The 144179-nt window shown below is 47.8% G+C and overlaps 1 long non-coding RNA gene across 1 annotated transcript; it reads left to right on the top strand.

Moving 5' to 3' along the window:
* The first annotated feature begins 56834 nt into the window (after nucleotides 1-56834).
* Nucleotides 56835-133239, top strand: LOC139278244 (uncharacterized). The gene is made up of 5 exons (XR_011596223.1): nucleotides 56835-56902; nucleotides 74218-74322; nucleotides 111915-111956; nucleotides 118785-118823; nucleotides 133199-133239. It is a non-coding gene; the product is annotated as an uncharacterized lncRNA (long non-coding RNA).
* The last annotated feature ends 10940 nt before the right edge of the window (nucleotides 133240-144179 follow it).

Below are 144179 nucleotides of genomic sequence, written 5' to 3'. Positions count from 1 at the left end.
AAGGTGGGCAAGGTGGCAGGCTGGTGCATTACAGAAACGTGGTTGCAGGGTGGCCAAGACTGGGAATTAAACATATAGGGGTATCTGACGATTTGGAAAGATAGACAAGAAGGGAAAGGAGGGGGGGTAGCTCTGTTGAGAAAGGATGATATCAGGGCAGTTGTGAGAGACGATATTGGCTCTAATGAACAAAATGTTGAATTATTGTGGGTGGAGATTAGAGATAGTAAGAGGAAAAAGTCACTGGTGGGTGTAGTTTATAGGCCCCCAAATAATAACTTCACGGTGGGGAGGGCAATAATCAAGGGAATAATGGAGGCATGTGGAAAAGGAACGGCAGTAATCATGGGGGATTTTAACCTACATATCGATTGGTCAAATCAAATCGCACGGGATAGCCGGGAGGAGGAATTCATAGAATGTATACGGGATTGTTTCTTGAAACAGTATGTTACAGAACCTACAAGGGAGCAAGCTATCTTAGATCTGGTCCTGTGTAATGAGACAGGAATAATAAACGATCTCCTAGGAAAAGATCCTCTCGGAATGAGTGATCACAGTATGGTTGAATTTGTAATACAGATTGAGGATGAGGAAGTAGTGTCTCAAACGAGCGTACTATGCTTAAACAAAGGGGACTACAGTGGGGTGAGGGCAGAGTTGGTTAAAGTAGACTGGAAACACAGCCTAAATGGTGGCACAATTGAGGAACAGTGGAGGACTTTTAAGGAGCTCTTTCATAGTGCTCAACAAAAATATATTCCAGTGAAAAAGAAGGGCGGTAAGAGAAGCGATAACCAGCCGAGGATAACCAAGGAAATAAAGGAGAGTATCAAATTAAAAACCAATGCATATAAGGTGGCCAAGGTTAGTGGGAAAATAGAAGATTGGGAACATTTTAAACGACAGCAAAGAATGACTAAGAAAGCAAAAAAGAAAGGAAAGATAGATTACGAAGGTAAACTTGCGCAAAACATAAAAAAGGATAGTAAAAGCTTTTACAGATATATAAAACGGAAAAGAGTGACTAAAGTAAATGTTGGTCCGTAAGAAGATGAGAAGGGGGATTTAATAATGGGAAATGTGGAAATGGCTGAGACCTTAAACAATTATTTTGCTTTGGTCTTCACAGTGGAAGACACAAAAACCATGCCAAAAATTGCTGGTCACAGGAATGTGGGAAGGGAGGACCTTGAGACAATCACTATCATGAGGGGGGTAGTGCTGGACAGGCTAATGGGACTCAAGGTAGACAAGTCCCCTGATCCTGATGAAATGCATCCCAGGGTATTAAAAGAGATGGCGGAAGTTATAGTAGATGCATTCGTTATAATCTACCAAAAGTCTCTGGACTCTGGGGAGGTACCAGCGGATTGGAAAGCAGCTAATGTAACGCCTCTGTTTAAAAAAGGGGGCAGACAAAAGGCAGGTAACTATAGGCCGGTTAGTTTAACATCTGTAGTGGGGAAAATGCTTGAAACTATCATTAAGGAAGAAATAGCGGGACATCTAGATAGGAATAGTGCAATCAAGCAGACGCAGCATGAATTCATGAAAGGGAAATCATGTTTAACTAATTTACTGGAATTCTTTGAGGATATAACGAGCATGGTGGATAAAGGTGTACCGATGGATGTGGTGTATTTAGATTTTCAAAAGACATTCGATAAGGTGCCACACAAAAGGTTACTGCAGAAGATAAAGGTACGCGGAGTCAGAGGAAATGTATTAGCATGGATAGAGAATTGGCTGGCGAACAGAAAGCAGAGAGTCAGGATAAATGGGTCCTTTTCGGGTTGGAAATCGGTGGTTAGTGGTGTGCCACAGGGATCGGTGCTGGGACCACAACTGTTTACAATATACATAGATGACCTGGAAGAGGGGACAGAGTGTAGTGTAACAAAATTTGCAGATGACACAAAGATTAGTGGGAAAGCGGGTTGTGTAGAAGACACAGAGAGGCTGCAAAGAGATTTAGATAGGTTAAGCGAATGGGCTAAGGTTTGGCAGATGGAATACAATGTCAGAAAGTGTGAGGTCATCCACCTTGGGAAAAAAAACAGTAAAAGGGAATATTATTTGAATGGGGAGAAATTATAACATGCTGCGGTGCAGAGGGACCTGGGGGTCCTTGTGCATGAATCCCAAAAAGTTAGTTTGCAGGTGCAGCAGGTAATCAGGAAGGCGAATGGAATGTTGGCCTTCATTGCGAGAGCGATGGAGTACAAAAGCAGGGAGGTCCTTCTGCAACTGTATAGGGTATTGGTGAGGCCGCACCTGGAGTACTGCGTGCAGTTTTGGTCACCTTACTTAAGGAAGGATATACTAGCTTTGGAGAGGGTACAGAGACGATTCACGAGGCTGTTTCCGGAGATGAGGGGATGATCTTAGAGAAACATTTAAAATAATGAAAGGGATAGACAAGATAGAGGCAGAGAGGTTGTTTCCACTGGTCGGGGAGACTAGAACTAGGGGGCACAACCTCAAAATACGGGGAGCCAATTTAAAACCGAGTTGAGAAGGAATTTCTTCTCCCAGAGGGTTGTGAATCTGTGGAATTCTCTGCCCAAGGAAGCAGTTGAGGCTAGCTCATTGAATGTATTCAAGTCACAGATAGATAGATTTTTAACCAATAAGGGAATTAAGGGTTACGGGGAGCGGGCGGGTAAGTGGAGCTGAGTCCACGGCCAGATCAGCCATGATCTTGTTGAATGGCGGAGCAGGCTCGAGGGGCTAGATGGCCTACTCCTGTTCCTAATTCTTATGTTCTTATGTTCTTATGTTCTTATGTTAAGACCTTTCAGACTTTGTAAACAGTTGAAGCAACAACAACAACTTGCATTTATATAGCACTTTTAAAATGTCCCAATGTGCTTCAAGGAGCATTATCAAACAAAATTTGACTCCGAGCCATTGAAGGAGATATTGCGACAGGTGACCACCTGCTTCGTTGAAATGATAGGTTTCAAGGAGAGTCTTAAAGGAGGAGAGAGAAGTAGACAGGTGGAGTGGTAAAGGGAGGGAATTCCAGAGCCTAGGGCCAAGGCAGCTAAAGACAAAGCTGCCAATAGTGGAGCAATTAAGATCTGTAATGCGCAAGAAGCCAAAATTGGAGGAAAGCAGAGATCTAGGAGGGGTGTATAACTGGAAACTGTTACAGAGATAGGAATGAGCGATGCCATGGAGGGATTTGAAAACAAGGATGAGAATTTTTTAATTGAGGCATTGTCAGACTGGGATTCAATGTTGGTCAGTGAACACAGGGGTGATGGATGAATGGGGACTTGGTGCTCATTAGGATACAGGCAGCGGAGCTTTGGATGCGTTCAAGTTTATGAAGAGTGGAAGTTGGAAGGCCAGCCAGGAGAGCACAGTCTAGAGATAATAAAGGAATGGATGAGGGCTTGTTCATTTAAAAAAAAAAGTGTCTTCCATTCTCCCTTCTTCCCAGTCATTTCTTTATTCTTTACTTTGCTCTCCCTTGGTCCTTTTCTCACTGCTGTTGTTCTTTTATATGTAATCTTGCCTACTTTACTGCAGTTCTTTGTGCACCTCTTGTAAGAGATTCCTTTCCCGTCCCCCCTTACAGGCAGTTCTTGGACTTCAGGATTTATACAACAAAATACACACAGCACAGGGTTTGGCTCAACCTTAGATTTGTTCATTTATTGAACTCACAAAAGTCCCCCAGTACAAATCCCTCTGTGATTTGACTGAAATAACACAAAACCCACAATATAAATAACACAAAACCCACATTACAAAACCCCTACACAAGGATACCTGAAACTGACATGAAATATCACACTTTAAACTCTTCTGCGATTCGACTGCTACTTACAAAATTACTCAGACAAACTCCTCTACGATTTGGCTGAAACTTACAATCACCCACACAGCTGGTTGTTCTGGTGTTGATTGTAGGTCTGGACCAGGTGACCAACCTCTATCCTTCTTCCCGAATGCAGTGCACCACGCTCCGAAGTTTTCCTCTTTTGAAAAGGATTCATATCACAATATCTCAAAACCATTTCTTGTTGAATCGTCCAATGGTTAACACCTTTAATTATCAGCTTATTCCACGCCCTGGTCTAGGCGAAACTGAGCAGACATGATCAGTTCTCGTGCTATTTTGAACAATGCAAATCTTTCATGGAAAAAGATGGGACTAACTATTTGTACTGCACTTTTTTTGACAGACAAGCCCGGTCCCCCACTGCCTGAACTGCACTTTTTTGACCAATAGGCGACAAGCCCCACACTCCTCCGGCCCGAATTATTCCATGCGCGTGATGTCGAGCAGCAGGACCTGAGGCTCCAACTCTCTTCTCCCGGCCAACTTGGGCCGGATAATGGTGGATGGGGTGGGGGGAGGGGGGGGTGGCGGCCGATGGCGGCGAGCCTGGACCCGATAGTGGCGGGGGGGTGGGGGGGGCGATGGCGGCGGGAAAAGGGGGGACGGGGGGGCTGATGGCGGTGGCCTGGACCCAATAGTGGCGGTCCTGGGCCCGATAGCGGGGGGGGGGGGTGCGATGGCGGCGGGCAGAGTGGGGGCGGGGGGCTGATGCCGGTGGCCTGGACCCAATAGTGGCAGTCCTGGGCCCATTAGCGGCGGGGGGGGGGGGGGTGGGGGGCGCGGTGATAGTGGCGGGGGGCATGGCCGATGGCAGCGGGCCTAGTGTCGAAATCTCGACTCACAATATCTGACTCAGACACCTTTAGCCCGGCAGATGTTCCTTTAATTTTACTTGCTAGCAAGGGAAAAGTCTCACTCAGTCAATGGCTAAGCGAACACCTTCGCAATGGTACAATTTCACAAGATATTTATACAGTAAAAACCCAAGTTATGGCCTCTTCCTGTGTATTGGCTCTGTCTTGCAGTCAGTGAATACAGATAAAGAGTTAATTACTACATCCTTGTCCTGACATGGTTTCCAAATATTTCCTTTTGTCAGGGTTATTAGTTGGCCAGTCAGCCATTACTCGATGAGAGTGTGGTAATGAGCTATTACCGGCATTGCATTGTGTCAGGATTGTCCAATTTCCTGGTCAGTTATCTTTTTGCATGAAATGGATGAGGTCTGTACAAGAGATAATGGCTGGTAGTTTGAGTATCTCGAAAAGGGTGGGCGGAGTGGAACTGGTGTTGTATGGACAATAGGAGAGCACCATGGGTGGTACTTGTATAAGCAGGACTTGTCTCCTAACTGTCTGGTGGCCATTGATTAGTTATCAGCCGTTTCAAGCCAGGTTTAGCTGTTTATGCAAACAGATTGTCTGCTGCAGAAATTTCTGGAAGGACCAGGACTCCATTTTGTTTTATATCAAAAGGGCACAAAAATACAGTGATACTGCTTAGATAAAAATACATTTCCACATTCCTCCATTTTGTCCTTCACAAGGACAACTTAATCCATTCTGATCTTGCACAGTCCCTCTATTTCCATTTCCACACAAGAGCCTTCAGTAGTTGTCACTACCATAACTCTAGCCGTGGTCTCGGTAGGTAACACGGTTTTTCCCAACCTGGCACAGCAGCACTTAACCAAGACAAATAAAAGGTATAGGGCGAAGACTATCAGCAGGAATATGATCAAACCCTGTACCACAGATCTCCCTGGGGATCCCAACCATCCCGATGCCCAATCCCACAAGGTGGTACCGTCCTGGCCAACTGTCTGTTTGTACTCTATTACCTTGTTCCTAATGTATTCAGCTAGACTGCCGATCTCTTCTGACTTATCTGGGATATATGTACAGCATTCTCCACCTATTAATGCGCATGTCCCTCCTTCTTTGGCTAGGAGATAATCTAAGGCCATACGATTTTGGAGAGCCACTGTTCGAATGGCTACCATTTCATCATTCACCCCTTCGAAGGCTTGGGAAGTTGCGTTGGCTACTGATTCGACTAAATTAGCCAGTTCCCGTAACTGCCATTCGTTTGATGATATTCCATAGGGTGGCATCATTACCTTGAATATTCCATTTAGCCATGTCAAATCCTGTTTAAATCTATGACTTCCATAGGCATCCCTTAGAGTCTTTGTTGATCTGATAAAGGGTACCACATATCCTAAGTAACAGGACCCTGTCCAGTTGGTTGGTAACCATGGGTAGGCTTTATGGCCACAAATAAAGTAGGTGCAATTATAGGACCTCAGCTCCTGGTCCTTTTGTGCCATCCATACTCGAGTGGTCTCACCTTCCCACCCTTCACCTGAGACTTTGTTATGGACCATCGTCCAGCTAACGGTTGCTATCTTTCTCCCATCAGTGGGATTTGTTGTGGCTTGCCATTTAGTCATTTGGGAACACTTGCTGCATCCCATTTCTCGCTCTTTAGTCTCATTACTCACTAGGCATATTATACCTTCAGGATTTCCTATTCCAGGCGTAATACTTAGGAAGGGTGGCTGACGGTTATTATTATAATTTGGCTGGTACCATCCCTGGAAGTTTGTAAGTTTATATGCTGCTGACCTCCATTCTGTTAGATCCTTCGTTTCTGACACCTTGGTTAGGCTTGTCCTATTTTGCACTATCAACCATTCTACCATTTCTGATTCATTAAAGGGGATGAATCTTAGGGGAATACCCCCTTTGGAGTGGACAGGTACATGGGAACATATCCAACAACTCGACAAGTTTCTTTCTTGAGCATACTTATGACTCAGCGCCATAAATACGTTTACCTGCAGTTCCCTTCGTTTGTGTGTCTGTACCCCTGGTGTAATCAATAATGCAAAGCAAAACCCTGTCAAGCCCAGCACCATCAGTCCCCATAGTCCGTACAGTTCCTTAGTCAGTCTTCCTTTTTCAGTTCCTCTGGTTCCTTCTTTCCTTCCTCTTGGTCGGGTGCCCTTTTGCAATGGGACGCATGAATCCATGTTGGTCTTTCCTTTACCTTGATTGCAGTATTAGTCGCCAGCAAGGCCTGTATGATCCTTCAAATCTTGGCTGTAGACTGCTTTTTCTTTTAAAGATTTTGATGTAAATGAATTCCCCGGGTTCCAGTTTATGACACTTTCCTTCCGCTGGCTTGACTTGAGCTTCTTTTACCTGTGAATGAAAGCTGGAAATACATTTGGTTAGTGCAATACAATAATTCAACATATTTTCCTCCATTTTGTGGATGTCCATTTGTTTTGCAATAAATCGTGCTGTAAAAGGTAGTCGTTGGGGACGTCCCATAACTATCTTATGCAGTGACAGGCCTGTTGTTCTGTTGGTTGCAGATCGCATTACCATCAAGGCTAAGGGCTGCAGTTCTATCCATTTCAGTCCAGTGTCATTACATAATTTTGCCAGCTTATTTTTAAGCATTCCATTATATCTTTCAACAAGTCCAGCTGATTGTGGATGATAACTGCAATGAAAACGTTGGTTAATCTGTAAAGCTTTACACTTTTCTCTTATAACAGTTCCCGTGAAATATGACCCGTTATCACTAGAAAGCTTAGCAGGGATTCCGAAGCGCGGTACAATTTTCTTTAACAAACATTTAGCAACAGTAGTGGCATCAGCCTTTTTACATGGAAAGGCTTCAATCCATCTAGAGAACACATCTACAATAACTAATACATACTTGAATCCCATACACATAGGTAATTCAATAAAATCCATTTGTAAATGTACAAAAGGCCCCATTGGATTTGGGTGGAAGGCAGATTCTACTTTTTCCGTCTTACCTGAATTTATTGTCTGACAGGTAACAAAATTCTCACAGATCTGTTTTGCAATTGCCGAAATACCTGGTGCATACCAAGTTGCCAAAATATAACCTGCCACCCCCCCTTTGCTCGCATGTGTGAATGTATGAACACATCGGGCAATCCATGGAAGTAAGGATTTGGCCGCCACCACGCGTGGTGAACTCATATTCCTTCTGGATTTTTATAACATTGATCCCTTCATCCAGGTCAACACCTCCTCTGTACTGGCCTGTGTCTGAAAGGCCAGCACATCATTAATAGTGGGTGGCGGGTCTGAGCAATTATTTTTCCTTAGTGGGAACAATGACACCTGCGTCCCCCCTTTTGACAGAGCTGCTGACTTAGCTGCATTATCAGCTCTGGCGTTTCCAAGTGCCACCTCATTCGACTGGCCTGTATGTGCTTGGCATTTGATAATGGCAAGTTTCAAGGGGCATTGAATAGCTCGCAGGAGATTTTCCACTTGTTCTGCATTTTTGATAGTGGTTCCTGAAGAAGTCAGGTATCCGCGAATTTTCCAAATTTGTCCATGGTCATGTGATACCCCCAAAACATACCTGGAGTCGGTGTAGATATTAACTGTTTGTCCTTCAGCCAGAATACAGGCTCGAGTTAACGCAAACAATTCGGTTGTTGGGCTGAAAAGGAGTCTGGAAGAGAGGCTGTTTCGACAACATTAAACTGGGTCACAATTGCATAAGCCACTCTAGCTTGGCCCCTATCATTTCGTAAGGCTGATCCGTTAACATCGTACACTAGATCAGGGTTACACATTGCTACATCTGTTAAATTGATACGTGGTTTAGTCACTAATTCGGTTACCATTTCACATGAATGGGGTTCGCCGTCTTCTTCCGTGGGGAGTAGAGTGGCTGGATTTAAGGTTGTACATCTTTTAATGATAAGGTTCGGATTTGATAACAGTTCGACTTCATATTTAGTGGTTCTTGCAGAAGTTAGGTGTTGGGTGGTACATTTACTAAGTAAAATCTCGACAGAGTGTGGGATGTATAGAATGGTTTGATGATTTAGGGTTATTGTCTGAGCCTGTTGTATAGCGTAATAAGCTGTTGCCAATGAAGGAAGACATCCTGGTAGTCCGCGTGCCACTGGGTCTAGTTGGGCACTGAAATACGCTACCGGTCGCTGCCTGTCCCCATGTAACTGAGTCAAAACAGATTGTGCAAAATCCGACTTGTGATGAACAAATAAGTTGAATGTCTTACTGTAATCTGGTAATCCCAAGTCTGGTGCTGAAGTGAGGGACTGCTTAAGATTCTGGAAAGCATTCTGGGATACTTCATTCCAATCCTTCTTTAAGCATTGTGAGAATATAGTAGATTCATTCACAGCTCGTATGTCTTGGACAAACCTCCATTTGTCACTATTGGGTTACTGAACCGGAAGAATCGGTGTGTTACACGGACTTCTCATTTATGCTTATAGTGATTCACAGATCACAGAATGCAAAGTAGTTGTCTTATAATTTTATTAAAAGGCTTCCAAACCCAAGATTTTTCCAATACACCCAAAATGTTGATCAAGGAGAATCACCTGAAATATCTCAAAATCCCAATTCAAATATTATACTGCCAATCTTTATTTAAAAAAAATCTTCTTACTGAGCTAGAAACTTTTGCGTCAAGGTTTTACACAAAGGACAACCCCAGTACTCCCCCAGCCTGCAGCCTCGAGAGACCCACAAAGGCTTTTTTTTAAAAAGGCATTACAACTTCCCTTCCCCGTTCTTTATCTCACTCCTAGACGAAATTTATGTCTTTCAACCCAATGTAATCAATGATTGCGTGTCTTCTTTCGACAAGTAAGTAAGCGTGTCAAATAAATTCTCTTTTTTTTCAACCACCGGGACAATGTCTCAACAAACCTATCCTTTGTGCATTTCCTAGCTCTGTAACTTCTAATCTGAATAAATCCACACCTGCGTTTCTAACTTAAAATGTCGTAAACTTCCCACATACAGGACAACACTACGAAGGGTTAAAAAACCTTCACTCTGTTTGAAAAAGTGTGTGGAGCTAAAACAAACAGGCAGTTCCACCACCTTTCCAAACAGGCTTTCAGACACATGAAAAATTCCGCAGTCAAAAAAAAACACACAAGCACTCTCATTCAAAGACAGACATTCACAAAAGTCTCTCTTCATTCAACAAAGCTTATTGTTTGGCCGGCTCTATTTTTGGATCCATAAATCACTATCGGGTTCTTTTTTTTTGCATATTGATTTACTTCCTCTGTTAATTTTACGTGGGCTCGAAGAATTGGAACCCAGTCCTTTTCTATTACTTTCTTTTTTTCCCCCTCTTCTACCTGGGTCTCTGTTTATAAGACACTCCTCTAGACATGTTGTTCTCTCTAAATTAAATGAACCATCAGGTGGAAATGGCCTGTTTTCACCCTTAGTCCACTTTACCCATTTTTTTGTTTAGGTTGTCAATTGAAGACTGACTACAATTCTGGAGCATAAAATAGGCTGGTGTGCCCTTTTGTGGTGTTTTACTTGCTCCGGCACCCATTCTGGATGATTAAGATTTTCCAGTTTCTGATCTCACAATCCTTTCGGCCAACGAGTTCTCTACGCCCACTTCTCCTGGCCGTCACGTGGCCTGAAAAAGCTCTTAATTCGGGCTCAGTCTGGGTGTGTGAGAGATGTTAGCACGAACCAACCGTAGTTGATCAATCAGTTACTGTTTATTTTCTCAATCAATCCTTGTTTTTCCGAATCACAATTTTTTCCTAGTGACTTTTCCCGTTTCTCTAATTGCAACGTCGCACAAAGGTATTGAACATAATAGTATAACAAGGACAACTAGGACAAACAACATTCACGCGAATATACAAATCATAACCTTAAACTCTATCTAAACAAAAAATCAATTCTCAGCCTGCGTTGTATGCCACTACAGACCGAGTCCTTAACTTATCCTAATAAAACTTATAAAATTTATGGTCCCATTACCTTTAACTCTTATCACATAAGAACCTTCGATCGATTAGCGCTTTTCCCTAATCTTATCACATAAGAACCGTTTTCCTAATGAAAATCTCCCCGGGCTGTTTCAAAATATTTCCAGGTCCAGATCCCTTCTGCTTGCAAGCTGAGAAAGAAATGATCGCAAAAATAACTTTAGTCTCGTAGATCGCAGTACCTCCAACAGATGGACAACAGATTACATATGCGATTCAACAGTGAAGAAACCTCTTGTGAGCAAAAGGCTCACCTTATTCTGGCCAGTGAAGCCCTTCACTGAAGAGGCACTATGCCCGCATCCGTTTTACTCACAGGTGAGAGAGTAAGCGATCTCAGTGGAACCTCCAAGAAGTAACTGTCAAAATCGCGACTCACAATATACGACTCAGACACCTTCAGTCCGGCAGATGTTCCTTTAATTTTACTTGCTAGCAAGGGAAAAGTCTCACTCAGTCAACGGCTAAGTGAACACCTTCACAATGGTACAATTTCACGAGATATTTATACAGTAAAAACCCAAGTTATGGCCTCTTCCTGTGTATTGGCTCTGTCTTGCAGTCAATGAATACAGATAAAGAGTTAATTACTACATCCTTGTCCTGACATGGTTTCCAAATATTTCCTTTTGTCAGGGTTATTAGTTGGCCAGTCAGCCATTACTCGATGAGAGTGTGGTAATGAGCTATTACCGGCATTTCATTGTGTCAGGATTGTCCAATTTCCTGGTCAGTTATCTTTTTGCATGAAATGGATGAGGTCTGTACAAGAGATAATGGCTGGTTGTTTGAGTATCTCGAAAAGGGTGAGCGGAGTGGAACTGGTGTTGTATGGACAATAGGAGAGCTCCATGGGTGGTACTTGTCTAAGCAGGACTTGTCTCCTAACTGTCTGGTGGCCATTGATCAGCTGTTTCAAGCCAGGTTTAGCTGCTTATGCAAACAGACTGTCTGTTGCAGAAATTTCTGGAAGGACCAGGACTCCATTTTGTTTTATATCAAAAGGGCACAAAAATACAGTGATACAGCTTAGATAAAAATACATTTCCACACTAGACCCGATAGTGGCGGGGGATGGGGGGGGCGTGCCTGAGCCCGATAGCAGGGGGGAGAGAGAGAGGCTGAGGGGAGAGAGAGAAGCTGGGGGGGGCGGGTGGGGAGAGAGGCTGGGGGAGGGAGAGCGCGAGAGGCTGGGGGGAGAGAGAGAGAGACTGGGGGAGAGCAAGAGAGAGAGGCTAGGGGAGAGAGAGAGAGAGAGAGAGAGAGGGGGGCTGGGGAAGAGAGAGAGGCTAGGGGAGAGAGAAGCAGACCAATTGGAAACAAAGTGTGGAGCATGGTGGCCATTTTGGCAGTACAAATAAACGCATCTGTAAAAGATACCTGGCTCCAAAGGTAATGACTGTGTGAATGTTCCTCTTCCTTCTTAGCAGGAGCCATTCTTGATGATAATGGCCATCATCTGGTGCTATTGTCTTCTGATGGCATTCTCAATACCTTAGTTGTATTAAATCAATGGCAGTTGTCCTGTATCATTGCATATGATAATGTCTTAATTGCTTCAGGCAATAGCAATTCTCATCCTCCATTGTCTTATGATAATGTTCTTCCAGTCTCTTAATGAGCCATAGTTGCATTGCAATGTTTGAAATAACCCCTTATTGCATAGCCCACCTCTGTATGTTGTGCTGAGGTTTGGCTTTTAATATTTCACATGGGTTTGGGGTTTTTATATTCCTTAAATTTTACTTTTGGGGGAAACAGATCCTACTCTCTTCTATTTTTCAGCCTCTTTTATCTCCTTTGCATTAACACGCTCCCTGTTCTTAACCTCGGGTGGTAACATTAAAAAAAATGTGCAGCCCTCCAGGCATGAATTGGAAGAAGTGCTTGCAGTGGAGGACAAAAACCCCCTCATTTTACCCAGAAGGAAAAGGACTGTGGGAGCTGTCTGTGCTGCGATGTGAATTGAAACCGAGACCTTGGCAGAGCAGTGATTGGATGGGGGAGGACACTGGAGGGCCAATGGTGGGACTGAGTCAGCCCGCAGCATGGGGCTTTCAAGCCAATGGGAGAGCACTTGCTTGAAAATTGTGGGACTGACTCATCGCCATTATCGGGCTATTGTCTTCCCCATGTTTACACTATGGAAACAAACAAAGGGCCTACACAATGGCTACAGGAGGCCAACCCAATCAACCCCTACTCAAACCTTGAGTAGGTTAGAGAAAACTGAATTGGAGGGAAATTATGCAGACCTTCAGAAAACTAGGGAACCCAAAACAACCCAAGGGTCTACACAATGGCTACAGGAGGCCAACGCAATCAACACCCACTCAAACCTTGAGTAGGTTAACATCAGTGGAAAAAAAATCCCGCAAAAATCTAAAACTGCTGCATTTTTCAAAATCACAAAGCCCACCAATGGGAAGGATCGATTTCAGCAGGAGAGGCAGACTGGATAATCTGGCTATAAAAAGGGGTTTCTGACGCATTGTGTGTGGTTCCCTGCTCTCGTGATCCAACAACCAGCAAGCCTCTCGACACTGAAGGAAAACCAGTGTCCGAAGACACCGAAGATAGAAGAAACAAACCACCAGACTGCAGAAGGCACAGTAGTGAGTATAACCTCTGGTCCCCGGAACTCCCAACTCAGTTAGGCCAGGAAAGGTGGGAGGTTGGGCATTGTACTGCTAAACTTGTGTAAAGATTTTCGTTGTGTCCATTTAGGGGGATTGTTTTGTTGGTGTATTGCTGTTTGTTGAGATACACCTTGTCAAATAAATTGGAAGCCTAAGTTCATCTTGGAATCACCTTGTCTCAGTTCTATTGTATTACATCTTCTAATCGTGAGTCTTATGTCAGAACAGTGTAAGGGAAGCTAGGAGCACCTCGAAAATGCTCAACTGTGTGTCACAGGCTAGGGAAGAAGGGGTTAGGAGTATTTGACACTCACAGGTGCCTCACAGGCTAGGCATAAACTGTGGGGACACACGAGTCTCAAAACCCCCCTTCATAAGCTGTGGACACAGTCTCTCCAGGGGTGCTCTTGCAGCACTCAGGATACCTCACAGGCCAGGCATAAGCTGTGAGGGCAGAAGCCCAGAGAGATTGAAAACACTCAACTGTGTGTCACAGGCTAGGGAAGAAGGGGTTAGGAGTGCAGGGATGTGAGGCTCCCGCCGAGGGTCAGTTAAGGGCTGGATCAGGTGACCAGGCACTGTCTGCTGCACCGGATTTGGTGGGACAGCCGGAGGTAGAGGGACCAGCGCAGAAAGATCCTGAACCAGGGCGGATGTGCCCGGTCAGGCAGCGCAGGTACGGTCCTCCACAGGGAGGTGACCAAGGTCAGGGAGCGCTGGAGAGCGACTTTATTATTCCCCATGGAGTTCAATCACTCAGGGCCATGGTGGCCCATTTGGCCAAACTCACTCGCAGCGGGGACCCCTCTATCCACTTCATGGAGGTGATGCAGGCAGGAAAAATTAATGGGTGTGACGAGGAAGAGACAGCCAAGCTGCTGCTCTTCTCTCTGGACAGCAAATTGTACCAGGCCCTACCGGCAGAATGCCGGAGGGGGCAGCGCACATTTACTGAGGTCCAGAGGGCTGTCCTTGAGGCTATGGGCTTCGATGACGGCAGTCCTTTCTAACGGGTCGAAAGGACAAGGCAGCTTGCAGGGGAAACCCCGCAGGCATTTGCGGACAGGCTGTGGGAGGTGTACCACGCAGCCTGTGGGGAGCTCCTCGACCGGGCGAATCTTTCCGCGGTACAGACTGGCCACTGGCTGAGGATGCTGGTGGCAAACTGCTTGCCCCTGCTCAAGGTCAGGGCAGAACTGTGGTTCGATTCCCGGGACCCCAACCTCACCGAGGAAGCAGGGATCAGGCAACTGGCACTGGTCCAACGGAATGGAGGAGGGGAGGAGGAGAAAACCTCCAAAGGTCGGGTAAATGAAGTAAAACCCAACTCGATTCCCAAAAGGGAATGACACCAGGAGGGTGGCCGCTCGTCTGATAAGGAGGGAGCGTGCTACGGGTGCGGGAAAGCTGGGCATTTTAAAAGGGATTGCAGGAGCCCAGTAAAGAGATATGGGGGGAGAAGTCCTTCAGAGGCCGCCCAGAGTGGGGGAAGTGGAGGAAGCTCCTCACCATCCCTTGACGAGATAGTAGCTGCAGTGAGGACAGCACTGGAGGGGACTGGGAAGGTAGCCATGGCAACAGGCAGGGAAGCACCAGCAACCCTGCCAGTACAGAGGCTGTGACTAGCCCAGACCCAGCCTGCATACCTGTGCCCACTAGAATACGACCCCTGGGGACGACCCTGGGTCAAGATGGAGGTTGAGGGTGTATTGGGTACTTACCTTTTGGACACTGGTACTTTCAGCACGATAGTCCATTTGGAGGACCCCGCAACCTCACCTCTATCAAACGGGGTGCCGTATCAACTAGTTGGGTTCACAGGAAATGAGAAGGCTGGGTTTTTCTCAGTTCCGCTCGCAGTTCGTTTAAGAGCACTCCAAACACAATGGAAGTGCGTCCTGATGAACTGGGAGCAGGTGGGAAAAGGGATCTTGTGGGCTGATTTCATCATCGCTCGCCAGATCCTAGTAGACTTGAGGAATCACTGTCTATGGGGCACAGTGGGTACGGGAACAGAGGGAGAAGTCATAGTTATTGATAAGAAACAGGGAAAAGGGACTCTGTGTACAATAAAGCCAAAAGGGGGTTACGACCTGGAGGTTCTGGTCAGTAACACCCCGGCCGAATACCGGGCCTATGTGCAAGCAAATCTTGCAGCATTTGCCACCCATAAACACGATTGTGGGAGAGTCACAGGAGTGGAGGTTAGAATAGATGGGGATCCCATGTTCCGCCCACAAAAGCAGTGTGGCTTTCCCCGAGAGGCAGAAGCAGACTTGGAGACAGCTTTAAGCTCGCTTGACGAGCAGGGTGTTTTGAGACCCATAGCCACCCATGTCAACTCCCCGCTTTGGCCGGTTAGGAAACCGGACAATTCTTGGAGGGCTACGGTGGATTATAGGGTGCTCAATAAAAACATCCCAGCTTGTGCCCCCACAGTAGCGGCGGTTGCGGATCTGATAGGGGAAATCCCTGCATCCGCAACCACGTTCACATTGTTGGACATATCCAAAGGGTTCTGGTCTATCCCTGTATGGAGGGAAGACCAGTACAAGTTTGCCTTCATCTTCCGGGAACAGCAGTATACATGGAGCTGCCTCCCACAGGGCTTCCATAATAGTCCCAGCATCTTTCACCAATGCATGGTGAACTGCTTAAAAGGCTTCAGCCAGCCACACCAGCTGGTCTAGTATGTGGATGACCTGTTGTTGTTCACAGACAGCAGTGAGGAACATGGTCCACTGCTGGCCGAACTGCTGGTCTTACTGAAGGAAGGGGGTTTTAAAGTTAACCCCAAGAAAGCCCAGATAGGTCTAGGAGAAGTAAAATTCCTGGGCCTGACGATAAGGGCAGGAGAAAGGGCCATTGATGAGGCTAGAAGAAAGACAGTGCAGGAACTCCCTGTCCCTAGGGATGTCTCGGGGGTAAGGTCTTTCCTGGGAATCACTGGCTACTGTAGGGACTTCATTGAGAACTATGCAGCCTTTGCTCCCCCCCCCTCTGCTCAGACTCCTACATAAGGGGGTCGAGTGGGAATGAGACAAGGGCTGTGAGGCAGCATTTGTCCGTCTTAAGAGAGACCTGCAGGTAGCACCAGCCCTAGGGGCAATTGATGGGGAGGAGGAATTCTTCCTGGAGGTGGCAGCCAGTGGCGACAGCTTAAGTGAAGTGTTGCTCCAGGAGCGAAACGGTCAACTGAGACCAGTGGTGTACTCCTCCAGGGTTCCTCACGGAGGTAGAAAAGGGATACTCCAATTGTGAGAGGCACTTGCTTGCCAGTAAAGAGAGCTCAGATCTTTACCAGAATATCCCCCATTACACTCCTCACCCATCATATCCCGACGCAGATGCTGTTGGACAGGAGGATTAAGGACGGGACAGTGAGCAGTGCTAGAATCACTCGCTGGACCCTCCTCCTCTCCCAAATGACTTTAAAGGTCAAGGGCTTCAAATTAATCTATCCAGGGCAGCCGCATAGATGCTCTGTGGAGGGGGTATGGGACATCAACCTTGGATTTCGGGCAGGGATACACCCCACAGGCCGCGAGATCTACGTTGATGGCTCCAGTTCAGTGTCCGCGGGTACAAGACTCACGGGCTGCGGAGTTTGGGATCCCAAGGCAGGAATTGCCTTGGCTCTTAAACTCCCATGCACACTGAGTGCCCAGCAGGCGGAACTCTCGGCGGTGATGTATGTGGTCACACACCCCGAGGAATTCCCTACCCCATACACGATTTGCTCGGACAGCATGTTCACTTGCAATTCGTGTACAGAATATCTGGTGATTTGGTCACGCCGGGGGTACACCTCTGCGGATGGGAAGCCCCTTTTGATCAAACCCCTGCTAGAAAAGATCGTGGCTGCAGTGGGAGAAACCGGGGATGTATATATCCATAAGGTAAAGATCCACTCCAAAACTGAGCCACGGGGGGGAAGGTAACCAGCAGGCAGACCTGCTGGCAAGGGAAGGTGCTCGTACAGGTCGCCCATGCGACCCATACGAGGCAGGCAGGATAGCAGCAGCAAGAAGCAAGCCAGGGACACAAGGGAGCGTAGGGGCGGCTGCAGCCCCGGACCTTAAAGTAGTCCAGATGCAGGATCCGGTCCTGAAGGCTGCCTTGGCTGCTATCAAAAAGGGGGAAAAGGCGGAGGGCCCATACAGTGCTGCAGATATTGCTGTGCGGGAAGGCATGTTGTTTAAAGGGGACAAATGGGTAGTGCCGCCACAACACCGGGAGGGAATTCCTTCAGCTGGCCCATGAGAGTCCAGGTGCGGGATACCCCGGGCCGGAATCTACCTGGCAACGGATAGAAAAGGCAGGGTGGTGGCCAGGCCTCCGGGAAGACGTCTGCGACTTCTGTACAGGCTGTCTGGTTTGCGCTGCAAACAACCCGGACCCCCAGAAAAGGAAGGTGACTATGGGACACGTCAGACGGGTGGAGGGACCATGGCAGTCGATCCAGATCGACTACATCGGACTCCTACCGGCCGCCCAGGGAGGTTATAAATACTGCCTCGTTCTGGTGGATGTGTTTTCCAAGTGGATGGAAGCCTTCCCTTGCCGAACAGCTACCGCGGTGGAGACTGCAAAATTCCTGGTGAGGGAGGTGTTCTCTCGGTGGGGTCCACCTCAAATCATGGAGTCCGACCGGGGAAGCCACTTCACCGGCCAGGTGATGCAGGCCACCCTAAAGGTGCTGGAGATAAGAGCCAAATGGCATGTCGCCTACAACCCTCAGTCCTCAGGCCCTGTAGAACACCTGAACCGGACCCTAAAGGAAAGGCTGCGCAAGGAGACGGGAGACTCACCGAACAAATGGGTGGAGGTCTTACCGTTGGTCCTCATGGGAATCCGGGCCAGTCAGTCAAAGAGCACAGGGTACTCACCCCATAAGCTGATGACTGGCCGGATCATGAGAACCCCATTGCATGTGTTGGCGCCGGTTCTCACCGAAGGGCAGCTTCGAGAGGTGAACCGGGACCGCTTCGTCAGGAATCTGTTTGAACAGCTTCAACAGATTCACTGGCAGGCTGCCAACAACAAGGGTAAACAGCACCGCACCAATCGGCTGCTGCTGGAACCCCGCAGTCACCATGATTGGAAGGTGGGCGACCAGGTGATGGTGAGAAGCTTCGCTCGGGTCGGGGTATTTGAACCACTGTATATGGGACCATACAGCATAGTCGACAAGGCTAGCCCTATGGTCTATGCGGTTCAATTGCCTCGCCGGGTGAAGTGGTATCACATTAATCAGTGTAAATTGTTTGACCCCAAAAGAAGTAAAAAAACAGAGGGGAGAGCAAGGGAAGGGAATCAGGCACTGGGGGAAGAACAGGCCCCGGTGGATTTGGAGGCTCCGGAGGAGGCAGCGGACCCCGAAGCTCTACAGCCGGGTATGGTTCACTACTCCAGTAAGGCTATCCCACCACTGGGTAGAGGTTCCCAGACCACTAACAGAAGTAGGGAGAAAGGCTCTACCATTAGCAAGGTCCGAGGGGAAGCTGAACCTCCCATGGTGGATCAGCTGGGGCTAGCCCAAGAGGTGGAGGAGATAGCATTGCAGCCCATAACGTGGGACTCTGCACCGGCAGTGAGTAGGAGTGATAGAGTGCCACAGCCCAGGGCGCCGTGGTCCCCTGTTTACTTAGCTCCCCGCCCCAGACCGAGAAGGCGAAAGACAACAGGGAGGGTGCTCTGTTGCACTAGCAAGGGTCTCCCACCGATTATCCGGGGCTCGGGAGGGCCTTGGAGGGCAGCACAAGACTCATTAAGGGGTTCTATATGAGCCCCTCAGCGGAGGGCATCCTGGTCCCCAGGGTACGGTCAGCCGAGTGGTCGACGACGCCTGTACAGTGACAGGATGTAGCTTGGCCACCCGGGGACGGGTGGCGGTGTATATATTTTCCCTTCCTGTTTTGTTACTTTGTGTTGTGTGCATATGTGTTTAGGTAAGGCAGTGACTGTTGGGTACAGCATTTTTGTGTTTGGAACATGTTACGCGGACCGAGCCTAGAGAGGTCTCTCAAGGCAAGGCCATGTTCTTCTTGCCTTTCAGATGTCAACACCTCCCTACTGGACATTAGTGATGCTGGTATTGCTAAGGATTTGCACCGGGCCCCGGGGGGACACCGAGGACTCCCTGGTTTTCGGATGCTCCGGGGGCAGAGCGCCGACAGTGACCACAGGAGAAGGGACTCCAGCGGCGGATGGCCGGGTCACCTACTCCCACGAGAGGAAATGGCCTGGGTGGTTGGGATCGAACTCCACCAAGTACTCCAACCATAAGGACTTTACCTACGGAGAGGCCTCCACCCCCTGCCCGGAGATCACTTTGGCCACTTCCAGAGTGAGAGTGACAGAAGGCAGGAAGGAATGCCTAACTTGCCAAGGGGACATACCTCTGGGACGGTGGTGGTGGCTCAGAAAGCTCAAGAGGGACGTGGGAGACCGACACTCGGACTGGGAACGTCTGGATAATGATACCTACCGAACCATCATGGGGTCATCTGGCGGGGTCACGGTGTGCTGGGAGAAATGGTGGGCGTACGACCAAGGAATTTATTTGTGTATGTGGGGATCCACTCGCGTGTGTTCAGAGGGGGTCGCCATTGCTTTCTCTTGGTGGTGGCAGGATGTCGGGGATGGGGTGGTATGGGATCGCAGCGGGGAGGCGTGTGTGACCCCCAATCTCCGGGTACTAGTAAACGCCACCGAACTTGTAGTGCCCGACAACAACCAGGGGGCCGGGGAATGGTTTAGTGTTGGTCCCTACCGAGAAACTACTTTATCAGGGGGTACACTACGCGGTGGCATCAGTGGTGCTAAATCTGACAGAAGTCCGCCTACCTGCGTGGTGTCCCCGGGAAACCGAGCTGTTATACCAGGCTCTGCTGCGGGAGATGTTCCAGAAGTTCTATGAACTGGACTTCGGGGATGTCAAAGTGACAGACTTGTATAGGGCCGAACCGGGCAGGCAGAGGCGTGGTACTTTAAATGACATTTTCACGGGGTTTAACACCGGGGCGTCCGCCATAAACAGTTTGGTTAACATGCAGCTGGCCCTCCAGATAAATGGGTGAAAGAATCAGCTGCGCAAAATCCTGGGGGACAAGAATACCGTAGTGGGATCCGTGCTCCACGAAGAGGTGGCAATGACAGTTCACTTGAAGGAGATTATCTCTCAATTGGAGGCACAGGCCAGGGCTGTAAACGCCTTGATTCAGGAGGATAGAAACGCCTCCGATCAAGCCGCCCAAAATGAGGTGTGCGTGCTCTATGGGGCCTGGTTGCTGGGAGACGGACGGAGTAACCTCGAGGATCTGAGACAGTGACAGGTCCCCTCCTGGATCAGCAACCAGCACTTAATAGCACTGCACCCTGATGATAATGTTTTGAGTCCTTGCCAACTTCATGTAGCGTCGGAAGCCTACCCGGTACCGGTGGACTGTGGAAAGTCAAACCATACCATCATGGGTGTGGTGGTCAGGATGCTTGTGATGGGGGCGTCCCCACGACCAGCACCCCTGTACCGAGTGGAGAATGTGGGAGTCATTCGTGGAGGGGTGCATGTTCGATTCCAAGAGGTCCCACCATATGTCACAATGTGGGAGCACACTGTGACAGGTACAGACCTCTCGGGTTGTCGGAGCAGGGGAGCACAGGTAATCCTGTGCCCCCAGCACTTGAACGCTTTTGCAAGGCCACAATGCGGGTTCATCACTGCTGGGGCAGAGCCTATCAATTGCACAATGGAGGTAATGGCCCCTAACCACATGCCTCCACAGGTAGCATATGTAGGTGGTGGGACATATTGTGTTACCACAAGTGCCCAACGGTATGAACACGGACCTGGAAGGTGGTGTCCAATTCCGTACAGCAGGTTTTGCTTTAAACCCAGCGCTGAGGTTCAAGTGGCACACACCAGAATCACACCCATCCCTGAACCTTCCACGATTCACCTCATGGTACAAAACAACCTCAGCCACCTACAACAATATGTCGCCCATTTTGGCTATCCCATTGCCCCACTACCTGAGAAACTTACAGCCCTCCTCCAGACAGTGGATTTGTTTCAAAAACATTTTTACACCATGGAGCAGAAAACTGAAATTGTAGCAGGGGAGATTGCCCAGATTAAACCCCCAGCATGGTGGGATTTGGGGATACAGGCAGACATACCTGCGTGGATCCGGGTGGGATCGCATGCCTTAGTAATCGGCCAACTCCTGATTGTAGCTTATCTGCTAGTTACAAGCTGTAAGCTCAGGAGAAAAAGTAAAAGAAAGCAGTTCCTCAGGCTACTACACAGACAGGAGAGCCATTGCTAAACACTAAGGCGTATAAAGCTTGACCGCGACACTTAGGCGGTTTTGTTATTCCCAGGGATGACTGCGTTTTCATACATGGCCCCTGGGGAGTTTGCAGGGCAGGTTTCTTTGTTTTATGGTTAAGACTGAAATGAGACTCAATGTACAATTACTGCTGTAACTTTAAGTACATACATGTATATTGCGGTCGTATATTGTAACCTGTTGGATTCTGTGTTTTGTACCGCGTTAAAAGGAATTATGATATATATCGGCGGGATCAGTTTAGAGTTAAACTCGGGAAAGTTGGGCAATTTGGGAGACCTAGGGTTTTCTCACCACCCTGAACTTTGACACACTCGAGTGGTGTCTGACTGTGTCAGATGGGGGATTATGTAGGGGAGGACGAAAACCCCCTCATTTTATCCAGAAGGAAAAGAGCTGTGGGATCTGTCTGTGCTGTGCTGTGAATTGAAACCGAGATGGTTTGACCTTGGCAGAGCAGTGATTGGACGGGGGAGGACACCAGAGGGCCAATGGTGGGACAGAGTCAGCCCGAAGCATGGGGCTTTCAAGCCAATGGGAGAGCACTTGCTTGAAAACTGACTCATCGCCATTATCGGGCTATTATCTTCCCCATATTTACACTTTGGAAGGAAATTATGCAGACCTTCAGGAAAATAGGGAACCCAAAATAGCCCTCGAGCCTACACAATGGCTACAGGAGGCCAACCCAATCAACCCCTACTCAAACCTTGAGTAGGTTAGAGAAAACTGAATTGGAGGGAAATTATGCAGACCTTCAGAAAACTAGGGAACCCAAAACAACCCAAGGGCCTACACAATGGCTACAGGAGGCCAACGCAATCAACACCCACTCAAACCTTGAGTAGGTTAACATCAGTGGAAAAAAAATCCCGCAATAATCTAAAACTGCTGCATTTTTCAAAATCACAAAGCCCACCAATGGGAAGGATCGATTTCAGCAGGAGAGGCAGACTGGATAATCTGGCTATAAAAAGGGGTTTCTGACACATTGTGTGTGGTTCCCTGCTCTCGTGATCCAACAACCAGCAAGCCTCTCGACACTGAAGGAAAACCAGTGTCCGAAGACACCGAAGATAGAAGAAACAAACCACCAGACTGCAGAAGGCACAGTAGTGAGTATAACCTCTGGTCCCCGGAACTCCCAACTCAGTTAGGCCAGGAAAGGTGGGAGGTTGGGCATTGTACTGCTAAACTTGTGTAAAGATTTTCGTTGTGTCCGTTTAGTGGGATTTAGGGGGATTGTTTTGTTGGTGTATTGCTGTTTGTTGAGATATTCCTTGTCAAATAAATTGGAAGCCTAAGTTCCTCTTGGAATCGCCTCGCCTCAGTTCTATCTTATTACATCTCCTGATCGTGAGTCTTATGTCAGAACAGTGTAAGGGAAGCTAGGAGCGCCTCGAAAACGCTCAACTGTGTGTCACAAGCTAGGGAAGAAGGGGTTAGGAGTGTTTGACACTCACAGGTGCCTCACAGGCTAGGCATAAGCTGTGGGGACGCATGAGTCTCAAAACCCCCCTTCATAAGCTGTGGACACAGTCTCTCCAGGGGTGCTCTTGTAGCACTCAGGGTACCTCACAGGCCAGGCATAAGCTGTGAGGGCAGAAGCCCAGAGAGATCAAAAACGCTCAACTGTGTGTCACAGGCTAGGGAAGAAGGGATTAGGAGTGTTTGACACTCACAGGTGCCTCACAAGCTAGGCATAAGCTGTGGGGACGTACGATTCTCAAAAACCCTTTCATAAGCTGTGGACACAGTCTCTCCAGGGGTGCTCTTGCAGCACTCAGGGTACCTCACAGGCCAGGCATAAGCTGTGAGGGCAGAAGCCCAGAGAGAGACACCCAAGACACAATAACACTCCCCGAGAACCCCTTACAGCTGGAAAATGTAGTAGTGGTTGGAGCAGACGTGTAGGAGAAGCTGGAAACATAGAAAATTAGAAAATAGGTGCAGGACCCTTTGAGCACCATTCAATATGAGCATGGCTGATCATGCAACTTCAGTACCCCATTCCTGCTTTCTCTCCATACCCCTTGATCCCTTTAGCCATAAGGTTCACATCCAACTCTCTTTTGAATATATCTAACGAACTGGCTTCAAAAACTTTCTGTGGTACAGAATTCCACAGGTTCGCAATTCTTTGAGTGAAGAAGTTTCTCCTCATCTCGGTCCTAAATGGCTTGCTCCTTATCCTTAGACTGTGACCCCCTGGTTCCCCAACATCGGGAACATTTTTCCTGCATTTAACCTGTCCAATCCCATCAGAATTTTATATGTTTCTATGAGATCCCCTCTCATTCTTCTAAATTCCAGTGAATATAAACCTAGTCGATCTAGTCTTTCTTCATATGTCAGTCCTACCATCCCGGGAATCAGTCTGGTGAACCTTGGCTGCACTCCCTCAGATTAGGAGAGCAAAACTGTACACAATATTCAAGGTGTGGCCTCACCAAGGCCCTGTACAACTGCAGTAAGACCTCCCTGCTCCTATACTCAAATCCTCTCGCTATGAAGGCCAACATGCCAGTTGCCTTCTTCACTGCCTGCTGTACCTGCATGCCAACTTTCATTGACTGATGTACCATGACACCCAGATCTCGTTGCACCTCCCCTTTTCCTAATCTGTCACCATTCAGATAATATTCTGCCTTTGTGTTTTTGCCACCAAAGTGGATAACCTCACATTTATCTACATTATACTTCATCTGCCATGCATTTGCCCACTCACTTAACCTGTCCAAGTCACCCTGCAGCCTCTTAGCATCCTCCTCACAGCTCACACTGCCACCCAGCTTAGTATCATCTGAAGACTTGGAGATATCACATTCAATTCCTTCGTCTAAATCATCAATGTATATTGTAAATAGCTGGAAGGTATTGAGGAGAGTGTGGCCAGTGACTGGAGGCTGGGGATGAGGAGGTGAAAAGGTAAGTTCAGAAAGGGCGAGGAGAAGCCTCTACTTCTCCTCTACCAAAACTACACACTGTTCCAGGGTCATCCAGGAGAACAAAGATAACCAGCTTCTTTTCTCCGCTACCAACCCTCTCCTCAAACCCTTCATGCCCCCCCCACCACCCCTCCACCCTCACTTCCAATAAGAGTGTGATGAGCTCCTGGACTTCTTTATCATAAAGATTGAGACCATTTGTTCACCTGCCTTTGCTCCCCCATCCCTCTCCTTCAACCCAGAAAGCCAGCTCCTTCCACCCTAAGTATGAGCCTGTGTCTTTCTCCAGTTTCTCTCCAATTTTCCCTTCATGCCCAAGCTCACCTAGCCGATGTGACTCCCCTCCAGCTCCCTTGACATCATTCCCACTAAACCCCTGACCACCCAACTTCCCTTGCTGGGTCCCATGCTCGCTGACATTGTAAATTGTCTCCGCTCCTCATGTTATGTCTCTCTTGCTTTCAAAACTGCCTTCATCAACCACTCCTCAATAAACCCACCTGTGAATCCTCCATCATTGCAAACTATCGTCTCAACTCCAACCTCCCTTTTCACTCCAAATTTCTTGAATGTGTTGTTGTCTGCTTAATTTTTGCCTGTCTTTCCCACAACTCCATGGTTGAATCTCTCCAATTGGTTTTCTGTCCCTGCCACAGCACTAAAAGGGTTCTATCCAAAGTGATTGATTACATCCTCGGTGATTGTGATCGCAGTGCATTATCCCTCATCCAGCTTCATGTCTATGCAGCTTTTGATACAGTCAACCACACCATCCTCCTTCAATTCCTTTCTTCTGTTGCCCAACTCAGTGGGATTGCCCTCACATTGTTCCACTCTTGCCTATCCGATCATAGCCAGAGCATATCGAGCAATGGCTTCCCTTCCTGCTCCAATACGTTGTGGAACCAATCAGGGAGCAGGCTATTTTAGATCTGGTAATGTGTAATGAGATAGGATTAATTAAGGATCTCATAGTAAAGGATCCTCTAGGGAAGAGTGATCATAGCATGTTAGAATTTCAAATTTAGTTTGAGGGTGAGAAATGTGAATCTGAAACTAATGTCCTAACTTAAATAAAGGCAATTACAGAGGTATGAAGATAGTGTTGGCAAACGTGAACTAGAAAAATAGACTAAAGGGTAAGATGGTAGATAAGCAGTGGTAGATGTTTAAAGAGATATTTCTTAACTCTCAGCAGTGAGAAAGAAAGACTCCAGAGAAGGATGGCTAACTAACGAAGTTAAGGATGCTATCAGATTGAAGGACAAGGCATACAATGTTACGAAGATAAGTGGTAGGCCAGAGGGTTGGGAAATTTTTATAAACTAGCAAAGGATGACCAAAAAAATAATAAAGAGGGAGAAGGCAGATTATGAGAGTAACCAAGCAAGAAATATAACAGCAGACAGTAAGAGCTTATACAGGTTTATAAAAAGGAAGAGAGTAACTAAAGTAAATGTTAGTCCCTTAGAGGATGAGACTGGGAAATTAATAATGGGAAACAGGGAACTGGCAGAGATTTTAAACAAATATTTTGTATCAGACTTCATGGTAGAAAACACTAAACGCATCCCAATAATAGCAGATAATCAAGGGGCTATAGAGAGGGTGGAACTTATATCAAAATTCCCTGGATTCTGAAGAGATCCCAGCAGATTAGAGAACTGCAAATTCAAGAAAGGAGGGAGACAGAAAGCAGGAAATTATAGACCAGTTAGCCTAACATCTGTCATTGGGAAAATGCTAGAATCCATTATTAAGGAAGTAGTAGCAGGACATATTTAGAAAATCATAATACAATCAAGCAGAGTCAAATGGTTTTAGAGAGCGACAGCAGCAGAACCCTTTGATTTAGTTTAGTGTTAAATATAGGAAAGGAAATTCATGCCCAACTCTAAGGACGTAGCTATTTGCATGAGAAAATGCTCTGATAAACTCTCCATGATCATATGACATGATTGCTGATTGGTCCCCTTGGAGGACAAGCCACACCCAGAAGTTTCTCTAGAATGTGTAATTGGAACCACCCGGCCCAAGTTCTGAGTGACTTTGCAAAGTGTGATTCGAGCCATTCTGACTTCAGACCCCAGACAGGATAGAACTCCCCCATCCCAGCCCAAGTTCCTGACCCCCCCCAGCCTAAGTTCATTAACTCCCCCCCCAGCTTAAGTTCGTTGCTTTTCGAAAGCTAAAAGCCCTAGTAGCTGCCAATAGTCACTGACCGAAATTACATGGAAATAATGTAACAAATGTAATGAAATTTATTGACACAGCACTAATAAGATAAACAAGTGACATTGTACAAAGAGCAAACAAATGCGGTTGCAGCTCGGTCTTGCGTTTTTAGATCAGCAGCACAGCTCGCAGTGGTCGGAAGCTCTGAGCTCGATCAACGTGGTCGGAACAACACTTGAATCTTGGTCAACACGGTCAGAAGATTAGCAGCACAGCTCCCAACTCGGTCAACGCAGTCAGAACAACATGGTCATTGCTTCTGGTTCCGGTTTTGGGCAAAGAAGTCTCTCCAGAGTTCGTTATTGAATTTCATCAGAGTTCCTTATTAAGTAATCCTGTCCCAAGTGGCAAATAGTGAGCGTTTTTCAATTAAATTGAGTAAATGTGCTGTCCATTTTTGTCATTATTATTTCATTATTGTTTCGCAAGATTGCTAAAAGAATCAGACAGAAATAACGATGTTACAGGAGCCTTTTTATTTTATTATTGTCCCGTACATTGTCTAAGGAAATAAATTCTCACCAAATTCATTAATGATCAGTGATGTTTGTTTTACATATTTGTGGTACATCAGGTGACACGATAATTTCAAGCTGTCTAAATATAAATCAAAATCTCACCCCCAGCCCCATTAACATATCTGTTGTATAATAATTAAAATATGAAAATAAAGCATAATATTACCCACAAACTCTAAACAATCTTTCTAATCATTCTCTAAATTACGCCATTTCGCTTTGTGTACATTTTCTAAAGAAAAATACCTTTGCCGAGTAGAAAAGCACATCAGTAATATTTGTCATAATTATGGTGTTTAATAACAAAAAAATGTTAAAATAAAATCTTAAAATCCCTTCAAACCAAAAAACTAAGTTTCAGATTGCTGGTGAAATATGCCACATTGGTTGGCCGCTGTGTAAGAGTTAAGTAAAGTCTTAAATCTTGAGATTGTAAGAAATGTAATAATTCAGAATGCATAGTAAGAAGAGTGTCTGAATTCACCCTTATCCTGCAGTCATGGATTCCTGTTGTGCACTCTGAGGGATCTGTGGATTTCTACGGTAAACTGGGAAAGCTACTGCACCAAGATCAACACCAACCACTCTAAAATAAAAACAAATGCTGCAAATACTCAGCAGGTCAGGCAGTATATGTGGAGAAACATAATCTAACTTCCATCAATTTCTTTCCTGTACAGTACACAACAATCTGCCCAAGATTCACATTCACCACAACTTTCTCTCACTTTCATCCTCACCTTGTATGTGCCCTACTGCTGACAAGAACCTTGCTACCTCACTCGTTTCCCTATTCAGACGTTTGCAAACAATATTAAATCCTAACATACCTATTATTGCAGCCAAGAATAAATTAATGTCAAGATAAGCATTATTGTATCAGATGGGCCAGTATGATCCAAAATAATAACTAAGGAGGCAAGGAAGACATTTTGTGGGGGAGGGTAATGACTCACCTTCTCTGGGAATGGTTGTGCTTCCAGTGATAATTGTGGTGTTGTACATATAAAAACCCTACAGTGGAGAATGGTTTCCCTAGCCGTGTTTAACACACTAAATTGAGTGGTGCTGCCCTGTGTCTTCAAAAATCTCATGGGGTGTGTGGGGCAGGATTAGATTTGGCTATGAATTCCCTTTACTATATTTATTACCAGACTAAATCAAAGGATTCTGCCGCTGCAGCTCTCCAAAACTTCAGCATCTCAATTAAGGATGACAACAATATTGAAGCCTTTCCCATTTCTGTTGATTGGACGCTTTGGTTATGTGTATATTATGATTATTAATGAATTTCCAACATGTGATTCTCCATTTTGCAAGGCCCCATGCTTCTGGGGGAAAATAAGGTAAACATTCAAATATCTCCAAGAAGGCAGTAGTTCTTAATAATTTTGTCTCTGGATAGATGGTAGGGCAGAGGGAGAGAGGGGGATACACAAAAGACCAAATTCAGATGCACCGAAAGTTCAGGGGGGTGTGTGTTGTAGGACTGGAGGAGGTTACAGAGATAGGGAGAGACAAGGTCAAAAATGGATTTAAACCTGAGGACGAAAATTTAAATTAGAAGTGTTGGGAGACCGCACGCCAATGTAGGTCAACAAGGACAGGGATGATGGATGAGCGGGACGGAGCAGGATAGAATACGGACCGCAGAGTTTTGGGACATGCTGAAGTCTACGGAGGGTGAAGGATGGGAGGCTGGTCATGGCGGTCAGCAATAGTCAAGTTTGGAAGCGACAAAGGCACGAATCAGGATTTCAGCAGTAGATGGGCGGAGGGAGGCGATGTTATAAAGGTGGCAGTCGGCAGTCTTTGGTTTGGAGAGTATGGTGGGTTGCAGGTTCAGCTCGGGATAGAATAGGATACAGGGATTGCAAATTATCTGGTTCAGCCTGAGACAATGGCCAAAGAGGTGGGTGGAATGGATGGTGAGGATGCAGAGTTTGTGGTAGGAGCTGAAGACAATGGCTTCAGTCAGGAGGAAATTGCAGGTCATCTACTGACAAACTGTCTGCCAACACAGAGGCAGCAGAGGGGTCAAGAGAGGTGGTGGAGTGGTTGAGCTGAGTGTCATCAGAATAAATGTGGACTCTGAGCCCTGTCTGCAGATAATGTGGCCATGGAGCAGCATGTACATAAGGAAAAGGAGTAGAGGCAAGATTAGAACCTTAGGTGACCAGTTAGCCTAACATCTGTTAATGGCAAAATGCTGGAATCTATTATTAAGGAAGTAGGAGCAGGATATTTAGAAAATCATAATAGAATCAAGCAGAGTTAACATGGTTTTATGAAGGGGAAATCGGGTTTGACAAATTTTCTAGAGTTCTTTGAGGATATAATATGCAGGGTGGATAAAGTGGAACTAGTAGATGTAGCTTGCCACCTTAGCCGGAATCCATGGCCCCCAGGAACATAGGCTGCTCCGAGTCCTGCGATTCGGCCATGCTTTCCTCTGCCTTGTTAGACGCCGTTCATTAGGCTTCCCAATTGTGCCGGTATGCACCTTATCATTAAGGAATTCTGTGGGTTTGGAGTATTTGTTTGATTATCCCATTGGATATTTTGTATCCCCTGGTTCTGGGGATCAACATCACTTGTGCCATGGGTTCTATTGGCTCCATCGGCATCAAAGCTGTCTATTTCAAAGACTATTACTTGATCTTGTGGAGGTATAGGGATAGGATTATTTCCTCTAACAAAGCAACTGTTTGAATTTCCTAATGGAAAGACTTGGCCAATTCCGACAGGGTTTTCCATTTTGTCAGGACCTAACCTCAGTTAGGATTTAGTATGAACTTTATAAGAAATTTCTAAACCTCAATATTATATTGAGGGAGTTCTGATTTAATTTCTACAAGGCCTGATCAGGGACTTGTTTCTAGAGACTTAAATCTGGGTCTTAGTACCACTGTCAGTAAAACACTCCTTCTATATTTAAATATCTAAAAGATATATATAGATATAAATATAAACATAGGGTTCTTTATCAACTCACTGCCCCATGTTGGGCACCAACTGTGGTGAATTACAATTTCAGCCCCTTTGGGACCATCCTGGAACAGGCGTACATCTCAGGTGTTCACAGTCAACTTAAGGCTGAGGTAGCCAAATTCTAAAGCCACTGAATGGCTATTAAGATCTCGTCTATCGCTCCCCAAAGGAAATGGACAATCCAAGAATGTTACTATCCTCCAGATAGCACTTGTTAGCAAGTTCCAGACAGATTATAATGTCCCAGATATTATAAGGGTCCGGGAGTCTCTCCTCAGTAATGTACCTCTTCACCAAAAGAGTGTACGGAGATGTGGTTCACGAGACCATGAGAGACAATTCTAAAATATACAGAGGTTTATTAAAGAACCGATCTGCAATTTACAGCTCGTGAGACAGTCAATCGCAACATTAACAGTTCTTAAAAAAGGTAAAAAATACAATCTTATTTCTAGTAGAGAATCTAATGTTAAAATCTAAATTTTGTTACAGTAGTACAGTTCTTTAAATTGTTTAAGCAGGATATCCATCAATTATTAAGATAACATTTACCTTAAATTCCTGACTAGTAGAAGACTGTAGAGCTGGCATGATGCCTCTGCCTTGCTCTGACAGCCAAGAGATGCTCCAGCAAATCTAAGCGAATGTAAAAAATCTGATCTGAGCTCTCAGTATTTATATTTTTCCCAATTGTTTTTTACCTTAGCTGCGAGCGCTCTTGTTAACCAAGTTAAACAAAGTTAGTTTTGATTTAGCTGACTGCTGTATTCAACTGACTACTATATCAACATATGTCTATTGTGAGAGGTTATCAAGCTACTCTTCCTGGTTGTTCTATCTTAGCTGCGAGCCCTCTTGTTGACCAAATTAATCAAAGTTAGTTATGATTTAACTGACCGCTGTACTCAACTGACCACTGTATCTCATACATCTATTGTGAGGTTATCAAGCGATGATCAAAGGTAAGTGCCCTTTGTTTATGCGGTAAGCACTTGATGCGGTGTTATAGAATCATAGAATCATAGAAATTTACAACACGGAAGGAGGCCATTTCGGCCCATCGTGTCCGCTCCAGCCGACAAAGTGCTATTCAGCCTAATCCCATTTTCCAGCTCTTGGTCCGTAACCTTGTAGGCACTTCAAGTGCATATCCAGGTACTTTTTAAATGTGATAAGGGTTTGTAGTGGAGTATTTAATATAAACACTCAACACGAGGTCTGGGTTTGAAGACTCAAGTAGTCTTTATTTTGCACCGGTGGTGAGCTGGTCTGCTGGTTGTCTGTAGCCAGGCCTCTCCAATGCTACAAAGTCCCAAGCAACCTTTTATACACTTAATGATGCATGTCAATGTTGTGCACGGCCCCCCTATGCCGTTTAATTGGCACAAAGCCCGTGTGCACAATTGCTGCTTGATGAATTGCCTTTCATGTCACACAATCATTCGCCTATATCTCATACCAAATGGAGTTTTTCCAACGTGTGACTTTTGATCCCTTGGCCTATTTAACTGCCCCTCTGGGCCTCCTATGGTTCAACCGTTTGGCTATTTGTAATTGTCCTCAGGTTACACAGCTTGTAACAATTAATCATTCCGACATGTTATTTCCCTTTAAACACCTTTAGAAAGTTGACCACTACAAAAGCCAATATCAGTTCATTTTAGTTCCGAGATCCATTTTTATCCCTTTAATTATAACCGGAGCTCGAAAGCCCCACTTCAGGTTTCTGTCCCTACCACCCTTTCAGGCAATGAGTTGCAAAGGTAATTATTGTGTTCCTAACACAGATGAGACTGCACACAGGGAGGTTAAAGTAACAGTGACCTCAGTCTCTATTAAGACACTCCAGAGTGAAGAACAGGCCTTAGGGGCCGGCTTATATACAGTGCTTCCAAGGGATGCTGGGATCCCTTGGGACTTCAGTGGATGCACTCCCTGGTGGCGGAACATGGGAGTGCATGCTTTACAGATACACAACATCACTCCCCCCCCCAAAGTCAAAGTGAAAACTATTTACAAGGTGAGGCAGTCGGGAGCCTCTCTTTCCCTGGTGGACCGCCTCGGTGCAAATGTCTGTTCTGGTGTGTTGGCTGTGCCCTCGCTGGGCTGGCGTATTGTTGGCCCTGCAGGGCTGCTGGGTGAGCCTGGCCTTGCTGGGCTGTTGGGCATGATGGGTTCGATTTCCTGGTCTGGGGTGGTGTTGTTGATCCTTTGGGTGTGTGTTGTGGGCTTGAAAAACGTGGTGTCTGCTGTGGGTTGTTCAGGGCAGTCTGTGAACTGCAGCCTCATTTGATCCAGGTGCTTTCTGCAAATTTGTCCATTGTCTAGTTTGACGACAAACACCCTACTCCCTTCTTTAGCTATCACTGTGCCCGCGAACCACTTGGGACCATGTCCATAGTTTAGCAGATACACAGGGTCATTCAGATCAATTTCCTGTGACACAGCGGCGCGACCATCGTTTACATTTTGTTGCTGCCGCCTGCTCTCTACCTGATCAAGCAGTTGGGGTGAACCAGCGAGAGTCTGGCTTTAAGTGTCCTTTTCATGAGTAGCACAGCCGGGGGCACCCCTGTGAGCGAGTGGGGTCTCGTGCGGTAGCTGAGCAGTACTCGGGACAGGTGGGTTTGGAGTGAGCCTTCTGTGACTCGTTTAAGGCTCTGCTTGATTGTTTGTATTGCCCGCTCTGCCTGCCCATTGGAGGCTGGTTTAAACGGGGCCGAGGTGACATGTTTGATCCCATTGCGGGTCATGAATTCTTTAAGTTCGGCACTGGTGAAACGTGGCCCGTTGTCACTGACCAGTATGTCAGGCAGGCCGTGGGTGGCAAACATGGCCCTCAGGCTTTCAATGGTGGCGGTGGCGGTGCTTCCCGACATTATTACACATTCAATCCATTTTGAAAAAGCATCCAGCACCACCAGGAACATTTTACCGAGAAACGGGCCCGCATAGTCGACATGGATCCTCAACCATGGTCTGGAGGGCTTAGTGGTGCCTCTCTGGGCGCGTTGCTCAACTGAGCACACATGCTGCATTGCCGTACACAGGACACTAAGTCAGAGTCGATACCGGACCACCACACGTGGGATCTGGCTATCGCTTTCATCATTACTATACCCGGGTGTGTGCTGTGGAGATTCAAGATGAACGTCTCCCTGCCCTTTTTGGGTAGCACTACGCGGTTACCCCACAACAGGCAGTCTGCCTGAATGGACAGCTCGTCTTTTCGCCGCTGGAACAGCTTGATTAGCGGGGATGCTGGCCCAGCTCCCATGCAGTACACAGTTTTTTACTAGGGACAGCAGAGAATCTTGGCTGGTCCAAGTCCTAATCGGGCGGGCCGTGACAGGTGATTTATCATTTTCAAATGCTTCCATGACCATCAACAAGTCTGCGGGCTGCGCCACCATCAACAAGTTTGCAGGCTGCGCCATTTCCACCCCCGTGGTGGACAATGGTAGCCGACTGAGAGCATCCGCATAGTTCTCGGTGCCTGGCCTGTGGCGGATGGTATAGTTATACGCTGATAGCACGAGTGCCCACCTTTGTATGCGGGCTGAGGCATTAGTATTTATCCCCTTGTTTTCAACGAACAGGGATATAAGGGGCTTGTGATCGGTATCCAGCCCAAATCTGAGGCCAAACAGGTACTGATGCATTTTCTTTACCGCAAACACACACGCTAATATCTCTTTCTCAATCATGCTGTCGGCTCTCTTGGCCTTAGACAAGCTCCTGCAGACATAGGCGACAGGTTGCAACTTCCCCGCGACGTTAGCTTGTTGTAATACACACCCGACTTCGTACGACGATGCATCACATGCTAGCCCAAGTTTTTTACTCGGGTTATACAATACTAGCAGCTTGTTGGAAAATAAAATGTTTCTGGCTTTCTCAAAAGCAATTACTTGTTTTTTTCCCCATACCCAGTTCTCACCTTTACGCAATAACACACGTAGAGGCTCTAAGAGGGTGCTTAACCCTGGTAGGAAGTTACCAAAATAGTTGAGGAGTCCCAGGAACGACCGCAGCTCCGTGACGTTCTGTGGCCTGGGCGCGTTCCTCATAGCCTCTGTCTTGGTGTCTGTGGGCCGAATGCCGTCCGCCGCGATCTTTCTCCCCAAAAACTCCACTTCTGTTGCCATGAAGACGCATTTCGACCTCTTCAGCCACAGCCGTACATGATCCAGTCGCTGGAGGACCTCTCCAGGTTTTGTAGGTGCTCGACGGTGTCCTGACCCGTGACCAATATGTTGTCCTGAAAAACCACCGTGCGTGGTACCGACTTGAGTAGGCTCTTCATGTTTCTCTGGAAGATCGCTGCAGCCGAACGAATTCCAAACGGGCATCTGTTGTAGATGAACAGTCCCTTCTACGTGTTGATGCAGGTGAGGCCCTTCGAAGAATACTCCAGCTCCTGCATCATGTAGGCTGAAGTCAGGTCTTGCCTCCTGCCAGCGTCGCAAATAGGTCGACTGCCTTAGGTAGCGGGTATTGGTCCTGTAGCGAGAAACGATTAATAGTTACTTTATAATCGCCGCAAATCCTGACCGTGCCATCACTTTTGAGTACTGGAACAATCGGGCTGGCCCACTTGCTGAATTCCACTGGGGAGATGATGCCCTCGCGTTGCAGCCTGTCCAGCTCAATTTGCACTCTCTCCTTCATCATGTGAGATACCGCTCATGCCTTGTGGTGAATGGGTCATGCCTTTGGGACCAAGTGGATCCACACCTTCACCCCGGAAAAGTTTCCAATGCCTGGCTCAAAGAGGGAAGGAATATTCTTGAGAACCTGGGTACATGAGGCCTCATCGACATGTGACAGCGCTCGGCTCTCATCCCAGTTCCAGCGGAGTTTGCCCAGCCAGTTCCTTCCAAGCAGTGTGGGGCCATCGCCCGGGACAATCCAGAGTGGCAATTCGTGCACCATGCCCTCGTAGGTGACCTTGACCATGGCGCTGCCCAAGACAGTGATAAGCTCTTTGGTGGACATGCTCAGTTTTGTGTGGATGGGGCTCAGGGCTGGTCTGAGTGCCTTGTTGCACCACAGTCTCTCAAACATCTTTTTATTCATGATGGATTAGCTAGCGCCAATGTCTAGTTCCATTCAATTTTACATTTAGCATTATAAGTGGACATTTCGTTGAAAATGTGTGCACCCCATGTACTTCAGCATCTGCCTCCTCTCTCTGAGGTTCGAATTTGCTTTGATCCACCATGGACCAATCTTCCTCTGCCACGTGGTGGTTAGCAGGTTTTGCAGAGCTTGCGGCTCATCTGCATGCTCGTTGGAGGTGCCCCATTGTTCCACAGCTCTTGCAAACATACCCTTTGAAGCGGCATGACTAGGCTGAATGGAAGCCTCCACAACACCAACAATGTGTGAATTTCCTTGCATTCATCCTTTGTTGCGGACTCTGAGTCATCTGGGTCACCTGAGGCCTGCTGGCAGTTGCAGACTCGTGGTTTTTGCCCTGTAGATTTCTGCTCGCAAACACAGTTCCAGTTAATTTATGAACATTGCTCGCACTTGTGTGCTGAGAGATTTGTTTGGTGTTATTATTGGTGGACATAAACGCCTGTGCTATTGCAATGGCCTTACTGAGGGTCAGTATCTCTACAGTCAAAGTTTTCGTAGGATGGTCTCGTGGCCAATGCCCAGTACAAAAAAGTCTGTGAGCATTTGCTCCAGGTAGCCATCAAACTCACATTGTCCTGCAAGTCGCCTTAGCTCGGCGATGTAGCTCGCCACTTCCTGACCTTCAGATCGCTGGCACGTGTAGAACCGATACCTTGCCATCAGCACGCTCTCCCTCGGGTTAAGATGCTCCCGAACCAGTGTACACAGCTCCTCATACGACTTATCTGTGATTTTCACCGGAGCCAGAAGATTCTTCATGAGGCTGTAGGTCGGTGCCCCGCAGACCGAGAGGAGGACCGCTCTCCTTTTTGCAGCGCTTCCTTCTCCGTCCAGCTCGTTGGCTACAAAGTACTGGTCTAGCCATTCGACATAGGCTTCCCAGTCCTCACCCCCCGAGAACTTCTCCAGGATGCCACAGTTTGCTGTATCTTTGCGTTGGATTCATATACTCGTCGGCAGTTATTATGTTCCTAACACAGATGAGACTGCACACAAGGAGGTTAAAGTAACAGTGACCTCAGTCTTTATTAAGATACTCCAGAGTGAGGAACAGGCCTTAGGGACTGGCTTATATACAGTGCTCCCAAGGGATGCTGGGATCCCTTGGGACTTCAGGGGATGCTCTCCCTGGTGGCGGAACATGGAAGTGCATGCTTTATAGTTACACAACAGTAATAATCTCTGGATTGTTACCTGAGCCATGTGCAAATTGGTATAGAGACAAACAGGCTAGAGGTTTCAATGTGTGACTCACAGGCTGGAATGTTACCAGCCCTGCCTGTGTGGGTTCGGAGGCGAGCCCGCTGCCACAATGGACCTGATAGCATGTCGTATATCCACTCTAAACCCGCCTCCGTGCCAGTTTCTCAAGTAACGCATCAGCAAATGATGTCTTCAGACCCATTTCCTGTTAATTGATCGGGAGCGGGGCGCAGTGCTATGCACTGGGCCGTGTAGTGCTGCCACATTTGAAGGGCTCTCCCACTCATTAAAGGAAAGGGCCCAAGCTGCCAACTCTACGGGACCCTACCTGGACCACCAAGGAGCGGGGTGGCATGCCACCAGCTCGGCACTCAAGCAGAGTGCCAGGCTGACAAATTGTAGCACGGACCCCGCTTTCAAAGTGCTCAGAAAAATTCAGCCCTTTTTCACCTAGATGGCCAACAACTCCCCTTTAAGAAGCATCCTGCAAGCCTCCTCCCAACTCCCCCAGCCCTGCCCCCGTTCAAGTCCCCTGAAGCTGTCGCTGTCATCGCCCGCCGCAGCATCAGGGGGCGATACCCAATTTATGGACCGGGGCAAAAACAGGGTGCAGCATCATGGCCTGTGGAGCGGAGCGCTATCGTTTACTGCTGATGCTAATCTCCCGTGGAATTTAGCAGGAGTCGTTAGCAGCGCTGCGCCCAAACGAAATGTCATTTCTACCCTGTTATTGCCCACGGGGGGCACTAATGGGAGGTGCAAACAACCCCAATTTCTCCTCCCTAATACATAATTTACAACAAACATACATTCCTTTAAGGTATAAAAAACCCACAGGAAAAGTGGTCCAACTATGGCGAACAAGCAATTAAAGATAGTATTAGATCAAAGGAAGATGTATATAATGTTGCCAAAAAGAGTAATAAGCCTGAAGATTGGGAGGACTTTAGAATTCAGCAAAGGAGGGCCATGAAATTAACTAGACATAAAAATAGATTGTAAACGTTTCTATTGGTATGTAAATAGAAAGAGATTAATGAAAGTAAACATTAGGCCTATTTGAGGCAGAGAAAGGTGAAATTATAATGGGTAATAAGGAATTAGCAGAGGCATTAAAGAAATGGAAGAAATTGGCCTTCTTTGTGCTTCTCCTTAGTGCCTCTGAAGGGCAATAACAGGGCACTAAATGCTTACCGACCGGGCGTGGACAAAACACCGATGCCCATGAACTTCCATGATGAGTAGCACAGGTGCTAAAACTTACTGCATCAATCTCTTGCACCCCAGAGATCGTGATGTCATCTGGTTTGCAATGCCCTGTTATCACCCCGGATGTAAAATTTGCTTCCGCCCCCTGCAGCATCGTGGATGTCAACAATGGCAGCTGTAAGAAGCATTGTCACCTGGGCTGGCCGCTTGTGGCGTGCTAATTAGAGGCAGTGGTGGTCAGGTAGGCCTAAATTTAATAATGTCCCCTGTATATTGTATTTTAATTTTTTCCAGCCCGCGATTGATCAGCCCTGCCCTCTCTTTGGGCCCAAATTTGCCCAGGAGTTGCTCTATTTTTTTGGAGCAACTTGATTTTTCTGGAGTATCTTAAAAATCCCCATTCTGCACATTTAATTTGCGCCAGTGTAAGTGAGTCAGTTTGGATATTTTTTAAGTTTAGTTTTTTTTTTCAAAAGAGGGCGTTACCAGCCACCCATGCCAATTTTGGCCATATAAGCCAGTTTGGACAGCTAACAGTTGCTCCAAACTAACTTAGGCTAGCGTATGTGGCCACTGTGGCCGCACAGAAAACCCTTGTGGAGAGTTAAGAAATCAGCGCAGGTAGCCAGAGATGGGGTAGGGAGTGTGGGGGGCGGGGGAGGGGGTGGGGGTGGCAAAGGAAGCGGAGAGGACCTTACAAAGCACCAAACACCTTCACAACAACATTCAAGAAGCATAAAAACCATCAATAATAAATAAAAAATAAAACTTAAGTCCTACCTTCCTAACTCGGCCCCCCCGAGGGACTTGCCTTCTCTCCGAGGGACTAGTCTTCTCTCCGAGGGACTGATCTTCTCTCTGAGGGACTGGACTTCTCTCCAAGGGACTGCTCTTCTCTCCGAGGGACTGGTCTTCTCTCCGAGGGACTGGACTTCTCTCCGAGGGACTTGACTTCTCTTCTCCGAGGGGCTGGACTTCTCCGAGGGACTTCACTTCTCTGAGGGACTTCACTTCTCTCCGAGAGACTGGACTTCTCTCCAGGGAAGGCAGCGGCTGGCCTGTGCAGCAGACCACTCGGCCAGGGATAGGGGCAGCAAGCATCGGGTCCCGCTCACAGCCTGCAGGACGCGCTGGGAGGGCGAGGAGCTACTGCGCATGCGCGCAGACTCCACTGCACATGCGGATAGCTGCTGGCACTGTTTTCAGCACAGGGCTGTAGCTCCACTATATACACCGTGCCAGGACACATAGCAGACAGCCAGAATTTTGACGCCGTTTTGAGCACACAAAGTCTGCGCATCTCGGGTGAGTGCGCTGGAAAAAGGGGTTGGGGAAATTTGGGCCCAATTACTGAGTGCTTGGGGATGCTATGCGTATATCACAGGTGCCGTCGATGACCATACACAGCCTTAGGCTTCAACGAGCTCAGCATTGGCATTTCCCTTTAAGGGAGGGATGGAGCCTGTAAAACCGGCAGTGCTGCAGCTTCCTGCCGCTACCCTCTCTCTCACTCTTTTTAGTGCTCTAAGGCAGGTAGTAGCACTTGAAGTGGCACTCCACTTCACTCTTGGAGCGCTAAAGTGAAAGTTCCCCAGAGAATCAATTGTGTAGCGCCTGGCAATACTTTTGCCCTCCCGTAAAGGTTATCGGCCCAAACAGGACACTATGCAATTTCTAGCCCATTTGTATCTGTCTTCACAATAGAGTCAGAATAAACATTCCAGAAATAATGGGGAACCAAGGGTCTAGAGAAAATGAGGAACTTAAAGAAATCAGTATAAGTAAAGGCATAGTACTGGAGAAATTAATAGAACCAAGTGGCGACAAATCCCCTGGACCTGACGACCTGCATCCTCGGGTTTTAAAAGAGGTATCTGCAGAGATAGAGGATGCACTGGTATTAATCTTCCAGAATTCCCTACATTCTAGAACAGTCCCCAAGGATTGGAAGATAGCAAACATAACCCCGTTATTTAAGAAAGGAGGAAGAGAAAAAAGAGGGAACCATAGGCAGTTAGCCTGACATCAGTAGTAGGGAAAGTGCTAGATCTATAATTAGGGACGTGATAACAAGGCACTTAAAAATAATAATATGATTAGACAGAGTCAACATGGTTTTATGAAAGGAAAAATGTGTTTGACAAATCTGTTAGGGATGGACTTTCAGTCTTTTCCCGCCCCTCTAGTGTCCCGGAGGGGAAGCAATGGCGGTGGTAAGCACTTCCGAGCGGGTGACCAGCTTCCAGCGTCCTGCCAGGACATTCGGTGCTGGTTTTGAGGGGGCATGGAGCAGTCCCGCTTGGAAGAGGCGAGCCGGTGTGCACGCTCCTGGCTACCACCTGATCCGTAGTACTCCATAGAGCGCCTGGTGGGAATGCCTGTGGAAGCTGGTGTTCCAAGCTGTAGTGGCCGCAGTGGGGTAAGTAATATCGACCTCAGGTAAGTGTGATTTGTTTTTTTTTGCGATTTATGTAGTGGTTGCATGAGTTATGTATTGGGAATATTTTTGGTGCTTTCCCCCCCGCCCCTCACCCCCGAGGCCTCTCATCAGGAGCTCCGAGACCGGCTGTATATTAGGCCAACACCCTAAAAGAAGTGTGTAACGCCTCCCTTAGTGCACTGCTCCTAACGCAGGGCCCAGCTGATGAATTTTGCGGCAGCAGACGCAATCCTTTAGCCGGTACAAAATTTACCGCGCTGCCAGGATTAATGCCGCAACAGAGGTGCGAGCGAATATCCAACCCATAGTTTTTTGAAGCTATAACTAGTAGAATGGATAAAGGGGAACCAATGGATGTAGTGTTTTTGGATTTTCAAAAAGCATTCAATAAGGTGTCACACAAGAGGTTATTACACAAAATTAGGAATCATGGTATTTGGGGTAATATATTAGCATGGATTGAGGATTGGTTAATGGACAGAAAACAGAAAGTAGGAATAAATGGGACTTATTCAGGTTGCCAGACTATAACTAGCGAGGTACTGCAAGAATCAGTGCTTGGGCCTCAGCTATTCACAATCTATATTAATGACTTAGATGAAGAGACTGAATGTAATGTGTCCAAGTTTGCTGATAATACAAAGTTAGGTGGAAAGTAAGCGATGTGGAGGACACAAAGAGGCTGCAGAGAGATTTGGACGAGTTGACTGAGTGGGCAAGAACATGGCAAATGGACTACAATGTGGGAAAGTGTGAAGTTATCCACTTTGGTAGGCAAAACAAAAAAAGCAGAATATTTGTTGAATGGTGAGAGACTGAGAAATGTTTGCATTCAGTGGGACCTGGCTGTCTTTGTACTTGAATCACAGAAGGTTAAGGTACAGCAAGCAATTAGGAAAGCAAATGGTATGTTAGCTTTTGTTACAAAGGTATTAGACAATAAGAGTAAATGGGGTCGAAATTGCCACTTTTTGCGCCGCCCGTTGGCATCTCCGAGGAGCGCTAACAGGATGCAAAACACTATTCGGCCGGGGGGTGGGGAGGTGCTCCTGGCTCCCAAGAAATTGCCCAGGAGTTGGCGGAGGAGCTGCCACGGCAGCGCAGCACCCCGCAGGTAGTGCCCCGGGTCGCCGCGCAACTGGCGACGACATCATCGGCAAGCGTGGCGACCACTTAGTGCAGCGCACCGGCCCGTTTGTGCCCCGCGAGGTGGGCGTGAACGGGTGTCAGCACCAGCCTTGCAGGTCACGAACCGGGCCGGCCGCCATTTTGCAGCTCAGCACTTCGTTTTGGGTGCCGAACTGCAGCCCCAGCACCACGCTGCCCTGGTGGCCTCGTGGAGACCATCAGAGGCCATGCAGAGTGCGCAGCGGCCCTCCCCTTTAAGCAAAGGGGAGGGGCATTGAAACGCATCAGTGCTATGTGGAGCATCCGTGTAGCGCTGCCCCTTTAGCACACTGGACCAGCTCCAAGAGGAAGTTGTGCGCGTGAGATTGCACTCCACTTCCTCTGAGGGGCGGTAAGGCCAATACCGTGACCGGGGCGAGACTTCCTCGCTGGGCGCAAGATGTAACGGCCCGAGCAGGTTACCACCCTCAATCAGGGCGCAGGACAATTCACCCCCAAGAAGTTTTACTACAAATGTACAGGGCCACACCTGGAGTACTGATTAAAGTTTCCAGCCCACCGCTGGAAACGGGTGCACCAACCGTGCTTCTGTTGTTTTTATCGGCACGGTGGATGTGTGTTGAGGTAACACTTCAGAGGCCGGACCTTGTCCGGGTGAAATGCGCTCGCGCAGTCTCAGTTGCTTTTCAACCGGGACCACCTCTGGTTCTTCTAATGAGTCAAGTCGCGTAGATCTTAAATCACATCAGGTCTTTATTTCTCGAGCACATTTTCTTTTCAAAAATATACTTTATTCATGTAGAATTTTCACAATACACTGGAAAATAGTTCAGTACCTTGCGGTCAGCAATTCCATACAATTTGTTTGGATGCTGACAGCAGTTACACACAATGCACTCGCGTACATTTCATTTCAAGGTACAGTTTAATACAATCCGTAAATCACGTTACATGTAATACTGTGCAAATAAGGGTATTACATGGAGCAGATAAGAACAGGTTTATATTACATTCCAGGATATATTTCAATACCGATCACGAATCAAGTTACATGTAGCACTATGCAGATGAAAGCAGTACATGGAATGGATGAGAATACATTTACATTTCTTTACAAGTTACTAAACAGTGCAGAGACTTTCATTATACATGGCACAACACAGCTGTTTTTCAGTACATGGTGCTCTATGTATACAAGCAGATTAACAAGTACAGCCCGAGGGGGATCTGGTTCCATTTCCTGGGTTTACCGTGGCGGAAGGACCTTAAACTATGGCCTTTCCCCCATCATGCCTTTGCGGCGACTGCACCAACCTTTAGTGCATCCCTCAGCACACACTCTTGGACCTTGGATTGCGCCAGTCTGCAACATTCAGCCGTGGACATCTCCTTGCTCTGGAAGACCAGCAAGTTTTGCGAAGACCAAATTGCGTCTTTCACCGAGTTGATGACTCTCCAGCAGCAGATGATGTCTGTCTCGGTGTGCGTCCCTGGGAACAGTCTGCAGAGCACAGAGTCCTGTGTTACGGAGCTGCTTGGGATGAACTTTGACAGCAACCACTGCATCTCCTTCCAGACCTGCTTTGCAAAGGGGCAATCCCGAAGGAGATGGGTGACAGTCTCGTCCGTTCCGCAGCCAACTCGGGGGCAGAGTGCTGTGCTGCTGAGACGCCGGCTGTGCATGAAGGATCTGACGGGTAGGGCCCTTCTCACGTCTTGGTGCTTGTTTGAAAGCTCTGGCGATGAGACATTCTGCCAAACGAGTTCGACAGTCTGCTCGGGGAACCGACCAATAGGATCAATCATCTCCTTCTTCTGTAGGGCGTCCAGGACCTTGTGTGCCGACCACTGCTTTATGGCCTTGTGGTCAAAGGTGTTTTTCTGAAAAACTTTTCCACGAAGGACAGGTGGTGAGGCATGGTCCAACTGCTTGTAGCGTTCCGTGGCAACCTGATCAGACCCATCCTTCGCAACAGCGGGGACAGATAGAATCTCAGCACGTAGTGACACCTGGTGTTTGCGTACGAAGGGCCTATGCAATGCTTGATGCAGCCGTACACAAAAGTGGCCATCGGTGTTGTGTATGGAGAAAGAGTCAGACTGAACACCGTGAGCTCAAAGTAAAGTGTGACCTTGGTCTTTTCTTGCAGGTCTCCAGAGTGCCACTCCAACCTGTGAAGCCTCCTTATATACCTGTGCTCCCAAGGGATTATGGGAACCAGGGACTCCAGGGGATGAGCCCTCAGGTGGCTGTACAGAGTAAATACAAGTCCACATATATAACAACACTCACCCCCCCAAAGTCAATAGTGTAACTATTTACAATGTGAGTCGATCTGGGGCCCTTCTTGCCCTGGTTGATCGTCTCGGTGTGAAAGCTGGTGTTGTTGAATCATTTGTTGGGCCCTCCCTGGGCTGCTGTGCAGCTGGTCTTGCTGGGCTGCCTGGTGTGTTGGGCCCTGCAGGGCTGCTGTGGATGATGGGTTCTACTTCGTGGTCAACTGTGGTGCCGGTTGCCACTTGTGTTTATGTTGGGGGATCAAAAAAGGTAGGGTCCAAGGTGGGTTGCTTAGGATAGTCCGTGAATCTGAGTTTGATTTGGTCCAAGTGCTTCCGTGAATGAGTCCATTTGAAAGTTTGACCCAAAACACCCTGCTCCCCTCTTTGGCCATGATAGTGCCAGGAAGCCACTTGGGACCTTGTGCATAATTCAATACAAATACAGGATCATTGATTTCAATCTCACGTGACACATTTGTGTTATCATGGAATGCACTTTGCTGAAGCCGCCTGTTCTCTACCTGTTCATGTAGATCAGGGTGAACTAACGAGAGCCTTGTCTTAAGTGCTCTTTTCATGAGCAGTTCAGCAGGTGGGATCCCAGTGAGTGAGTGGGGTCTCGTGCGGTAGCTAAGCAGGACTCGGAATAGGCGAGTCTGCAGTGAGTCTTCACTTACCCTCTTCAAGCCTTGCTTGATGGTTTGCACTGCACTCTCTGCCTGACCATTGGACGCTGGTTTAAATGGGGCAGATGTGACATGTTTGATCCCGTTACGGATCATGAATTCTTTGAACTCAGCACTGGTAAAACAAGCCCCGTTGTCGCTCACCAGGACATCGGGTAAGCCATGTGTGGCAAACATGGCCCGCAGGATTTCAGTAGAGACAGCGGACATGCTAGCTGACATTATCTCATATTCAATCCACTTGGAGTACGCGTCTACAACCACAAGGAACATTTTACCCAAGAACGGGCCAGAATAGTCGACGTGTACCCTAGGCCACGGTTTGCAGGGCCAAGAACATAAACTTAGCGGTGCCTCCCTGGGTACATTGCTGAACTGCGAGCATCTATTACATCTGTGAACGCAGGACTCTAAGTCCACATCGATACCACACGTGGGATCTGGATATCGCTTTCATCAGTACGATGCCTGGGTGGGTACTGTGGAGGTCATTGATGAAGGTGTCTTCTTGGGGTCCACTACTCGATTGCCCCACAGAAGGCAGACTGCCTGTATAGACATTTCATTTTTGTGCCGCTGGAACTGTTTTATCTCTTCCTGCATTTCCACTGGGACACTGGACTTGCTCCCGTGAAGCACACAGCTTTTGACTAGAGATAATATGGGGTCCTGACTTGTCCAGCTTTTGGTCTGCCGGGCAGTGACGGGTGATTGCTCACTTTCAAATGATTCCATAACCATGGCTAGATCTGTGGGCTGTGCCATTTCCACCCCCGTGGTGGACAATGGCAGCCTACTGAGAGCATCGGCGCCGTTTTCTGTGCCTGGCCTGTGGTGGATGGCGTAGTTGTATGCGGACAACGTGAGTGCCCATCTCTGGATGCAGGCCGATGCAGTGGTATTTATCCCTTTACTCTCGGAAAACAGGGATATAAGTGGCTCATGGTCAGTTTCCAATTTGAATTTTAGCCCAAACAGGTATTGATGCATTTTCTTTACCCCAAAAACACATGCTAACGCTTCTTTCTCAATCATGCTGTAGGCTCTCTCAACCTTAGACAGACTCCTGGATGCATAAGCAACTGGTTGCAGTTTCCTGAAATCATTAGCTTGTTGCAATACACACCCGATGCCATATGACGACACATCACATGCTAGTACCAAACGCTTACATGGATCATACAACACAAGCAATTTGTTTGAGCATAACAATTTTCTCACTTTTACAAAGGCATTTTCTTGGCTTTTGCCCCAAGCGCATTCGCCCCCTTTTCGTAGTAAGACATGCAGTGGTTCTAGCAGTGTGCTGAGACCCGATAAGACGTTATCAAAGTATTTCAAGAGTCCCAGAAATGACCGCAGCTCCGTCACATTCTGTGGCCTTCGTGCGTTCTCGATTGCCTCCGTCTTCGCGTTGGTGGGCCTGATGCCGTCCGCCGCAATCCTCCTTCCCAAGAACTCTACTTCAGGCGCCAGGAAAACGCACTTCGAGCGTTTTAACCTGAGCCCCACGTGGTTGAGTCGACTAAGAACCTCCTCCAGGTTCTGCAGGTGCTCGACTGTGTTCCGACCTATGACCAAGATGTCGTCCTGGAAGACCACAGTGTGCGGGACCGACTTCAGTAAACTTTCTATGTTTCTCTGGAAAATTGGCGCCGCTGATCGGATTCCAAACGGGCATCTGTTATAAACAAAAAGACCTTTGTGCTTGTTGATGCAGGTGAGGGCCTTCGATGATTCCTCCAGTTCCTGTGTCATGTAGGTTGAAGTCAGATCCAGCTTCGTGAATGTCTTTCCTCCCGCCAGCATTGCAAAGAGGTCGTCGGCCTTTGCTAGTGGGTATTGGTCCTGCAGGGAGAAACGATTGATAGTTACTTTGTAATCGCCACAGACTCTGACGGTGCCGTTTCCCTTGAGGACTGGGATAATAGGACTGGTCCACTCGCTGAACTCGATTGGTGAAATGATACCCTCTCTTTGCAGCCGGTCTAGCTCGATCTCTACCCTTTCTCTCATCATGTACGGCACTGCTCTCGCCTTGTGATGGATGGGTCTCGCCCCCGGAATTAATTGGATCTGCACTTTTTCTCCTTGGAATTTCCCGATGCCTGGTTCGAACAGCGAAGGAAATTTGTTTAAGAGCTCGGCACACGAAGTGTCGTCAGCGGGCGATAGCGCTCGGACATCGTCCAGTTCCAGCGTATCTTTCCCAGCCAGCTCCTGCCGAGCAGCATGGGAGCATCGCCCGGTACCACCCAGAGTGGTAGCTTGTGCGCCGCTCCATCGTAGGAGACCTTTACGGTAGCACTGCCAATTACAGGAATCAGTTATTTCGTGTAATTTCTTAGTTTCATGCGAACTGCAGTTAAGACTGGCACTTAGGCTTTGTTGCAACACAACCTTTTGAAAGTCTTTTTGCCCATGATGGACTGGCTCATGCCCGTGTCCAGCTCCATTGACACCGGGAGTCCATTTAGTTCAACATTCAGCATTATCGGGGACAATTCATGGTGAATGTGTGCACCCCATGTACCTCTGCCTCCTCTCTCTGAGGCTCTGGTTCGTTGTGATCCTCCGTGGATTTGTCCTCCTCTGCAACATAGTGGTTTGCAGGTTTAACATGCTTTGCAGCTTGCCTGCACACTCGTTGGAGGTGTCCCATTGTTCCACAGCCCTTGTAAACGTACTCTTTCAATCGGCATGAATGGAAACGATGATCACCCCCACAGCACCAACAAGGTGTTAATGGCCTTGCATTCATCACCCTTGATGGCGGACTCTGAGTCATCTGCAGACGTGAAGCTGCAGGTACGGGTAACCTGCCCTGTACGTTACGATTCGAAAACAACATCATTTTTTTCACACTATTTGTAGCAGCACTTGTGTGCTGAGAGATTTGCTTCGTATTGTCACTGGTGGCAATGAATGCCTGGACTATCGCTATGGCCTTACTCAAGGTTGGGGTTTCTTCAGTCAAAAATTTGCGAAGTATAGTTTCGTGGCCAATGCCAAGTACCAAAAAGTCTCTGAGCATTTGCTCCAAATGTCCTTCAAATTCGCAATGTCCTGCATGACGTCTTAGCTCGCCACTTCCTGGCCTTAAGACCTTTTGTAGGTGTAGAACCAGTACCTCGCCATCAGAACGCTTTCCTTCTGATTCAAATGCTCTCGGACCAGTGTGCACAAATTGTCGTATTATTTCTCTGTGGGTTTCGCTGGAGTGAGCAGATTCTTCATGAGGCCATACATTGGTGCCCCACAGACGGTGCGGAGGATCGCCCTTCGTTTGGCAGCACTCTCTTCCCTATCTTGCTCGTTAGCCACGAAATATTGGTTGAGTCGCTCCACAAAAGTTCCCCAATCATCTCCCTCCGAAAATTTCTCCAGGATGCCCACTGTTCTCTGCATCTTGGGTTCGCTATCCGTATCTCGTTGCCAGTTGTTGTGAATGGAGAAAGAGTTATACTGAACACTGTGAGCTCAAAGTAAAATGTGATCTTAGTCTTTTATTGCAAGTGTCCAGAGTGCCTCTTCAACCTGTGAAGCCTCCTTAAATACCTGTGCTCCCAAGGGATTATGGGATCCCTTGGGACTCCATGGGATGAGCCTCTGGTGGCTGTACAAAGTAAATACAAGTCCACATATATAACAATTGAGGGCCACGTTCGGAACGTCCTTTCCTCCCTTGTCCAGAGATTTGTACATCGTGTCTCTGCGGACACGGTCCATTTTCGATCTCCAGATGAAATGGAAGACGGCTCGGGTGATTGCCACAGCACAAGAGCAGGGTATGGGCCAGACTGGCGCCATGTACAACAACACCTCACTCCTGATGACCAGGTTCTTTCCTGCAATGGAGAGGGAGCGCAGCTTCCACCATCCCAGTTTCTGTTTGGCTTTAGCGATACGCTCCTTCCAGTTTTTGGCGCACGCCCCGTCTGCTCCGAACCATATTCTCAACACCTTCAGGTAATCTGACTTACTGGTGAAGGGAATAAAGAATTGGTCTGCCCAGCTTCCAAAGAACATGGCCTCACTTTTGCTGTGATTAACCTTCGCTCCTGAGGCCAGTTCAAACTGGTCGCAGATTGTGAGCAATCTGCGGACCGACTGCGGATCTGAGCAAAAGATGGCGAAATTGTCCATGTACAGGGAGGTTTTGACCTGAGCGCCTCTGCTGCCTAAGATTGTCACAGCTGTAATGCCCTCATCCTTCCTGATGGACTCGGCAAAGAGCTCGGTACAGCACACAAACAAGACAGAGGAGAGAGGACAGCCTTGCCTGACTCCAGACCTGATTGAAAAGCTGTCAGTTTCCCACCCGTTGATTAGAACTGTGCTACTGATGTCTGTGTAGAGCAGTTGGATCCAATTGCGGATCCCCTCCCCAAACCCCATCTTGGAGAGCACGTCCATCAGGTATGTGTGCAATACCCTGTCAAAGGCCTTCTCCTGGTCCAAGCTGATTAAACAGGTGTCCACTCTCCTGTCCCGCACGTAGGCGATCGTATCATAAGAACATAAGAACATAAGAATTAGGAACAGGAGTAGGCCATCTAGCCCCTCGAGCCTGCTCCGCCATTCAACAAGATCATGGCTGATCTGGCCGTGGACTCAGCTCCACTTACCCGCCTGCTCCTCATAACCCTTAATTCCCTTATTGGTTAAAAATCTATCTATCTGTGATTTGAATACATTCAATGAGCTAGCCTCAACTGCTTCCTCGGGCAGAGAATTCCACAGATTCATAACCCTCTGGGAGAAGAAATTCCTTCTCAACTCGGTTTTAAATTGTCTCCCACGTATTTTGAGGCTGTGCCCCCTAGTTCTAGTCTCCCCGACCAGTGGAAACAATCTCTCTGCCTCTATCTTGTCTATCCCTTTCATTATTTTAAATGTTTCTATAAGATCACCCCTCATCCTTCTGAACTCCAACGAGTAAAGACCCAGTTTACTCAATCTATCATCATAAGGTAACCTCCTCATCTCCGGAATCAGCCTAGTGAATCGTCTCTGTACCCCCTCCAAGGCTAGTATATCCTTCCTTAAGTAAGGTGACCAAAATTGCCTCACCAATACCCTGTACAGTTGCAGCAGGACCTCCCTGCTTTTGTACTCCATCCCTCTCGCAATGAAGGCCAACATTCAATTCGCCTTCCTGATTACCTGCTGCACCTGCAAACTAACTTTTTTGGGATTCATGCACAAGGAACGCTCGCAGCCTTCCGCGAGAGGTGGGCACCGGAGGGACTGGAGTGCATCATCACGCCCGGCAACCAAATTTTAATTTGATTTTACGTTTTAAAGTTTAATTTGTTTTAATTGCCGGTGCTTTTAGTGTCCCCCTCCCCTTTTATAGGGGGCACTGGAAAAAATGTGATTTTAGCGCCCAAAAAAAACCAAAAAAAAAAAGAAAAACACAAAAAAAAGAAAAAAAAAGGGCCTTGTAAATGTCTTCTGTGTCATCCAGGGCGGGTGGCATGGTTTAATGTTTTTTGTTTTGCAGATAAACTCCAAAAAGAGTTTCATGCACAAGGACCCCCAGGTCTCTCTGCACGGCAGCATGTTGTAATTTCTCCCCATTCAAATAATATTCCCTTTTACTGTTTTTTTTTCCAAGGTGGATGACCTCACATTTTCCGACATTGTATTCCATCTGCCAAACCTTAGCCCATTCGCTTAACCTATCTAAATCTCTTTGCAGCCTCTCTGTGTCCTCTACACAACCCGCTTTCCCACTAATCTTTGTGTCATCTGCAAATTTTGTTACACTACACTCTGTCCCCTCTTCCAGGTCATCTATGTATATTGTAAACAGTTGTGGTCCCAGCACCGATCCCTGTGGCACACCACTGAGTAGCGCGAGGCTATCAAAGATCTTCCTGCCTTGGATCACCAGTTCCAGAGCAGACTTGACCTTTTTTGCTTTGCGATGACCTTCGAAATGGGCCGCCAGTTTCTGATTTCCTCCCTCTCTCCCTTCTGCTTGTAAATGAGGGTGATGATGCCTTTCCTCATTGATTCTGACGTGCTGTCGGCCAGAAGCATACCCCCCTGCACTTCCAGCAGGTCTGGGCCTATCCAGTCCCACACAGCTGAATACAACTCAACCGGTAAGCCGTTGCTTCCGGGATTTTTACTTGTCTCGAGGGATCGGACGGCCTCTGTCAGCTCATCCAGAGTTAGCGGGTGGTCCAGACTCTCCCGCTCGCTGTCGGCTAAGACCTCCGAGATAGACAACAGGAAAGACTGGGAGGCCGCACGGTCTGTGGGCTTGACGTCGTACAGCCCGGCATAGAATGATTTGCTGATCCTCAACATGTCAGGCTGCGAATACGTCACAGAACCATCTTCTTCCTTTAGGCTGTTGATCACAGAGCTCCCTCTGTGCACCTTTTGGAAGAAGAAACGCGAACACGTCTCATCCTGCTCAACGGAGCAGACTCTGGAACGGAAGAGGTCTAGATGTCTCGTCCCCCGCTTCTCAATCAAATATAATTCTGCTACCAGTTATATAGGGCTTACATTGTGTTTGTTCCGGGAGGTTTCGTGTGCATTCAGATAATGTCTTTAAATTAATCTCACAATAGTTTTGATGGTTTGTGGGACCCGTATCAGGGGTCCATTAACTGGTTTCCCTGCACAATGAAAGTCTCCCTCCCATTCTTATCACGAGTTGTGTTATCTGATCTCCCTGTCTGCGCATGTCTCTGCTGCCAAGCTTTTCCTAACTGACTCGTTTATTTAATTGTAATGCGTTTGGCAGCTGGGTTCTCTACACAATCACAGGCTTTTCTCTGGCTGTACCTGTGGATCCTTCCCTTTTGCCAGAGGCATTCTCTTAATCTGCTTTGTGTCTTACATTTAGCTTACTTGACACCTTTCCCATCATTCTCTTCTTAAAGCTATGCACCCATTAATTTCTTACCCAACAATGTGGTGGTCCCTTGAGCGAAATTCCGCTCTTTTTCTTTTTTTTTTAAGTGGACTGGAAATTGGTCATAATGGGTGCGGATGTGCGGCAGTGAGCGGAAGTTCGCAGTCTAGAGGGGCAGAAGTTAGGCGGAGTGTCCACTGCTGTCAGTCATCAGCGTTACGCTGATGACGTCATCATGATGTCGCGTCACCGTGGTTCTCCCCTTCACTTAAAGGGGTGAGCCTGCGCGATTGTTTAAGTTCAGTCCCCTGGGCCACCAGGGAGTGTTTCGGCTGGGCTAGCGGCCTGGCGCCCAAGGGAGATGCCAGGCTGGCTATTGGCAGCGGCCGAACCCGGGGGCATAATTGTCGGCCCGACATGGTAGTCGGCCGTCAAAAAAAAAACATGGCAGCAGCGCCAATAGGTGCTCCCCTTTTATTGGCAGCCGCACCGCCATTTTCTAAGCACTTCAAACACAGTGCACTGTCAGAAAACACTGCCGATGGCACCGAGCGGCGGGAAGAAGGTTGTTTTGGCGGAATTTCGCCATTGTGGGGAGGAACATCGGCGGTGTGTGTGCTCTGATGACGCACTTAGGATGGATTGGCAGCAACGGAGCAGTAGTGGGGGGGGGAGCTGGTCACTGCCGGGATACCGCAGGAGCGGAATTTTCAAAATGACGGCCATTACACAAAAAATTGCCGGCCATTGCACTCTGCAGCGTGGTTGCTAATTTCCAACGGTAACATCATCATCATAGGCAGTCTGTTGAAATTGAGGAAGACTTGCTTCCACTCTAAAAGTGAGTTCTTAGGTGACTGAACAGTCCAATACGGGAATTACAGTCTCTGTCACAGGTGGGCCAGATAGTCGTTGAAGAAAAGTGTGGGTGGGACTGGTTTGCTGCACGCTCCTTCTGCTGCCTGCGCTTGGTTTCTGCATGCTCTCGGTGATGAGACTCGAGGTGAACAGCGCCCTCCTGGATTCACTTCCTCCACTTAGGGCAGTCTTTTTTGCCAGGGACTCCCAGGTGTCGGTGGGGATGTTGCATTTTAAACCAACCGTAACAGGCCTTATTTCGGCCCCCTGCTCTCCTCACCTAAGGAAATGCATAATTGCCTTAGAGGGAGTGTAACAAAGGTTCACTAGACTGGTTCCTAGGATGGGGGGATTGTCCCATGAGAAGAGATTGAACAGACTAGGCCTATATTCCCTAGAGTTTAGAAGAATGAGAGGTGATCGCATTGAAACATATAAAATTCTTAAGGGGCTTGACAGGGTTGATGCTGGGAAAATGTTTCCCCTGGGTGGGAGTCTAGAACATGGGGTCACAGTCTCAGAGTAAGGGGTAGGCCATTTAGGACTGAGATGAGGAGAAATTTCTTCACTCAAAGGATTGTGAATCTTTGGAATTCTCTACCCCAGAGAGCTGTGGATGCTCAGTCGTTGAGTAGATTCAAGACAGAGGCGGATCAATGTTTGGGAACTGAAGGAATTACGGGATATGGGGATAGTGTGGGAAGGTGGCGTTGAGGTAGAAGATCAGCCATGTTGAATGGCAGAGGAGGCTCGAAGGGCCAAATGACCTACTCCAGCTCTTATTTCTTACGTTCTTATATTGTTAAAAGCATTGAGATGTAATCCAGGCATCACGGCTGGCCTCATGCCCTCTAGTGCTGACCCCACAGAATTTACAGAACAAAGGAGTCTTCCGACCACCCTCCCCCCCATGTGCCCCTCCCCCCATCTACATTCACCACCCCACCCCCCATGACATATGCCTTGTAAGGAGCAGGTAGAGATGCTGTCATTTACAGGGCATTTTAGAAAATCTCAGAAACAGTGGAGACCCAATACAGTTGAGTTCCTGTTGTTTTCCAGTGGCTAGAGGTACAGTGGAAGACCAACGAAATCCCGTAAACAGCCTGTACTTACCATCGGCAGTAATGGGAAGTTTCAGGTGAACAATATGGATATGAAAAGAATGTCAGAAATTTTGGACAAAAGAATTTTGCAGGGATTGGGTGCTGTTTGCACCCGGTCCTTTCACTCAGGCCTCAATTAGAATTCAGCTGGGACTGATGGGTCGAAAGCCTTTTATCTAATGGCTCTAAGGATTCCTACATGAAACCAGTCTTAGCAATCTCAACCCACTGCACAAACTGGCTGTATGATTCCAAGACGTCAGCGAGGACAGGAGGCTAGTGTGAGAAGTGTAATTCACATTGGCACATTAGATTTTAATAGCTGGCTTCTGATATGATTGAAACCTTGCCTTCCAATTAGCATGCCATCTTCAGAATCCAACATATCAGCCAGTCCAGAAAAGGCAGAACTGGTTTCCATTTCACAATTTTTTTCAAAGAAAAGGGAACAATAGTGTGAGGTAACTATGTACAGTTGAAAGCATTCTCTCCGAGGTATCTGCCAGTAAATTATTACTTTTAGTTATTTGTTAAGAATTCTAGCTACAGGTCCAATGTGTTTGGTCTCAGAGTAAATCCAGTACTTTATTGATTCGAGTCTAAAAATCTAAATTTGAAGATTATAAGCCTTTACTAGTGATGATAGAAATCTTCCTTCTCCAGACCACCAACAGCTTATGCCCCTCTCCCCCAACAGATTTCCAGCACTTAGAAAGAACTTGCATTTATATGTGTGTCTGTCACAAACTCAGGATGTCTCAAAGCTTTCCAGCCAATTAAGTACTTTAAAAAAAAAGTAAAATCATTGTTGTAATGTCGGAAACGCAACAGCCAATATGCGCACTGCAGTGTGATAATGACCAGATAGTCTGTTTTAGTGAAGTTGGTTGACGGATACATATTGACCAATAAACCCCTGTTCTTTGAAACAATGCCATGGGATCTTTTACGTCCATCCGAGAGAAGAGATGGACTTCGTTTAATGTCTCCTCCGAAAGTCGGCACCTCCCACAGCGTAATACTCCCTCAGTACTGCACTGGAGTGTCAGCCTAGATTATGTGCTCAAGTCTCTGGAGCAGGACTTGAACCCACAACCTTCTGACTGAGGTGAGAGTGCTAGCAATTGAGCCAAAACTGACATCTTAGCTGAATGCTTACATCCTCCATTGTGATCCGTACTGGGGCTTCAGCTTTTCATCATATATATCAATGACTTGTTGAAGGAATAGAGAGTTATATATCCACATTTATAGATGGCACTAAGTTAGATGGCACATTATATTGTGTAGACGAGAGCTGGAAGTTTCAAAGGGTCATGGACAAATTAAGTGAGTGGGCAAAACTGTGGTAGATGAAGTTCAATGTGACGAATGCATGGGAATATAATTTGGATTCAAGAAAGAAAGACATATTGAAATATTTTCTTAGGGATGAGAATCTAGGAGCTTTAGAGGAGCAATGGGATTTGGGTGTCTAGGCACACAAATCGCTGAAAGCTCGACCACAGTTAATCAAAAAGACTAAAGGAATGTTTGTAGATTGAAACAGGGAGTTACAGGAAAAATGGGCATGAATTTGAGCGATGACAACATGTTCAGGGAATTTGTAGAGGAAAGGGAAGTTTGAGGTGGGGTGTCAGTTTCTAAGAACAGAGGGGTCGGTGGGTTCTTTGAAGAAAGGGGTGATGATGGTGGTTTTAAAATGGAAAGGGGATGGTACCTGAGGAAAGGGAACCATTTAAAATGTCAAATAGCATGGGGACTAGAAAGGGAAACTGGCTGATCAGCAATTTAGTGGGATCGGGGTCAAGAGAGTAGAAGGTGGGTCTCATGGCCGAAATGAACTTGGAGAGAGCTTGAAGGGAGAAACCAGATAAAGATGTAGGTTCAGGGCTATGGCGGGGACCTTGGGCGGTATCAGAGTGGGAAAGAGAAAGGGAGGGAAGCAGTAGAAGCAGCTGAACGGATGGGTTCAACCATAATGACAAAGAATTTAATGAGATAATTGCACTTGTTAGGCACCGCCTCCAGTGCGCCAGTGAAGCTTTCAGCCGCCTGAGGAAAAGAATGTTTGAAAACCAAGCCCTCAAAATTGTCACCAAGCTCATGGTCTACAGGGCTGTAGTAATACCCGCCTTCCTGTATGGCTCAGAGACATGGACCATGTACAGCAGACACCTCAAGTTGCTGGAGAAATACCACTAACGATGTCTTTGCAAGATCCTACAAATCCCCTGGGAGGACAGGCGCACCAACATTAGCATCCTCGACCAGGCCGATGTTCCCAGCATTGAAGCACTGACCACACTCGATCAGCTCTGCTTGGCAGGCCACATAGTTCGCATGCCAGACACAAGACTCCCAAAGCAAGTGCTCTACTCGGAACTCCTTCACAGCAAACGAGCCAAAGGTGGGCAGCGGAAACATTACAAGGATGCCCTCAAAGCCTCCCTGATAAAGTGCGACATCCCACTGACACCTGGGAGTCCCTGGCCCAAGACCGCCCTAAGTGGAGGAAGTGCATCCGAGAGGGCGCTGAGCACCTCGAGTCTCAACGCCGAGAGCATGCAGAAATCAAGCGCAGGCAGCGGAAAGAGTGTGCGGCAAACCAGTCCCACCCACCCCTTCCCTCAACGACTATCTGTCCCACTTGTGACAGAGTCTGTGGCTCTCGTATTGGACTGTTCATCCACCAAAAAACTCACTTCAGGAGTGGAAGCAAGTCTTCCTCGATTCCGAGGGACTGCCTATGATGATAATGATTGGAGGTGAGGGTGGAGGGGATTGGGGACAGGGGTTTGAGGAGATGGTTAGAGGAGCAAAGCCATGGGTTATCTTCACTCTCTGGGATGATCCTAGAGAAGTGTATGGTTTTGTCAGAGGAGCGTGAGCCCTGATAGTGTTTGACATGATCAAGCAGATCTGGCCATGGACAGCTGAACCAGTTATGCACTACATATGGTCATACCTCACTCATTGGATTTGAGGGAGCAAAGATGAGGACTATACCAGGGAGAACTGCCAATATTGTAGAGCGTAATGGCTTTGCTGTGGACAAAGGTATCAAAGATAGAAGTAAGGGAGTGGTTGAGCAAATTGACAGCTGCAGATGTTGGGAGTTTATAAGTGCAGTTGTAAATGACTTGAGGTAGAGTTTTGTTTGAAGGACGGATGCAGATGAAAGAGAGATGACAGAAGGATCCACGATTAAAAAAATAATACAGGCAAAAGAGTGTTAAATTTAAATTTGTCAATAGGTTCGGTAGCTTTTGCATTAAAAGCTATATTGAATTTAATTTAAAGGTTTAAATCTGTAGTCAGAAATCACTCCTGTACAAGAGCTCTAAGTTATTATCAAAAAAAACTGCAGGTTTATTTCTGGTCTGTCTTACTATTTCTTTGTGGTTTGAGTAATTTCTACATTTCTCACTTGGGCTCAATGGTGATAGGCTATGTACAAAATACGGAACTAATACTTCCTTTAAAATACATAATGGTTTTAAAGCATAGTGTGAGGACACTGTCAGCCATCCGACTCGTACCTGCTTAAAAACAGTGGTCTGTATTCTGATCTTCTAATCATAAGTAAGTTATTTGATTGTTTCTTATCTGATAGCTGATCGGGTTTGTTAACTGGTTAATACCACTGAGTGTACAACACCAATGTGTTGCTTTGCAAAATGCATATGTGTAAGAGTTGGTCAATATAACAATGTATTAGCCCTTGCAACTGTCACAGGCATGTTTTCCTGAATGATCAATCTAACTGGGGTACATGGTCTTGGAGAGGGTGTAGAGGAGATTTGCAAAAATTATACCAGGGATGAGAGCCTTTAGTTCTGCAGAGAGAATGGAGAAGTTGGGGTTGTTCTCCTTAGAACAGAGAAGGTTAGGATGAGATTTAAGAGAGGTGTTCACAATTTTTGGGAAGATTAGAATGTTTGAAAACTAATGTGTATTGCTATTGTTTGATGTGAATTATCTCATGTAAAGTCTTCCAAAATGACCAGAGGTATCACTATTAAAGCTCAACCCTAAAAAATAAGGACGCTTCCCCAACCCGCCGTGTTTTTACAGCAACGGGTAGCGAGGTGTGTGTATCCTGTCTTGGAAAGGCGGGGCACTTTGCTAACATATTTAAATCAATCGCCCATGGAATTATTTAAATTTAACTGCAGCAGACCAGTTTTTGCAAGGCTAGGGAAATCTGGCAGCAAACCATAGATGGGAGTTTCCGGCTACAGACAGTTAGCGGTTTTTATTGCAGTCCTTGTGGCCAAGTAGGAGCAGGAGTGTTCCCTCAGCCACTCAAGGAAGCCTTCGACCTCCCTTCTGCCGATCGCGTCTTCTCACTAGCCTCTGCCATGATCGACATTCTCCCTGCCCCAAGCCCTGATCTGCAGACCACCCCGCAATCTGACCTGACACCCCCGACCCCCACAAGCCTCAATATGGCTTGCCTTGCAATGACGATTGCCAGGGTCTGTCCCCAAGGGTCCCTGGCTGCAGTTTCCTGCTCTGGTTTTCCCGCCCGGTAACTGGCCAGTCTGTCAATTTGTCCGGCTGCTGGGCGGGAAATGAAAGAAAAAAATTATAATGAAGTTCTGCCGTTAAATTTGGCAGGACCTCTGCGACCCTGACTTTGCCGAGTTTGCTCCACACCACCCTGCCGCCCCCGCCCCCCTCATTCTCCCCGCCCCACTGTAAATGTCGGGGCCTATGTAATTCTATGTCGCCTGCGGGTACCTACCCCTCCATGCAGACCTAGGCAATCCTACCTGAGCTGTTCAGAACACTGCTGCATCAAAAGGCTGCATTCCCCAGAAGGTCTTCACATGAATTGTGCCAACTACTTGTCCCTTGGAGCCTACAACAACTTGGGCCATTGCCATAGCAGTGAAAAACCAGCAGTATTCAATTTCTCCTTGACAGGTTCCTTTCAGGCTACATTGCGGACTATGTGCCACATTAGTCAATCAGCAGTCCGCTGCTTCATAATGATGCTTTTTTTTGAAGAGTAGACCATTTATCTCTTCCAATGGGCATGGCGGATCAGTGGGAAAGGGCGATATAATTTTACAGAGCAGCTGGATTTCCCCAGGTCCAGGGATACATCTTCTTGCATGCACCGTTGCAGAATGATATAAACTATTTCAACAGTGAAGAATACTAGCACTCTTCACAGGCCCAGGATTTGGGTCTGGATGACTGCTCAGAGACAAGGGCTGCCCTCCACGGCACTGGCTCATGATCCCACTATGGAGCCCAAAAACCCCCAAACAGCACCAATACAATAAGGTCCATTGTGCCATGAAGATCGCTGTCAAACAGATCATTGGCATTCTAAAGGCTTGCTTCAGGTGCCTTGACCGAGCAGGGGATGCTTTCCAGTGCAGTCCCAATGGGAGGTCTCCGGGGTCAGTGTGACCTGATGCATGCAGACAATATTGCTCTCAGAAAATGAAAAAAAGTTACCGAGCCAGCGGGAGATGGTAGGAAGGAATTGGAAGAGGGAATATTATTAATGGTAGAGCTGCAAAATGTCCAAAGCATCTTCTGTAAAAGCTGCTCAGTAACATGTGACAATATTTTGTGCAGGGAGATTGCATTCGAATGGCAGGTTGAAGTGAGAAAACACATTGAGGTCAAAATTGCGCCGTGCTGGGTTTGGAGCGGTCAATTTAAATTATAAGGTTTTTTTTGTGCTGGCGCATGAAGCGTTGGCCCCGGCGCTGAATTGGCCTCTTTGGGCCATACCACCCACTACCACCTGCGTACCGCCCAAAAATGCAATTTTGATGAAAAAACACCCTAATACCACCGACATATTGCTCGGCGGAACATTCCTCATTGACCTACCGTGGAGCGGTATACACACCGTCTGCCATGCAGAACCACCCGCATACCGCCCAAAAAGTCAGATTTTCATGACATACCGCCGACATATTGCCGGAGTTACATACTGTCCTGGAAAAGGTGGTTTTACGCGATGTTAAGTGGGCGGGCATGGGCGGTAGTGCTCGGAGCCGCCATTTTAAAATCGGGAACAGACAGCGAAAGCAGCACCTCTATTTCTGAGGTGAACAGTGACTTTACAGTGCGATTTACAGTGGAAAAGTTATTTTTTATTGGTATTGCGTAAATTATTAAGATCAAAAGCATTTTAGTTATATTTTTTTAATTGAAAAAGATTCTGGAGATTTAAGCAGAATGGGGCCTGTACTATCTCAGCCTGTATTACTGACTACCTGTCTAATGGAGGATCCAGATGGGAGAAGGTTTACTAAGCAGAATTATCAGGGTAATGGAGGAGGTCGCAGACTGGTGATGAGAAGGAGGCCTTACCCGCAAAGGATTTTCAGGGAGAAGTGCTCATACCTGGACCTGACCGATCGACAGTGTGTTTGAAGGATGCGCTTGCGAAAAAAGGTGATCAATGAGATTTTCCAGCTCATTAAGGCAGACCTGCAGCCCAGTACCACAACATTACTGCACTCTCTGTTGAGATGAAAGTGACTGCGGCACCTTACTTTTATACATGTGGCTCTTTTCAGGTATCAGCTGGGGACACATGCTGTATTTCTCAGTACGCTACTCATCGCTGCATTCGACAGGTAACTGAAGCACTGTATGCACGCCGGATGGAATTTTTAAACTTCCCAATGACCAGGGAGGCACAGAGTGACAGGGCTTTGGGATTTGCACGCATTGCCGGCTTCCCCAAGGTGCAGGGTGCTGTTGACTATACCCATATTTCCCTGCGAACACCATTACAGGAGGCGGAGGTGTACCAAAACCGTAAGGGATTCCACTCCTTCAACGTGCAACTCGTATGCGGTCATACACCCCGCATAATGGCAGTGAATGGCAACTTTCCAGGGAGCATCCATGATGCACACATCTTGTGTGAGAGCACTGTATCTGACCTGTTGAAGTCTGTGCCACAAGGTAAACGCTGGATGCTGATGGATAAAGGATACGGCCTCATCACATGGCACTTGACCACCCTGCGGAACCCTCAGACAAAAGCTGAGCAACGATATAATAGGAGCCATATATGTAATATTATCGAAAATACATCATCATTATCATCATAGGCAGTCCCTTGGAATCGAGGACGACTTGCTTCCACTCTAAAAATGAGTCCTTAGGTGGCTGAACAGTCCAATATGAGAACCATAGTCCCTGTCACAGGTGGTACAGATAGTCACTGACGGAAGGGTGGGTGGGACTGCTTTGCCGCACGCACTTTCTGCTGCCTGCATTTGTTTTCTGCATGCTCTCGGCGATGAGACTTGAGTTGCTCACCACCCTCCTGGATGCACTTCCTCCACTTAGGGTGGTCTTTGGCCAGGGACTCCCAGGTGTTGATGGGGATGTTGCAATTTATCAGGGAGGCTTTGAGGGTGTCCTTGTTACGTTTCCTCTGCCCACCTTTGGCTCGTTTGCCATGAAGGAGATCCGAGTAGAGCGCTTGCTTTGGGAGTCTTGTGTCTGGCATGCGGCCAATGTGGTCTGCCCAGCTGAGCTGGTCAAGTGTGGTCAGTGCTTCAATGCTGGGGATGTTGGCCTGGTCAAGGACGCTGATGTTGATGCATCTGTCCTCCCAGGGGATTTGTAGGATCTTGCGGAGACATCGTTGGTGATATTTCTCCAGCGACTTGAGGTGTCTACTGTACATGGTCCATGTCTCTGAGCCATACAGGAGGGCGCACTACAGCCCTGTAGTCCATGAGCTTGGTGGCAGTTTTGAGGGCTTGGTTTTTGAACACTCTTTTCCTCAGGCGGCCGAAGGCTGCACTGGCGCACTGGACGCGGTGTCGAATCTCATTGTCAATGGCTGCTCTTGTTGATAAGAGGCTCCCAAAGTATGGGAAATGGTTCACGTTGTCTTGGGCCGCGCCATGGATTTGATGACTGGGGGGCAGTGCTGTGCGTTGAGGACAGGTTGGTGGAGGACCTTTGTCTTACGGATGTTTAGCGTAAGGCCCATGCTTTCGTATGCCTCAGTAATACGTCAACTATGTCCTGGAGTTCAGCCTCTGTATGTGCGCAGACACAGGCGTCGTCCGCATACTGTAGCTCGATGACAGAGGTTGGGGTGGTCTTGGACCTCGCCTGGAGACGACGCATGTTGAACAGGTTCCCACTGGTTCTGTAGTTTAGTTCCACTCCAGCGGGGAGCTTGTTGACTGTGAGGTGGAGCATGGCAGCGAGGAAGATTGAGAAGAGGGTTGGGGTGATGACGCAGCCCTGTTTGACCCCAGTCCGGATGTGGATTGGGTCTGTGATGGATCCGTTGGTAAGGATCACGGCCTGCATGTCGTCGTGGAGCAGGTGGAGGATGGTGATGAACTTTTGGGGGCATCTGAAATGGAAGGGGACGCTCCATAGACCCTCGCGGTTGACAGTGTTAAAGGCCTTTGTAAGGTCAAAGAAACCCATGTATAAGGGCTGCTGCTGTTTCCTGCACTTTTCCTGCAGCTGTCGCACTGTAAAAATCATGTCCGTTGTGCCCCATAGGGGACGAAATCCGCACCGTAACTCCGGGAGGAGCTCCTCGGCCACAGGGAGAAGACGGTTGAGGAGAACTCTAGCGACAACTTTCCCAGTGGCTGATAGCAGGAGATTCCTCTATAGTTGCTGCAGTCGGACTTGTCCCCTTTTTTAAAGATAGTCACGATCACTGCATCTCTGAGATCTCCCGCATGCTCTCCTCCCTCCAGATGTGAAAGATGAGGTCATGTATCTGCGCCAATAGTGCCTCTTCATCATACTTTAGTGCCTCGGCGGCATTCCATCCGCTCCCGTAGCCTTGTTTTTCTTAAGCTGTCTTATGGCTTTTTCTACCTCGTACAGTGTTGGAGTTTTACTGAGGTGGTGGTGGGTAGCATGCTGCGGGATGGAGTCGAGAACACTCAAGTCAAAGGCAGAGTCTCGATTGAGGAGATCTTTGAAGTGCTTCTTACAGCGGGCTCTGACTGCCTCGGTGTCCTTGATGAGTGTTTCCCTGTTCTTGGCCAGCAGAGGGGTGGGGCCTTGACAGTTTGGACTGGAGGTGGCCTTGACTGCGATGAAGAATCCTCGCACATCATGGCTGTCGGCCAGCTGCTGTATCTCCTGTGTTTTCTCCATCCACCACCTGTTCTTTAGGTCCCGAGTTTTTTGTTGGACCTCAGCCTTGAGCCGTCTGTAGTGCTGCTTTGCTGCTCCCAAGTTGGGTTGTTGCTTAAGGCTCAGAAATGCTCTGCACTTGCGATCTATTAGCTCTTTGATCTCCTGATCATTCTCATTAAACCAGTCCTGGTGTTTCCTGGTTGAGTGACCGAGTGTCTCTTTGCAGACATTGGTTATGGAGGCCTGGAGGGCAGACCAAGCGCTGTGGATATTCTGCGTCTCGGGGTCATCAAGGCACGCTAGGTTAGCTGTGAGGTGCTGACTGTATAGGGCTCTCTTAGCTAGGTCTTTAAGTGCCCAGCATTGACTTTTTAGCGGCACTGCTTCTGCTGCCCCCTCCACTTTGGAGCTCTGCTGATGCCAATGGTGGATTGGATTAGGCGGTGGTCCGTCCAACAGTCATCAGCTCCTGTCATAGCGCGGGTGATGCGCACATCCTTGCAATCCCTGGCTTGGACGATGACATAGTCGAGCAGGTGCCAATGTTTGGAGCGAGGGTGTTGCCACAGTGCCTTGTATTTGTCCCTCTGGCGGAAAAAGATATCGGTGATGAAAAATTCATGTTCTAGACATTTTGTCAGGAGTAGGGTACCACTGGAGTTGTCTTTCCCTACCCCCTCTCTGCTAATCACGCCTCCCCAGAGGGCTGTGTCTTTGCCGACCCTGGAGTTGAAGTCACCAAGGAGGATCAGTTTGTCAACCACGGGGATGCGGGACAGAGATTTTTCGAGGTTGGAGTAAAAACCCTCTTTGGTCTCATCTGTTGCATCGAGTGTTGGGGCGTACGCACTGATTCAGGGATAGGGTGAGTAGAACAGTCATGAGGCGTTCGTTAACCCCGCAGGCGGTCGACCAGCTCGTTTTTGATGGCGAAGCCGACTCCATGAAGTAAGAGGTTCTGAGTAAGCAGAATGGGATTCCCAATGGGCATTCCTTGTTCACTATTTTAACGGAGGAGGAGGAACAATACAGAGTGGGGGAAAGGAGAGTAAGGGAGCACCTGAGGAAGATATACCCCACAGGATAATACTACCCACCCCTCAAAGAATTTATAGGTCATGCAAATCCTCAGTGAGGAGCTCTGTGTGCGAATCGTGCAGTTCACCAAACAGGCCACAGGTTAACTATGTCAGCTGCTACATGAAGACTCGCAGCCAAGATTATCTGCACAAACAGATCTGCCTGTGGCTGAAAAACTCAATTTTTATGCCATCGGCTCCTCTGATGCAATCACAGGGGAATTGGGTAATATCACTCTGGGTGATGTATGGGTATGCATTCATCAGGCAACTGACATAATTTTCAGGAGATCTGGTAATTCATCCTCTAGTGTTCCTAACACAGATGAGACTGCACACAGGAAGGTTAAAGTAACAGTGACCTCAGTCTTTATTAAGACACTCCAGAGTGAGGAATAGGCCTTAGGAGCCGGCTTATATACAGTGCTCCCAAGGGATGCTGGGATCCCTTGGGACTTCAGGGGATGCGCTCCCTGGTGGCGGAACATGTATGTGTAGAGGATAGAGAGAGGCTGCAAAGAGATTTGGATAGGTTAAGCGAATGGGCTAAGGTTTGGCAGATGGAATACAATGTCGGAAAATGTGAGGTCATCCACCTTGGGAAAAAAAACAGTAAAAGGGAATATTATTTGAATGGGGAGAAATTACAACATGCTGCCATGCAGAGGGACCTGGGGGTCCTTGTGCATGAAACTCTTTTTGGAGTTTACCTGCAAGACAAAAACATTAATCGGTGCCACCCGCCCTGGATGACACACCAGACATTTACAAGGCCCTCTTTTTTTCCTTTTTTTCGGTTTTTTTTTTGGGCACTAAAATCAAATTTTCCTTTTTCCAGTGCCCCCTATAAAAGGGGAGGGGGACACTAAAAGCACCGGCAATTAAAACAAATTAAACTTTAAAATGTAAAATCAAATTAAAATTTGGTTGCCGGGCGTGATGATGCACTCCAGTCCCTCCGGTGCCCACCTCTCACGGAAGGCCGCGAGCGTACCGGTGGACACCGCGTGCTCCATCTCCAAGGACACCCTGGACCGGATGTAAGAGCGGAAGAGAGGCAGGCAGTCAGGTTGAACGACCCCCTCGACCGCCCGCTGCCTGGACCGGCTGATGGCACCCTTGGCCGTGCCCAGGAGCAGTCCTACGAGGAGGCCTTCGGACCTACCCGCTCCCCTCCGCACAGGGTGCCCAAAGATCAGGAGAGTGGGACAGAAGTGCAGCCAGAATTTCAGGAGCAGCCCCTTCAAATAATAAAACTCCTTGTGCATGAATCCCCCAAAAAAAGTTAGTTTGCAGGTGCAGCAGGTAATCAGGAAGGCGAATGGAATGTTGGCCTGCATTGCGAGAGGGATGGAGTACAAAAGCAGGGAGGTCCTGCTGCAACTGTACAGGGTATTGGTGAGGCCGCACCTGGAGTACTGCGTGCAGTTTTGGTCATCTTACTTAAGGAAGGATATACTAGCTTTGGAGGGGGTACAGAGACGATTCACTAGGCTGATTCCGGAGATGAGGGGGTCACCTTATGGTGATAGATTGAGTAGACTGGGTCTTTACTCGTTGGAGTTCAGAAAAGGATGAGGGGTGATCTTATAGAAACATTTAAAATAATGAAAGAGATAGACAAGATAGAGGCAGAGAGGTTGTTTCCACTGGTCGGGGAGACTAGAACTAAGGGGCACAGCCTCAAAATACGGGGGAGCCAATTTAAAACCGAGTTGAGAAGGAATTTCTTCTCCCAGAGGGTTGTGAATCTGTGGAATTCTCTGCCCAGGGAAGCAGTTGAGGCTAGCTCATTGAATGTGTTCAAATCACTGATAGATAGATTTTTAACCAATAAGGGAATTAAGGGTTATTGGGAGCGGGCGGGTAAGTGGAGCTGAGTCCACGGCCAGATCAGCCATGATCTTGTTGAGTGGCGGAGCAGGCTCGAGGGGCTAGATGGCCTACTCCTGTTCCTAATTCTTATGTTCTTATGTAACATGGGAGTGCATGCTTTATAGATACACAACATCGCTCCCCCCCAAAGTCAAAGTGAAAACTATTTACAAGGTGAGGCGGTTGGGAGCCTTTCTTTCCGTGGTGGACCGCCTCGATACAAATGTCTGTTCTGGTGTGTTGGCTATGCCCTCGCTGGGCTGGTGTGTTGTTGGCCCTGCAGGGCTGCTGGGTGAGCCTGGCCTTGCTGGGCTGTTGGGCGTGATGGGTTCAATTTCCTGGTCCGGGGTGGTGTCGTTGATGCTTTGGGTGTGTGTTGTGGGCTCGAAAAAGGTGGTGTCTGCTGTGGGTTGTTCAGGGCAGTCTGTGAACCGCAGCCTCGATTGGTCCAGGTGCTTTCTGCAAATTTGTCCATTGTCTAGTTTGACTACAAACACCCTATTCCCTTCTTTAGCTATCACCGTGCCCGCGATCCACTTGAGACCATGTCCATAGTTTAGCACATACACAGGGTCATTCAGATCAATTTCCCTTGACACAGTGGCGCGACCATCGTTTACATTTTGTTGCTGCCGCCTGCTCTCTACCTGATCATGCAGGTTGGGGTGAACCAGTGAGAGTCTGGTTTTAAGTGTCCTTTTCATGAGTAGCTCAGCCAGGGGCACCCCTGTGAGCGAGTGGGGTCTCGTGCGGTAGCTGAGCAGTGCTCGGGACAGGCGAGTTTGGAGTGAGCCTTCTGTGACTCGTTTAAGGCTCTGTTTGATTGTTTGTACTGCCCACTCTGCCTGCCCATTGGAGACTGGTTTAAACGGGGCATAGGTGACATGTTTGATCCCGTTGCAGGTTATGAATTCTTTAAATTTGGCACTGGTGAAACATGGCCTGTTGTCACTGACCAGTATGTCTGGCAGGCCATGGGTGGCAAACATGGCCCTCAGGCTTTCAATGGTGGCGGTGGCGGTGCTTCCCGATATTATTTCACGTTCAATCCATTTTGAAAAAGCATCCACCACCAGCAGGAACATTTTACCGAGAAACGGGCCCGCATAGTCGACATGGATCCTCGACCATGGTCTGGAGGGCCAGGACCACAAACTTAGTGGTGCCTCTCTGGGCGCGTTGCTCAACTGAGCACACACGGTGCATTGCCATATACTGGACTCTAATCAGAGTCGATACCGGGCCACCACACGTGAGATCTGGCTATCGCATCATTACGATAACCGGGTGTGTGCTGTGGAGATCCGAGATGAACGTCTCCCTGCACTTTTTGGGTAGCATTACGCGGTTACCCCACAACAGGCAGTCTGCCTGAATGGACAGCTCGTCCTTTCGCCGCTGGAACGGCTTGATTAGCTCTTGCATTTCAACGGGGATGCTGGCCCAGCTCCCATGCAGTACACAGTTTTTTTACTAGAGACAGCAGAGGATCTTGGCTGGTCCAAGTCCTAATCTGGCGGGCCGTGACAGGTGATTTATCATTTTCAAACGCTTCCATGACCATCAACAAGTCTGCGGGTTGCGCCACCATCAACAAGTTTGCAGGCTGCGCCATTTCCACCCCCGATGTGGGCAATGGTAGCTGACTGAGAGCATCCGCACAGATCTCGGTGCCTGGCCTGTGGTGGATGGTATAGTTATACACTGATAGCGCGAGTGCCCACCTTTGTATGCGGGCTGAGGCATTAGAATTTATTCCCTTGTTTTCAGTGAGGGGCTTGTGATCGGTTTCCAGCTCAAATTTTAGGCCAATCAGGTACTGATGCCTTTTCTTCATCCCGAACACACACGCTAATACCTCTTTCTCAATCATGCTGTAGGCCCTCTCGGCCTTAGACAAGCTCCTGGAGGCATAGACGACAGGTTGCAACTTCCCCGCAACAAGTAATACACCCCCGACTCCGTATGACAACGCATCACATGCTAGCACAACTCTTTTACACGGGTTGTACAATACAAGCAGCTTGTTGGAGCATAAAATGTTTCTAGCTTTCTCAAAAGCAATTACTTGTTTTTTTCCCCATACCCAGTTCTCACCTTTACGCAATAACACATGTAGGGGCTCTAAGAGGGTGCTTAACCCCGGTAGGAAGTTACCAAAATAATTGAGGAGTCCCAGGAACGACCGCAGCTCTGCAAGATTCTGTGGCCTGGGCATGTTCCTGATAGCCTCTGTCTTGGCGTCTGTGGGCCGAATGCCATCCGCCGTGATCTTTCTCTCCAAAAACTCCACTTCTGTTGCCATGAAGCCGCATTTCAATCTCTTCAGCCGCAGCCCTACGTGATCCAGTCGCTGGAGGACCTCCTCCAGGTTTTGTAGGTGTTCGACGGTGTCCCGACCCATGACCAATATGTCGTCCCGAAAAACCACCGTGCGTGGTACCGACTTGAGTAGGCTCTCCATGTTTCTCTGGAGGATCGCTGCAGCAGACCGAATTTCAAACGGGCATCTGTTGTAGATGAACAGTCCCTTGTGCGTGTTGATGCAGGTGAGGCCCTTTGAAGACTCCTCCAGCTCCTGCGTCATGTAGGCCGAAGTCAGGTCAAGCTTGGTGAACGTCTTGCCTCCTGCCAGCGTCCGCAAATAGGTCGTCCGCCTTAGGCAACGTGTATTAGTCCTGTAGCGAGAAATGATTAATAGTTACTTTATAATCGCCGCAAATCCTGACCGTGCCATCACTTTTGATTACTGGAATAATCGGGCTGGCCAACTCGCTGAATTACACTGGGGAGATGATGCCCTCGCGTTGCAGCCTGTCCAGCTTGATTTCCACTCTCTCCCTCATCATGTGAGGTACCGCTCGCGCCTTATGGTGAATGGATCGTGCCTCTGGGGCCAAGTGGATCCGCACCTTTACCCCGGAAAAGTTTCCAATGCCTGACTCAAAAAGGGAAGGAAATTTGTTAAGAACCTGGGTACATCAAGCCTCATCGACATGTGATAGCGCTCGGATGTCATCCCAGTTCCAGCGGATTTTGCCCAGCCAGTTCCTTCCAAGCAGTGTGGGGCCATCGCCTGGGACAATCCAGAGTGGCAGTTCGTGCACCGTGCCCTCGTAGGTGACCTTGACCATGGCGCTGCCCAGGACAGTGATGAGCTCTTTGGTGTGCATTTTCAGTTTCATGTGGATGGGGCTCAGGGCTGGTCTGAGTGCCTTGATGCACCACAGTCTCTCAAACATCTTTTTACTCATGATTGATTGGCTAATGCCAGTATCCGGTTCCATGGCTACAGGTAAGCCATTCAATTTTACATTTAGCATTATAGGTGGACATTTCGTCGAATATGTGTGCACCCCGTGTACTTCAGCATCTGCCTCCTCTCTCTGAGGCTTAAAATTGCTTTGATCCATCATGGACTGATCTGCCTCTGCCACATGGTGGTTAGCAGGTTTTGCAGAGCTTGCAGATCATCTGCAAGCTCGTTGGAGGTGCCCCATTGTTCCACAGCTCTTGCAAACATACCCTTTGAAGCGGCATGAATAGGCTGAATGGAAGCCTCCACAACACTAACAAGGTGTGAATTGCCTTGCATTCATCCTTTGTTATGGACTCGGAGTCATCTGGGTCACCTGAGGCCTGCCAGCAGTTGCAGACTCGCGGTTTCTGCCCTGCACATTTCTGCTCGCAAACACAGTTCCAATTAATTCATGAACATTGCTAGCACTTGTGCGCTGAGAGATTTGTTTGGTGTTATCACTGGTGGACATAAACGCCTGTGCTATCGCAATGGCCTTACTGAGGGTCGGTGTCTCTACAGTCAAAAGTTTTCATAGGCTGGTCTCGTGGCCAATGCCCAGTTCAAAAAAGTCTCTGAGCGTCTGCTCCAGTTAACCATCAAACTCACATTGTCCTGCAAGTAGTCTTAGCTTGGCGACGTAACTCGCCACTTCCTGACCTTCAGATCACTGGCACGTGTAGAACAGATATCTTGCCATAAGCATGCTCTCCCTTGAGTTAAGATGCTCCCGAACCAGTGTACACAGCTCCTCATATGACTTATCTGTGGGTTTCACCGGAGCCAGAAGACTCTTCATGAGGCTGTAGGTCGGTGCCCCGCAGACCGAGAGGAGGACCGCTCTCCTTTTTGCAGCGCTTCCTTCTCCATCCAGCTTGTTGGCTACAAAGTACTGGTCTAGCCATTCGACATAGGCTTCCCAGTCCTCACCCTCCGAGAACTTCTCCAGGATGCCCACAGTTTGCTGCTTCTTTGCGTTGGATTCGTATACTCGTCGCCAGTTGTTGTGTTCCTAACACAGATGAGACTGCACACAGGGAGGTTAAAGTAACAGTGACCTCAGTCTTTATTAAGACACTCCAGAGTGAGGAACAGGCCTTAGGGGCCGGCTTATATACAGTGCTCCCAAGGGATGCTGGGATCCCTTGGGACTTCAGGGGATACGCTCCCTGGTGGCGGAACATGGGAGTGCATGCTTTACAGATACAAAACACATCCAATTTGGTATGACAGCTAGACAGCAGCATGATAGGGCTATATGGTTTTATTTTATTGCTGTGTATCTCAAAGTGCAGAGTGCAGTAGATGGCCCATTCGTGGCATTGTGAGCTCTAGCAGTAAACCTCCTGAGCTTTCTGAATAGAAGAGCCTCCCACTTGCTGAATGTACAGATCGTATGTCACCAGATGCAAACCATTTTCCATGTCAATATAGAATTTGCTGGAAGTTGTCACAAGCATATCCTTTGCTACCACAGATAATAACCCCTCTATGAGTCGCAAGGAACACAGCTGAGAAGAGCTACAACAAAGCATTTGCCTCTGTTAGAACTTTAGTGTTTGATCAAAGGGACTCTGAAATCTGTCCCCATCATGTATCCCACATGATGGTCACTTGCTGTGCCCGACGTAAGTTTTCCCACCAAAAAGGCCTGGGTACGGAGATTCCCAGGGAGGTGTTCCCAGCTGCTTTGGAGGCAGAGCAGCATGAAGTGGGCTGCAAAGGGCATTTAAACGCTAATAATCAGTGAAGTATTCCTGAACCACAGTGCAATGAGAAGGAGGCCTTGTGCAGAAAGTCACTTTAGAAGGTTGTACACACCTGGAGTACTGTGTACAGTTTTGTTCTCCTAACTTGAGGAAGGACATTCTTGCTATTGAGGGAATGCAGCGAAGGTTCACCAGACTGATTCCCGGGATGGCGGGACTGACATATCAAGAAAGACTGAATCAACTGGGCTTGTATTCACTGGAGTTCAGAAGAATGAGAGGGGATCTCATAGAAACGTTTAAAATTCTGACGGGTTTAGACAAGTTAGATGCAGGAAGAATGTTCCCAATGTTGGGGAAGTCCAGAACCAGGGATCACAGTCTAAGGATAAGGGGTAAGCCATTTAGGACCGAGATGAGGAGAAACCTCTTCACCCAGAGAGTGGTGAACCTGTGGAATTCTCGACCACAGAAAGTTGTTGAGGCCAATTCACTAAATATATTCAAAAAGGAGTTAGATGTAGTTCTTACTACTCGGGGGATCAAGGGGTATGGCGAGAAAGCAGGAATGGGGTACTGAAGTTGCATGTTCAGCCATGAACTCATTGAATGGCGGTGCTGGCTCGAAGGGCTGAATGGCCTACTCCTGCACCTATTTTCTATGTTTCTATGTTAGCAGTGTGTTGCTGCCCATGATACTAAGAAAGAAAAGGTACTATTGCCAACCTGATACCTTGCTTGCACTTGATTATTGAACTTTGTTTCGCACTGGTCTGCAGTCCTGGGGGTGGGGGAGCTGACATTACCACCTCTCTCTACATGGTTCTCAGTCCTCCATGTCACTGACCCTATATTTTCTGAGGTTTCTTCATATGTGCACACGGCAATCATTCTCTCCTTTGCTGCACTTCTCCAGGAGTCTCTGAATGTTCTCCTCATGGGGGGAGAAATTTGGTGGGATAGTGGCCTAGTGAGGGGCGCGGCGGGGGCGCTCGGCAAATTCAGTGTGCCGGTACCAGCGCCGCTGAGGAGTATCGCCCGGGGGTGTTGCACCAGTGTGCAACGTCTCCGGTATCGACACAAAAGCAAAATTGTGTTTGCGCTGAACCCGTAGCACCTGTAATGACACCGCCAGAGAAAGCTGGCATGCAGCGCTGTCCCGGGATGCTAAGGGAAGGAATGGCTGGAGCCGGGCCCCACCTGAAGTGTCAGAGGCAGCAGCGGCCCAGCCCGTTCAGCCTCTCCCCCCTCCTCTCTCCCCCTCCCTCCTTTCTCTCTCTCTCTCCCTCTCTCCCTCCTCCTCTCTCTCCCTCTCTCCCTCCTCCTCTGTGATTGATATTTATTTTTTGTGATTCAACTTTATTTGAGGTGAGTAATGTAAAGGGAATGTGTTTCGTGTTTTTTGTTCCGATTTTTTTTGCAGGGAGGCCTCTCTTATGTCGCTGCAAAGCGTGCTCTTTAGCATGGGATATTCATTTGCACACCCGGCCTAGCGCCCTAAGAGAAGGGTGCAATCCTTCCCTTTGCGCTCCACTCCACTCTCGGGATGCAAAAAATGAATTTTGCTGTTCCCGTCGCTAAAAATTTTCTGCCACTAAATTTAGTGGCCGCCCAACATTAGCACCTTAGGAACCCTCCAACCAAATTTCTAGCACATGATTTTATGCTTATGTCTCTTCTAAATTACCTGTTCCCTTCTTTAAGTGCTGCTGTCTGCTCCCCCAGCTGAAAACATTCTTTTAAACTATCATATAGGGCCCAAGTTTCCGCCCTTTGGAAAAATGGCGCATCTCCATAAGGTGCGCCGACTTTCTGGAAGAAAAAGGCCGCCAAAAACTTACCTTGTGATTCTCCGGTCTCCTCAGGACGTCTTCATGCTAGAGTGCGCGCGCATGTGCAGTAGCTCCAGGTGCCCGAGGCTGCATGGGAGAGGCCCAACCCTAGCCCTGGTCGAATGGGCTCACCGGGCGAAGATTGGACTGGACCTCCCTCCCGTTCAGCTCCCTCCACCCTCTCCCTATCTTCCGGTCAGCCTTCCGCCCCCTCCCTCCCCCCTCTTCTCCGTCCGCCTCTTCTCCCCGCCCCCTTCTCTCCCCGTCCTCTTCTTGCCCCCTCCCTCCCTCCCTGTCATCGGCGGGGCCCACCCGCCCAGTATCTTGCTGGGGGCAGGCCCCGCCTGAAGTGTCGGCGGCGGCGGCGGACCGACCTGGCCCGTTCAGCCTCTCCCCCCCTCCCTCGCGTTCAGCCTTCCCCCCCCCTCCCTCTTCTCCCCCCCTTCTCTCCACCCCCTTCTCTCCCACCCCTCTCTCCCCCCCCTTCTCTCCCCCCCCTTCTCTCCCCCCTCCCTCCATGCCATTGGCGGGGCCCGCACATGTGGTATCTCGCTGGAGCCGGGCCCCACCTGAAGTGTCAGAGGCGGCAGCGGCCCAGCCCGTTCAGCCTCTCCCCCCTCCTCTCTCCCCCTCCCTCCTTCCTCTCTCTCTCTCTCCCTCTCTCCCTCCTCCTCTCTCTCCCTCTCTCCCTCCTCCTCTCCCTCCCCTTCCCCCTTTCTTTCCCTCCCTCCCTCCCCCTCTCCCCTCACCCCCTCTCTCCCCCCACCCCTCGCTGTCAGAAACACAGAGTCTCTGACAGAGACAGAAAGAGAGAGACACTTGCAGAGACAGAGAGAGAGACACTGACAGAGATAGCGAGAGAGACACTGGCGTGGGGTGGGGGGGGGGGGCGCGGGGGGGAGGGGTGGGGGGTGGGGGGTGGGCTGTCCCAGCACGCTGTTGGAGGGCTCCTGGTGCTGCAGTAGGTGAGTAGAAATAATTTTTTATTTATTGATTGATTTTTTTAAAATATTTTATTTTTTAAGTTTTTTGATTGATTTATTGGTTGATTTATTGATTTATTGATTTAATTTTCATTTATTATTGATGATGGCTCTTTAGTTGTAAAAGTGAAGTGTTTAATGTTTGTAAACTTCCCTCCCCCCACCCCACATCTCTCGTTCCCTACGCCTGATTTATAAGTCTAGGAAAGGTTTTTCTGAGTGTACAAAAATCTACACTTACTCCATTCTAAGTTAGTTTGGAGTAAGTTTTCACTGCCTAAACTTGCAAAACAGGCGTAAGTGGCTGGACAAGACCCCTTGTGAAAAAAAAATCTGTTCTAAAATGAAACTATTCTAACTCACTAGAACTGGAGCAAACTAAATGCCGAGAATTACAATTTCTAAGATGCTCCATTCTAAACTAGTTGCGCCAAAAAAAATAGGAGTAACTCAGGCCGAAACTTTAACCCATAGTCTCAGATGAGCCACTTATTACCACTAACTGAGATTACATTCACTTTTGTATAAGGTTCACCACCGACCTGCTACTCCCCAATCCTACGACTGAAATCTTCAATCATTGCTGTTTTTAAAGCTTACACCTAAAGTTTCCACCCCTGCACAGTATTCACAACATGGGAATTACACTCATTCAATACCAGCAGGTATTTAACTGAGATAACCCCACAATTTAGGGTGGGGTCAACACTAGAGTGGATTGGGAGTGTTTTTTGAATTTCAGGACCAGTTTATCTATTTGCACCCTCCTTCACCTCTGAAAACCCTCCAACCCGAGTGATTCCTGAGAACACTGTACATTTCTAGTTCCTTTTAACCCAGCAAAGTTACACTTCCATCAGACACCACCCGGTATTGTCACCCTGCCTCCACACTCTGGCTTTTGAGCAATGCTACACTTAGTGTGAAAAGGTTCATTAGAATTGGCATTTGAATTAGAGAATCCTTTTGCATGATTTATCGTTGAATACTTTTATCTCTTTAAACAGGTCATTGTATCCGCAAAATGGAAAACATAAAGAGATATACGTTCATATGGAAAACCAAATACATTATTTTGTTGATCTTCATTTTTCTGTGTGTGCAAGCAAATGGTAAGCTATATTACTGTTCTTATTCAATTAGAATTATTAGGTTGCAAGCTTTCATTTTTTTAAAATTTGTTACAACTGATTGAATGACCTCTGCTTTTTGTATTCAATCCTCCTCAGCCTAAAAAACAATTTTCTTTCTTAACTTCTCGCATAACAACATTCACTGCACATCAAAAGTAACCACTGGCTGTAAACCACTTTGGAATGTCCTGAGGTTATGAAAGGTGCTTTATAAATACAAATTCCTTCTTTAATTCATTTTCTTAATCTGTCTGCCCACTTTTAGGGATTTTTACAGTGAAATCTGTATACACTACCAAAAAACAGACCGTTTTCAAAACACGGATACGTGTTGACAGTCGCAAATAATTTACATAATAACAGTTACAAGCTGCACCTTGAAACCACGGACACTCGCAAATTACAAACTAAGGACAGCCTTCAATGCACCAACTAGCCACTTTGCCCTGGATCCCATGGGCTTTAACCTTCGTGACCACTCTACCATGTGGGACCTTATCAAAAGCTTTGCTAAAGTCCATATACACTACATTGTACGCACTATCCTCATCGACCCTCTTGGTTATCTCCTCAAAACATTCAATCAGGTTAGTCAAACATGATCTTCTCTTAACAAATCCGTGCTGACTTTCCCTAATTAATCCGTGCATTTCCAAATGTAGATTAATCCTGTCTTTCAGAATTTTTTACAATAATTTTCCCATCACTGAGGTTAGGCTGACAGGCCTGTAATTAGTCGGCCTATCCCTTTCTCCCTTTTTAAACAAGGGTCATCATCATCATCATAGGCAGTCCCTCGGAATCAAGGAAGACTTGCTTCCACTCTTAACATGAGTTCTTAGGTGGCTGTACAGTCCAATACGAGAACCACAGTCTCTGTCACAGGTGGGACAGATGGTCGTTGATGGGAGGGGTGGGTGGGACTGGTTTGCCGCACGCTCTTTCTGCTGCCTGCGCTTGATTTCTGCATGCTCTCGGCGACGAGACTCGAGGATGTGCTTCCTCCACTTAGGGCAGTCTTTGGCCAGGGACTCCCAGGTGTCAGTGGGGATATTGCACTTTATCAGGGAGGCTTTGAGGGTATCTTTGTAACGTTTCCGCTGCCCATCTTTGGCTCATTTTCCATGAAGGAGTTCCGAGTAGAGCGCGTGCTTTGGGAGTCTCGTGTCTGGCATGTGAACTATGTGGCCTTCCCAGCGCAGCTGATCAAGTGTGGTCAGTGCTTCGATGCTGGGGTACCACAAGGGTACCATATTAGCAGTCCTCCAGTCCTCCGGCACCATGTCCAAATCCAAAGAGGACTGGAAAATGATGGTCAAGGCCTCTGCTATTTCCTCTTTTACTTTGCTCAACAGCCTGTGATACATTTCATCCGGGCCTGGGGACTTATAAGAACATTAGAACATAAGAAATAAGAACAGGAGTAGGTCATACTGCCCCTCGAGCCTGCTCCGCCATTCAATAAGATCATGGCTGATCTGATCATGGACTCAGCTCCACTTCCCCACCCACTCCCCATAACCCCTTATCTCCTTATCGTTTAAGAAACTGTCTATTTCTGTCTTAAATTTATTCAATGTCCCAGCTTCCACAGCTCTCTGAGGCAGCAAATTCCACAGATTTACAACCCTCTGAGAGAAGAAATTTCTCCTCATCTCAGTTTTAAATGGATAGCCTCTTATTCTAAGATCATGCTCTCTAGTTCTAGTCTCCCCCATCAGTGGAAACATCCTCTCTGCATCCACCTTGTCAAGCCCCCTCATAATCTTATACGTTTCGATAAGATCACCTCTCATTCTTCTGAATTCCAATGATTAGGTAGCGGGGACTTAGGAGAGGTTGAGAAGGAGATCCCGCAGACACAGGTATAATGTACTCGCTACATCTGAGGAGAAAGAGAAAGACTGCAGGAAGACAGCCACAATGCAGACCAGGGCACACTGGCTCAGAAGGGGGTTGTTAAGTCCTGCCTCTAATGTACGTACTTACACGAGACACATACTGAAGTCAAGGTCACTCAGGACTTGCACCTTTAATTCACAGCTCTCCAGTGCTGCACTTGCCTGAGACCTCCCTTTATATACCACAGTGGGACAGTATGGAGTGTCTCCTGCAAGTGCACCCCTGGTGGTAAGGTATGCATATTGTTACAGGTCATATCCAGTTACAGTTATGTATAGCATGGTAAGATACAGTTATATACAGTAATGTGAGATACATGACATCACCCTCCCCCAAGGTCTTATTGCCTTTATAGATTCAGTCTCTCAGGTGGTCTGCGCTCTCGCGTGGAGCATCTTAGTTGTGGTTCAGTTGTTTGCCTTGGTGCCTGTGTTTTGTTCGGTGTGATTGCTGGTATCTCGCCTGGGCTGTCTGTTGAGACTGCCCTCTCCTCAGGTTGTTCCACCTGTCTGTCCACGAGGTGTGGTGTGAGTTTCACATTGTAGTCTGCCTCTGGTTCTTCAGTGTTATCAGTGAATCTACTTTTTACTTGGTCTACATGCCTCCGGCAGGTTTGGCCATTGTCCATTTGTACAACCAGTAGCCTGTTTCCCTCTTTGTCTGTTACTGTCCCTGCAAGCCATTTGTGACCCCTGCCATAGTTTAGCACAAACACTTTGTCCCCTATCCCATTCCACCACCCCCTCGAATTTCGGTCATGGTACTCAGTTAGCTTTTGACGCTTAGCCTCAACAATTTCATGCATGTCTGGGAGGATTAGCGAGAGCCTGGTCTTTAAAGTTCGTTTATCAATAGTTGCGTGGGGGGAACTCCAGTCAACGAATGCGGACGAGATCTGTATGCCAGCAGCAGTCGCGACAGGCGGCTCTGCAGCGTGGGACCCTGGATTCTGAGCATGCCTTTTTTAGTGATCTGCACTGCTCGCTCTGCCTGGCCGGTTTGAAAGGTGCCGTCTTAACGTGATTTATACCGTGGTCAACTATAAAATCGTGAAATTCTGCGCTGGTGAAGCACGGACCATTATCACTGACCAATATGTCAGGAATGCCGTGCGTTGCAAACATGGTTCTAAGGCTCTCCACAGTGGTGGAGGTGGTGCTCGAGTTTAAAATGGTGCACTCGATCCATTTTGAAAATGCATCAACGATTACGAGGAACATTTTGCCCATGAATATGCCCGCATAGTCTACATGCATCCGCGACCACGGATTGGTGGGCCAGGGCCAGAAGCTTAGGGGGGGCCTCCCTGGGGGCATTACTGAGTTGGGCTAAAATGGTGCACCGATGGACGCAGAGCTCCAAGTCCACGTCAATGCCAGGCCACCAGACATGAGATCTGGCTATGGCCTTCATAAGAACGATCCCCGGGTGCTCGCGATGGAGCTCCCGGACAAACGCCTCCCTGCCTCGTAAGTGCATAACTACTCGGCTGCCCTACATCAGGCAGTCTGCTTGCAGTGAGAGTTCATGAATGCGCCTATGGGAGGGTTTGACCTGCTCGGGGCAGGCATCGCGAGCCTCTGCCCAGTCACCGGTTAAAACACATCTTTTAACTAGAGATAACGTGGGGTCGCTGGTCGTTCAGGTTCTGATTTGACGAGCCGTCATGGGCGAACCTGTGGATTCAAAGGCATTGATTGCCATGACCATCTCACAGTCCTGTTCGTCGGACCCTTCTGTGGTCTCCAGGGGTAGCCTGCTAAGCGTGTCGGCACAGTTGTCTGTGCCTGGTCTGTGCCTTATCGTGTAGTCGTAAGCCGTCAGCATGAGTGCCCACCGCTGAATGTGCGCCGAGGCGTTGCCGTTGATTGCCTTACACTCGGATAGTAGGGACGTGAGGGATTTGTGGTCGGTTTCTAATGAAAAGGTATTGGTGCATCTTTTTGACACCGTACACGCACGCGATCGCCTCCTTCTCAACTATACCGTACCCGCACTCCGCCCGCGAAAGTGACCTGGAGGCATAAGCAACGGGCTGCAATTTACCCGCATCATTGACGTGCTGTAAAACGTACCTGACCCTGTACGCTGACGCATCACACATAAGGATTAACTTTTTACCCGGGTCAAAAAAGACTAAAACACTGTTGGAACATAGAAGGTTGCGTACCTTATTGAAGTCGCGTTCTTGGGCGTCCCCCCAAAACCAATCGCACCCCTTTCTGAGTAGCATGTGGAGAGGCTCCAGCAGCGTGCTCAAGTTCTGCATAAAGTTTCCAAAGTAATTAAGTAGCCCGAGAAAGGCGCGCAGTTCAGAGACATTCCGGGGCCTGGGTGCCAGGCGAATCGCTTCGGTTTTGGATTCGGTTGGGTGGATTCCATCAACGGCAATCCTTCTGCCCAAAAATTCAACCTCGGGCGTGAGAAATAGACACTTAGATTTCTTAACTCTTAGGCCTACCTGATCCAATCGACTTAGTACTTCTTCAAAATTGCGGAGATGAGAGTCGGTGTCCCTGCCCGTGATGAATATGTCATCTGGAAACACAACCGTCCCCGGGATGGACTTGGGCAGACTCTCCATGTTGCGATGGAATATAGCAGCTGCTGACCTGATGCTGAATGGGCATCGATTGTACACAAAAAGGCCTCGATGTGTGTTGATGGTGGTGAGTAGCTTAGACTCTTCGGTCAGTTCTTGGGTCATATACGCAGATGTGAGATCAAGTTTCGAGAAAAGTTTTCCTCCAGCCAACGTGACAAATAGGTCCTCCGCTCTGGGCAGCGGGTATTGGTCCTTTAGGGAGACTCTGTTTACGGTAAACTTGTAATCCCCACAGATTCGCATGGGTCCATCAGGCTTCATGACGGAGATGATGGGGCTTGCCCAGTCGCTGAATTACACGGGAGAAATTATGCCTTCCCGCAGAAGCCGGTCCAATTCGTTTTCAATCTTTTCCCTCATCACATAAGGCACAGCTCTAGCCTTGTGATGGACCGGTCTGGCATTTTGTGTGATGTAGATTCTAACTTTAGCCCCTTTGAAGGTGCCCACACCTGGCTGAAAGAGATGTTCAAAACGGCTTAGAACTGTTGAGCAGGAGGTCCGTTCCTCTGACGACATGGCGTGAACATCATCCCATTTCCAATTAAGTTCTGCTAGCCAGCTTCTCCCCAACAGGACTAGGAGATCTCCGGGGACAATCCACAGGGAAAGTCAGTGCACCATCCCTTTGTGTGTGACTGAGAGCATGGCGCTGCCAAGGAGTGGGACGATTTCTTTAGTATAGGTCTTTAGTTTGGTGTCAATCTTTGAGAGTTTTGGCCTGTTGCTTTTGTGTGGCCACAGCTGTTCAAATTGTTGAACGTTCATGAGGGATTGATTGGCCCCCGTGTCCAGTTCCATGTTGACGGGTATCCCATTGAGTAGAACCTTCATCATAATTTGAGGCGTCTTGTTGTAAGAACAGTGGACATTGATCGTGTTAACCCGCTGTACCTCAGCATCCCGTGCACTGTTCCAACCGTCTTCTGGTCCGCTTTCCGACCCTTCCGATTCGTATACCAGCCGAGCTGCTGTTTTTCTGCACATGCGAGCCAGATGCCCTGTGTAGTTGCAGTTTCTGCAAACAGCATGCTGAAATCGACACACCCTGGTTGAGTGCCTTCCTCCACATCTCCAACACAGACCGTTTCCATTGTTTCCGAAGGATGAGCTGCGTCTGGCTGATCTCCCTTGAGCTTCTCTCAATCTGTTGTTGATTGTTTGCATTGTGGGTTGATGAGGTGTGTTCATGTGGCCCTTGATTTTGATGGCTTCTGGCGCCACTGTCTGCTGTTGAAGGCCTGCACTCCTGCCTTTGTCTGTGTGTGGGGGTAGCGGTTTGTTTCACAATGTGAACCCCTTGTTCCGATGCCTCGTTGGTTGTCGTACCCGAAGTATAGATCAGCCTCGTTTCTTCTTCGCCTGCCAAGAACGTCTGTGCGACCAGTGCTGCTGCCTCTCGGAGTCAAGTTCTTAGTCTCTATAAGCTTTCGGAATATCCCTGTGTGGCCTATTCCTTCAATAAAAAAGTCTCTCAGTACTTCTCTCCTTAGTTCATCGGAGAACTCACATGAACTAGCCAGCTTCCGAAGTTCCGCCACGAAGTCGGGTATGTTTTGGCCCACACAGCGTCTGTAGTTGTAGAACCTGTGTCTGGCCATGTGTTGGCTGCTCGCTGTCTCAGGTGGTCTCTCACCAGTGTGCTCAACTCCTCAAACGACTTGCTTGCTGGTTTCTCGGGTGTCAGCAGGTCTTTCATTAAAGCGTATGTTTTCGAGCCACAGCTGGTCAAGAGATGGGCTCTTCTCTTGTCTGCTTTATCGTCGTCCAGCCAGTCTTTGGTCACAAAGCTTTGCTGGAACCTTTCTACAAAGTCATCCCAATTGTCTCCAGCATTGTATTTCTCATCTGAGCTGTTGGTAGCCATTCTGTGGATTCTGTGATCCCGTAACTCGTCGCCACTGTTAAGTCCTGACTCTAATGTACTGACTTACACAAGATACATGCTGAAGTCAAGGTCACTCAGGACCTGCACCTTTAATTCACAGCTCTCCAGTGCTGCACTTGCCTGAGACCTCCCTTTATATACCTCAGTGGGACAGGTATGGAGTGTCTCCTGCACGTGCACCCCTGGTGGTAAGGTATGCATATTGTTACAGGTCATATTCAGTTACAATCATGTATAGCATGGTAAGATACAGTTATATACAGTAATGTGAGATACATGACAGGGGTAGGGGGGAAGAGCAGAATAGAAATGTGTTAGTGACAGGGGATTCTATTTTTTTTCCCAAAAATATACTTTATTCATATAAAATTTTCAAAATACATTGGAAAATAGCTCAGTACCTTGCGGTCAGCAATTCCATACAATTCGTTTGGATGCTGACAGCAGTTCCATAGAATGCACTAGGTTGCATTTCATTTCAAGGTACATTTAGTACAATCTGTAAATCACGTTACATGTAGTACTGTGCAAATGAGGGTATTACATGGGGCAGATGAGAATAGGTTTACATTAGATTCCAGAATACATTTCAATACCGATCACGAATCACGTTACATGTAGCACTATGCAGATGAATGCTGCATGGACCGGATCGGGGTACATTTACATTTCTTTACAAGTTACTAAACAGTGAAGAGACTTTCATTATACATGGCACAACACAGGTGTTTTTCAGTACATGGTGCTCTATGTATACAAGCAGACAGAGGATTCGATAATTAGGGGGTAGATAGAATCTTCTGCAGCCATAAACAAGAGACCCGAATGGTGTGGTGACTACCCGGTGCCAGGGTAAGGGTTATATCGAGGTGGCTGGAGACAAATTTAGAAAGGAAGGGGAAAATCCAGTTGTCCTGATCCATGAAAGAAAAAAATTCATAGGTAAGAACATGCTGAGGGAGTATCAGGAGTTAGACGCTAAATTAAAAAGCAGGATTGAGGATAATAATCACTGGATCATTGGCTGAGCCACATGCAAGATGGCATAGAGACCGACAGATTAGGAGAGTTAATACATGGCTAAAGGGCTGGTGTTGGAAAGAGGGATTCCTTTTCATGGGACACTGGGACAGGAGGGAGCTGTACCAATGGGATGGGCTCCATCCGAACTGGAATGGGACCAGGGTCTTAACAGAAGGAATAAATAAAGAGGTGGCAAAAGCCTTAAAGTAGCAAGATGGGAGGAGGGATGCACAAGAAATGAAACCAGCCTAAATATAAACAAAACAGGATAAGAGAGCATAGGACAGACTAAACTAAGGGAGGACATAAATGAGAGAAAGGAAGAAATATTTGGATTTATATAACGCCTTTCACAACCACCAGATGTCTCAAAGTGCTTTACAGCCAATGAAATACTTTTTGGAGTGTAGTCACTGTTGTACTATAAGAAAAGCGGCAGCCAATTTGCGCACAACCAAGCTCCCACAAACAACAATGTGATAATGACCAGATAATCTGTGTCCTTTTTGTTATGTTGATTGAGGGATAAGTATTGGCCAGGACACTGGGATAACTCACTGGCTCTTCTTCAAAATAGTGCCATGGGTTCTTTTATGTCCACTTGAGAGAGCAAACGGAGTCTCGGTTTAATGTGTCATCCAAAAGACAGCAACTCCAACAGTGCAGACTCCCTCAGCACTGCACTGGAGTGTCAACATAGATTTTTTGTGCTCAAGTCCCTGGAGTGGGACGTGAACCCACAATCTTCTGACTCAGAGGCAAGAGCGCTACCCACTGAGCCACAGCTGACACCGGCCAGGGAATAAATAGCTTTATAGAATATGAGTGATTAAAATAGGTGATTAAAAATAAAGTGAGAGTAACTGCAATTAAAAATGAGTTCAACTGTCTATGCAGCACTGCGCACAGTGTCCATAATAAAACAGGGGAACTGGAGGTAATAATACATTGCGAGGAACCAGATATAGTAGGGATTACTGAGGCATGAGCCAGAATTTTAACCTGAGGCAGGTCGGGAGTGGGAAGGCTGAATTGAATGGCTAGGCCTGATTAACATTTCAAAGAGCTCTTTTTCCCACCCGCAGTCAGCCAGATGGAGAGGCTAGCTGCAGGTGGGTAGGCCTGTGGCACTAGGCTGCAGAGAGGAGGAAGGAAGGGATCGGGGCGAGTGGTTGCGACTGGAGGAGCATTAGGGATATGAATGGGTGCTGGAGGATGATCGAGGGGGTGGTCAGGGGCTGGAGGAGCATCGGTGCTTGAGGGGTAAGGCCAGGAAGGCGATCAGGGGCCGGTGGTGGGATCGGAGTCCTCGGGGAGGGGAGGCCATGGGTGATCGGTGGCCTCGTGGTGGGGTGTCCAATCGTGGGGGCTGGGTGAAGCAGGAACACTGTTTCCAACAGGTAACTTACCTCCTGGATCCATCAGTCCTCACCTTACTTCAGTTGATGGATTCCCCGAGGCCTGGGAAACCGCAACAGCCAGTTAAATTGGAAATCCTGGTTAAATCTGAGGCACACTAACCTTATTATAATATTTAAATGGACAACCCGCCTCCTGGCAGCAGGTTGGCTGCCTGCCCCACCCTGCCTCCGTTAAAATCAGAAATGGACGTGTTGGAGGAAGGTTGGGGTTGGGATTCAGTTTTTTTAACTCTTTAACCTTCCACCCAACCCCAACCCATCTGTTTTTTGGGGTTAAAATTTCCCCCATGGCTACAGAAAAATCAGGACTGGAAATTGAACATTGCAGGGTATAACATATTTCGAAAAGATAAAGAGGGAAAAAGGGGAGGTGGAGTAGCTGTACTTATTAGAGATAACATAATGGCAATAAAAAAAGTGATGCAGACATCAGGAAGACAGAAATAGAATCCACGTGGATAAAAATAAGATACTAAAGGATCAATCATCCTAATGGGGTAGTCTACAGACCATCTAATAGTGGAAGAGAGTTGGAGGAAGAAATATGCAAACAAATCAGGGAATTGAGTAAACATAGAATAATACTCACGGGGCATTTCAACAACCCTAAAATTTATAGGCCAGAAGAGGTAGGTAAAGGGGATAATTGAATGGAGTTCCTAAATGTGTACAGGACTTTTTCCTAACCCAGTATAGAAGAAGCCCAACAAGGGGAGATTCGCTACTGGATCTGGTAATGGGAATGAACCAGAGCAAATAAGAGAAGTAAAAGTAAAGGAACATCTAGACAAAGTGACTATAATATAATAGGCTTTAATATAATAATTGAGAAAGATATAAATATGATGAACACCAGGGTAAATAGATTGGAAAAAAGCTGATTTTAAGGGGCTGGGAATAGAACAAGGGAAAATAAAATGAATAGCAATATTGTTAAACATTGGCTCGGAATTTGCGGTCAGCAGGAAAGTAAAGGCATTCGCCGCTGGCCCTGAATTACACTTTGCACATAGATCTCATGATCCTTGTGTCGAGAATTTAGGATTTTCCAACGTTCAATACAAATCAACGAAGTATAGTGGGATCCCCTTGTGCAAATAAGGGAATTAAATAATTAAAACCTTAGGTTAAATAATTCAAATTTGGTCCGTGGTCAGGGACAGGAGGCTGTGACTATGAGTGAGGCAGTTATGGGGACCCAGGATGAAGTGATGAAGGAGCCTCGGCCCTTGAAATTGTCTAATAGGTACAAGGTTCTTACTCCCTGTGTGGACGAGAGCAGGGACTGCAGGGAGGATGAACAAACTGACCACAGCACCGTGTTACAGGGAGTTGGGGGAGTAAAAAGAAATGTTGTAGTGGTAGGGAACAGTATAGTTAGGGGAATAGATACTGTGCTCTGTAGCCAACAGCATGTCCCGAAGGCTGTGTTGCCTGCCCGGTGCAGGGTTAAGGACATTTCCTCTGGGCTGGAGAGCAACTTGGAGTGGGAGGGGAAAGATCCAGTTGTCGTAGTTCACGTAGGTACCAATGACATAGGTAGGACAAAGAAATAGGTTCTGCTGAGGGAGTATGAGCAGCTAGGGGCTAAATTAAAAAGCAGAACCACAAAAGTAATAATTTCTAGATTACTACCTGATCCACAAGCAAACTTGCATAGGGTAAATAAGATCAGAGAGATGAACATGTGGCTCAAAGATTGGTGTGGGAGAAAACGTTGGTCCCTTAGAGACTGGGGAATTAATAATGGGGAAGGGGAAAATGGCAGAGACTTTGAACAAATATTTTGTATCGGTCTTCATGGTAGAAGACACTAAAAGCATCCCAATAATTGATAATCAAGGGGCTATTGGGGAGGGGGGGGGGGGAGACTTAAAAAATCACTATCACTGGAGAAAGAAGTACTAGGCAAACTAATGGGACTAAAGGTGGACCAATCCCCTGGACCTAATGGTCTGCATCCTAAGGTCGTAACAGAAGTGGCTGCAGAGATAATGGATGCATTGGTTGTAATATACCAAAATGCCCTGGATTCTGGAGAGGTCCTAGCAGATTGGAAAACGCAAATGTAACGCCCCTATTTAAGAAAGGACGGAGACAGAAAGCAGGAAACTATAGACCAGTTAGCCTAACATCTGTCATTGGGAAAATGCTGGAATCAATTATTAAGGAAGTAGTAGCAGGACATTTAGGAAATCACAATAGAGTCAAGCAGAGTCAGCATGGTTTTATGAAAGGGAAATCATGTTTGACAAATTTGCTGCTGTTCTTTGAGGATGTAATGAGCAGGGTGGATAAAGGGGAACCAGTTGCTGTTGTATATTTCGATTTCCAGAAGGCAGTCGATAAGGTGCCACATAAAAGGTTACTGCACAAGATAAGAGCTCATGGAGTTGGGGCTAATATATTAGCTCGGATAGAAGATTGACAAACTAATAGAAAACAGAGAGTCAGGATGAATGGGTTATTTTCAGGATGGCAAACTGTAACAGGGATCAGTACTGGGGCCTCAATTATTTACAATCTATATTAATGACTTGGTTGAATGGGCTGAGTGTAATGTAGCCAAATTTGCTGCTGATGGGAAAACAAGTTGTGAGCAGGGTGTAAGGAATGTGCAAAGGGATATAGACAGGCTAAGTGAGTGGGCAAAAATTTGGCAGATAGAGTACAATGTGGGAAAATGTGAAGTTATCCACTTTGGTAGGAAAAAAAAACGAAATTATTATTTAAATGGGGAGAGATTACAAAATGCTGCAGTAAAGAGGGATCTGGGGGTCCTTTTACATGAAATACAAAAAATTATCAAGTAATTAGGAAGATAAATGGAATGTTGTACTTTATTGCAAGGGGGATGGAGTATAAAAGTAGGGACTTCCTGCTACAACTGTACAGGGTATTGGTGAGACCACACCTGGAGTACTGCGTACAGTTTTGGTCTCCTTATTTAAGGAGGGATATACTTGCATTGGAGGTAGTTCAAGAAGGTTCACATGGTTGATTCCTGAGATAAAAGGGTTGCCATATGATGAAAAGTTGAGCAAGTTGGGCCAATACTCATTGGAGTTTAGAAGACTGAGAGATGATCTTATTGAAATATATAAAATTCTGATGGGGCCTGACAGGGTAGATGCAGAGAGGATGTTTCCCCTTGTGGGGGAATCAAGAACTAGGGGGCATAGTTTCAGAATAAGGGGGCGACCCATTTAAAACGGAAATGAGGAAATGAGGAAGAATTTCTTCTCTCAGATGGTCATGAACCTTTGCAATTCTCTACCTCTGAGAACTGTGGAAGCTGGTTCATTGAATGTATTTAAGGTGGAGATGGACAGATTTTTGAACAATAAGGGAGTCACGTGTTATGGGGAGAGGGCAGGGAAGTGGGGTTGAGGCCAAGACCAGATCAGCCATGACCTTATTGAGGGGCCAGATGGCCTACTCCTGCTCCTATTTCTTTTGTTCTTATAAACTGCTGTGATGTCAACAGGCTGTCTAAGCAGCCAATCAAAAGGTAGAATTCTCACAGAGAACAAAGAAGTGAGTAGCTCTTAAAATTCTAACATTTTCAAAATGTTAGAGAGAGCAAAACAAAGATTGGGGATCTCACATGGGGGAAAGGCAAACCTGAAATAAGGAGGTGGCCTTGGAAATAGTGGATGCGTTGACAGTCATTTTCCAACATTCCATTGACTCTGGATCAGTTCCTATGGAGTGGAGGGTAGCCAATGTAACCCCACTTTTTAAAAAAGGAGGGAGAGAGAAAACAGGGAATTATAGACCGGTCAGCCTGACATCGGTAGTGGGTAAAATGATGGAATCAATTATTAAGGATGTCATAGCAGTGCATTTGGAAAGAGGTGACATGATAGGTCCAAGTCAGCATGGATTTGTGAAAGGGAAATCATGCTTGACAAATCTTCTGGAATTTTTTGAGAATGTTTCCAGTGGAGTGGATAAGGGAGAACCAGTTGATGTGGTATATTTGGACTTTCAGAAGGCGTTCGACAAGGTCCCACACAAGAGATTGATGTGCAAAGTTAGAGCACATGGGATTGGGGGTAGTGTACTGACATGGATTGAGAACTGGTTGTCAGACAGGAAGCAAAGAGTAGGAGTAAATGGGTACTTTTCAGAATGGCAGGCAGTGACTAGTGGGGTACCGCAAGGTTCTGTGCTGGGGCCCCAGCTGTTTACACTGTACATTAATGATTTAGATGAGGGGATTAAATGTAGTATCTCCAAATTTGCGGATGACACTAAGTTGGGTGGCAGTGTGAGCTGCGAGGAGGATGCTGTGAGGCTGCAGAGCGACTTGGATAGGTTAGGTGAGTGGGCAAATGCATGGCAGATGAAGTATAATGTGGATAAATGTGAGGTTATCCACTTTGGTGGTAAAAACAGAGAGACAGACTATTATCTGAATGGTGACAGATTAGGAAAAGGGGAGGTGCAAAGAGACCTGGGTGTCATGGTACATCAGTCATTGAAGGTTGGCATGCAGGTGCAGCAGGCGGTTAAGAAAGCAAATGGCATGTTGGCCTTCATAGCAAGGGGATTTGAGTACAGGGGCAGGGAGGTGTTGCTACAGTTGTACAGGGCATTGGTGAGGCCACACCTGGAGTATTGTGTACAGTTTTGGTCTCCTAACCTGAGGAAGGACATTCTTGCTATTGAGGGAGTGCAGCGAAGGTTCACCAGACTGATTCCCGGGATGGCGGGACTGACCTATCAAGAAAGACTGGATCAACTGGGCTTGTATTCACTGGAGTTCAGAAGAATGAGAGGGGACCTCATAGAAACATATAAAATTCTGACGGGGTTAGACAGGTTAGATGCAGGAAGAATGTTCCCAATGTTGGGGAAGTCCAGAACCAGGGGTCACAGTCTAAGGATAAGGGGTAAGCCATTTAGGACCGAGATGCGGAGGAACTTCTTCACCCAGAGAGTGGTGAACCTGTGGAATTCTCTACCACAGAAAGTTGTTGAGGCCAATTCACTAAATATATTCAAAAAGGAGTTAGATGAGGTCCTTACTGCTAGGGGGATCAAGGGGTATGGCGAGAAAGCGGGAATGGGGTACTGAAGTTGAATGTTCAGCCATGAACTCATTGAATGGCGGTGCAGGCTAGAAGGGCCGAATGGCCTACTCCTGCACCTATTTTCTATGTTTCTATGTTTCTATGGGCAAACTTAAAATATTTTTAAAATCAATTTTTGAAAAATTTCTTAATTTTAATTTTTATTAAAATGGACAAACTTCACACTGCACAAAATTAAAACTCGTTTTCCTGACATTTGTTTAGCAGTAATAACACTGTCAAAACCCCAGTTACACCCAATTCCTTCGGGTCTAACTTTAAGTGTGGAATTTACCAACGTAATTACTGCAGAAGTTTTCATCAGTTTCAATGATTTGGCTGATTACACTGATTGCCGGCTCTGTTGGGGAGGGGGGTTGGGCACAGCGCAGCCTGTTTCAGAGCTGTCAATGACTGATCGTAACCTCAAGATTTCCACAGATTTCTAGAATTTGCGCAAATCCCGAAGTTGCAGTCAGTTTCAAAGGCGGATTGACGGCAAACGTTGCTAGTTCACCATTATCCCGATTGCAAATTCCGGGCCAATGATATAGAACAGCAATGGGAAACATTTAAAATGGTATTCAGCAGAGTCCAGGAAAAATATATTCTGCTAAAAAACAAGAACAAACTAAACACTTATGCGACACCGTGGATGAATAAAGACAAAAGGGAAAAATTGAGGGTAAGGAAAGAGGCATACACTAAGTACATGGGCAGCAGGGGAAAGCATGACAATGGGAGAATATGAAGAGATTAGGAGAAAAATCAAAAAAACTATTAGGAAGGCAAAGAGGAACTGTGAAATTAAATTATCAAGGAACATAAAACAAAATAGTAAAATATTCAACAGGTACATGAATAAAAAGGGAAAGTCAGGATGGGAATAGGACCATTAAGGGATGGACAGTATAAAATCACAGGCAGCGATAGAGAAATGGCAGAAATATTTAATAATTAATTTTCTTTGGGATTTAACAGGGAGACAGATCAAATGAACAAGACATCGGATAATGAAATTAGTAATGAAATAACTGCATGTAAAATAAAAAGAGGAGAAACATTAAACAAACTAATCAAACTCAAAGAGGATAAATCCCCTGGTCTGAATGGATTACATTGCGCATTTTAAAAGAATCTGGGAAACAGATAGCAGAGGCACTGTTACACATATTTAATAATTCATGACAAAACCGGGTAGTGCAAGAGGACTGGCTGATGGCTAACGTAATACAGGAAACTCTCGTTTATCCGGATCGCTCGGGGATTCGGCAATTCCGGGTAAACGAATTTTCCGATAGGGCGAGTTTACATTTTAAAGTTAATATTTGTATATATATATTTAACAACTCATTGGAAATCAAAATTCCCAGGGGAATGTTAGTGATCGCCTACTTAATAGTCACTGCATCTGAAGTAACTAATTGCAAGGAGAGGTCTGAATGGTTTCAATGTGAGACCATGCGCGGCAAACGGTTCATGTGCAACAATGGTTTCTGCAGATGAAAAGATTTCGAGTTGCCAGCATGCATGTATTTCCCCCGGACTGTAATCGCGGAGGGTCGAATGCTGCACTGGGAGAGGCTGCAGGTGGCCTCGAGGAGGAGATTGTCTAGCTCCGGGGTTCTGAAGCGCGCTCTTCAGGCTGTGTTCTGTGCCTGGAACCCGGTGCCGACACTGTCCCCGTTCCCAACATCAGCGGCGGCTGTGAGAGACAGCAGCTGCAGCAGCGCGCACACACACACGAGCAAAGCTGTATTCAGTTTTTAGATTTTTACGGTAAATTTTCTAAGTCCTTGCTCACGGTGAGTTTCATGTTGTGCAATTATTAGCGATTTTGCAACAGAAGAATCTGGATATGATATATGTCGAAGTGTCACGTGCAGGGCCGCCAGCCGGCGAAAAGTGGAGATGCAATAATAGGAGGTGTGTGGGGTTGCTGACCCATCCACCTCCATGGCACGAACCTGGTATTGCAGTACTTCCAGGAACGGTGCAGTGGCTCTCGGCCTTTTGGCTAAGAGCATTGGCGCAGAGTGATCCTTGATGTGTGCAAGGTGACCTCTGGCGTTTGTGATTTGACAAAGAATTGGAAAGATTGGCTACGAATAAAATAAATAAAAAATAAATAAAAAAAAATATTTAAAATTCCGTTACGGCGGGTTTTCCGTTAAATCCGTATCCGGGTAAATGAGAGTTTCCTGTACCTATTATTTAAGAAGGCAGATAGAATATGTTCAGGGAACTATAAACCAGTCAGCTTAATTCGGTACTAGAAAAAATAATGCAATCCCTACTAAAGGAGAAAATAGAATCAGAAAAATTCCAACACAGAAGGAGGCCCTTCAGCCCATCATGTCCATGCCAGTCGAAAAAGAGCTACCCAGCCTAATCCCACCTTCTATCACTAGGTCCGTAGCCCTGTAGATTACAGCTCTTTAAGTGCACATCCAAGTACCTTTTAAATGTGAGGAGGGTTTCTGCCTCTACCACCCTTCCAGCCTGTGATTTCCAAACCCCCACCACCATCTGGGTAAAAAAAAAATCCTCATCTCCTCTCTTATCCTTCTACCAACTACTTTAAATCTATGCCCCCTGGTTATTGACCCATCTGCTTAGGAATATAGGTCCTTCCTATCCACTCTATCTCGGCCTCTCATAATGTCATACACCTAAATTAAATCTCCCCTCAGCCTCCTCTGTTCCAAAGAAAACAACTCCAGCCTATCCAATTGGTGCACTCATAATAAAAGATGAAAGTGAGTGCTGTGAACAATGAGCAAGTGCAACCTTAGCTTCTTTAACAAGACTCCAGAGTGCAGGTATCTTATGGGTGGCCTGCTTATATACCGTGCTCCCAAGGGATGCTGGGATCCCTTGGGACTCTAACAGGTAGGCCCTCTGGTGGTCAGGTGTTATACAGGTTACAAAGGGTTAAATACATAACATCACTCCCCCGTGAAGTCACCAGAACACTTATTTACAAGGTGAGACAATATGGGGCTTTTTGCTCCCTTGTCGATCATCTCGGTACAAATGCAGGTGTGGGTGAGTTGGTTGGTTCTTCACTGGGCTGCTGGGCAGCCGGCCTTGCCGGGCTGCTGGGGATGGTGAGTTTGGCTTCGTGGTCAACCATAATGTTGGTTGCCACTTGTGTGTGTGTGTTGGAGGCTCAAAGTTGGTGGTGTCTTCTTCGGCTGTTGGTGATCCGCAATTTGATTTGGTCCAAATGTTTTCTGCATGTTAGTCCATTGGCCAATTTGACATGAAACACTCAACTCCCCTCTTTGACTGTGACCGTGCCAGCGAGCCATTTGGGACCATGTCCATAATTGAGCACAAACATAGGATCATTGATCTCAATATCGCGTGACAAATTTGCGCGGTCATGGTACACACTTTGTTGATGCCACTTCCCCTCTACGTGATCATGGAGATCAGGTTTGACAAGAGAGAGCATTGTTTTTAGTGTCCTTTCCATGAGCAGCTAGGCTGGGGGAACCCCGGTGAGTGAGTGGGGTCTGATGCGGTAGCTGAGCAGCACTCGGGACAGCTGGGTCTGCAGGGAGCCTTCCGACACGCGTTTCAAGTTTTAATTAATGGTCTGAACTGCCTGTTCTGCCTGGCTGTTGGATGTGGGCTTGAACGGGGTAGATGTGACGTGTTTGATCCCGTTGCGGGTCATGAATTCCTTGAATTCAGCACTGGTGAAGCACGGCCCATTGTCGCTGACTAGGACATCAGGCAAGCCGTGCGTGGCAAACATGGCTCGTAGGCTTTCAATGGTGGCCGTGGATGTGCTTACAGACATTATTGCACATTTAATCCATTTTGAGAAAGCATCCACGACAACTAAAAACATTTTGCCTAGGAATGGGCCCACATAGTGCATGTGGATCCTCGACCACGTTTGGAGGGCCACGACCACAAACTTAGCCATGCCTCTCTGGGTGCATTGCTCAGCTGAGAGCAAGTGTTGCACTGGCGCACACATGACTCTAAATCTGAGTCGATACCAGGTGACCACACATGGGATCTGGCTATGGCTTTCATCATTACGATGCCTGGGTGGGTGCTGTGCAGTTCACATATGTGTGTATCTCTGTCTTTCTTGGGCAAGACCACGCGATTGCCCCACAACAGACAGTCCGCCTTCAGGGACAACTCGTCTGTGCATTTGTGGAACGGCTTAATTGCCTCCTGCATCTCCACTGGGACACTGGACCAGCTCCCATGGAGGACGCAGTTTTTTACCAAGGACAGTAAAGGATTCTGGCAGGTCCAGGTCCTGATCTGGCAAGCCGTAATGGGGGACTTTTCGTTCTCGAATGCCTCCATGACCATGAGCAAGTCTGCAGGCTGTGCCATTTCCACCCCAGTGGTGGGCAATGGTAGCCGACTGAGAGCATCAGCGCAGTTCTCTGTGCCCGGTTTGTGGCGGATTACATAGTTGTATGCCGACAGCGTGAGCGCCCATCTTTGGATGCGGGCAGAGGAATTGGTATTAATCCCTTTGCTCTCAGAAAACAGCAATATGAGCGGCTGGTGGTCAGTTTCAAGCTCAAACTTGAGGTCAAATAAGTACTGGTGCATTTTTCTCACCCTGTAAATGCATGCCAGAGCCTCTTTTTCAATCATGCAGTAGGCCCTTTCGGCCTTGGACAAACTCCTGGACGCATAAGCGACCGGTTGCAAAATCCCCGATTCGTTAGCCTGTTGTAGCACACACCCGACCCTGTATGACGACGCATCGCAAGCTAGCACTAATCGTTTACAATCGTTATACAGAACGAGCAGTTTGTTTGAACACAACAGATTTCTGGCTTTCTTAAAGGCAGCCTCTTGTGAATTCCCCCATACCCAGTCATCTCCCTTGCGCAGTAGCACATGTAGGGATTCTAGCAGGGTGCTTAACTCAGGTAGGAAATTACCGAAATAGTTAAGGAGTCCCAGGAATGACCGCAGCTCCATCACGTTCTGTGGTCTCGGCGCGTCCTTGATGGCCTACGTATTGGCGTTGGTGGGTCTGATGCCGTCTGCTGCGGTTCTTCTTCTCAAGAACTCGACCTCCTGCGCCAGGTAAACACACTTCGAGCGTTTCAACCTGAGCCCCACACGATCCAACCAACTAAGAACCTCTTCCAGATTCTTCAAGTGCTCAATGGTGTCCCGACCTGTAACCAGTATGTCATCCTGGAAGACCACGGTGCGAAGAACCGACTTTAGCAGGCTCTCCATGTTCCACTGGAAGATTGCCATCTCTGACTGAATCCCGAACGGGCACCAGTTATAGATGAACAGACCTTTGTGCGTGTTGATGCAGGTGAGGCCTTTCGAAGACTCCTCCAGCTCCTGCGTCATGTAGGCCGAGGTCAGGTCCAGCTTGGTGAACGTCTTCCCTCCAGCCAGGGTCGCAAATAGGTCCTCTGCCTTGCTTAACGGGTACTGGTCCTGCAGCGAAAAACGGTTAATCGTTACTTTATTGTCCTCACAAATTCTAACCGTGCCACCCTCTTTAAGTACCGGGACAATTGGACTGGCCCAGTCGTTGAATTCCACCAGCGCGATGATGCTTTCTTGCTGCAGCCTGTCCAGCTCAATTTCTACTTTTTCACGCATCATGTACGGTACCACTCGTGCCTTGTGGTGGATGGGTTGTGTACTGGGAACCAAATGGATCTGCACTTTCACTTCCGAGAAGCTTCCAATGCCTGGCTCGAACAACGATGGGAACTTGCTCAGAACCAGAACCATAGAAACATATAAGATTCTGACGGTACTGGACAGGTTAGATGCGGGAAGAATGTTCCCGTTGTTGGGGAAGTCCAGAACCAGGGGACATAGTCTTAGGATAAGGGGTAGACCATTTAGGACCAAGATGAGGAGAAACACCTTCACTCGGAGAGTTGTTAACCTTTGGAATTCCCTGCCGCAGAAAGTTGTTGATGCCAGTTCACTGGGTATATTCAAGAGGGAGTTAGATATGGCTCTTACGGTTAAGGGGATCAGGGGGTATGGAGAGAAAGCAGGGAAGGGATACTGAAGGAATGATCAGCCATGATCTTATTGAATGGCGGTGCAGGCTTGAAGGGTTGAATGGCCTACTCCTGCACCTATTTTTCTATGTTTCTATGTTTCTAACCTGGGTACATGAGGCATCGGCGACAGACGAAAGCGCTCGGATGTTGTCCCAGTTCCAGCGGATTTTTTTCAGCTAGCTTCTGCCAAACAATGTGGGGCCATCCCCTGGCACAATCCACAGCGGGGGTTCGTGTACTTCTCTGTCATGGGAGACTTTGACTTCTGCACTGCCAATTACAGGGATTAGTTCCTTGGTGTATGTCCTTAGTTTGGTGTGAATGGGGCTGAGCTTAGGCCTGTGTGCCTTTCTGCCTCACAGCCTGTCAAAGGCCTTTTTACTCATTATGGACTGACTTGCATCCGTGTCCAGTTCCATAGGTACTGGAATACCGTTCAGTTCAACTTTCAATATTATTGGTGGACATTTCGTCATGAATGTGTGTACCCCGTACACTTCTGCCTCCTTGGCATGAGTCTCCAATTCAGCCTGATCCACAATGGATCGATCTTCTTCTGCAATTTGGTGGTTTGCAGGGTTTGCAGCTCGCCTGTACATTCGCTGGAGGTGTCCCATTGTTCTGCAGCCGTTTCACACATAGTGCTTGAAGTGGTATTGATGGGGCCGATGATCACTTCCACAACGCCAACAAGGTGTTAACTGTCTCACATTAACGATTGATGGCGGACTCTGGGTCATCTGAGATCAGGCAGCAGCAGCCAGTGTGTACGTTCTGCCATGTACATTTCTGCTCGAAACCGACATTACTTTATGCACAGTACTGGCCGAAACGTCTTTACTCTGCAAAATCTGTTTGGTGTTGTCGTTGGTAGGCATAAATGCATGGGCTATCGTTATGGCTTTACTTAGATTCGGAGTTTCTACAGTAAACAGTTTGCGAAGGATTGTCTCATGGCCAGTGCCCAGTACAAAAAAGTCTCTAAGCATTTGTTCTAGGAATCTTTCAAACTCACAATGTCCTGCAAGGCGCCTTAGTTCGGCGACATATCTCACCACTTCCTGGCCCTCTGATCGTTGACATGTGTAGAACCGATATCTCGCCATCAAAACGCTTTCCTTAGGACTTAGGTGCTCCCGGACCAGCGTACCCAAATCTTCATAGGATTTCTCTGTTGGTTTTGCCGGAGCTAGGAGATTCTTCATGAGGCCGTAGGTTGTTGCCCCACAACAGTTAGGAGGATCGCCCTTCTTTTGGTAGCATTCTTGTCCCTTCCAGCTCGTTGGCCATGAAGTATTGGTCCGAGTCTCTCCACGAAGGCCTCTCACTCATCCCCTTCTGAGAACTTCTCCAGGATACCGACTGTTCTTTGCATTTTCGCGCAGTTATTCGTTACCTCGTCGCCAATTGGTACACTCATAATAAAGGATGAAACTGTGTACTGTGTTCAATGAGCAAGTGTGACCTTAGCTCCTTTAATAAGCCTCCAGAGTGCAGATACCTCTTGAGTGGTCTGCTTATATACCATGCTCCCAAGGGATGCTGGGATCCCTTGGAACTCCAACAGGTGTGCCCTCTGGTGGTCAGGTGTTATACAGATTACAAAGGGTTAAATACATAACACAAATCTTTCCTCACAGCTAAAATTTTCCAGTTCTGGCAACATCCTCATAACTCTCCTCTTTACCCTTTCTAGTGCAATCTTCCTGTAATGTGGTAACCAGAACTGTATGCAGTACTCAAGCTGTGGCCTAACTTCCCTCCTCTTATTTTCTATGCCTCATCTAATAAAGGAAAGCATTCCATATAACTTTTTAAACTATTTTATCGACCTGCTCTGCTACCTTTGAAGATCTGTGGACATACACTCCAAGGTCCCTCTGTTCCTCCACACCTCTCAATATCTTTCCATTTGTTGTGTATTCCCTTGCCTTGTTGCACCTCCCCAAATGCAATAATAGCTTGCACCAAAAATATAATGGGTAGTCAGCATGGATTTCAAAAGGGAAAGTTTTGTTTGAGCCATCTCATTGAATTCTTTAAAGAGTTAACAGAGAGAATAGCCAAGGGTAATGTAATAGATGTCATTTATCTAGATTTTCAAAAGGCCTTCGATGAGATACTATATAAGAGATTAATGAATAAGGTCAGAGCATGCAGAGTCAGGGAACAAGTGGCATAATGGATAGCTGGCTGGCCAGAAGACAGAAACAGGGTAGAGCTAAAAGGGTAGCTAATCAGAGTGGCAGAAGGTGGAAAGTTGGGTTGCACAAAGTTCAGTACTGGGATCATGGTTGGTCTCAATTTATATTAACGATTTAGACTTAAATATCTAAATTTGCAGATGATACCAAATTGGTGGAGATAGTCAATACTGAGGAGGACTGTAAAAAATTATAAGACATTAATAAACTTGCAGAATGGGCATGTAATTGGCAAATAAGTTTTAACACAGTCAAGTGTGAGGTATTACATTTTGTTAAGAAAAATAAGGAGGTCACATATTACTTGGAAATTAAGAAACTAAATGGGGTAAAGGAACAAAGGGATCTCTGATTACAAATACACGAATCACTAAAAGTAGTGATGCAGGTTAATAATGGCATTAAAAAAAAAACAGGTACAAGGGTTCATTGCTGGAGGGATTGGATTGAAAAGTGGGGAAGTTATACTAAACCTGTATCGAATCTTGGTTAGACCACACTTGGGGTACTGTGTACAATTCTGGACATATTATAAAAATGATATTGAGGCACTGGAAAAGGTGCAAAAAAGATTTATGGGGATGGTACCAGAAATATGAGGTTATACCTATCAGGAAAGGATGAACTAACTGGGTCTCTTTTCTATTGGAGAGGGGTGATCTAATAGATGTCATTAAAATTATGAAAGGTTTTGATAGAGTAGACACAGAGGGGGCAAAATTGCCCTGCGCCCCGATTGGGGCGATAACCATCTGGAGATGGGATTTTCTGCATCGGCACAGAAGTCCCGCCCCGTTGCGTAATTTCTCTTACCGCCTCTCGAATGAAGCAGAGCGCAATGTCACGCGCCCCACTTCCTTTGGGGGCGGGTACCGGGGCACTACTGGGGCACTGAGGGAAGTGCTATGCTGATATTCCCCTTCGCTTAAAGGGGAGGGCCGCTGCACACACAGCAAGGCCTCTGATGGCCTCCACAAGGTCACAAGGGCAGCGTGTGATTGGACCTGCAGCCCGGCACCCAAAACAGAGAGCCGAACTGCACGATGGCAGCCATGCTAGTGTAAGTCGATAAAGTCAACTCTGGACTGTTGTGTTTACATCCCTGTTGGCTCCACACCCTGAAAAGAACTTTTGAAATACTGTAACATCAGATGGCTGGTCTGGATTAGGAAGAAACATGTTGCAGGGAGAAACACGTGGGGATGGATCTCTCTCACAGAAATTGGTGAGAGAAGCTGTGTCTGTTCAAATGGGAATTTGAACACTGGCCTACCAGTGGCCAGTGACATCAGAGCTGGCTGCTCTTAGGCAGGCCAAAGGACTCTTTTATGTGTGGAGCCAGGTTGTCTCAGGAAAAGAGCAAGGTGCTAGGACAAGACCGACATCTGTATTGTCTCCACAACGGTCCAGCAATCAGGACTGATGGACCATTTAACACTCAATCGGGAAGCCTTCAGACTTCGATCGCTGGCTTTGTTCAGATTCCAGCACATCTCAAATAGCGCGAAATAAGGCCTGAAGAAGCCATGGAAAGATTTCCCGAGGCAACAGAACCATCCAAACCCAGCGAGAATTGTAGATTACAGGAGTATAAATGTTGAATGTTTTGGAAGCTCGATCTTTTCGTTCTATCGCATGTTACATGAAGACACATTTGCCCACCCCTCGAGGATAAGGACCGAGAGTGAAGCCTCGCTCCTCCAACTTGACGGACTTCAACTTCAACCGGGATGTCGCATGCTTCAGTCAAGCACAGGGCCGTGGAGTCGGACCACACATGAAGGACCAGTGAGCAAGGAAGGGCGGATTGGGTGAAAACTCAATAGTTGCACACTCACCAACCGATCCACGTGAGTGCGTGAGGGGGTGTCTGTTATAGATGTAAACTTGTATTTACTCTGTACAGCCACCAGAGGGCTCATCCCCTGGAGTCCCAAGGGATCCCATAATCCCTTGAGAGCACAGGTATTTAATGAGGCCTCACAGGTTGGAGAGGCACTCTGGAGACCTGCAATAAAAGACTAAGGTCACACTTTACTTTGAGCTCACAGTGTTCAGTCTGACTCTTTCTCCATACACAATAACTGGTGACAAGATACAGATAGCGAACCCAAAGATGCAGAGAACACTGGGCATCCTGGAGAAATTCTTGGAGGGAGATTGGGAAACTTTTGTGGAGTGACTCGACCAACACTTTGTGGCCAACGAGCTAGATGGGGAGAACGCTGCCAAATGAAGGGCGATCCTCCTCACCGTCTGTGGGGCACCAACGTATGGCCTCATGAAGAATCTGCTCACTCCAGCGAAACCCACGGAGAAATTGGACGATGATTTGTGCACACTGGTCTGAGAGCATTTGAACCCGAAGGAAAGCGTTCTGATGGTGAGGTACCGGTTCTACACCTACAAAAGGTCTGAAGGCCAGGAAGTGGCGAGCTATGTCGCCAAACTAAGATGCCTTGCAGGCCATTGCAAATTTGAAGGACATTTGAAGCACACGCTCAGAGACTTTTTCGTACTTGGCATTGGCCACGAAACCATACTTCGCAAACTTTTGACGAGAGACCACAACCTTGAGTAAGGCCATAGCAATATCCCAGGTGTTCATTGCCACCAGTGACAATACTAAGCAAATCTCTCAGCACACAAGTGCTGCTACAAGTACTGTGAACAAAGTGATGTTGTTTTCAAATCGTAACGTACAGGGCAGGTCACACATGTCTGCAGCTGCACGTCCGCAGACGTCTCAGAGTCCACCATCAAGGGTGATGAATGCAAGGCCATTAACACCTTGTTGGCGCTGCGGGGCTGATCATCGTTTCCATTCATGCCGATTCAAAGGGTACGTTTGCAGGGGTTTTGGAACAATTGGACACCTCCAATGTATGTGCAGGCGAGCTGCTAATCCTGTTAAACCTGCAAACCACCATGTGGCAGAGGAAGACAGATCCACAGAGGATCACGATGAACCAGAGCCTCAGACGGAGGAGGCAGAGGCACACGGGGTGCACACATTTACCACAAAGTGTCCCCCGATAAGGCTGAACGTTGAACTAAATGGACTTCTGGTGTCAATGGACCTGAACACAGGTGCGAGCCAGTCCATCATGGGCAAAAAGACTTTCGAAAGGTTGTGGTGCAACGAGGCCTAAAGGCCAGTCTTAATTCCAGTTCGCATGAAACTAAGAACTTACACAAAAGAACTGATTCCCGTAATCAGCAGTGCTACCGTAAAGGTGTACGATGGAGCAGTGCACAAACTACCACACTGGGTGGTACCGGGTGAGGGTCCCACACTGCTCGGCAGGAGCTGGCTGGGAAAGATACACTGGAACTGGGACGATGTCCGAGCGCGATCGCCCTTCGTGTGCCCAGGTCTTAAACGAATTTCCTTCGCTGTTCGAACCAGGCATCGGGAAATTCCAAGAAGCAAAAGTGCAGATCCACCTAATTCCGGGGTCATGACCCATCCATCAGAAGGCGAGAGCAGTACCGTAAATGATGAGCGAAAGGGTAGAGATCGAACTAGACCAGCTGCAAAGAGAGGGCATCATTTCACTGATCGAATTCAACGAATGGGCCAGTCCCATCGTCCCAGTCCTCAAGGGAGACGGCACCGTCAGAAACTGTGGCGATTACAAAGTAACTATCAATCGTTTCTCCCTGCAGGACCAATACCCACTACCAAAGGCTGACGACCTCTTTGCAACGCTGGCGGGAGGAAAGACGTTCACGAAACTGGATCTGACTTCAGCCTACACGACACAGGAACTGGAGGAATCATCGAAGGCCCTCACCTGCATTTACATGCACATAGGTCCTTTTATTTATAACAAATGCCCGTTTGGAATCCAATCAGCAGCGGCGATATTCCAGAGAAACATGGAAAGCTTACTGAAGTCGGTCCCGCACATCGTGGTCTTCCAGGATGACATCTTCGTCACAGATCGGAACACAGTCGAGCCTCTGCAGAACCTGGAGGAAGTTCTTAGTCGACTCAACCGTGTGGGGCTCAGGTTAAATTGCTCGAAGTGCATTTTCCTGGCGCCTGAAGTGAAGTTCTTAGGAAGGAGGATTGCGGCCTACGGCATCAGGCCCACCAATGCGAAGATGGAGGCAATCGAGAATGCACCGAGGCCACAGAACATGATGTAGCTGCCGTCGTTTCTGGGACTCCTGAACTACTTTGGTAATTTCTTACCGGGCCTCAGCACACTGTTAGAACCACTGCATGTCTTACTACGAAAAGGGGACAAATGGGTTTGGGGCAAAAGCCAAGGAAATGCCTTTGTAAAAGCGAGAAAATTGTTATGTTCAAACAAATTGCTTGTGTTGTATGATCCGTTTGGTACTAGCATTTGATGCATCGTCATATGGCGTTGGGTGTGTATTGCAATAAGCTAATGATTTCGGGAAACTGCAACCGGTTGCTTATGCATCCAGGAGCCTGTCTAAGGCTGAGAGAGCCTACAGCATGATTGAGAAAGATGCGTTAGCGTGTGTCAATGGGGTAAAGAAAATGCATCAATACGTGTTTGGGCTAAAATTCAAATTGGAAACTGACCATAAGCCACTCATATCCCTATTTTCTGAGAGTAAAGGGATAAATACCAACGCCTCGACCCACATCCAGAGAGGGGCGCTCATGTTGTCCGCATATAAACGAAGCCATCCGCCACAGGCCAGGCACAGAAAACTACGCTGATGCTCTCAGTAGGCTGCCATTGCCCACCACGGGGGTGGAAATGGTGCAGGCCGCAGATTTAGCCATGGTTACGGAAGCATTTGAGAGTGAGCAATCACCTGTCACGGCCCGGCAGATCAAAACCTGGACAAGCCAGGACCCCTTATTATCCCTAGTCAAAAGGTGTGTGCTTCACGGGAGCTGGTCCAGTGTCCCAGTGGAAATGCAGGAAGAGATATAGCCGTTCCAGCGGTGCAAAGATGAAATGTCTATACAGGCAGACTGCCTTCTGTGGGGTAATCGAGTAGTGAGAAACCTTCATCAATGATCTCCATAGTACCAACCCAGGCATCACAATGATGAAAGCGATAGCCAGATCTCACGTGCGGTGGCCCGTTATCGATGCGGACTTAGAGTCCTGTGTTTACAGATGTAATACATGCTCGCAGTTAAGCAATGTACCCAGGGAGGCGCCGCTGTGTTTATGGTCTTGGCCCTCCAAACCGTGGTCGAGGGTACATGTCGACTACGCAGGCCAGTTCTTGGGTAAAATGTTCCTTGTGGTTGTAGACGCGTACGCCAAGTGGATTGAATTTGAGATAATGTCAGCTGGCACGTCCGCTGCCACTACGGACCATGTTTGCCACACACGGCCTACCCAATGTCCTAGTGAGCGACAACAGGCTATGTTTTACCAGTGCTGAGTGCAAAGAATTCATGACCCGCAACGGGATCAAACATGTCACATCTGCCTTGTTTAAGCCAGCGTCCAATGGTTAGGCAGAGAGAGCAGTGCAAACCATCAAGCAAGGCATGAAGAGGGCAACTGAAGGCTCACTGCAGATTGACCTATCTCGAGTCCTGCTTAGCTATCGCACGAGACCACACTCACTCACTGGAATCCCACCTGCTGAACTGCTCATGAAAAGAGCACTTAAGACAAGGCTCTCGTTAGTTCACCCTGATCTACATGAACAGGCAGAGAGCAGGCGGCTTCAACAAAATGCATACCATGATAGCGCAAATGTGTCACGTGAGATTGAAATCACTGATCTTGTATTTATATTAAATTATGGACAAGGTCCCAAGTGGCTTCCCGGCACTGTCGTGGCCGAAGAGGGGAGCAGGGTGTTTCGGGTCAAACTTTCAAATGGACTCATTCACCGGAAACACTTGGACGAAATCAAACTCAGATTCACGGACTATCCTGAGCAACCGACCTTGGACCCTACCATTTTTGATCCCCCAACATACACACCAGTGGCAACCGGCACCATGGTTCACCACGAAGCAGAACCCATCATCCACAGCAGCCGTACAGGGCCCAACACACCAGGCAGCCCAGCAAGGCCAGCTGCACAGCAGCCCAGCGAGGGCCCAGCAAATGATTCAACAACACCAGCTTTCACACCGAGACAATCAACCAGGGCAAGAAGGGCCCCAGATCGACTCACATTGAAAATAGTTACACTATTGACTTTAGGGGGGAATGTTGTTATGTATCCTGAGCAACCGACCTTGGACCCTACCTTTTTTGATCCCCCAACATACACACCAGTGGCAACCGGCACCACGGTAGACCACGAAGCAGAACCCATCATCCACAGCAGCCCAGCAGGACCCAACACACCAGGCAGTCCAGCAAGGCCAGCTGCACAGCAGCCCAGCGAGGGCCCAACAAATGATTCAATAACACCAGCTTTCACACCGAGACGATCAACCAGGACAAGAAAGGCCCCAGATCGAATCACATTGTAAATAGTTACACTATTGACCTTGCGGGGAGAGTGTTGTTATAGATGTAAACTTGCATTTACTCTGTACAGCCACCAGAGGGCTCATCCCCTGGAGTCCCAAGTGATCGCATAATTCCTTGGGAGCACAGGTATTTAAGGCGGCCTCACAGGTTGGAGAGGCACTCTGGAGACCTGCAATAAAAGACTAAGGTCACACTTTACTTTGAGCTCACAGTGTTCAGTCTGACTCTTACTCAATACGCAACAGTGTCAGTGTGCCATAACGAAACCAGAGAGGGGTTTAGAGTTAGGTGGGCCCCGAGAGGGGTTAGCCCACGGGAAGAGTTGGTCTGTTGTAAGGCTGACAAGGAAAGTGTACTGTTTTACTGGGTATTACTGTACTGTGTGGTTCTACTTCACAAGCATCTGGCGAGTGGAGTGGAGGTGTTAATTTGCTGAAATAAACCTTGTATGATTTTGAACTTGAAACGTTGGTTCGTGTCTCACTATAAGACAATCTGTTGTAACTTTTTTCATCCGAGCATAAGGACAGGGTTGGTATGCTTGCTAGAAGCGGGTGTTAAATCATAAACAGCAGATTGGATAACTGTGAGAGACCTATTGGCATCGGTCTCTGCGGAAAACCAACCCGTAACGCAGCAAGCAAGACAGGGCCGATTTGGCACCGGTCACTGCCAAGAAAACCCTTAGGTATTTGGACCCTACTTCGAGGCCTCGAAAACCTTGGGAAATAACCCTTTGAACACTTACACTAGGGCCGCCATCGTAGAGCCGACCTGAGAGTCGGCAGGCAAGAAAAGATGGCGGACTGGGGCGCTAGCGCATTCACCTTTAAGGAGCACCCCGAGAGTGGATGTTGGCCAGCTTCGCGACCCACGAAGTTGCCATTGACATCCACTCGAATCAGCGTCGCGGCCTGCGGGGCAATTTCCTCTGTGGGGCATTAAGGGATCGCTGCACATGGCAAAGATGTCATTGCTAGTTGTGCGCCGGTCCGGGATGTTAACCACGAGGCGTGGCACTGCCATGCCAGCGCCTCTAAAAAATCCCAGACAATTTTCTGGGGGTGAAAAATCTCCTCCGCCCAGTTAGCACCCCGCCCTGGAGGCACGAACGAGGCTATAAAAGGGGCCAATTTTGCTCCCAGAACATGTTTCCACTTGTGCGGATGAGCAAAATCAGTGGTCATCAATATAAGATAATCACCAAGAAATCAAAGGAAATTCAGATGAAACTTCTTTACAGAGAGTGGTGAAAATATGGAATTGGTTGCCACAGGAACGGCATGAGGTTAAACGTACAGATGCATTTAAGGGGAGACTAGAAAAGTATGGCCATAATTTTCACGCTGCTGGGCATCTTGGTTTGGCGACAGGTCAGCTGTAATAGTTGCAGAAATTCCAAGTGTGCTGGGAACATACCATCATCCCATCTCCTCGCACCTTTTCAATTCGGGCACCGATACCAGCATGCCACGGACCTGAACGGCTGAGGTGGGTGACCTAATTAAGCTCATGAAATCCCTGTAAGAACCTTAACAGGGATTTTAACCAGAGCTTTGGATTTTTACTGGATGACCGCGGGTATCAAACAGTTCAGGAACCGGAAGCTCAGTGGCCATTCAGTGAGGTCATTAATAGCGAGCATGGAAATCCAAATAAATACTCCCACATGACACCTCATTACTTGCCGAAGTGAAAGGCTCTTGCTGACTCCATTTTGAGCACAGAGTTAGTTGTCAGCAGTTTATAAGTCTTTTCTGCAACTTTGGAAGCCACTCTCACCACATTGCTGGTAACTATCACAGCATTGACAGATTGGTCTTCTGATCTCTACTTTACCTGCCATCAATTACATCAGCATGAGTGCCGCTTATACTGTCTCACCTTGGTCCTCACAATCAGACCAGGATGGACCCAACCACCAGCAGCACCAAGCACACCAGTGTAGAGTATTTTAAGTGCCCTTATTTACTTAGGTTCAACTGACATAAATGATGAAGACAAGGTTACTTGCTTTAGTAAACCAGAACAGTTTGTTAAGCACGCACACACACGCATTATACAAACTTGGGACAGTGAAGTCTTGGTTAAATACAGGCTTTACTTCCCATACAACCAAGGACACGGAACGCAGTGATGTGGGATGTTTTTATAGACACCCTCTCTTCCTTCCCTGAAGTCGCCTCCTCCGTGTGACGAGGGGTCTGGAAGTCAATGTTCTTATACCCACTTTCAATATACAGTCATCACATTCTTGATTGCTGGCCGCCTGAGCTTTGCCTCGTTGTGTTGATGATTGAATTATCGTCTTCCAATCCCATGATCGGTTCCCATCTTTTTTGTCTTTTGTGACTGAGATCCAGACAGGGAGCATTCATGATTATAATGGCCGTTTTCATAAGTTGATTAAAATATCTGACACTAAAGACAAAGTTTCACTATAAAGGCGTTACAGAAACTGGTATCTGTGTTTTACAGGGAACTAAGCCATTAATTATTACAATTGTCGACTCCGTGAAACCATTGACTAGTCTAGCTTCAAAGGCAGGGCCTCTGATTGTGTTTTACAGGAAAGAAGCTTTTAACAGAGGTAGCTTCTGTGGTTATTGATTTCTGTGGAAATATTAACTCCTTACACCAGTAGCAGCAGCAACACCACCACCAACCTTCTCAACGAGCTGATGCTCCACAGTTCAGAGAGCATCAGCACAGGGCTGCACTGTGCCAGAGGTGATACCTCTAACACTGGGTATTCAGGCAGAGGATGAGCTTCCTCAACATGACTGAGCAGCAGTGTCAAAGGAGGCTCAGGCGATCGCGACAGGTCATCGCAGATATTTGCAGCTTTCTGGAGCAAGATCTGCAGCCCAGAGGACCGGGTGGACACTCCTTTCCAGTGGCTGTCAAAGTCACCAGCGCCTTCAACTTCCTCGCCTCAGGCTCCTTCCAGGGATCTTCAGCAGAAATCTGCGGCATCTCGCAGACGGCCTTCCACAAATGTGTCACATAGGTCACCGATGCCATGTTTAACAAGTCAGCCAATTATGTGAACTTTGTCACTGATGAAAGCATTGTTACTGAGCGGCCGCTCGGCTTTGCTGCTCTGGCTGGCTTCCCACAGGTGCAGGGCATCTTCGACTGCACTCATCATCACCCAGCAGTCTTTGTGAACCACAAGGGCTTCCACTCCCTCAATGTTCAGCTGGTCCGCATCCATAGGAAGATCACCATGCATGTGTGTGTCAGATTCCCTGGCAGTTGTCTTTACTCTTACGTCCTGCGCCAGTCCACACTCCCGCAGTTCTTCACACTGCCAAATACTCTTACCAGTTGTCTGCTTGGAGACAAGGGCTATCCACTGAAGACGTGGATTACGACACCTCTGAGGAGCCGAAGCAATGAGTCCGAGGAGCATTATAATGAAAGCCACATGTCTCCCAGATGTGTCATTGAACAAATAGCAGGCATTCTCAAGATGCACTTCAGATGTCTTGGCAGATCTGGAGAAGCCCTTCAGGACGCACCAGCCAGGGTCTCCAGAATCATCATTGTTTGCTGCATATTGTACATCTTGGCACAGCAACGAGGATTAGCGCTACGTGAGGAACAAGGTGCAGAGCACACAACCACTTCAGAGGATGAGGAGGAACATCAGCTGAAAGACAAGAGGAGCAGGAGGAACTGGAGTTCCAGATGCCAGGACCAGAGCACATTTCTGTCTGGGATGTCTGGTATGGCCTCATCATGGCCAGATTTATTAATTTCCTACATGGCACCCATATGGTTACCACATGCCAAGCTCCCCCCTCAACAACACTATAACGCATCCCTACATTGAACAAGCCATTCCTGGAATATTGTGTTCAGTTTTGGTCCCCTTATCTGAGGAAGGACATTCTTGCTATTGAGGGAGTACAGCGAAGGTTCACCAGATTGATTCCTGGGGTGGCAGGACTGGATCAACTGGGCTTGTATCCACTGGAGTTTAGAAGAATGAGAGGGGATCGCATAGAAACATATAAAATTCTGGTGGGATTGGACAGGTTAGAGGCAGGAAGAATGTTCCCGTTGCTGGGGAGTTCCAGAACCAGGGGTCACAGTCTAAGAATAAGGGGTAAGAAATGAAAAGAAACTTCTTCACTCAGAGAGTGGTTAACCTATGGAATTGTCTACTGCAGAAAGTTGAGGCCAGTTCGTTAGATATATTCAAAAGGGAGTTCGATATGGCCCTTCCAGCCAAAGGGATCAAGGGTTATGGAGAGAAAGCAGGAAAAGGGTACTGAGGTTGAATGATCAGCCATGATCTTATTGAATGCGGTGCAGGCTCGAAGGGCCGAATGGCCTGCTCCTGCACCTAATTTCTATGTTTCACACTGACCCTCATTGCTGGAGGTTATGTTATATCTCACCATTCGCTTCAACTCACAAAGCCACTTCCAAATTAGGAGACAGAAATGGGCAGGTCCGGAAAGTGGTGAAAATAAACAGTAACGGAACCTAAACAATAACACTTCTTTATACACTCATGTGCTTAACTTTAGGCACCTACATTTGTACCTTTTTTCTTATACTTCTGCTTCTGCAAGATGCACCCACTGTGGCTTCAGCAGAGTTAGAGACAGGTTGTTCACTTTCCTGCTGTGAGCACTTCGACACTTTTGGCAGACGTCCTCTGGGTTTTGGAGCCTGGGAGGACCCCGCCAAAGTCTGCTCCCCCTGTGACTGTGCAGGGGCAGATTCAGCCATTACGATCTGAGAAAACTTCTGGTGCTCTGACTGATGGGGTGGCAATGGGGGATAAGTGTGAGCCCTTTGAGAAGAGCCCCCACTTCCATATCCCCTCTCACCATCATCCCTCTCATGGGCCACCCGTACTTCCCTGCGAGCAAGGAGTGCACCTTGCTGCACAGCAGTCAGGCAATGAGGACCCAAGTCTACATTTAGATCCCTCCGAGAGAGGAGGTCTATGAGCCACTGGCATCCATTCTCCATAAGCAGCATGTGCTCAAGTGAGTAGCATATTAGCTGCTCCTTGCAAGTGGCCATCCTTTCCATGGGAGAGCACATCATCGCCATTGCCTGAGACATGGTGGTGCTCATACTGGAGAGGGACTCCTCCATTCTCTGCACATTTGCAGAGATCGCGGCTGCAAAACCTGTCAGAGCCTCCTGCATTTCTTGCTGCCCCTCCAGGATCGCCATCTTTCTCGATGGCCCCTGAGGCTCAGCATCTGCATGCAGCTGAGCAGAGCTTGGAGTGTCCTGCGCCCTCCTGCGAGGAGTCTCCACTGCTGTCCCTGTCAGCACCATCTGCTCTTGCTCACTTGTGACTTGTGAGAAACCAGGTGACAACACTTCGATTTCGCATGGGACCCACCGAGTTGTGAGTATCTGCCCTGGTGCTGGGTGCACTTGGGTCGGCTGACGGTTCACCCTCAGAGGGTGGAGGCACCTCAGAGGGATCGTCTTCCTCCTCCATCTGTACAGTGGCCGGAGGGGGCAGGGATGAGGGGCTCTTGATGGACTTGTGGGAGAATAAAGAGATAATTTAGAAATATTCTATTAAGAGTGGGTAACGATACCATTATGCACATGGTGAGCGTTCACTGGCTGCTGACATCAATCCCCATATGTGAGTGCTGTGTGCCATGTGGCTGTATGAGACATAATTCTGTCACCAGGTTGCTGATATGAATCCCTCTCTCCGTATCCCACCACCAGCAGATCCACAACTCTTGAAATCTTCCCTGCTGCAGTTACTGCTGAAGGATGGAGGGCCAGCTCCAGATCTCTCTCTCTCCCTGTTGTTGTGCACTCTCTTCTCCTGCAAAGAGGGAAAGAAGTGGAGTTTGCGTGAGAGTGATGGCCTGAGTGTAAGGAATATGTGGAGTACATCTGTAGAGGGTGACTATGAGGGAGTGTGGTGCCAATGGCAAATGGCCTCCTTCAGTGGTGTTATTTGCTACAATTACATTAGGATATGGGGGAGTGCGGGGGTGGTTAGTCAGATGGCAATGTGAGTATGTAGAGAGATAGAGAGGGATGGGTGGACGTGCAAGGTATGTTGGTATGAGGAATGATGTGCAAGAATAGGCTTGGGAAGGCAGAGTGGTGGGGATGTGTTAACATGCACGTTAGGATGAGGATGAGTGTGGCTTTGCACTCACCTTTCCTGATCGTGTCAGATCATTGAAGCTATTCCTGCACTGGAACCAGGTCCTCCTTACGACATCCCTGCTGTTCACCTCCTCAGCAATTTGGAGCCAGCTCTTTTGGTTTCTTGGGGAGGTCTCTATCATCTATCAGCAGGGAAGAGAATTTCCCTATGTGCTAAGAATATGTAGGGAGTCATCGGAAAAGCAGAGTGCAGCCTTTGTGAACTCATTTTTCTATTCCCAGCAACAACACACTCCTCTCCCATACTCCCTCCACACTCCTACATGAAGCTGAAAATGCGATTTGGCCAAGGCTGCTTTAAATATCCCCGGTGGAAATGAATCATCGATGATGTTATCAGTCTTGCACCATTTCATAGGGCCAGAAAATGCGCTTATCTGTCTTAATATGGGCCATTACGCGAAAGACACTCTGAGGAGTGGACTGATCAATACATCACAGTATCGACCTGCTATGCGGCCCGCAAGCACCGACCTGACTCGGTATTGAAAATTCCGCCCCGGATGAGGGAGAAGGAAATAGAGGGTTATGCTGATAGAGTTAGATAAGGAATGATGGGAGGAGACTCGAGTGGACCATAAACATCAGCATGGACTGGTTGGGCCAAATGATGTGTTTCTGTGCTTTATAATCTATGTAATTCTATATAAAGTGGCCAGAGTAGGAGGAACACAGAGTTCTAAGAGTGTTGTAGAGCTGGAGAAAGTACAGAAAAACATTGATGTGATGCTATGAAAGGCATTGAACATTGAAAATATTAAACCAAATGATGTACTTATTAGTAACATCCTCAGCAACACATCTTTAGCTTTCTTAATCACCTGTGAACAGCGTGATCTGACAATTTTCAAATCCAATCCACCCCAATCCACAAGACCCTACTCTGCACTGTCACCTTAACCATGCTGTCATATAATATGTAATCGACTTTCTAGTTTCATTGACCTGACCGCAAAGCTTTATACTGATCTGTGTTGAACTCCGTCTGTCACCTCTCTACCATTGACCCTCCCTGCCCAGATGGCTTTGGATTTTTGCACATTGCTTAGCGTCATTGGCCACTGCACCCACCTTGATGTCATCTGTAACTTAGACACCTTGGAAATATTCTTAATTTTGAGTCAATAATAGAAATAGAAAATGACAGCAGCCTCAAAAGTAACCCTTGTGTATTTTCACTGGCAAATTTTTCCAGTCAGACCTCTCCCTTATGTATGTAAATCATTTTTTTCATCTCTGCAGGGAAAACACAATGCAAATGTGATAATGCAAACCAGAATAGTCAGAGTGTGTTTAATTTTTCATATGGCATTTTCAAATAGGGATGGCAATCTGTTATCGTATTTATTATGCCAAAAAACTTTCTGTGTGCCATCCCTATTTAGTTTTGATCACTCCTCTGAGGCTCTCCTCTCTCTGTGGGCCTGTTGGGAGACAATTCATGGGATGGACAGCAGGAGAGCGAAATTGCCCCATTTATAGCCTCATTAGCAAAACACTTTTCACCCGGGGGAGGGCGGCACTACCGCCTCCCAGGAAATTGCGCGGCGTTTGCGAAGGCGCTGGCCTGAGTCCTCACCACCCCACGCCAACCCATTAATGACTGCGGGGGTAATTGCCCCGTGGGTCACGAAGCTGGCGGGCATTCGCTCTCGGGGCGCTTCTTAAAGGGAACGGTACCAGCGCCACGGGCCACCATCTTGTTTTGCCTGCTGACTCTCGAGTCGGCTCCAGCATGGCAGAGACCCTCCCCTTTAATTGAAGGCGAGAGGCGTTGAAGCATGTCAGTGCTATGTGGAGCATCCGCGTAGTGCTTCCTTCAGCACCTCAGTCGAGTCCTGGTTACCGCCTCCAAAGGAAGTGAAGCGCGTAAGATTGCGCTCCTCTTCCTTTGAGGGGTGGTAAGGGAAATTCCGCGGCAGGGGTGGGACTTCTGCGCCGGACACCAAATGTCCCGGCACCAGAGGGTTACCATCCCCAATCGAGGCGCAAGACAATTTCATGGCCCAGATGTCGTAAAGCAATTGCCCATTGAGCCATGACACATGGAGGGCAGACAGCCTGGAAATAACGTGGAGCTGTTTCTGTTGGTAGTAATGCTGCCAACAGCAAGACAAGTTCAGCTGAATGTTGATCTGCACTGTAGCAAAACTGTGTGAAACAGAAAGGGGTACAAATTCCCCCGGCCCGAAACAGGGCGTGCCCACTCCATTTCGATGTTTTTTTACCACAGCTGCGGTTTAGGTCGACTCTTTTGCAAAATTGCGCTCTTTGTTTTTTTTTTTGTTTTGATCTATCAGTCGGTCATAACGGGGACGGTGACGACACCAGAGGGGCAAAAACGTGGTGGTGACAGCAACTGAGGGGCAGAAGTTGGGGGCGGTGCGGAATCCTCACTGCGATTATGACATCACGGCGTCACGTCACCTCGGCTCTCCCCTTCACTTAAAGGGAAGAGCATCCGCGCTTTTAAAACTTGGTAGTAATGCTGCCAGAAGCAAGACATGTTCAGCTGAATGTTGATCATTTTCTCATTACCTTCGTCTTCTGCACTGTAGCAAAACAGAAAGTCTCTGTCTTTTAAACACCCAGCAATAGATTGAAAATATGCAACTTAAATAAATGCAGGAAATGCTGTCTGTACACAGCAGGTGCATGAGCATCTGTAAAGAAAAAATATTAGTTAACTTTACAAGACCCTTCATAAAAGCTAAAAAAGGGAGGGTCTGACCAAATATATAATGTTTATTTCAGATTTCCAACATTTACAGCTGTTTCTTTTATCTCTACAGATGAAGATTCGAACAATCTTTCTGGACGGCAGAAATGCAACGGTTAGTGATCTAATTTCTAAATGTCACTAGGAATCTCTGCTCTATTTTAGTTCCTTTACCTTACTGACTGAATACAGCAGAAAGATAAAATGTTGTGACAAGCCTTGAGGGATAAAAGGGAGAGATAGAGCCTCATGTGAGACAGAGAGCAATGTTCCATTTAAAAAGCACCTTTCACCACCTCAGGATGGAGTACTTTGAAACATAGTCACTGTTGTAAAATAAGAAACATGGCAGCCAATGGTTGCACAGCAAGGGCCCATGATTAGCAATTAGTTGAATGATCAGAACACCTGTTTTAATGATGATGGATGAGGGATAAATGCGAGCCGGGACAACTCCCCGGCTCATCCACAATTGGAGCCACCGATCTTTCATGCCCACCTGCGAGAGCGGACACAACCTCAGTTTAACTTCTCATGTGAAAGATAGCACGCACATCATTCCCTCAGCCGTGTTTGCTTGTTTAAATCTTTGGAGTGAAACTTGAACCCACAAACTTCTGATTCAGAGGTAAAGTTGCTGTGACTGAATAAAGGCTGAGTTCTTGAACCAAATGATTCTGGCTTGAGACTGGATGGAGCAGAAACTGACCAAGGCCAATAATATGTGTGGATTTTATAACGGGGAAGTGAATAGTACTGGAGTAGTAAGTGAGCTAACACATCAGTGATAGCACCGGGCTAGTGCTAATCTGTGTGAATCATCACAGATTGGAACTGAAGATAGGTAAAACGAAGGACAGTGTTGCCAGGCAATGGAGTTCATTGTTGAGGGATATCATGGAAATGGGAACATTGAATAGACTAGTTTGAGAGAAGTAGCAAGAAAGCTAAGAATGCTGGGATTACCATTGAGGCTACCTCAGCTGTGGCTGCAACAGACAGTGCAGGATGAAAGAAGACGGTAAAGCTAGGATGAACATACGTCCCCGTTTTCCATGGACAATCCTCAGATGAGGTAGTGTGACCTCGGGCAAGCAATGTCCCCGGTTCAAAAACTTATCCGTGAAGTGTACCCCTGAGCAGTGAGTGTACCCGCCTGAGCTGTTACTTTGCGGTTCTACGGCTAAATTAAACAACTTATACAATGGCCAGATTGATTCACCACGTATGTGTGACTGGGCAGTCTTTCTGTACAGTGTTTCTGAGCCTCCAGCTGGGTTTGTGCAACTGGATTGATGGCGCTGAATGTTGCTGGGAGCAAGGCAACTGGAGCAGGTGTGGGAGAGGCCGCTGGGAAGGGCTCAGGCACCGTCACCAGGGGAAAGGAGGCACCCTAATCCTAGACACTGGGGGGAGTGGGTCAGGGTGACCTCAGTCGTGGGGGTGAGGGGGTAAGGTGTGTCCTCAGTCGCGGTGGAGTGGGACTTCAGGTGTGTCTTCAGACGTTGGAGGGAGGTGAGGTATGTTCTCAGTCATGGGGAGGGGTGCGGTTGTGGGGAAGGTCAGGTGTGTTCTCATTTGCTGGGGGGAGGCGACATCAGGTCACTCCGGGGAGGGGCGGTGTGGGGTAAGGTGTGTCCTCCTCAGTCACTGAGGGGAGCGGGGTGAGGGGTACGGTGTGTCCTCGGTCACTGGAGGGGGGGGGAGGGTATTGGGTGAGGGGTATGATGCGCCCTCAATCGCTGGGGGGTGAGGGATATGATGTGCCCTCAGTCACTGGGGGGTGAGGGGTAAGATGTGACCTCAGTCACTGGGGAGCAGTGGGGTAAGGGGTACGGTGTGTCCTCCTCAGTCACTGGGGAAGGTCAGGTGTGTCCTCAGTTTCTACGGCGGGAGTCAAGTGTCTGAATGCACTTCAATATTGGGACATCACAGCCACAGTAATTATATGCACATTTGTTTTGCAATTAGTAATGTATATTTGCAACTGTTAAAATCTCGGCTTTTTTTTACCTCACTATGCTGCGCAACTGACATTTTCCGTCCTGGCTACTTTGCTGTGCTCCCACCCTCTGTGTCCCTGGATTAGGTTTAGAAAATATGGTCACTCTTAGCAAAGGAACCAGTGCAGCATATGGATCTTTTGAAACAGGATGTTTCACCTCAACAAGGCAGAGACGCAATGTATGGGGAGGCTGAGCTTCAGAAGGCCCAAAGTTACTGACGTATGGCCCCCTGTTGCATTAGAAATTGGAGCCTCACACTGCAGCACACACGGCACAGCTGTGGCTATGAAGGTAATGGTGGCTCTCAACTTCTGCCACAACCTCATTCCAGGCTCAAACCATCGACCAGCAACATCAGTCAGTTTGCTGTCCATCAGGCCATCATGCCATCATTTATGGGATCTAAATTCAGCACACATGTGAAAATCATTTATCAAGTGCCCCCTTATCCTCCTCCTCTCTGTAAAGTCTGAACCTTTCCAATCAGTTTTCCGCCACAGCCACAGCACTGACACGACCATTGTCAAAGTGACAAATGACATCCTATATGACTGTGACTGCGGTACACTAACCCTCCTCATGCTTTTCCATTTGTTCTCAGCCTTATACATGATTGACCACAGCATCCTCCTCCAACGCCTCTCCTCCGTTGTCCAGCTGGGTGGGACTGCACTCACCTGGCTCCATTGCTATCTATCCAGTCGTAGTCATAGAATCTCTTGTAACACGTTCTCTTATCTCTCCTGCACCATTACCACTGGCGTCTCTCAAGGATCTATCCTTGGCCCCTCCTATTTATCATCTACATACTGTCCCTCGGCGACATCATCTGAAAACACAGCATCAGATTCCACATGTATGCTGACCGCACCCAGCTGTAGCTCACCATCACCCCTCTCGACCTTTCCACTGCCTCTCATTTGTCACTTTGCTTGTTCAACATCCACTACTGGATCAGCAGAAATTTCCTCCAATTAACAATTGGGAAGACCGAAGCCATTGGGTGGAATTTTCCGGGAGGGTCAGCGGTGGTGGGTCAAGTAGGAAAGTAGATTTTTTTGAGAGCGGGTCAAGAACCCGCTGTCATCTCGCCACATAATGCCTTTCACAATAGCGCATCTGTTATCTCAACAACAACAACTTGTATTTATATAGCGCCTTCAACGTAGTGAAACATCCCAAAGCGCTTCACAGAAGTATTATGTGATAAAAATTTGACACAGAGCTGCATAAGTAGGTGACCAAAGGCTTTGTCAAAGCGGTATGTTTTAAGGAGCGTCTTGAAGGAGGAAAGAGAGGTAGAGAGGTTTAGGCAGGGATTTTCAGAGCTTGGGGCCTAGGCAACAGCAGGTACGGCCACAAATGGTTGAGCAATTATAATCAGAGATCCTCAGGAGTGCTGAATTAGAGGAGTGCAGACATTTCGGGGGTTGTGGGGCTGGAGGAGATTACAGAGATAGAGAGGGGTGAGGCCATGGAGGGATTTGAAAATAAGAATGAGAATTTTGAAAGTAAGGCATTGCTTAACCGGAAGCCAATGTAGGTCAGCGAGCACAGGGTTGATGGCTGAGCTATTAAGACATGAGCAGCCGAGTTTTGGATCACCTTTTGTTTACGTAAGGTACAATGTGGGAGGGCAGACAGGAGTGCGTTGGAATAGTCAAGTCTAGAGGTAACAAAGGCATGGATGAGGGTTTCAGCAGCAGATGAGCTGAGGCAAGGGCGGAGATGGGCGATGTAACAGAGGTGGTTAGTCATGCTGCAGATATGTGATCAAAAGCTAATTTCCGGGTCAAATATGACACCAAGGTTGCGAACAGTGTGGTTCAGCCTCAGACAGAAGTTGGGAGAGGGATGGAGTTGGTGGCGAAGGAACGGAGTTTGTGGTGGGAACTGAAAACAATGGCTTTGGTCTTCCCAATATTCAATTGGACAACATTTCTGCTCATCCAGAACTGGACGTCGGACAAGAGCCTGACAATTTAGAGACCATGGAGGGGTCGATAGAAGTGGTAGTGAGGTTGAGCTGGGTATCATCAGCGTACATGTGGAAACTGACGTTGTGTTTCTGGATGATGTTGTTAAGGGCCAAAATGTGGATGAGAAATAGGGGACCAAGGACAGATCCTTGGGGGACACCAGAGGTAACGTAGCGAGGGTGGGAAGAGATGCCATTGCAGGTGATTCTCTGGCTATGATTACATAGATAAGAATGGAACCAGCTGAGTGCAGTCTCACCCAGCTGGACGACGGTGGAGAGGCATTGGAGAAGGATGGAATGCTCAACCATGTCAAAGGTTGCAGACAAGTCAAGAAAGATGAGGAGGGATTGTTTGCCTTTGTCTCAGACCCGAGCCGCAGAGGCGGGCGAGCCAATTAAAGCGATTCTTGGCTTGTTGACACACCCATAATAATGCTTTTAACCTTACCTTTTAACTTTAACTGCTCACCCACTGGGTCCACACTACTCGTGAACCACATCTGTTAACCTGAAGCGGGAGTTGAATGGCCATTGAATCAGCTGATTATTTGACTGCTTGAAATGTGTTATAAAAGCTCCCACCTCACAGCTGTTCACTTTCCAAGTGCAGAAGTAGTTGCTTACTCCATTTGCAACAGAGATTGGGCATTATGCAACCTGCAAGTGTTTGGAGCAAACTCTCCAGCCAGTGTTATCTCATTGCACGAGGATGAGGGTGAGTGTGAGGATTGGCTAGTGAGATGGGAATGTGATCATGTAGATAGAGAGCGGGATGGGTGGAGGTGCAAGGTAAGTTGGTATGAGTAAGGAGGTGCAGGAGTAGGGCAGGGAAGGCGGAGTGATGGGGATGTAATGAGAGGCGCAGCAGGATGAAGGCGAGCGTGGCTTTAAACTCACATTTCCTGATCTATTGAGATCATTAAAATGTTTGCGTCACTGCACCCAGGTCCTCCTGATGACAATCCTCATGACCTCCTCTGCAATGTGCAACCAATATCTTAGTCTCCTGTGGAGGTCTCTTCCACCCATTGGAAGGGAAGAGGACCTCCCTGCATGCTCTGACTCCCTCCATATGCTTAACAAGCCTCATTGAGGTAAGTTCATTTTAGGCAGCGGGATGGAGTGACCTGCCACCGACACCAGCCGCTCCGGACCCGCCGAGGTGAGCAAATTGTCGGCCATTGTCCACAAACTATGTTCTCTAGCCACCGAGTCTGCCCCCCTCCTTAACCACTGTCAGAGATTTGAGCCAGACTATTTGCAACCTCTGCACCCTATTTGACCCTGAGCTGATCACCAAGACTGCCGACATCCACCTCTGTAAAATCACCCATATATGCTCCTGCCTCAGCCTATCTGCTGCTCAAACCCTCATCCTTGGCTATCTTGCCTCCAGACTCAACTAACCCAATGCACTCCTAGCCGGCCTCCCACCTGGCACCCTCCTTAAACTTGAGCTCATTCTAAACTCTGCCATCCAAATCTTAACTCACTCCAAGTCCCATCACCCTGTGTTTGCTGACCTACATTGGCAACAAGTCTGGCAATGCCTTGTTTTTAAAATTCTCATCTTTGTTCAAATCTCTTCATGTCCCTACTTAACTCTGTAATCTCCTCCAGCACTACAACCCTCCGAGATCCCTGCACTCCTCCATTTGTGGCCTCTTGTGCACCTCTGATTTTGTTTGCTCTACTATTGGCAGCTATGAGGTAATGCTATGCAATGTTCTGAACATGAGGATGCGAGTGTTAAACAAAATTATGTACTTATTAGTCACATCGTTAACTATACAACTTTAGTTTTATTAACCACCTATGAACTGCTGTGATCTGACAATTTTCACAACCAATCCATAAGACCCTACTCTGCACTGTTACCTCAACCATGCTGCCATTTAATATTTAATCAACATTCTTGTTTCATCTCAAAGCTTTATAGTGATCTGTGTTGAATGCCACCTGTCATCTCTCTGCATTGACCCTCTCTGCCTGGATGGCTTTGGATTTTTACACATCGGTTAGCATCATTGGCCACTGAACCCACCTTTGTGTCATCTGAAACTTTGGAAATATTCTAACTTTTGAGTCATTTATAGAAATTTAAAATAACAGCAGCCCCAATAGTAACACATGTGGGATTTCACTAGCAACTACTTTCTCCTCCGACATCTCCCTAACATATATCAATGTTTCTTTTTATCTTACCATTAACAATAACAAAACTTGTATTTATATAGTGCCTTTAACGTAGTGCCCGTGACAGCTGTAGGCCGTTTGCGGCGCAAAAATTAAAGGAGAGGTGCGGCAGTAAAAAACATTTAAATGGCTAACTTATCACAGCATTCTGGATTGCAGATCGCAGGGTCCGTGCCGGGATCTTGCAGCCCAGCATTCCGTTTGTGTGCTGGGCTGCTGCCACGGCACCCCGCTCCCTGGTGATCCAGTGAGTACCCCATCTCCCTCCCTCAGAGTCGGCAGCTTGGCCTTTCCCTCGTGGTTGTTACCGGGTGGTACCAAATTTGTGGCTGCAGATGCCTTGAAGCAATTGCACATTGAGCCATGACATGCAGAGAGCAGCGAAACATGGTATTAAGTTGGAGCTGCTTCTGTCTGCATACTTGCATCATAATGCAAGTTGGTAGTAATGCTGCCAGAAGCAAGACATGTTCAGTTGAATGTTGATAATTTGCTCATCACCTTCACCTTCTGTAGTTTAGTAAAACTGGGAGAAACTGAAAGTCTCTGCCTTTTAAACACAATGGTTTGAAAATGTGCAACTTAAATAAAAGCAGGAAATGCTGTCAGTACACAGCAAGTGCATGAGCAACTGTAAAGAGAAATTATTAGTTAATATTACGGGACCCGTCATGAGAACTAAAAAATTGATGTTCTGACAAAAACAAAGATTTTTTTTCAGCTATCCAATATTTGCAGCTGTTTCTTTTTATCTCTACAGAAAAGCGCAAGAAAGATTGTGAACAGCAGGAATTCAACGGTCAGTGATCTAATTTTTAAATATCATTAGGAATCTCTGCTCACTTTTAGTTCTGTTACCTTATTGATTGGGTACAACAAAAAGATGAAAAGATGTGACAATAGTTCAGCAAAGAGGGAGAGAGAGAGAAATGGATAAATTTTGCATTGATAAAGCACCTTTCATGACATAATAATTTCCCAAAGTGCAGCACAATGAAGTACTTTTGAAGTTTAGTCATTGTTGAACCATGGCAGCCAATGTTTGCACAGCAAGGACCCATGATTAGCAATTAGTTGAATGATCAGAACACCTGTTTTAATGATGATGGATGAGGGATAAATGTTAGCCGGGTCAACTCCCCGGCTCATCCACAATTAGACACACCGGACCTACTGGTGGGGTTGTGGAGCGGAGTCATCAGCCAGGTGTAGAGTGGATCGCCCTTGTCTCTGAGCAGGCACCCTCGGGGTGGACGTGGTGGCAGGAAGATTGCTGGCACAGTGGACTGGCGCAGGATGAAGGCATCATGACTGCTGCCAGGATAACGGACATTCACCATCATGATGTGCTGGGCGTGGTCGCGCACCAAATGCACATTAAGAGAGTGGTAGCCTTTGCATCTCAGTATTAATATGTAGCACCCACAAAGCTATGTGTGTGCAGTCGATGGCACCCTGTACTATGAGGAAACCTTCCTGCTTCTCTCTGTTTAGAAAATGAAGTCCCTTCTCCTGGTGTACAGAGCCTTTGTGACCTCCCGAATGCAGCGATGGATGGCGAACATCGAGATGTTAGCTATATCGCCTGTTCCCGTCTGCAAGGTTCCGCTAGCAAAAAGATTCAGGGCCATGGTCAGCTTGACGCCACTGGTAGCACTGTCGCCCTGCTCTGAGGCTGCAGTTCAGCTTCCAAGAGCTGGCAGAGTTTGTGAACTTGGTGAATCAGCGCCTTCGTATACACTGCTCCTGGCTTAGGTGTACCCTGTACCCGTAGAAGTTTTCTGGGATCTAAATTCCGCATATGGGAAAATTATTTAAAAACTCTATCAAGTGCCCCCTCATCCTCCTCTTCTCTATAAAGTTTAAACCATTCCAATCAGTCTTCCACCACTCCCACAGCACTGACACGACCCTTATCATAAGTGACATCCTGTATGACTGTGGTACACGAACCCTCCTGATTCTTTTCCAGCTGACTGCAGCCTTATACATGGTTGACCACCGCATTCTCCTCCAATGCCTCTCCTCTGTTGTCCTGCAAGTTGGGACTGCCCTTGCCTGGTTCCATTCCCATCTATCCAGTTGTAGCCATAGAATATCCTGCAGCAACTTCTCTTACCTCTCCCGCAGAATTACTTCTGACGTCTCCCAAGAATCTATCCTTGACCCCTCCTATTTCTCATCGACATACTGCTCCTTGGTGACAACATCCGAAAATACGTCAGATTCCACATGCATGCTGACAACACATAGCTGTAGTTCACCAGCACCCCATTTGAACCCTCCACCACCTCTCGTTTGTCACACTACTTCTCCGACACCCACAATTGGATGAGCAGAAATTTCCTCCAATTTAAAAATTGGGAAAACTGACGCTATTGTCCCCACCTCAAACTCCGTTCTCTAGCCATCGAGTCCATCCCCCTCCTTAGCCACTGTCTGAGGTTGAACCAAACTCTTCGCAACCTCTGCACCCTATTTGACCCCGAGATGATGACTAAGACTGCCTACTTCCACCTCCGTAAAATCACCGTCTATGCCCCTGCCTCAACATATCTGCTGTTTAAGCCCTCATCCACAGCTATGTTACCTCCAGACTCAACTAATGCGCTCTTGGCTGGCCACCCACCTGGCATGCTCCATAAACTTGAGCTCATTCAAAACTCTTCCACACATATCTTAACTCGCATAAGTCCATTGCCCTGTACTCGCTGACCTACTTTGGCTCCATGTCCCTCCCTATCTCTCCAACCTCCTCAGCGCTACAACGCTTCAAGATCTCTGCCCTCCTCCAGTTCTGGCCTCTTTACCGCCCGGATTTCATTAGCTGCACTATTGGCAGCTGTGCCTTCAGCTGCCTAGGCCATAAGCTCTGGAATTCCCTCCCTGCACCTCTCTGCCTCTCAACCTCTCTCACCTCCTTTAAGTTACTTCTTAAAACTTACCTCTTTGACCAAACTTTTGGTCACCTGTCCTAATATCTCTGCATCTCTGTTGTGTATGCAGTAACTGTTAGACTGAATACTGTTTAACTCCAAGAGGTATGACCTTGGCTCCGCTTTATTAAGGCCCAAAGTGACTAATATACAAAATGGCTGGCCTTTTATACTTGGGCTGTGCACACGAGCGTGCAGCCCAATGGCCCACAACAGTGATGCCATCTAGTGGCTAGTGATCCCAAAAGTACATACATGACAATGCCCCATCTCTGAGATATTAACACAGTCTTTTACAAATTGAGACGGTCCGGTATTTTACGCTCCCGGGTTGACCATCTCTTTTCAAGTCCAGCCTTGGATGAGTGTTCAGAGTCTGTTGTGACTGGTGGTTGGGTGACTGACCTGGTGGGAGTGGCAATGGCCATGTCAGGGATTGAAAGTCCCGATTCACTGATGACAACTGAGTCCTCTGATGACTGGGGGTGGGTTGGTTGGTCGTCAATTGTCTCTTCCTCCGATTGTTCCGGTTCGTCTGTGTACCACGGCTTTGTCTGATCCATATGTTTCCTGCATGTTTGCCCATTTTTGAGCTTGACAATAAATACTCTGTTGCCCTCCTTGGCCATGACAGTACCAGCGATTCACTTGGGACCCTGACCATAATTCAGAACATATACAGGATCATTTACAGAAATATCGCGTGACACAGCTGCGCGATCGTGATACCCTTGCTGACTTTGTCTTCTATATTCAACATGATTATTCAAGTCAGGGTGTACAAGGGATGGCTTGGTCTTAAGACCTCCCTTCATCATTATTCAGCAGGCGAGACCCCGGTAAGCATGTGTGGTCTTGTCCTGTAACTAAGCAGTATGCATGACAGGCGGGTCTGCAGTGACCCTTGAGTTACTCGCTTCATACTGTGCTTTATGATTTGGACAGCATGTTCTGCTGCCCATTTGATGCAAGTTTGAATGGTGCTGACCTTACATGTTTGATACCATTGAGTTTCATGAACTCTTGAAACTCCTGATTGGTGAAGCACAATCCGTTGTCGCTAGCAACGATGTCAGGCAGACCATGTGTCGTGAACATGATACTGAGATTCTCAATGGTAGCTGTGGATGTGCTGGATGACATGATTATACACTCTATCCACTTCGAATATGCATCCACCACAACTAAAAACATCTTCCCCAGGAAGGGACCTGCAAAGTCTATGTGGATCCTGGACCATGGTTTGGACGGCCACGCCCACAGACTCAGCGGCGATTCCGCTGGTGCTTTTCTGAGTTGCAATGCAAGTGTTGCACTGATGCACACATGATTCCAGCTCAGAGTCAATTCAGGGCCACCATACATGAGACCTGGCGATGGCTTTCATCATTACAATGCCAGGATGTGTGCTATGTAGCTCAAGTGCAAATTTCTCTCTCCCTTTCTTGGGCATAACAACACGATTGCCCCATAGTATACAATCCGACTGAATAGACAGTTCGTCTTTGCGATGAATGTAAGGTTTGCTCTCCTCGCACATTTGCTTGGGTATGGCAGACTAATCACCTTTGAGGATGCAACTCTTCACCACTGATAATATCGGGTCCTAACTGGTCCAGGTCTTAACTTGTTGAGCTGTGTCAGGGGTTCTTTCACTCTCAAAAGCATCCATAGCTAACAATAGGTCCGCCGGTTGTAGCATTTCCACCTCAGTGTGGGCAACGGCAGACGGCTCAAAGCATCGGCACAATTCTCGGTGCCAGGTCTATGGTCAATGACATAATCATAAGCGGATAATGTCAGCGCCCACCTCTGGATGCGGGATGAAACATTGGTATTGATACCTTTGTTTTCAGAGAACAGTGAAATGAGTGGCTTGTGATCTCTCTCCAGTTCAAACCGAAGACCAAACAGGTACTGAAGCATCTTTTTAACCCCATACACAAGGGCTAGTGCTTCTTTCTCTACCATGCTGTAGGCTCTTTCCACTTTAGACAAACTTTTTGAAGCATACGTGACTGGTTGAAGTTTAAGCAACTCATTAGCTTGTTGGAGTATGCAACCAATTCCATATGACGAAGCATCACAGGCCAATACTAAATGTTTACATGGGCCATAATGTACCAGCAGCTTGTTAGAGCAAAACAGATTAGTGGCTTTCTCAAAAGCTCTGTCTTGAGACGCACCCCATACACAGTTGTTGTCTTTTCTTAGCAGCATGTGCAGTGGTTCTAATAAGGTGCTCAATTTAGGTAGGAAGTTACCGAAGTAGTTGAGAAGACCCAGGAATGAACACAGCTCCGTTACATTCTGCAGCTTGCATGCATTCTTGATGGCCTTGGTTTTCGCGTCCGTGGACCTGGTGCCGTCAGCAGCAATTTTCCTCCCCAGGAATTCGGCCTCTGGTGCCATGAAGACGCACTTCGAGCGTTTCAGTCTGAGTCCCACTTTGTCCAGACGATGTAGAACCTCTTCCAGGTTGTTCAGATATTCCTCGGAGTCACGACCTGTGATCAGGATGTCATCTTGGAACACGACGGTTCTGGGAATGGATTTCAGTAGACTCTCCATGTTCCTCTGAAATATTGCTGCAGCCGAGCGAATTCCAAAAGAGTACCTGTGGTGTATGTAGCACTCAAATCACTGACTTCACACGGTCTGGTGTTGTAGTAACTGCTGTGACCTTAGTCCTTTATTGTGTAACTCCAGAGTGCCTCTCAGGTGTGGTGGGCAGCCTTTTATACTCTGTCTTGCAGGTACTTTCAGGTCTCCTACCACAGCGCCCTCTGTGGCACACCATTGCACTTATACATTCAATGTACCTGGACAATACATAACATCTCACTCCCCGCCCCCCCCAGTTCCAAGAGCCATTGCCAGTAACCTCGGCCTTGTTCGTCCTGGTTGATTTGTGAGTGTGAGTCCATGACCATCCACTTCCCTCTTCTTCCCCATGTAGAGATTATGCTTGCAATCCGGTGCAAGCACGTTGGTATTAGCAGTCCTTACATGGGTGATGAAGTCACGGGTATAACCTCCAACAGATATACATGGACAGTACATTTGTATGGTACATATATTGTATGGTACAGATGTTATGTTAAAAGGTTGCAGGTACACTGAACAGTTATTTAATCCCAGCTCACTGGGTGAGGTACGGTGGCGGTATGCTGCCCCTTTTTGCCCGAGGTAATGGGCTGCGCTGAGACAGGGTATTGTAACTAGTGTGTTGCCTCTGTTCTCAGGAGTCGCCTTAGTGGCTCATCTGCAGCTGCTGAACCATTGCATGAATCACGTAAAATCGAAAATCGCCTTGGTCCATTAGGCATGTTAGTCACGGACTCCTTAACACTTTTACTTGTACCTTGTGGTATTAACTCTTTTCGTAAATCATTCATATCCATCATTTTAAACACAGTACCCATATAGCATCAAAATATTAACTCTTATCCTAAATCATGTCATCATACAAATCACATTACTCAATTAGACTTGCTCTTGCCTTACAAAAGTCACTGTGGGGACCGCCAACGGTGTAAGGCCCTTTTAAGGCTCCCGGATGCATTTCCCTTTTAAGATGCCATCTTGTGGTTCCCACGAGGCATCCACTGGGCGCCACCATTTTAGTTGCTCTGCTTGCCTTTGTTCTGCTGAACTCTGCTGCTCTTGAGCTCGCTGGCCTGGCGTTTTAGGAAGAACTAGAAGGGGTAAAGAAGGAAGAAAGAAGAAAAATGGCCAAGAACGATTGAATCTTGAATTGTGGCAGAAATGGTTCTGTGGATTCGATCAGTCATAGTCCCTGTGGCCTCCGTAACTTCCGTAACTGCTGCCTAATCCGCCGCTCTGGCTCTTGTGCCCACCCGAGTAGCTGTCGTGTTCTCCCGGGTCATACCTGCTGTCGCTGTAGCCTCCGCCGCCGCTGCAGCCTCCTCTCCTGCCGTTCTGGCCACCGCTGTAGACTCTGCCGCCGCTGTAGCCTCCTCTCCTGCTGTTCTGGCCACCGCTGTAGCCTCAGCTGCCGCTGTAGCCTCCTCTCCTGCCATTCCGGCCGCCACGGTAGCCTCCTCTCCTGCCATTCCAGCCGCCGCTGTAGCCTCCGCCGCCGCTGTAGCCTCCTCTCCTGCTGTTCCGGCCGCCGCCATCCCGGCCTCCACCGTAGCCGCGACCGCCGCCCGACTTTCTCTCCGCGTGGGCCTCCCTGATTTGTCGTCCGTCGATGGATTTCCTGATCAACGCCTGCTTTTCCAAGGTCTGCTCACCTATGGAGGCTGAGGCTGCAGGATTGCTTGAGGTCAGGAGTTCTGGGCTGCTGTCGCCTGTGTGGGAATTTAGACTGCGGATGAACGGCTTCTTTCTCCTCCAGCTCGGTCGGCGCTGCTCTTTGGGAACCCGGGGAACAGCAGTCTGTGGAGGAATGAAGTCTTCCCAGTTCCCACGGCCTTTCACCATCCACCTCCTGCCGAGAAGCGTCGGCCCATCGCCTGTAATGACCCACAAAGGTAAACCATGCGTCTCGCCCCCGTGAGATACCTGCACTTCCGCTCTGTCAAGAACAGGTATCAGTTCCCTGGTGTAGGTACGCAGCTTCACCGTGACCGGGACTAGCTTGGGTCGTGCAGCTGGGTTGACCCACAGTTTCTCAAAAGTTCTCTGACTCACCAACGACGGACCCGATCCAGTGTCCACTTCCATACTCACTGGGACTCCGTTGATCTTGACTTCCATAATCACTGGGGCCGAATCGTCGGTCCACGTATACAGTCCAAACATCTCATCTTCTTCTGCCTGCTCCTCGCTGAATGGTGGAGCCTCTACCATCTCCTCAGCCAGACGGTAAGTCAGGTTTCTGTTGCACATACACTGAAGGTGGCCTTTCATGTGGCAGGTATTGCACGTATACTCCACAAACCTGTACCGGTGAGCCCCATGGCTTCCTCCGCAGCAACAGCATGGTGCTACTCAATTAGCCCCCCTCAGCGGACTCTGAGTTCCGAGACCCCGAGGTCCGTGCTCCCTGCCTTCGGTAGAGCCACGTTCTGCAGTTTTGTCCATGGCGGGCGCTATCCTGAGGACAGTGCCTGCCGGGTTCGAGACTGTGTGGATCATCTGCTTGGTGCTGCACGTCGAGGTCATAAATGCCCTGCTGATGGTGATGGCTTGCTTCAGGGTGACTGTGGGTTCAGTGGATAGCAGCTTGTGAAGGAGACCCTCATGGCCAATCCCCATAACAAAGATGTCTCGCAACGCGTTGTCAAGCTGTGTGCCAAAATCACACGCCGCCGCGAGTCTCCTGAGGTCCGCAGCATATTTGGTGACATCCTGGCCCTCAGGTCTGCAGTGTTGGTAGAATTTGTGCCGGGCCTTGAGGATGCTCTCCTTCGGTTTCAGTTGGTCAAAAATGAGTGCGATCAGCTCCTCATATGACTTATCCCTGGCGCTCGCGGGCGCCAGCAAATCCCTGACGAGACAGTAAACCTCATCATCACATCTTGAGAGCAATATCGCCTTACGCTTCTCTCTCAGTGCGTCCATGTTCCCCGTCAGCTCGTTTGCTGTGAAGTAGTACTCGAGCCTTTCCGTAAAGGCCTCCCAATCATTGCCCACCATAAAATCCTTTAGCAAGCCCAGAGTAGCCATGGTTGCGTGAAGTTTGTCCGTGTCCTTGTCGCCAATGTGGTGTATGTAGCACTCAAATCACTGACTCCACACGGTCTGGTGTTGTAGTAACTGCTGTGACCTTAGTCCTTTATTGTGTAACTCCAGAGTACCTCTCAGGTGTGGTGGGCAGCCTTTTATACTCTGTCTTGCAGGTACTTTCAGGTCTCCCACCACAGCGCCCTCTGTGGCGCATCATTGTACTTATACATTTAATGTACCTGGACAATACATAACAGTACCTGTGATAAATAAACAGTCCTTTATGCGTGTTAATGCACTTAAGTCTCTTCGACGTCTCGACCAGCTCCCGTGTCATGTAGGCCGATGTGAATTCCAGTTTAGTGAACGACTTCCCCCTGGCTAGCGTTGCAAACAAGTCATCAGCCTTCCGTACCGGGCACTGATCCTGTTTCGAAACGCTGTTGATCGTAGCCTTGTAGTCTCCACAGATTCTGACTGTGCCATTACTTTTCAGCACAGGAACAATGGGGCTGGCCCATTCATTAAATTCAAACGGTGATATGATCCCTTTATGCTGGAGTCTGTCCAGTTCGATTTCGACCTTCTCCCTCATCATAGACGGAACTGCCCGAGTTTTATGATGGATGGGTCTTGAATCCGAGTCCACGTGGATCTGCACCTTGGCTCTTTTGAAGTTGCCGACGCCTGGTTCAAACAACGAGGGGAACTTGCTCAGTACTTGGGCACATGTATTTTTCTCCAACGACAAAGCCTTGATGTCGTTCCAATCACATCTGATTTTTTCAAGCCAGTTCCTGCCGAACAGCGTTGGGCCACTGCCTGGGACAATCCATAGCAGCAACTCGTGAACCGCACCGTCATATGACACTTTAATTGTGGCATTGCCAATCACCGTTATGAGTTCTTTGCTGCTTGTGCGCAACTTGGCATTGACTGGACTCAGCCTGGGCCTCACAGCCTTAGTATCTCACAACTTGTCGAATGCCCTCTGGCTCATTATCGATTGACTCACCCCCATGTCCAGTTCAGTTGATACCGACACCCCATTAAATTTCATGTTGATCATTATCGGTTTGCTCTTAGTTAGGAACGAGTACAGTCCATACACTTCCTCCTTTGGTATCTGGGATTGCGAATCCGGATCCGTGCTGCTCTGACCATCATCCTCCATATGGTGTGTAGCAGCACGCTTGCTCATCTGCGGACACTTTCGCTGGAGATGCCCCACTCTCAGACAGTCTTTGCAACTATATTGCTTAATTCTGCACTGCTGGTGTCGGTGATTTCCGTCACAACCCCAACATGGCGAAATCGGATGTACATACATGACAGGCTCGGCGTCAAATTTTGTCTGATTACGCTCCTGCAAAGCGCCTTGGGATGTTTTACTCAGTCAAGGATGCTATATAATACAAGTTGTTGTTGTTGTCTGAGGGTAGACATAATTTGCATTAAGCTCTCCTCTGGATCCCCTCAACATTTCTGTAAAAGCGACTATAAAACTGAGGAACACAGAGTTCTAGGAGTGTTGTATGGCTGTAGAACAGGGCAGAAAAAAGAATGGGTGATGCTCTGAAAGGTTATGAACATGAGGATGAGAATATTAAACACAATTACGTGCTTATTAGTCACGTCATTAACTATACAACTTTAGTTTTATTAATCACGTGTGAACTACTGTGATCTGACAATTTTCAGAACCAATCCACTAGAACCTACTCTGCACTGTTACCTCAACGATGCTGCCATTTAATATGTAATCAACATTCTTGTTTCATTGATTTGATGTTAGTGATTGTCCACTGGGAACCCACTTTGGTGTCATCCGAAACTTTGGAAATATTCTTACTTTTGAGTCACTTATAGGAATTTAAAATGACAGCAGCCCCAACAGTGACATGTGTTGAATTTCACTAGCAACTAGTTTCTGCTCCGACATCTTCCAAACATATAGCTGTTAAGTATCTGGACTTGTACATACGCTGTACAGCCACCAGAGGGCTAATTCCCCGGAGTCCCAAGGGATCTCATAATCCCTTGGGAGCACAGGTATTTAAGGAGGTTTCACAGGTTGGAGAGGCACCCTGGAGACCTGTAATAAAAGACTAAGGTCACACTTTACTTTGAGCTCACAGTGTTCCGTCTGACTCTTTCTCCATACTCCACAACTGGCGACGAGATACAGATAGCAAACTCAAAGATGTAGAGAACAGTGGGCATCCTGGAGAAATTCTCGGAGGGAGATGATTGGGAATCTTTTGTGGAGCGACTCGACCAATACTTTGTGGCCAACGAGCTAGATGGGGAAGAGAGCACTGCCAAACGTAGAGCGATCCTCCTCACCATCTGTGGGTAACCAACGTATGGCCTCATGAAGAATCTGCTCACTCCAGCGAAACCCACGGAGAAATCGCATGACGATTTGTGCACACTGGTTCGAGAGCATTTGAACCCGAAGGAAAGCATTTTGATGGCGAGGTACCGGTTCTACACCTACAAAACATCTGAAGGCCAGGAAGTGGCGAGTTATGTCGCCGAGCTAAGATGCCTTGCAGGACATTGCGAATTTGAAGGGCATTTGGAGCACATGCTCAGAGACTTTTTCATACTTGGCATTGGCCACGAAGCCATACTTCGCAAACTTTTGACTGTAGAGACCCCAACCTTGAGTAAGGCCATGGCGATAGCCCAGGCATTCATTGCCACCAGTGACAATACCAAGCAAATCTCTCAGCACGCAAGTGATGTTGTTTTCGAATTATAACGGACAGGGCAGGTCACAGATACCAGCAGCTACATGTCCGCAGATGTCTCAGAGTCCACCATCAAAGGTGATGAATGCGAGGCCATTAACACCTTGTTGGCGCTGCAGGGGTGATCATCGTTTCCATTCACGCCGATTCAAAGGATACATTTGCAAGGGCTGTGGAACAATGGGACACCTCCAACGAGTGAGCAGGCGAGCTGCTAGGCCTGCTAAACCTGCAAACCACCACATTGCAGAGGAGGACAGAACCACGGAGGATCACGATGAAACAGAAACTCTGAGAGAGGGGAGCAGAGGTACATGGGATGCACACATTCACGACGAATTGTCCCCCGATAATGCTGAAGGTTGAACTAAATGGACTCCCGGTGTCAATGCAGCTGGACACGGGAGTGAGCCAGTCCATCATGGGCAAAAAGACTTTCGAAAGGTTGTGGTGCAACAAGGCCTCAAGGCCAGTCTTAATTCTGATTCGCATGAAACTTAGAACTTACACTAAAGAACTGATTCCTGTAATCGGCAGTGCTACCGTAAAGGTCTCCTACAATGGAGCGGTGCACAAGCTACCACTCTGGCTGGTACCGGGCGATGGTCCCATGCTGCTCGGCAGGAGCTGGCTGGGAAAGATACGCTGGAACTGGGATGACATCTGAGCGCTATCGCCCGTTGACGACACTTCATGTGCACAGGTCTTAAACAAATTTCCTTCGCTGTTCGAACCAGGCATCGGGAAATTCCAAGGAGCAAAAGTGCAGATCCACCTAATTCCGGGGGCGCGACCCATCCATCACAAGGCGAGAGCAGTCCCGTACATGATGACAGAAAGGGTAGAAATCGAGCTCGACCGGCTACAAAGAGAGGGCATCATCTCACTGATCGAGTTCAGCGAGTCGGCCAGTCCTATTGTTCCAGTCCTCAAGTTAGACGACATCGTCAGAATCTATGGCGATTAAAAAGTACCGATCAATCGTTTCTCCCTGCAGACCAATACCCACTACCAAAAGCCGACGACCTCTTTGCAACGCTGGTGGGAGGAAAGACGTTCATGAAGCTGGACCTGACCTCAGCCTATATGATGCAGGAACTGGAGGAATCATCGAAGGCCCTCACCTGCATCAACACGCACAAAGGTCTTTTTGTTTATAACAGATGCCCGTTTGGAATCCGATCAGTGGCGGCGATATTCCAGAGAAACATGGAAAGTTTATTTAAGTCGGTCCCACAAACCGTGGTCTTCCAGGACAACATCTTGGTCACAGGTCGGAACACAATTGAGCATCTGCAGAACCTGGAGGAGGTTCTTAGTCTGCTCAACCACGTGGGGCTCAGGTTAAAATGCTCGAAGTGCATTTTCCTGGCGTCTGAACTTGGACCAAATGAAACTCAGATTCACGGACGACCCTGAGCAACCCATCTTGGACCCTACCTTTTTTGATCCCCCAACACACACACCAGTGGCAACCGGCACCATGGTTGACCGTCACTGCCCGGCAGATCAAAACCTGGACAAGCCAGGATCCCTTATTATCTCTAGTCAAAAGCTGTGTGCTTCATGGGAGCTGGTCCAGTGTCCCAGTGGAAATGCAGGAAGAGATAAAGGTGTTCCAGCGGCGCAAAGCTGAAATGTCTACACAGGCAGACTGCCTTCAGTGGGGCAATCGAGTAGTGGTCCCCAAGAAGGGCAGCGACACCTTCATCAATGACCTCCACAGTACCCACTCAGGCATTGTAATGATGAAAGCGATAGCCAGATCCCACGTGTGGTGGCCCGGTATCGATGCGGACTTAGAGTCCTGCGTTCACAGATGTAATACATGCTCACAGTTAAGCAATGTACCCAGGGAGGCGCCGCTAAGTTTATGGTCTTGGCCCTCCAAACCGTGGTCTAGGGTACACGTCGACTATGCAGGCCCATTCTTGGGTAAAATGTTCCTTGTGGTTGTAGACACGTACTCCAAGTGGATTGAATGTGAGATAATGTCGGCTAGCACGTCCGCTGGCACCACTGAAAGCCTGCAGGCCATGATTGCCACACATGGCTTACCCGATGTCCTGGTGAGCGACAATGGGTCACGTTTTACCAGTGCTGAGTTCAAAGAATTTATGACCCGTAACGGAATCAAACATGTCACATCTGCCCCATTTAAAGCAGCGTGCAATGGTCAGGCAGAGAGAGCAGTGCAAACCATCAAGCAAGGCTTGAAGAGAGTAACTGAAGGCTCATTGCAGACTCGCCTATCCTGAGTCCTGCTTAGCTACCGCACAAAACCCCACTCACTCACTGGGATCCCACCTGCTGAACTGCTCATGAAAAGAGTACTTAAGACAAGGCTCTCGTTAGTTCACCCTGATCTACATGAACAGGTAGAGAGCAGGCGGCTTCAACAAAGTGCATACCATGATAGCGCAAATGTGTCACACGAGATTGAAGTCAATGATCCTGTATTTGTATTAAATTATGGACAAGGTCTCAAGTGGTTTCCCGGCACTGTCATGGCCAAAGAGGGGTCAGGGTGTTTCGGGTCAAACTTTCAAATGGACTCATTCACCGGAAACACTTGGACCAAATGAAACTCAGGTTCACGAACTATCCTGAGCAACCCACCTTGGACCCTACCTTTTTTGATCCCCCAACATACACACCAGTGGCAACTGGCACCATGGTTCACCACGAAGCAGAACCCATCATCCACAGCAGCCCTACAGGGCCCAACACACCAGGCAGCCCAGCAAGGCCAGCTGCACAGCAGCCCAGCGAGGGCCCAGCAAATGATTCAACAACACCAGCTTTCACACCGAGACAATCAACCAGGGCAAGAAGGGCCCCAGATCGACTCACATTGAAAATAGTTACACTATTGACTTTAGGGGGGAATGTTGTTATGTATCTGGACTTGTATTTACTCTGTACAGCCACCAGAGGGCTCATTGCCCGGAGTCCCAAGGGATCTCATAATCCCTTGGGAGCACAGGTATTTAAGAAGGCTTCACAGGTTGGAGAGGCACTCTGGAGACCTGCAATAAAAAACTACGGTCACACTTTACTTTGAGCTCACAGTGTTCAGTCTGACTCTTTCTCCATACACTACAATAGCAATGTTTCTTTTTATCTCAACATCAACATCAACAATAACAAGAACAACAATTGTATTTATATAGTGCCTTTTAACGTAGTGCCCGCGACAGCTGGAGGCCGCTCACGACGCAAAAATTAAAGGAGAGGTGCGGCAGTAAAAAAAATTAAATGGCCGACTTAGCACAGCATTCTTGATTGCAGTTTGCAGGGTCCGTGCCGCGATCTTGCAGCCCAGCATTCTGTTTGTGTGCTGGGCTGCTGTCACAGCACCCCGCTCCCTGGTGGTCCAGCGAGGGCCCCGTCTTCCTCCCGCAGTCAGGCGGTCACAAATCGCCGGCCGCAGATGTCTTGAAGCAATTGCACATTGAGTCATGACGCGCAGAGGGTAGGGAAACATGGAATTAACTTGCAGCTGCTTCTGTTTGTCTGCGTTTTCCATCATAATGCAAGTTGGTATTATGCTGCCAGAAGCAAGTCCTGTTTAGCTAAATGTTGATTATTTTCTCCTTACTTTCATCTTCTGTAGTTTAGTAAGACCGTGAAACAGAAAGTCACTAAACAGATTGAAAATATGCAACATAAATAAAAGCAGCAAATGCTATCACTACACAGCAAGTGCATGAGCATCTGAAAGAGAAAATATTCATTAACATTACGGGATCCTACATGAGAACTAAAAAAGGGATGGTATGACCAAAAAAGAATGTTTATTTCAGATTTTCAACATTTACAGCTGTTTATTTTTATCTCTACAGAAGAACGATGCAACAGTTGGTGTCAAAAGCAGAATTGCAACGGTCAGTGTTCTAATTTTTAAATGTCATTAGGAATCTGTGCTCACTTTTAGTTTCTTTAACTTATTAACTGGACACAATAGAAAGATGAAAGGTTGTGACAATTGTTGAGGGGGTAAAAGAGAGAGATAGTGAGAGAAAAACAGAGAGCAATGCTTCATTTACAAAACATCTTTCACAACCATAGCATATCCCAAAGTTCATCAGTTAATGAAGTACTTTTGAAGAATCATCATCATAGGCAGTCGCTCGGAATCAAGGAAGACTTGCTTCCACTCTTAACATGAGTTCTTAGGTTGCTGTACTGTCCAATACCAAAACTACAGTCTCTGTCATAGGCGGGGCAGATATTCGTTGCGGGAAGGGGTGGGTGGGACTGGTTTGCTTCATGTTTTTTCCGCTGCCTGCGCTTGATTTCTGCATGCTCTCAGTGACGAGACTCGAAGTGCTCAGCATCTTCCTGGATGCGCTTCCTCCACTTGGGGCGGTTTTTGGCCAGGGTCTCCCAGGTGTCAGTGGGAATGTTGCAGTCTATCAGGGAGGCATGAAAGTGTCCTAGTAGTGTTTCAACTGTCCACCTTTGGCTCATTTGCCGTGAAGGAGCTCCGAGTAGAGCGCTTGCTTTGGGAGTCTCGTGTCTGGCATGTGAACTATGTGGCCTGCCCAGCGGAGCTGATCAAGTGTGGTCAGTGCGTTGATGCTGGGGATGTTGGCCTGGTTGAGAACGCTAATGTTGGTGCGTCTGTCCTCCCAGGAGATTTGTACGATCTTGTGGAGACATTATTGGTGGTATTTCTCCAGCAACATGAGATGTCTACTGTACATGGTCCATGTTTCTGAGCCACACAGGAGGGCGGGTATTACTACGGCCCTGTCAACCATGAGCTTGGTGACAATTTTAAGGGCCTGGTCTTCAAACACCCTTTTCCTCAGGCGGCCGAAGGCTGCACTGGTGCACTGGAGGTGGTGTTGGAATTCGTCGTCAATGCCTGCTCTTGTTGATAGGAGGCTCCTGACGTAAAGGAAGTGGTCCACTTTGTCCAGGGCCGCGCCGTGGATCTTGATGATTGAGGGACAGTGCTTTGCGGTAAGGACAGACTGGTGGAGGACCTTTGTCTTGCTGATGTTTCGCATAAGGCCCATGCTTTCGTACTCCTCAGTAAATACGTCGACTATATCCTGGAGTTCAGTCTCTGTATGTGCGCAGACGCGGGCATCGTCCGCATATTGTAGCTCGACGACAGAGGTTGAGATGGTTTTGGACCTGGCCTGGAGACGGCATAGGTTGAACAGCTTCCCACTGGTTCTGTAGTTTAGTTCCACTCCAGCGGGGAGCTTGTTGACTGTGAGGTGGAGCATGGCAGCGAGGAAGATTGAGAAGAGGGTTGGGACGATGACGCAGCCCTATTTGACCCCGGTCCGGACATGGATTGGGTCTGTGATGGATCCGTTGGTAAGGATCACAGCATGCATGTCGTCGTGGAGTAGGCGGAGGATCGTGACGAACTTTTGGGGGCATCCAAAACGGAAGAGGACACTCCATAGACCCTTGCGGTTGACAGTGTCAAAGGCCTTTGTAAGGTCGAAGAAGGTCTTGTATAAGGGTTGGTTCTATTCTCTGCATTTTTCCTACAGTTGTCGCGCTGCAAAAGCCATGACCGTTGTGCCCCATAGGGGACGAAATCCGCACTGTGACTCCGGGAGGAGCTTCTCAGCCAGAGGGAGAAGAGAGTTGAGGAGGACTCTAGCGCCGACCTTCCCAGTGGCTGATAACAGGGAGATTCCTCTGTAGTTGCTGCAGTCGGACTTGTCCTCTTTTTTAAAGATGGTCACGATCACTGCATCTCTGAGATCTCTCGGCATGCTCTCCTCCCTCCAGATGAGAGAGATGAGGTCACATATTCGCGCCAGTAGTGCCTTTCCGCCATACTTCAGTGCCTCAGCAGGGATTCCATCCGCTCCCGAAGCCTTGTTGTTCTTAAGCTGCGTTATGGCTTTTACTACCTTGTGCAGTGTTGGGGTTTTACTGAGGTGGTGGCAAGTAGCGTGCTGCGGGATGGAGTCGAGAACACGCGAGTCAAAGGCACTTTTGAAGTATAGTCACTGTTGAAACAAGACAGCCAATTTTTGCACAGCAATTCCCCATGATTAACAATTAGTTGAATGATTAGACCATCTTTCCCGGGAGGCAATTTCCCGGGATACAGTTGTGACTCCCTCCCTCGGACGCAAACTGCCTTGTACCCCGTTAGCGCCCCCTGGAGGCACTAATGGAGCTATAAAAAGGGGCTATTTTTCCCCCATTGTTTTTAAAATTCTCAGCTTTGTGTTCAAATCCCTCCATGTCCCTCCCTATCTCTGTAACCTCCTCCAGTGCGACAACCCTCCGAGATCTCTGCACTCCTCCAATTCTGGCCTCTTGCACATCCCAGATTTAATTTGCTGCATAATTGGCAGCTGAGCCTTCAGCTGCCTAGTCACCAAGCTCTGGAAATCCCTCCCTAAAGCTCTCTGCCTCTCAACCTCTCACCTCCTTTAAGTTGCCCCTAAAAATTTACCTCTTTGACCAAACTTTTGCTCACCTGTCCTAATATCTCTGTCGCTCGGTGTCAAATTTTGTCTGATTCCGCTCCTGTGAAGCCTCTTGGGATGACTTACTAAGTTAAGGATGCTGTGTAACTTTCAAGTTGTTGTTGTTGTCCGAGGGTAAATAATATTTGCTTTAAGCTCTCCTCTGGATCCCCTCCAATTATGTGACATCATTTCTGTAAAAGCGAATACAAACTGAACACAGTACTCCAAATATATCCTCACCAGGACCAGATGCAACTATAACATTACCTGCCTAGACTTAAGACACACTCTTAGCTATATATTCTTCGCCTTCTTCAGTACCTGTCAACTCCTGTGATCTAACTACTTTTTGCAACGTAAGTTTATTGCAACTTGCTTCATGAACATGATTTCATAGGTTTATACTTATTTGTGTTGAACCCCATCTCTGCTATTGAACAACCTGTCCAGATCGCTTTTGATTTTAACACACTGGATAGCATCATTGGCCACTGCACACACCTTGATGTCACCTCAAACACCTTAGAAATATTCTATCTTCTGAGTTATTTATAGAAATTCAGACAACACCAGCCCCAACTGAAGGATTCCACTGGAAGCTTGTTTTCACTCGGACACCTTCCCAATATTTACGATTGCTTCTGTTTATCACGACTGGAACATCACTTTACAAGTGTGATAGAATGGGGCAAGTGAGGGAGCCATTTGCAATCCCTGCTGTGCTTAGTTGGGTCAAAGAAACAGTCCGTGATCTCCCATTGATTTGGGTCCACTGCTCGCTCTGTAGGAAAGCTGGAAACTGGAAGCGAATTCCTGGAATGGAGAACTGGTGATAGAAATTGTATGTGTGGTGCTCATTTTTTGGTGTAAAATGAGTACGAAGCATATTATTTTTGCTCCATCTGTGCAGGTACTGTTTCCACCACTATATTCATGAGGCAATAGTGTATTTGGAGTTCAGCTTCCATAAGAAATGGCCATTACATGTTTGGCTCTTTATCCTTAAAGTGGAATCTGCTCAACAGTTGTTTTAAGTAGCTGTTTGTTGATGGAACAATTTCTGTGTTTATTTCATGATGTCGTGCATTTCATTACTTCAGCAATATAACCTTCTTAAAGCTGCCCAGTTTAGAAAATAAACAGATTGTCGAAAGCAGACAGCGTGTTTTTTTGAGGCTGTTCTTGGGTACACTGTCAGTGCAACATAGCAGGAGGTTTCACTACATCCGACCAGGCCGTCCAAACAGGCAATTAAAGAATATATCTGATGTGCCACAAAAATAAACAACAGAAAATCAGTATGTAGAATATTTCCTAATCTAACAGGCCAAAGAAAGTGAACATGTTTTGGATGTAAAAAGCTTAAAATACTTTGGAAAAAACTGCTGGGATTTTCGGAAACAATGGAATAGGTTGCAGCGAAAGAATGGCGTTCACCGCTCATCACGCTGGCAGCCGGCCACAAACTTTTGGCGACCTTTTAAGCGTAAAGTTGTGCGATTTAAAGATAATTTCCAGCACGGTGCCCTCTCCAGGGATCTGGGCGTCTGTGAGCAGGGAAAGCAAAGGTGTGGCTCTTCAACCAATCAGATTGAAGAATCCTCACTGAGACAAGCAGGCCCCAATCTTGACTGCGGAGGAGTGTTCTGAATGGGGGGGCAGGAGTTTTGGTCAGGCCCTGCACACTGTGCAGCTTTAATGTCCCAGTGTGTGTTTTTGTCCAGCAGGTTCCCCGCCTGGAAGCCAACCTGATTGACAGGCTTGGCTCCCTATCAGGCAGGGAATGTTGCAGACCAGAAGCAGATAGGGAGCCTGCAGCTGGGTTATTGGCAGTGTGGAGGCGGGCAAGGTGGGTGGGGGGGGAGTGGTGGCATCTGGATCTTTGGGGAGGGTAGTGACTGATCCCAGGGAAGGGAGTCCTCTGATCGCAGGGGCGGCGGTTGGGGGGAGCTGATGTTCCGATGGCAGACAGTGAAGCAGGTGAGCTTGGTGGACTGGGAGGAAGCTGTCGCGCTCCATCTGGCCCATAAACAGTCCTTTAAAGGCACTTGGGTCTGAAGTTGCCCTCTGCCCGAAACATGGCGCCTCTACCTATTTTTAAGAGTTCTCTCTGTCCCAATGCACGGGGCGGACAATCTAGAGAAATTCAGCTCTTCGAATTTATTTTTGTATCGGGGCGGAAGTGGTGTCATCAGCCAGTCAGAATGGCCGTTGCTCCGAGTCATGAGCGCCGCGCAGATGACATCAGCACCACGCGGACGTGCCACAAGGTTCTTCCCCTTCAGCTGAAGGGGTGGGCTGCTGTGAACTCTGCAGCCACTTAAGTGGCAAACACTGGGCCACCAGGGAGGGTTTTGGCCAGGCCAGTGGCCCGGTACCCAATAGGGGGTGCTGGGTTGCCTGTTGGCAAAATGGCACGTTGTGTGGGAGAGATTCAAATTATCTTCAACGATTCAAGATCCTCTGCAATTTATATTTGAAACGAACTATTTCAATACTTGTTTTTTGGCGATCCGGCCGAACCCACGGCCACCATTGTCGGGCCGACCTGGCAGTCGGCTGACAATTAAAATAAAATGGCAGCCGCGGCAGTGCACCCTCCGCTTTAAGGGCGAATGTGCCGCCCAGCCGCAAGAAGGTTCCTGCCAGGAAAGTCTGTCAGTGGCATTGACCCGTGGGGGTCGCCGCAGGTCTGTAATGGGTCGGTGCGCGCACGACGTGGTGGGAAAACGGGTGGGTTGGTCCCGTACACCCCTCCAAAAATAAAGGAGGGCAATTTACCCCCACTCCCCCCCCCCCCCCCCGCCACCTCTCTCATCGAGCAGTGAGTCCTTACCAACCTGTGGCCGACTCTTTGAGGCCATCACGACTCTTATAGAAAGGGACAATTTTGGCCCTACTTAGCTCTTCCAAGAAGCAATCGTTTCCTGAGGCCTGGGAAATGCAGCTGGACAGGGTTAGACCTGGAAGCCAGGTTAAATCTGAGGCATGCAGCCTCATTATAACATTTAAATGACTAACCTGCCTCCTGAGATTAGGTTTCCTGCCCACCACCCCACCCCCACCCAATCCCGTCTCCATTACAACCAAAAGTGGGTGGTTGGAGGTGGGTTAAGTTTGAGATTTTTTAATTTTCATATCTCACCCATCGAAAATCTACCCATTTCTGGCTGTTAAAATTCCCATCCCCCCTCGAGTCTAAACCAAGAAGTATCAACCAGGAAGTATAATTTAGATTTAATTCAAAGTAAAATCGTGTACAGACAATGAAATAAAGAGAGGGAAAGAAAGATAGGTTTCAGACAGAGATAAAAGAGAGACCGAAAAAGTTTTAAAAAATATATACATTACATTTTTTTAAACCTCCCAACATTATTTAAATCCTGAAGGAATGAGACTCAACACGTGTAAAATTAAATTTTCAGTGCCAGAGATGTTGTTTGGCTGTAATTATCACTTCTCACACCGTCATAAATTCAGTGCCGAGTCTATCAACACAGAGCGTTACAGCACAGCCCATGGAGGAGCAAGGTAACTTGGACAGCAATTTCAGGATTTCCACGTTTAACTCTACGTGTGCGGACTCTGGAAGTTGCTGTCCAATTTATTCCATAATAACTGAGCGCTGATCTCCTCACCGTTATTCCTATCACAAAATCTGGGCCAATTAATAGATTATTTGTCTTTATTGGCGAGGCGTTCTTCTTGCGTATGGCAGTAACAAAGCAAGGGGGGCAAAATTGGCACACTGTGTGCCTCCCGTTAGTGCCTCCGGACGGGCGCAAGTGTGTTTTTGCCCATGATGAAGGGGTGCTACTGGCTCCCGCAAAATTGCGCGGGTGTTCGCCCCAATCCCGCCGGTTGCACCCTGCTCCCACTGGTAGCGCCCCAGGCGTCTGCATCTCTGGTGATGATGTCATCGCTGTGCGCAGCGACCCGTTTTCGCCCCACGGCGGTAATCAGGCAGTGCCCCATGAGGCTGTTGTGGGCGATGTCGGTGCCAGCCTTGCGGGTCGCGAACCGGGCCGCACTGCACTCTTGGGGCGAAATTTAAAGGGGAGCTAGGCGACATTTTTATTTTTCGGCCGACGTACCTGTCCAGTCTCCGTGTGATTTTTCCAGGGTCCGTGCCGCGATGGTGCAGCCAAGCACTTTGCTTCAGTGCCGGGCTGTAGCCACAACAATTCATATCCCCGGTGGACGAGTGGAGACCCTCTCAAACCCATGCAGAGCTCACATTGTGCCCTCCCCTTTATCCAAAGGGAAGGAAGGACCCTGTGATCACGTCCGCAGTAGCGCTCCAACTTGCACCCGCTTAGTGCCGCTGACTCGCCCCCGAGAAGAAGTTGAGCGTCGGACCAAAGCAGTAACCCCAAGTTAGGTCACTGAGTGGGACCTCTACATCAGGCGCAGGAAGTCCCATCTCACCTCGCCTCAGTTACCACCCCTAAATGGGACTTTACACAATGTGCTCCCCAAATGTCAATATCTAAGTCAGATATCTAGGCCAAAGATTCATATCTAACAGCATGGCTACCTGCGAATTTCCTCTGAGGGCAGTGCTCATTGATGTACCCAGGGTCTGATTAGGATCTTCACAGTCACATGATGGGGATGCTTTAATCTTCCATCTATAAAGAAGGTGTCGGCATTGACCATGACCAGTCTGAGGTGTTTGATGGTTGTCGACTGTTTACGAGGAAGGTTTATTCCTTCAGGTTGTACTGTGGAGTCCTCTATAGGGAATCCATTCCGTATGTCACTGTTCATCCAAGCATTTCACCATCGGTCATCAAGGCTGACGGGAGATCACTGAAGGACTTCGGCGATAGTCCAAAATAGCTTCTTGATTTGAGACGGATTGGTGGTAGGTTGTTCAAGTCGGCCTGGATCGACTTGTCTTTGCTGGTGTAGTGGTTGTATTCTCTAGACACTGCAAACTCATGGTGTAAGTGTGGTGGTGCGATGTTTATAAGCACACGCAGCGAAGGTATTGGTGTCGATAATAGCGTGCTGGTATTTTCACTGTAGAGTTCAGCTGGACATCAACGTATTTGATATGCGGACTTGATAGCCATGCCGGAGAGCAGTATCCCACTATAGACTTGTAAGGGGAGCTTGGGGTGTGGGTTCAAATCCACACTCTCTGAGGTTCTGTACTTGCGATTTATGAGGATGGGTGAGTAATGAGGCACGAGACACAGTGGGTGAGAGTGCAAAATGGCTAATGTTGTTTATTTAGAATAGTAAACGCAAAGATAGAGGGCATAGGAAGAGGTCATAAATAGCAGTAATGGCACAATCTCACTCAACAACACGAAAAATTCTCGCAACAGGGAAGGGGAAGATAAGAGGTTGAAACATTTCACCCACACACAACCCCACCTCCCACTTCCACCCTTCTTACCAATTCCGATCCTAAATTGAGTCGGTGAGGGGGTTTGGGCTTTACTCACAATCCTATCAACTCCGGGGTTCTAGGGGGCACTTATTTCAGCTCAGGGTCCCTCTGGGGTGGGTTTTCCTCCTCGATGTTGCATCGGTTTCTTCTATTTGCCTCTTGGTTGGCTCCTAAGCAAAAAGCTGCTGGAGTTAAGCACATCTTCCCCAGAGCGAGGGCCCTGCGAAGAACTGACTCAACTCCCCTTTAACTCAACTCAACCACAACGAAAACTGACTCCCACCTTCCTAACTCAACTCTACAACTCAATGCAAAAGCTGACTGCAACCTCCAACCTCCAACCCCCTTGAGTGTTTTTGCAGCATTTTCTTAGAGTCTGTTCATCTTCGTGCCAAAACTGCATGCCATTGTCTTGGGTCTTCCTTGAATAAAATGGGGTGTGAATCGCCGTTCGATGTGTATCGATCCGTCTGGAATGGGAGATTAGCTGTACCTCCTGTATCCTGTCGCTCGCTGATGGGGTGAATGAAGATGATTGTTCACTATCTCGTCAGAGGTGCGACTCTGTCTGGGCTGGCCAAAATGATTGCATCAGACCTGTGGGCCTTTGTTTAATTATTCAAACTGATACCCTTTGTGTTGCCTTGTGTATTACTGGGGAGATTTTGCCTGGACATGTTGCCTCTTCTGTGAGGGTTTTAAACGAAAAGCTGGAGAAATGTCCTTTTAAAATATAAAGTTGCTTTGTATCTATTTTCCTGGAAGAACCGAATGTACACTCTACCCCCTTACAGTAGCTGGCTCATCCCCTGTCCGGTTCCGTGCCCCTGCAACACTATCTGTTACTGTACAGGGTGGCCACTTTTGGGAGAACGCTATGGAGATGCCTGCCGGGCATAACTTCTCTGATCCCCACATGCACACACACTCCTAACTCTGCCTCCCACCATTTATCCCAACACACACTCACTCCCCACTGGGTGCCCGTGATGGTCCGGTAGGTGCTGTTGTCCAGTCTCTCCCAATCTGCTGTCAGGTTTCCCAAATCCTTGCTCAGCTTCCTGAGCCACCACCACCTTCCCACCGGGATGTGCCCCTTGCAGGTCAGGCGAACCCTCTTCCCAACCACTACCCTAACCCGAGATGCAGTCACCTCAATGCTGGGGCAGGAGACTGATGCTTCCCCATACGTGACCCCAGGGTGGCTGGAGTAGCTAGTGGAATTGGACCCCAACCACCCTTGCCACCTTCCCCTGTGGGTATATATTGCGGTCCCCTCTACCCCTGGTGTCCCTTCTCCTGTGGTGACAGTAGGTGCCTGCCCCCCCTGAGCATCCAAAAATAATGGCTTCTTCAGTCTCTCCCCGATAGCCGATGCATATTCTGATGCAGGTGCACAGGAGCAGGATTTTCCTCATCTCTGGTTCCTCTTCTGAAAGACAAAATCTCATTTGGTTCAAAAACCCTGAGCCCCCTGGCTCATCCCTCCCCCATTTTCCACTCTGTCTACACCTCACAGTACCCCATGCACGGGTTTAAACTGTGTGTGCCTATCGGTCTGACCACAAACCGCAATTTTACTGTGGAAGTCAAGGGGTTTCAACTAATAAACACTTGAAACAACAAACAAACCTTACACAAAAAGAGGAAGTGAGAGAAAAAAAGGAATCCTGGCTCCCTATCTTTTTGGCTCAGAAGACTCACTGTTATACTCTCTATATTGCAGAGGCCACCTGAGCCCCACTACATGAGAGAAATCTTTATATATATCTGTACACACCTACTGCTCTCCTTTTTAACCTGCTTGCCATCCTTCCCGGTGGCTGTGCTAATCCCTGGGACGCTCATTGGTTTTCCTTTTTTGCGGGGGAATGTAGGGGGGAGACCACCTCTCCTTTGGCCTCTTGGGCCGGACTGACCTCTGCAGCCCCTCTGTCTCCTCTGCCAAGGTGTCCCCCAAGCTTCGGGTGGTGCCTACTGGGCTGGTACAGCCCCTCACCCCCTCCAGGGATGGCTCACTGCCCTGGGGAGCAATGAAAATTCCCCCGGCAGGCTCCTCACTGCCGGGGACTCCCGTATCCTCTGGGGGCTTTGGGTTGTACAAGGGTTCCACCCGAAACCACTCGCAGCTGATACTCTCACAGCGTTTCCTCAGTTCTTCGAGGGACCACTCACTACTGGGACCCATTGCCACCTTCTCTCCTGCAGGCTCTGGGCTGTCTGCACCAAAAGCTAGGCTATACCCGACAGGCTCCTTACTGTCGGCGGCCCCTTCCTCCGGTACAACCCCTTCCCTGTCAGGAGACTCTCGTTCTTCCAGGAACCACTCACTGCTGGGACCCGCCGCCACTATCTCGCTTGCAGGCTCTGGGCTGTCCGCACCGAAGGCTAGGCTAGCCCCGACAGGCTCCTCACTGTCGGCGGCCTCTTCCTCCAGTACAACCCCTTCCCCGTCAGGAGACCTTGGCTGCGGGGTCACGTCCAGTGACTGGCTGCCTGTCCTGCACGGCCCTTTTCCCCTCGTACCTCTCGGAAAGTAAAACAGGCTGCTACGGACCCTTGGCACCCTTGGCTGCGGAGTCCAAGCAGATCTCCTAATGGGTGGAGGTGAGTCCTCGTCCCATATGTAAGGTGGGAATCCCCCTTCCTGTGGGTCCCAAATCTGTGGGTAGTTTGTACCTGTGAAGCAACTCACTGCTCCTTGTGGTGGGATCGATGGGGCTGCAGTGGTAGGCTGGGGGCCTGGGCTTCCCATCGGGATTATCCCTCCAGGCTGCCCTTTCCCACGAGGTTTTACCTTGTTGGGGTTAAACAGTTTACATTGGTTAATGTGAAACCATTTAACCCGGCGGGGCATCTTGACCGCTTATACCATGGGGCTTGCCTTGTTGACAATGCTGTAAGGCCCCATGTATAGTGGCTCAAAGACTTCCACCCTGGTTCCCCACCTGCTGCTCGACGTGTTTG

The sequence above is a fragment of the Pristiophorus japonicus genome, chromosome 13, assembly GCF_044704955.1.
Source record: "Pristiophorus japonicus isolate sPriJap1 chromosome 13, sPriJap1.hap1, whole genome shotgun sequence".
Classification (NCBI taxonomy): Eukaryota; Metazoa; Chordata; class Chondrichthyes; family Pristiophoridae; genus Pristiophorus; species Pristiophorus japonicus.
This window is presented reverse-complemented; position numbering and strand designations above follow the sequence as displayed.